We start from the raw sequence: 140193 nt of genomic DNA on the forward strand, positions 1-140193 counted from the left end.
TGCGGGCTGACCCCAAGGGGAACTTTATAGGTATGCGTTATGTGTGATGTGGCTGGCTGGTCGTATGTGTCTGTTTATATATGTGTGTGTGGGTGTGTGGGTGGGTGAGCTGAAGATGGGTGTGCGACTACGTCGATTGCTTGTCGCATTGCACTGGCAAATTGTTCACCAGCTGCTGCTGTTGCTGTTGTTATTGTTGTTCTGCTGTCAAGAGTGGAGTTTGGCAACAATAGCAAAAGGCAGCTGTTGTTTTGAATTCTGGACAGCTGGGGGGGTTGAGTTAGAGACGGGGGCTAGCTCAATGGGACTTCCAGTTGAGCAACGCTTAGCGAGTAGTTTGACGTTGATTTTGTGTTTGAGGTGTTGTCATTGTTGATGTTATTGGTCGTTGTTGCCGTTTGTTGTTCCAGCGCGGATTATAAAGTGGAAGTGCGTTTAAATGGTGCGAGAGGATTATACATGAAAGAGCGGAAAAGAATTTTCATCTTTTTACCATACGATCTATTCTTTTCTGGCCAATGGCATTCATAACATGACGTATCGATACCAAAAGAAAGGCAGTGTTGGCAACGACAAACTGGCAGATGGAGCGTAGTGCTGGGCAACAAACTAAAAATTTAATTGAACGCCGTCAGGAAACCTTAAATTTCGCCTTTAAGCTGAAAAGCTAGAAGAGAGAAGAGTTATGGCTTTTAGGATGGCAGCGAATGAACTATGTTAAGGAAATAATAAAAGGGCTAAGGATTATATATATTGTTTGACCCGACTGGCTGATTGATTGGTATTCTACGAACAGCCCAAATCATAAAAGCTGTGACAATGGCGTACGCTAAGGTGGGGCTTTGAAAAGTTCCATCCGTAGTTATTTTGTTTATCATCTGGTCGGCACCAAACTCATCATCCCGTGAAACGTATTTCTGCATAGAGATTCATTTTCCTGCGTTCGGCTTCAAATTATGTTTTTCTATTATAAAATATTATTATTAAAATATTAAACACGTCTTTCATCAACTTTATTAAGTCCACATCACGGACGGAAAACTGTTGATTGTGTATTTTGTATATTCGTTTGATGCCTGAAAGAAGCTCAAAGAGTTGGATTTGAATGCATAATAAAGAACTTATTTACTGGACATTCTATCTGATGGTGGAATCCGCATGAAAGGAATCCGCATTTAAAATTGACCGACATATTAAACTGGGGTTCATTTTTGATCTGTTTGCCAGTTTCCTACCCCATTCTTGGTAGCCACAGTCGAGTGTACTGCGAAGCGTAAAAAAGCCATTCGATGTACTTAAAATCTGACCTAGGAACAACCTCAGCAAAAAAGCTTCAGCTGAACAAAAAAAAGTGCACACAAATCTTCCATCGTTTTGCGTAAATAGAATTTATCAAATTTAATTTCACGCTCCATGCGCTCATTTCTATTTAACTTTGAGTGGCGCCCGTCGCATAAAAAAAAAATAGAAAATAGAAAAAAGGCCAATGAATGTCAAAAATTGTGACCATAAATGACATGCCCCCTGGCAAGTGTCGGCGGCAATGAGCACAATAAATCTAAGGGCAAGAGATGGAGATGGCCAATGATAGTCCGAAAAAATGGAAGAACGAAAAAAGTTTCTGGCTTGGAATAATAGTGACATCTGAATTATAGAGCAGAAATCAAATGATAAAGGTTGCAATTGAAAAAGGAATCAGAATTGGGATTGAGATTGGAATTGGATGTGGGAGGCAGAATATAAGACCAAGCTTATGTTATGAAATGCTTCAGTGCGGCTCTGAATGGGGGCTGTGCAAATATTTGGGCACATGTCCCATTGCTGGGCCAGTCCATATCGCAGGGCCCAACTTGAGAGTCACATAACATAAACCCAAGTCATATTTTGCATATGCCTACCCTGCTGTAAAAACATGTCAAGAGGCAGATACACACACAGCAACAACAACAACAACAACAATACGAAAGGAAAACAAAACATTTTCGTGTCAAGTGTTGTCGGGAAGCTGTTTTTCAGCTTGACTTGCTTTTTGACTAGGGTAACCCAACTCCGTAACGCCCTCCAACCACAATCATAATCAAAAATGTATTTAATTTGCTTTTATTTTCTTCGCCCTGTTCTGCTCTGCTCTGTTCTGTTTAAACTTTTGGCGGTTCGCACATAAATTTTTGATATATGTGTCATGCATAGTGATATGGTGTGGAAAATTACTTTGTATTTTAATGAGTTGTCTGCGATTTTTGGGCGCTGGCAAAGTTGGTAAAGTATCAACTTTACTTTACGGCCCTGCGCTTTTCACAGCGTGTGCAAGTGCGTGTGCATTGTGTGTGATATGTGTCTGTGGGTAACCTAATGGGTTGTTATAATCGCACGATAAGAATTCAACGGAAACTATTAGAATGACAATAGATTAATAGCTGTAGCCATAAATAAAATAGAAATGTGGCTTTGTGGTTGGCTTAATATGGCCGTTGACACGCCTTGAAGATATGAGAGAAAAACTAATTTGCGGCCAATGTGTCCTATTTCTGATTATGATAAGTTAAGCGTGGAAAAACTTGGTCAGTGATAAATATTTGCATAGAAACAGACGAATGTAGACAAGGCTATAACTACTCGGCGGTTGATATTGATTAAGACTATATACAATTCGTGGGATTAGAAACTTCTCATTGGCATAATTATAATACAAAGGCACAAAAATATGTTTTCTTCGCAATAAAGAAACCTTTCCTGGCATTATTTTCTTTTATGTCCAAACACTTACCCGTTGGGGCAACCCACAGCGTTGTGCAATAAACTTAAATTAAAACATTTACACCTTCTCCCAACCAAAGAACTCAATTCGCCCGCGGACCTAAAACAATAGATTCCCCATTTATCTATGGCAATGATCTGCAGTAGCCAAAGCCGCCGCATTAGAAAAGTTCTGTTCTTTCTGTAATCGAAACGCCCTCAAGGAAAAGCGTTTAATATGCCAGTGTTTATTGGAATTACGACAACTTGTAGGCCGGGATTTTTCCCCGGCTGACCGAATTGGCAACACGTTGCAGGCGACATTCGCAGTGGCGAGCCAAAACTTGCGCCAGTCCAGTGCCAAGTGCAGCGAGGCATAGCTTTTTTAATAGAGTCATAACTTGGCTTCAACTAATGGGCTCGCAGAGGAACTGAACGGCCCGCCAGACTTTGCTAAGCAATAACATAAAGCCCTCGTTTTGCCTCTGTCTCGTTTCTCTCTTCGGGTTTTTTTCTAATTTTTTTTTGCAGGCTGCCTTTTTGTGGGCACGACTTTGGTTACAATTCAATTTGCAGTGGACGCTTTTCTTTGGCCGTTTTTTAGTGGTTTGCGGCCTTAAAATTTGTGCCCTGTTCGTTGTACCCAGCTGCCACCTGGCTGGAGTGTCGTAAATGTGTGGAAATTGTGGGGTGCTATGCCTGCCAGATACGTGTACGACGGGCGGTCCTTGCTGCAGTCTGTGGCATGTGGCCAGCTTTGGGCTGGCACTGGGTAGCCGTTGTTTTATTATCTGCAACCCTGGCGGGGGACACTCATAATTGTCTTGGGCAAATGTTCGTGTAAAATTTTAATTGCTTTTTAGTGCAAACACTTGGAAAATTTGTAGTTTTCGTTGTCTAACAAGATCTGAGCAACAGGCCAAATGTCAAACATGTTACCTGACACTGATTGGAAATAACAGAATATGTGAAAAAGCCGAAACAGTTTGATGGCACTTGCCAGATAATTGCCCCATATTAAATACCTTCTCAGATATATGACAGTTACTTGTATATAGTAAATATCGAATCGCTTTGCCTATTTTATAGTCTATAGTAGAGTATTATATTATTAATCAATTTAGTTGCAATCCAAATCATTTTGTGAAGCAACTAGGAATGGACTTTTCGACCTATGTTTAAGAATGCGTCTTCTAAGTCCAATGGCTACACTTTAAAATCATAGTTAGTTAAGCTTGAAGCTGTAGCTTTGTTACCATAATTTAAAGCCGGAACTTACTCTTTGTCACTTGCACTTTAATTAAGGCCTCATAACTCACAGTTGGCCACAAAAGTAGTCGCTCCATCAACCATTTAGTAAAGAAAACTTTACGTACCCAGCCCCTCAAATGGCGGGCCTGATGCGACCTAACCGCAACCACAACGACGACCACGCCCCATTTAGATAGGCGACAAGTTCACCTTTTAATGAGGCAAAGAGTTGATGCCACATAACGAGGCCATTATATGCCATTGTGTGGGCCGGGCCTGGAGTTTGTAGCACGCATCGCAATGCGCCAAACTGGGCGCAATAAACAGGCGGCGGGACGTGCGGCAGGATCGCGGTTTAGTAAGTGCTAAGCAACCGGTAAATACAATGCCGCCATCGCAAAGCTTTATTGTTATTTTAATTAGAAAACTTAATGTCAGCTGCGGCCCAACTTTCAGTGGCGACTTCAATTAGTGCTTTAATTGATTTAAGACTTTGGCCGGTCGAGCAGCTGCAAGCTATGTAACACATTTTTATAAAGCATTCAATATCAGGAACGTTATGATACAAGGGAGAAGCTTTATCGCTAAAAAATAAAAAAGAATATATAGATATTTATATATGTATATATAAAACTGTTGTTAAAAACAAGAGAAATTCAGACGGACCACAGAAATTTGTTCGTTGCGAGCAAAGCATGCATGTAACAGAAAAAAAAGAAGAAACTCCCAAAAGTATGCAACACTCCCGAACAAGCGCACCACCACAACAACAATCAGGCACTCTTACACACACACACACACACACACACACACTAGCCAGGTGTTGGTGCAAGCGCAGACAGAAGACGGACGTAGAGCGAACGAGGGCAACAAGACAAACCGCAAGCTTGGGCAGCTCGTTGCAAAAGTAGCATTTTATTTTTTCCATAGTTTGAGTTGGATGTGTTGGCCGGATCGTCCTATATGCGAAATTGTTTTATAGCTGCCCAGGACCGGTCAGTCCGTGACATGCAACAACAATAGCAATAGCACAAAACACAGAAATAAAACGAATCGTTTGTACCCTTTATACAGTTCCAAGTCAATCGACAGTTCAACTAAACTGTTCCATTGTTGGGTAAGTAAATATACTAATGGGTAGTTAAACTCGAATTAAACTTAAATACCACATTACATTACCACAATTAATTAATGCTTAACTTCCTCTTTGTTTCAAACCTTTGAAAAAAAGGAGAATATTGTATGAACTGTTTTTTTTCCTGATTTTCTTAAGCCAGGTTGTAGTCCGGCTTTAAAGTGAACCAGTTTATTACTATTGGTTTTCCTTCAGTGAAGCTTTAACCAAGACAGTTTCCTAAAATACAGTGAAAACAAAATCCAAACCAAGCCCAATTTTTATTTACACAATTTTTAAGCGATATTCAGCCCGATTGCATGAGTAATTTGGGTCCCAATAACGTAGTTGGTTTAAATAAAACCAGCCCTTTTCGAGGTCCAATGATGCTTAGCCTAACATATTTATTTATGAGTGAAATTCTCTAATCAAAACTTACACAATTATTATTATTTTTGTACAATATCATCTTTTATTTTAAAAGCTTTGTTTTACGATGGATTCTTAATATATATTAAAAAATTCAAATCTCTATTCAAATCCAAATTAAAATATTTGAGCACCACAAAGCTTATCACATAGTTAAAATACCATTTAAAGGGCAGCTAAATCGGCGCTGAGTTTGTTTATGACCAGCTCGCTGGACTGAAACGGATGTGCCTTTAAGTTGTATATCCGTTAGCCCAAACTGTAAGTGTGTGTGTGTGTGTGTGTTTTCTATGGGAAGTTTTTGAGCATGCAGTTTCATGTTGAAGCGTTTAACAAAGCATCGTAAATTGCATCAGGCGAGCAGTTAGAGAGCCCCAAAAACCTTAACCCGAACTCTTAACGTATATGTTGCAACATGAGCCCGAGCTGAGCCAGGGTAGAGCATTTTATTGAGGTTTTCTTGGCTCTTTTTTCCTTTATTATGTTACTTTTATTGCCCATCCATAGATAGCCTATGGTTTTAACCTGCTGTGAAATTAGATTACTTTGGGGCTCTGGTATTTCGATAGCTGCAAATGTGTAAATATGACAAAAGAATTCCTGACAATGCCCTTTGGATGCAGTTGGGGCTATAAGTTGCACTAAGAAATTAAATTCGGTTTGGTGTCTGGGGGAAAAGTGATTAATGTGGACATGGGTGAGTATTTTAGAGATACAATTCCAAATATTTTAGTTTCGTTACATTCCATATCCGACCGAACCATCTTGCTAAGCTCAATAAGTAAGTAATTATAAACGCAATGCAAACATTAAAATCGATAGATAGATACTAGGCAGGCATCATGAGACGGCTCACCTTGATAGAGTCATCAGCATGTTACCGGTTTCTATAGTTTATCGAAACGCATGCGCCGCAAACTTTAATTAAAGTCACGAGGGGAAACTTTTTAATTACAATTCAGGCTGGGCAACTGCATTTGATTGCGCGATAGGCGTTGCTGTGTAAATAGCCGTTCGGAGGCTGCAACTAGCCGCGGATGGTTTATCAGCTGGCACGCCCCCTACCCAAAGTGGGCGTGTGGTCATTTCTTGCGCCGAGTGCAAATTGCAATTGGCTGGCGCACTCTCTGTGCAAATAAGCAATTATTTGGCTTAATAAGTCAATGGGCCGGCAACCGGTTGGCATATCTCATCGCCCTGACGCCTGACTGTTGATTGGTGCCTGCCTAATAGAATTTTCCAGCTCCCCGCTTGCCCTGGCCAAGCAGCAGCTGGGTAACTTTGCTAAATAGTCCGCATAAAAGTTGCGCGCAACAAAGTTGAAGGCACAAAGTAAATGAAGCCTCAATTTAAAATTAAGCTCATGAAAAGTAGTTAACCTCACGCGGGCTGCGGCCAAAGCCACCCTAAAAGCCAGACCCAAAGCCAAAGCCGTTAACTACAGCACAAAGTCAACGACGGCAGCGCTGACGGAGCTGGCTGGGGTTGGCGAGGATTGGCCCTTGTTCGCATTAAAGTAAGCATGAAATTAAAGCTAACCCCAAAGGCGACTTGCAAATAAACTGCAGCCTCCTCGGCTGCGGGGAGCGCAATGCTGTGGGGCAAGGCAAGGCAGAAGGAAGGAGTGGGGTTCTGCAATGTTGTTGCATCAAATTAGCAGCCATGTCGAATAAAAAGAAGCGCGAATTTTTGTTGTGCTTTGGCAAACGGAAACAAAAGAATAAGAAACAACGACGAACGAGTTTTGGTTCGTACACTGACAGCAATTTTTGACCGAAAATACATAAAGTAAATTGGGTCATAATTTATATAACTTTCTTTTTGAAGCAAATTTATATTGCAACAACAGACTCTAAGTCATTAATGGGTCAGTTAAAAAGTATTACTGGAGTAAAATTTGCATTATTACAATTATTTATAATGCTAGGTTTTCATTAATTAATTATTATACACTTATATAAAACTATTTGTCCTGACTGAGAGTGTTTTCAGTAATATTAAAACAAAACTTCATTGTGGAATTGGCGTTACGTTAACATTTTATTTATTGCTACTACCTGAAAGCAATCGCTTTTTTCCATCGAATCCTTAAATCTTACTAAGTTCCATATATCTAAATCAAGTGTTATAAATCGCAACCTATATTTCCCACAGCAACTCTTAATATTTATCTTATATATTTGAAGCTGAGCCATTACCTAAAATTCTTAACACACTCGCTAGCTGCACTTATTTGTTTGGTCTTTAATTTGTTTGGCAGCATTTCACAGACCCCACAAAAAATACCTTCGCTTCCGTTTCCACTTCCTACCATTCGTTTTCTCAGCATCTTTTGCGCTTGCGTTTTTCTTTCTTTATTTTTTTTACGATAGCTCCAATATTACAACACCCAAAGGTGTAATTGAATCAAATGAGCAAAAATTTCAGATTACTTGAAAATGTTGAGCGCCAAGACACGAACTCATTTCGCATGGGGCAATCAGCGGCAGACGACGGGCGCGATTCAGGACGGAGGGTCGAGGCGAATTGGAGCCGTTTAAATGCAGTCGGAAGCTTAAGTTGTTATAGGGGTTGTTGTAAATGGGCAACCACTCTCTGTATCCTCGTACCAAAGGCTAAGCCTGCTATGGGCAAAGTAAGATCAAGCCCCTATCTAGATACCTTAGCTACATAGTAAGGGTATGTCATAGTCAGGAAATCAACTCAGACATGCCTTTTTGCTAAATGTTTAACTATAACTTTAAGCATCAGCTGTCAAGTGTCTGGGAGCTTTAAGGGTTGCATTTATGTTAATAATTGAAATTACAAATGAGCTACAAGTGTGAATATTTGAATGTGGCAGCTGCAATCAGTGAAAGTGCTCACCACAGGCGCCTGCCACATCCGGTGCGATTCGGAAACGGAAGTGCAGAGCGCCAAATGCGTAGACGGAGATAGAGGCAAACGAAAATACTTTTCACGCACATATGCACACAATAATGCCCAAACAAATATTTAGAGACAGAATTATGAATGGCAAAGACAACAACGCGACTTTGAAGTGAAGCCGAAAAAGAGGAAGTCTACGAAAAAATTGCTACAAAATGGCGTTTAAGCTGCTTTTGCTGAGGACTCACGGCTGCCATTGGGTGGCATGTGGCAAGTTGCAAGTGGCAGGGGTAGGTAGCGTCAGTCTGGTGATTTATGTGCACTGTTGAAGGTTCAAATAAGCGTTAAGTTTTCATTTCCGTTGGCGCCGCTGCGAGAGGACCAGGAACAGTTACAGCAAGACCAAAGTGAAATATCTGCACAAAAATGAAACTGAAAAGAAATATTGTTTTTGTTTTTTACATTTTTTTTTGACTGCTCTGGGTCTGTCTACGAGCGGGCAGCAGCCAACAAAGCGCCACATTATTACAAAACAAATTAAGAGAAATGTTAAAACAAAGCAGTTGAAGTTCAAGCGGATTTCATGGCGAGGGCTTCCGTATTTGGCATCTAGAAAATATATTGCAAAAATATTTCTTAAAACAGGTACAACAAAATAAAGTCGAATGAAATGCTTAGGTAATAAGCTTTGCAGCTGTAGGGTTTAATGTTCGCGTAAATATTAAGGAAAAATGTTTGACTAAATATTCGTGAATTTTAAACAATAATTTCTACTTTCATTACGCTAGCAAGAAAATTATTCGTTCTGCCATTTACAATTGGGAGTAGTAATAAAAGCAATGTAATAAATAAAAAGCAAAAATTTCCCATTAAAATATTTCTGGAAGTGCAAAATAAGTTGCCAACTTAATGCAAATGCCCCAAGCCCAAGCTGCAATCCGTTTGGCTTTACCCCAATAGAAACCTTCTCCAAACGTTAATCAATGTTGATATGCGCAGCATTATGCTCTAGACAGACAGAGGCACACAAGTGTACTTAACTTCCATTTTATTTATTGCGTTTGCAAATATTTTGTGAATGATTTTCTTCTTCTCCTGGCATTATTCAAGGAAGCGTGGCGCACAATGCGGCGTATGCGCAATATATTAAACATAACAACGGCAATTAATTTGTGCACTGCCTTCAAGCTTGTTAAAAAATAAACTTTTATAAATCAAACGTAACGAGCGTGTAGCAAAACGGACAGGTATAGCTAAAACAAACCAACTCCCTGTGTTAACCTTCGCATTGGGGTTGCTTTTCATTAGGTGGTGGCATTTTTACAGCTTACAGCCCTCCCCGTCTGCTCGGCAACTTTTCAAATAAAACTCAATGGAGAAATATTTACAATTGGGCGCCACATTTTTGTTTGGCAGTCGTGACTTTGGCTTTGTTTCACTTTTTTGGTTCCACGTGGCGTATGAGTTATTTATTTTTGAGTTATTGGCATTTGAAACTTGGATACGAAACAGGGAGTGAAACAGAAACTCGAGTGGTAATCCCTGTTCAAATTTTGTCTGAGACTGTGCATCCGCAGTCTAAGCGGCAGAATACAATCGTTAATGAACTGGTAGAGAGCTGAGTATTCTGCTCAGCAATCTTCATTACGAAAATATTGCATAACCGAGAAAATAACGGTATCTTTGGTACGCCAAAGACTTAAGACCTTTGTAGATATTTCCCCTTTGCAAATATGCGAGAGCAATAAAGCTCGTTAATGACGAGTTTGATGAACATATTTACAGAATATTTTCGTACGGCAGCTATAAAATATAGTTGTCCGACCCTATCCGACATATGTACTACCTGCAACAGTTCGATCTAACTCACTATTAATATTTTTATTTATTTAATTGGTTTTATAATATTTTATATCATATTGTATGAGAATTAGTGAATATGATATCATGGAGCCGAGCATTGCTATCGCATTACGACGATCCAGATTAAATAGACCCATTACTGAGAGTTTTAGAGGATTGCGTATTAGCTCTATTTGAAAGCTCTCAAACTGAAAGCAGTTAGACATAACTTTTGAGGGTTATAGAATAGAATGTTACTCACTGCAATCACGAGGCGCTCATCGAGAGACTGCCCAAATGTTGAATATTGCGCGACAAGCTGCACGGTTTCAGCATGCCTGTCCTGTACATAGCTTGTAATAGAGTGTGTTACATGGGAATCCACGATGTAGCTAATGACACCGCACAGGACTAACAGATTATACCAGCTGGACCAGTTGATGTTCAATATGCCGTATTTAAAGGCAGAGAAGCTGTAGTAAACACCAGAAATCATAGTTATGGTAAATATTATGCACATGCAAAGTGTCTGCAATCCAAAGATTTTCGTCATGCGCTCTACAAGGTTCTGCAACTGGGACTGAAATCTGGCCAGACTGTACAAGCGAGTGGCCAGTGCAAGGCTTTTGACCTGTCTTAACCTTTGGCAATGATCCATCTCCAGCAAGTGTGTTTCAGCCACAATCGAACGCAGATCCTGATTGATGAGAAGGTAGTTTCCGTGAACATTTAGCAAAGCAAAATAAAATTGGGCTAGAATAAAATTTAGCAGCCCCATCAGCACATAAAGTGGGAATGCGCTCACAGCCAATCTGGGTGTGAGGCTATCGTGCAGTCCATACAATCCCAATGCCATGTGAATGACCTCTGTGAGCGTGCCGCTGATGACCTTGAGGATGACGCCATTTCGCGTCAATCGCATCAACTGCGGTTGCCTTACGGACAAACGATGATAGCTGCATACCAAATCCACGATTCGCTGGCGCTGCCACCAGCGGCTCAATATAGTCACAAACACACAGCTGATGCGCATGCACATCATCACAAGGAACACGTACTCATGAAGGCGATTCGCTTGCACCAAGAACACCTTCCAAATCTGACTGGTTATCAGAAGCGGCACCATGCCAAAGATCAACGTATTAACTATCGCAGCATAGATCGTCGCCTTTCTGCTTATCCACGCTTTACCCGTCTCCATGTCGATCTCAAAGTTGATAACTCCAATGAAGCGTCCATAGAAGTAGTTCAAGCGTAGCAGAAACATGCCTGGGTCAAACATACCGAACGACTGAATTGCTCTTCACTTGTGTAACATTTCAATTGCCAATGGAAAAGCGTGTAGTCCGATGAGATTAATGGATAAAGCGATGGGTTCTAATGATCTGATTGCCAATGGGGAGCATTAGGTTGGATATCGTTCCTTCAGGTGACGTAGGTGCATTAAGCAATAGCTTTTCATGGTAATTTCATAATAATTAATTATATGTAATTAATAAATGTAATGTAATTGAAAGCACTTCCGCAATAGAGTAAAGCGAACGAATTTCATTCTCTGTTCGGAATTTAGTGAGTGTATATACATATATACATATATATATATATATATTTTTACCCATATTTTTACAAATTCTTTTAATATTGTCTGACAGCGTGAGGATCGGGGATTCATAGTAACAATAGCTTTGGTATATATAATATATAAAAAAATTTTAATAAGTTTAACAAAGTTACTAACAAAGCAGTGTAAGTGGAGGGAGATTCTAGACTATTTGTAAAGGTGTCTTGGCGCGAGGAACGACTAGACCACTTTTTCTTTTTTTTTTTTATTCGATGTTTCGGTTTTGTTTTTTTACGGTCGAGCGCTCTTAATGTGTGCACTCTTGTTCGTTCTAATTCCATTCAACTGACAACTAAAATATTATCAAGGCAAAGAACATGCATTTGATATATCAGTTTTTGGCATAATGCAAACATAAGCCAATTAGTCAAACAAATCGCATATGTTTTGCCGATGACGAGGCGTTGTGGGCATAGCTTTATTCGTTTATCGCGCCAAATGCAATCCAGGCAGCTTTTTGTTTTTAGAGCTCTCGATTTGCGTTTAAGTGGATCGAACCGGCAAAAACACATGCGGGCTGCCCAAACAAAAGGCATTCAATTAAAATTTGCGCTGTTTGCTGCCCATAGCGAAACATTTAATACAATTTACGCAATTAATTTCGGTGCAGAATGCAAACAGCAGCAAATCATTGAGAGGCGAACGCAAAATGGCGATATTTTAAAATGTTTTTTCAAAATGCACAAAAATGCTGACTTACACAATAAAAGTGGGAGAGGGAGAGCAATCGATTTATGTGCAATAGTTTATAGTGTATACGCAATTTAAGTGCAACAAGAATGCAATATTAATGACCGATATAAATGCCAGACCTATGAACGCACTCGACTATCTGAAACTGCCAGCTCTGTCAGCCGTCAGTGCAAATATTTTGTGTAAAAACAATTTGCGCAAATTGCAAAACCGAATATGGGCCAAAAACACAAAACCAATTTGTCGTATTGTTTGTCAATGGCCATAGAACTCGAAATGGTTGCTGAGCCCTGCCAATGAATGATGCTAAGCCATTCATCTTTCTCAATGGATCGCTGCTGCTGTGTATTTGGGTCAATGGAAATAATAAAAACAAAAAAACAAAAACAAATTTTTCTGAAAATTTATGATATTTTTTAAGGTGCTCTCTATGCAATAAAATAGTTGAACTAAATTGTGTCCCCAATTTAATACCATTGCAGACATATTGCAAGTGTACAGTATTTTTCGATACTTATTCATAAAAGACGTGTTTTTACTCAAAGAAAATGCTTACCCTTTAAAATAACATAAAAAGACTTAAACAAACCTTGCCTATTATAAGAAAATGTTGTTAAATTGTGGCATTCCAATAAAAGAGTTGATATCTAATATGCACATACCCTAACGATGAATTATCATCTCTTATCGTTCTATTTTAGTTAATACTACAATGTTGTTTTGCAAGAAGTTTTTGTCATAAGAACTATAATAATATTTGGTTAAGCTTGCCTTCGAAGACTCATTGCAGCTCTGGTTGTCTTGATACACCCCTTTTTCTGCGATGGCTATCTTTATAGAGCGCTAACAGCCTGTTGCTAGCTTACCTTGAAAGAGTCGTTGATGTTGGCCGGAACCTCCGGCATGCACGGCAACAAGCCATCAATCAATCGATGGCCAGTCAAGTGTATAAATTTGTAGAAGATGCTTTAATTAAACCAAGCAAAGCCAATGCTGCATTATGCATTGCGGTTTGCGAATAAATCTTTTCGCGGCTCGACACGGGACGCATTCAAAATGCTAAATTAGTAAAATGTCACTTTCGCTTTTAAGTTGTTGCAAGTCGAAGGCGCGAGAATTTCTGCAGGGCAGGGAATTTTGTTGTTGTCGGTTGTGATCAAAGGGAAGCGCCGACAGAGGCGGCAACCACATAAATTATCGCTGGCTAAGCAGCCACAGACAGGAGCGGGGGCAAAGTGGAGCTGCCTGTTGCGAAATGCTGCACATGTGGCAAGCAAAGCATTGACATACTTCAAAGTGTTTGCTGACTGCATTGTTGTATAGCCAAAAGCAAAGGAGGGGAAGTCCACAGCAGATACCCTTGAACAAGTGAAGTGTCTGCTATTTAATTTTGGTTTTTATTCAGGTCTCCGATATGGCATGTTATAAATATTTGCAACGCATTGACAAAGTTGAAATGTATCCGCAACTGCAACTGCAACTACAACTGCAACTACAACTGAATCTGTATCTGCAACTGTGTTTAGTTGGCCAGAGGCGCCAGTGCGCATAAAATTAAATTCCTTATCGCTGGCGCCCTGCAAAATGTTTTCTCTCACTTTTTGCATCTTTTTAGCTGCTGCTGTCTGGCAATTTGCTTTTTGCGACAAAGCCAACAACAGCAACTGTTGCACGATGTGGATCCTGACCAGCCCCAACTGTGGCACACTGGAGCTAAAACGGACGCCGCATGGGTTTAAGTTTTAAAATTGAATTTTTATGCTTTGCCAAGAATTTAATTTAAATTTTCCCTGTTATAGGGATGCGAATAGTTACTAGCTGTTTAGGGAGAGTTACCACTAGAATCATTATATTATCTACAAATTGTTCACAATGAGGAAAATTAAGCAATATAAGCATTGGGTCGGTCCTGCCTAAGTTCACGTTAGTAAAAAATAAATGATATAAGATAATAATTCTTTTAAATTAGGAGGAGGATTAGAATTGGGCACGAGCTCATCAGCTTGTTGGCAGCTTGTGAGGAAATCTTTTATTAATCTTGTATCATTCAGTGAGCAAAATATAGTTTAGTCTGTCGCACCTAGTTGCAATGTTGTCATTGTATCTACCATATACTCTGTTGATGCAGGGAATAATTAACTTTTGTTTGTGTAAATGTTTTTCACAGACAGAAAATGTCATCTTCGAGTGTAGCTATACAATAGGTGTAGGCTTATCCAGTCATCTCTGAGGTAATTTTTGTTTTGGCTTGGAGGCATAGAATACTCTAAATAATAAACACAAATGGTACTTCCTCTGCCAAAAGACCACGAAGATGTAAAAAAAGGAGTAGGAATTATCATGATTAATATTTAGCAGCAAAAATCCATAGTATAAGACTAAACTGGGCATTTAATGATTACCTAAATAGCGCTCCAGAAAAAAAAATAAAGTGTAACATTGTGCTAAAACAGCTGGAATGTAGCCATACGCTTTTCATTTTTCTTAGTGAGTCCAATTTACTATTGAGCAGCACACAAGTACCACACCTTTTAGCTTGACTTCTAAATGTAAAGATAAGATAGCACATAGTATATACATACATATGTACCCACAGGCTCAAGTTCCTTACTGCAGTCACATATCGTAGTGCGACCACAAGCCAAATTTATTTATATTCAATTAATTAACTGCATCTAATAACTGCGCACACAAATATCAAACTTAAGCCAAACTCACATACGAATCCGCATCCGTTGGCGTTTGGCCAAAATACCAGAGCATTTGCAGTTTATCCCAGCGGCGATCTGCAGTACCAGCGTCTCTCTGGCCGGGTTGAGATTTAAACGATAAACGATTGGACGAAACTACCAATTGGAGCAGCGAATCCATATAGAGAATCATTCGCGCACTTGGCACACATTCTCAAACTGTTTGTGGCCACTTGGCAGACATTTCTGCCAATTGTATCGATAAATGTTGCAGCTGGCCCCTGCGGTCCTGGACTCTCTCCATGCTCTTCTGCATTGGCCAGGCTAATAAAACGTTTGCATGCATAAATCTTGAACTGTTTATTGGGCGAAACGAAATGTAGTTGCATGTTAATATGTATATCTGGTACTTGCAGCTGTATGCCATTTGTTGAATTGTTTCCCATTGAATTGTGTGCTAATGTTTGACAATTGTCTTGTGCTGAGAGGAAATCTCATGGAATTAGTCAAAGGAATCGATGATAAATGACAGAGATTTCTCTCTAATATAAATGTCACACTTTATATTATAGAACTCAGATGTTTTAAGATTAAATTACATGTAAGCTGTTATTAGAGCTATAGTATTACATGCTCCAAATCCATTACAGATCCAAATTATGTGTAAGTCATATTTAGTAGATTCCAATTTTGGGTAGAGTTCAAAAATCGATATTACATGGATAATAACTTATTAGTAGATTTTTTCTGCTTATAATAGTTTCATATAATCCTATAGTAAATCAATCAAAGAGTGAGCTTACTTAATTTTTTACAGATTTTTTAAGTGGCTTTTAAGAAAGAAAAAAAATGCGAAAACTTTGAGATAATAATTACACGCAAACCGCGCGAAATAGGGAAAAATCATTCAGCGGGAGGCGGCAGCATATCAAAAACTTTTGCGTAAAACCCATTTAAACTTTTCAACAACTCATGGCGAGCACTGCATGGGTGCAGTGCAGCAGCAGCAGCAGCAACAGCAGCCGCAGCCGAAGAGGAGCATCAACAGCAGCTGGCAAAGGCAAAAGCAATCTGCGCCCGACAACCAAACGTTTATTAAAATGGCAAAGACGACCCCCAAATGGATGGGAGTAGCTCTCGTTGAGCAGGCGACATGATGTACATGACGATGACGTTGGACGTTGGCCAGTTGAGTGACCAGCCGACGTAAGGCGAAACTTTTCCACGACACACTTGATGCTTGATTAAAGCTTCGAAATGTCTTCCTCTTGGCAGCTACCCACTTGAGTGGATGTTTCTGTATGTTAAGCAAAAAGAAGCGCAAAAAAGGTAGTCTGCCTGGCATTCGCCTGCGTCTCCATTTAAATGTTCATTTGTTATGCTGTCGTCGGCCAAGAAGAAGATGATGATCAGCTGCAACTGCTTCTGCAACGCGGGGCTTTGTGGCGCAACTTTGTCCATGTTGTGTTGTCTATGCGGCTGCCGACTGCCACTGGCAGTGGCTCTGGCAAGCAGCCAACAAGTGTCTTCAAACACTTCCAATCTGCAGCGGCCTGAGGCGCCTCTGGCGTTGTCTTTAAGTGTGAGCGGCCAACAAGCCGCTGGGGCAGTCCAAGTGGCTGCCGGTTCTGCGCATGCAAATTACTTTGGCCACAATGTTTTGATTTTATTCGCATTTGATTATTTTTGCAATTTCATCGCATCGCCAGCCGTTCTACTTAAACATTTCTTACGACCGGCCTAAAGTATCGGGCAGTCTTCCAAGCAGCTATGCGTGGGATTAGGCCTAGAAGTCGTCGTTGCGTGGGCTTTCGAGCAGTCCAAGTCGAGTGCGTGACATGTGTTCGAAAGTGCACCAGACATACGGAGCTACAACTTTTTCTTCTCAGTGGCAATTTAAATAATTTGAAGCAAATTGTGTTGGACATTGTGGACAACAAAAGTGTGCCAGACGTGTTCTATGGATATAAAATTCATTTTTAAAATCAAAATACTTTCGAAATAGATTCGGAATTTCTCTATTGAGTTTTTCTCTCATGCAACCAATTCAATTTAAGCTACCTCAACTTATCTTCTTAAGACTTGACTCTCAACTAAATCTCTGACATTTATAAAGGCCAGCGACAACCTACATTTAAGCTACCTATCTGCCTTTCCAGGCCATGAGCATTCGCCCAATTAATCCAATGCGTAGCGACAACTTAGGAAAGGCAGAAAATTGAGAAGATATGTAGACAATCTGCGTTTTGTAATTTTCTGCGCGAGTTCCCGTGGAGGAGCCTTTCATATGGCAGGCTGGCAGGCAGTTGGGCACCTAGTTGCGAGCTGCAAGCTGCCAGTTTCCCAGCGAGGCGAACGCATGATCAAATGTCACAATCAATTTCAATTTGGCGCTCGAATTGAGCTTCGTTAGCGGCAGCTGGCAAAGAAAACGAGCTACCTGCCAGGTTGATTCGCTGCCTGCACCGGTTGCTCTCATGTTGATGCCAAGCGAATCCAAAGCCAAAAGCCAATGCCAAAGCCGAAGCGAACTTGGCTGCCACTTTTTCTAATCAACCAAAACCTGCGCGAGAAGCGCCTGTAATTTAACTAATTTGTATCTGTGTGTGCTTTTAAGTGAGTGTGCATTTGTGGGACTGTGTATATGTGTGTGTGTGTGTGCAGATGCCTATTAACTTGCTGCAATGCTTCACAATGCAACTAGCAACTGGCTCCTGTCGGCTTTACTGTCAACTCGATGGCCTAACCAAACAGAAATGTAATATTATTAAGAGTTTTTAGCATCAGATAAGGCTGCAGGAGCTCACAATATTAAACAGCTATTTGGATTAAAACTGTTTTTCACTCAAAACAGTTCAAATTGTTTCATATTGCGTATAAAAACCGACAATTATATCTTATAAATTGATGTATTTGCTAAGTCATTTTAATATCTCAAAAGTTTTTTAAAGAAATTTATTCATGTAAATTTTGTTCAATAAAAGATTACGCATGGGAAGCACACTAACAAATACTTCTTGGTTATGGGTGCATTTATTATTTATTACAAAATAGCCAAGTATATATGCTATATATATTACTTTCTTTTTTTTATTTAAAAAAAAATAGCACTTGATATGTTTGCTAAGACAGTATAAAAATATAGTAAATATTTTTTAAATATTAATTTCCTTTTTTTTCTTTCTAATGTTTTAAAAGAAATTACATTAACAAAATATAAATAGTATAAAAATTACTGTAAAGAAAAAAAATCGTCTTGACTATGTTTTTGTTTGGTTGTTTTATTAAAATACATCCAAGTACATACTATCTATATATACTATCTCTACATATCCGTCTTTTATCCATCGAATAAAAAATAAAATTATTTGATCTACTTCACTTAAAAAACGTTTGCAGGTTACATTTACTTTATATCGAAGCGTCTTATCTAATAGAAACTAATATAAATAAAAGCATAAAATAGTTTTTACCTATTTTGCACTGCTATAAATCAAAATCATATTATCATGTAGTTTAATTATATTTTGTTTGCTTGCGACCATTCGGAAGTGTATTAATGATTCGTTTCCCTTTCACTGTAGTTCCTAGGAGTTCGCATTCGTTGCGAGAAAATGCTAATATCGATAGTGGAATAGTTATGAGAGCGCGTTGTCTTCTGCCACGTCTTTTAGGGCGCACAATCAAATGTCAATTATGCAGATTTTATGCAGGCTAGCATTGAAAATGTTGAAAACTTTTTGCCAGCACTTTTGCTTTTTGTCCAGGCACTGTTCTATAGAGTCTTTTGTTTGTTGTTTACCAACGTCTAGACTTTTATTGTGACTTGGCGTGGGCTTCCTTAACGCATTGTTTGGGAGCTGGTTCAGAAAGCAGTTGATAAAAGTGGTAAACTGGTTTTTGGCAAATGGTTTGTTGAAACTGTTTCGAATATCGGTAGGGTACAGCACAATGCTACAAGTTCATAATTCTAAATGCTTTTGTGCAAAGTTTTTTTTGTGTACATTCACAGACTTTTCGGTTTAGGATATGAAGTGCGATGTTGCAAAAGTTTTCAATGATTAGCGTAAAATGAAGATTCCAAATTAAATGAGTTTTTGTGAACATACAAATTATTATAAAGTAAGAGCTTCGAATATTTTCATGAAGATATGGATGTTAAGGTCTGAAAACTTTGTTTTGAGATGATTTCAAGCCGAGCAATCGCCTTGCCAAGTAATTTTAATTCAAACCAAATTTGTCAAATCCAGAAAATCGCAGCTGCCAACCCATGGGATCTGTTTGTGAAACCTGACTTAATGAAACTGGCATTTATAAACATTAGGTCTTCAGCCTTGACTGTACTTTTCGTTTACTTAACATTAACCCAGCGTTTCAGGCAAACCATTTTAAATGAGGCACCTGTGTCAAAACTACCTACTTACTACTCGCATCCAGTGAGTTATTACGCAAGAAAACCACTTCCAAGAACTATGCAAATAACTTGAGGGTTACCTTCTGCTTGGGACGAGAAGCGATGCCTTCGCATTTATCTGGCTGGCTTAGCAGGCGGCTCCGTCTAAGAAATCCCCACATGAATAATTACAGCGCAGCCAGTTCATTTAATTTCACTTTCTGTCTAAGGGAATCCTTGCGCGAAACCCTTTTGGGGTGTGCAAGCGGCACATGAATGAAAATATTTAATGAAGAAATTTATAACAAACTTTCCAAATGGAGGCGGCAGCAGCAGCAGCAGCATTAGCAGCAAAAGTAGCAGCAGACTGTTCTCGCGTTTTAAAAATTATGAACATTAAATGCAAATTAAGCTAATCAATTAAGCCGTAACGAAATGTGCCTGAACATTCACAGCGTCTGCAAGTAGGCAATTCCAGAGTTCAAAGTACCCGGGCCATTTGACGTCGCGCAATTAGCCAAGAAATGAGTGGCTGAAAGTCGATAGTCAACGCCGTCGCCAATCTCCAGAGCTGCCACACTCAACGGCCAGCAACCCTTCCGAATGACCGATATTAATGATTAGACTGGGGGGAATGGGTATATCGGCACCCTCTGTCAGTTGCGTTTACAGGCATGCAATGCCAACCCTTTTGCTGTAGTCGCGGCTGCTCAGTGCGTGCTCCTCTGGAATTTGCAAGACCTGAACATGGACGGGAACATCGACTCACTTATTATAGGTCAGTGCTGCGACAGAAATTGCGTTAGTTGCCCCCTTTGAAGTTTGCATTGTTGACTTAATGATTGGATATTAATTTGGCAGGCTGTGTTAGCCTCAATTGTACCTACTTCAGACAAATTGTTGTCGATTAGCCGTTAGGCTGCACAAAGCTATTGTTTAGCCAGCAATGCCAAGTAAATAAATAGTTTGATCTGAAGGTAGTTTAACTGAAGCTTGGCTCGTTAAAAGCGGACTTAACTACTTCTCATTAGTTCAATGGGCAATGGGCAATGGGCAATTGACTGTGGGGGGTACAACTGACAAGTAATGTATATATACAATTCGCAACTGGGCAGAAAGGAGGTGTTCGATTGCGTATCTAATTAAATGTCAAATTTATCTAATCAATCTATGATTAGGGGAAAGTACTATATATGTAATTTTTGGAGTGTGTGCCTGTAAACGTCATGCGCTTGAAAGTTCTACTAAAGTGAAGTGCGAATTTGATTATTTTCATTAAATTTAATTTTTTAAGTGTTTCAATCCGATATTGATTAATTGAGTCCATTGAAAATGGTTAAGAAATATAAAAAGAATTTTAAAAAGAAGATTAAAAAGACAAAATTAAAAGTGGAATGGAAAAACTTCTTATAAATCCATCAGATATTTTTTCAATGTGTTGAAGAGAAAAGAAAAAACAGTTTCTTAATTACAAGCCATTATACAGGCTAGCTTTTTAGTATAATTTAGAGTTCTATAAATTAAATAAAACTTAAAAAAATAAAACATCAATCACTCTATTTTAAACGTTTACATATTTGCCATTTCCCATTTGCGGCTAACCAATAACTAATATAATATTTTCCACCCCAGTAAACCATATAATCTTTTTAACCATCTATTAAGCAAATTGGTTTTATGGCAGCATTGAAAGTGCCAACAATTTTACTCCATAGCCATTTTAAGTTTAATTGGCCAAATAATAGTTATCGTCCTGAATTGAAGCCAAAAATGGCACAATGAAATTTTAATGGCACCCTCCAACGAACTGAAAAATCAACAAAATCAACAATGCGACAATAAAAATACGCCGCCCATCTGCCGACCTCCGCCGCCCATCAGTTGAATTGGCCTAATCAAATTAAGTACTAATCCTTGGGAAAAACCGCGAACAATTTAAAATGATTGTAAGTAAATTTCCCAAAACAATTAAAGGTCACAACTTAGAATTTCCGGCAGAACAGCTGTTTCTGAGCAAAGCAAAAGCAAGAGAGATAGAGATAGCGAGAGAAAAATAGAGAGCATAGAGAGAGTTCCTACCGTGCTCTGAAAGCGAATTGCTTTGCCAAAGAGCTTGCGCAGTCGCAAGGGAAATGAGAGAAAGACAGAGACACGTTTTTATCGCATGCGATAAATGCGCTTTTAGCATGCGTTTGGTTTTAATTACTTGGCCAAGACATTTGCATATGTCAGTACGTAAAAGTTTAGTTGCTTAGAAGACAACCATAAAACCAGACAAGAAGCCATAATGACTTGGCCCACCTGGTCAGGCTGGTTTCAAAGTGGATGAGCAACCAAGCGACTACTCAAGGATAATCCATTTACAGTGCAAAATTGTTGCACGCCGAGGATCTGCGTTTGGGCTGAAGGGCGAATAGGGGGACAGCAACAAGGTTGCATATAAGCTGAGAAATTGTTTTATTACCCAGCGTTGAGAGCGTGTTGACTGAAAACAAAGGTGCGCACAATAAATTACATTGTTACACGGAACTTGGCAGCGTCTGCAGCGGGCACCAGGACACGGCAGGCGACGGACACGGGACAGGAAGTCAGCAACAAGCGTCACGTTAATGAAAAGGATTTTCTCCCATATGTCTGCAGCAAGTGGCCAGCCCAACCCCATCAGCCCCCACCTTCCTACTCAATGCATTATTTTCCGTGTGCACTTCAAATGACTTTGCCTGGGGTTATTTAATATTTAAAGGCCTGGCCATTGAAGATTTCGCTTGGCTCTAACATTACTAAATGCGCTTTGATGTTTTAGCCATTAGTTGGGGTTCAGACTGTGCATAAATAAGTAAACGCCACTTCATTAGAAAGTGTCGCCAGCTTGTCGGGTTAGCTGCTGTCTAAGTGCTGTTAGTTTTGTGGTTAGTTATATCCTGTACCCGTCGACAATGTATATAATTGGTAGAAGGAAGTGTCTTCCACCTCAATAATTGTATTTGTCTGTATTACCGCGGTTATTGAGACTATTTGAGCTAGAGTATTTGAATTTGGAAGATATGGTATAACATACCGAAATCGATAATTATCAATACTTAGTTGCTTAAATAGGAACGTATGTTAGGCCAGTACTGCTGGGTATAGGGTATCTCCTAGTCGAGTACTCTAGACATTCTTACATATTTTTAGGTGGTGTTGATGATATGTTTGTGCTGTGTATGTGTTTTGAGTGAAGTGAAAGTGTCAAAACTCATTTGGTGCACGGGAGGCTCATAATGTTCCATGATGGACTGCAAAGTAGACAGAAGATGATATATATATAGATGATCGTATCGGATTTATTCATTATGTATTGTACATATCAAATTGTTCACAGTTAAGAACTTTTTATTTCTTCTAGAATAAATAAAATTGATCTATTCTAGGAATGTTGGTATAGTTTCCCATTCATTATTAAATTTCTCAAATTGTTTACTCTAATAATAACTCGATTTGATAATGGCGGGACTTAAAACGTTGCAATTGTAACTTTGAAGTTTCTTTTATTTACAGATGATGAGGAACTTTATGAAGATTTTAAATCATAGCAAACAGAGCTGAAACACAATTCATCTGCAATATGTTTAGAAATTCTTAGAAATTTCGATTCAAAATTCAACATTTCTCAACTCTAAAAAAATAGTTTTCCATATTTGAACCCATCGACCAGTTCTTAATATCACATTTGATAAATGGGAACTGTAGTGAGTTCTATGCAAAAACCGATGATGTATGTCAACATGGACAGTTCGCAGGCACAGTTTGTACGCCAAACGATAGCCGACAACAAAGTCGTGATCTTTAGCAAGACCTATTGTCCCTACTGCAGCATGGCCAAGGAGCAGTTTCGTAAGCTGAATGTACAAATGACCGTGATTGAGCTGGACCTGCGTAACGATGCTGATGATATCCAGGCGGTGCTTGGCGAGCTAACCGGAGCTCGGACAGTGCCGCGTTGTTTTATTAATGGTAAATTTGTGGGAGGTGGCACTGATGTGAAGCGCCTCTACGAACAGGGCATTCTGCAAAGATACTTCCAGTGACATAAACTTGGGACGATTTACTTTGGGGTTGAAGCTGCAGTTAACTTTATGTTTGATTTGCGTTTGGTTGGGTAATAAAATCATATTGCATAAATAATTACTATATTTAAAGCTGGCTTGTAGGGCATTGGAAAGGAAACATGATTTAAACTGTGACAAAAAAATAATTGTTTTTTTTTTTTTTTAATTTAGTAACTAGCTCCATATTGCTTTAAACAAAATAACTCTGATTTATATATTCCTCTGCCTTTAAAAGAGCCCAACAATAACTTTAATACGGACAAAACGACGCAGGAGGAAATAATACAAACACAAAAATATATTATTTTTCCTTTTTGAACATAGCGTAATAACAAGCACATATTCATCCAATTCGCTAACTTCTCGAATATTTTTGTGGTTTTAATTAAAGCTAAAAATTCACTTTTTTTCTGCTTTCACGTTACGCATCCCTATTTGTTTCATAATATTTACACAAAATATCGTGTTTCTAGAGTGCAATGCAAATATCAAATATGGAAATTTCAAGCTAAGAACATTTTTTATTCCCGTTTTAAATTTTTAAAAATTCGCAACGAATCAAAAGTTGTGAAGGACAACTTAAAAACAACGCCATGCCGTTGACAGGGCAAATCGATAAGCCAAATTACGCATACGACACGTGTGCATATTATAATGTGTAAAATACACATATGTATTTTAACGCAACACCTGCAACTACATAAGCACGAGCAATTTAATGTGACAGTAAACTAAATTTGACATTGTGCAAGCAATTTGAAAACAATTTACGAAATGTCAACAAATTACAGCAATTTGCCAGCGGAAATTCAATCAATTATTTGTTTAGCACAGCGATTTAAAAGTTTGCTCAAACAAATGGCTTTTGACTTCCAGGCCGGTCTAGACAGACGACGCGTCGGGCGGAAAAAAATTGGGTGCAGTCGAGACAATGCAATGCACGCGTGATATGATGTGCTGCCTTTAAATGGATTTCTTAATGCCCTCATGCAAGTTTAATGCCAGTCTGGACTGTAAGCCAGGCCCTGACCGCCTGACGTTGACCCTGAGCTGCTGCCGCCGATGTGTCACATGCAAATGTGCTGAGCTTATGTTTTAAAGGAGCAACTGTGACACAAAGATGTTGAGCTTCATTGTTTGCCAGCAGACAGACGAGCCGAGGTCCTTTGCAGGATATAAACAACAGTCTGGCTACATTTAACATGCACAAAAAATGCTGTGTTTCCTGCGTACGCAGGTGAGCAGCAACCACCATATTTACCTTCCCTTGAGTTAATTGTTTTGCAGATGCTTACAATCAGAATCTCTCAGCCCCATTCCCAGGAAGCAACAACTTAAGCTTCATATTGAGCAGATAAAGACAGCGCTGCGCCTTTGTTGTTGCCACTGCTGCATCATTGTTGCACGGCTTTTGTGTTGCATAAATAAAGCCGCTCGCCATTTTACAGTTTTCCTCAATTCAAATTTTTATTATAGCGCAAGATGGAGATACCGAGCGTTGGCTTGCAATTACTTTCTGTCTTTAGAAGAACAAATGAGCCGAAACTGCATATAAATTGCATTTCTTCAAATTAATGTATATAAAAATGTTGAAAACTCATTTCATCTTTTGATACTTTAGGGGAAACAAAGTTATAAACAAAGTTAAAAATGCTCACTAGCAGATACTCTGTGAATATTCTTAACTAGTGTAGTGTTTATATTATATCGTATGTTTTATTTTTTAGTTCGATGTTTAATTACAAAGATATGTGTCTTCATGTACGTTTAGTTTTATGAAGTTTTTATGTATTCAGCTGTTTTCTTCTAGATTATTTATTTATACCCTTTCTCTAACCATTTTAAAAACACAGAGGATAAGGACGTGTAACGCCATCGTTGGAATTTGTAATCAAAAATAGCCGAAAAGCCACCAAAGGCAAAAACTAATAATAAACGCTTAATAAATCGTCTATCAAAAGGCGGTTGCCAGAGTTGCCGCTGCACTGCGCACAATGAAGGCTACATATATGATATATGGTCTAGCCAATGTCTGGCTGGCTTCAATTTCCAACCTCAACTCCAACTGCCACTGGCCGTTCGCTAGTTTGCCCAACTGAGAAACTTGCGTTAAAAAAATTCCAGAGAACAAAAGCAATGAGTCGTTTTATTAAAACCGCAATTCATCCAAGCGAAGGAAAATCGACTAATAAATGCTTAGGGTTGTTTGGAATGGAGTAAACGCGATATTAATGGTGGGCGTAGCTTGGACAATGAGTGAATGAGTCCAGTTTTAACGCCAGCATAAATCATAATTTGTAATCACATTGTTTGGCAAACAAACTTTTTAAGAGCGCGAAATTCTACGAATATTGACAATGTTATACCCTATAGACAGCTCGTTCTCTTAATATACACTCACATAGCTATATTTATTATAATGGTATCCAATATTTTCTAGTTCAGAAATATCCCAAGGTACAACAGGTTAATAGACATCACATCATCAATTGCACGCACATGCAGGGTATATGCACACACTCCTTCCTAATGATACTGGCCATAAAAATGCCCATGAAATGTTTGGCAGCCAACTGGAAAGGATTGGCCATTAGCATGACCATAAAGCTGAGCGACAAAGTTGCATCAAAACTTCATTGCGCTGCTAATTGAAGTGAGGCAGATTGTCAGAGAGATACATAGATATAATGTCCCAATCAAAATGTAAAATGCCTTTCTTAAGTATTAAGAGCTACAGTCGGCAGCTGGAAGAATGTATATACAAGCAAAACGCTTGGGCCGCTGAACAAAGCTCCAAGCAATAAAAAAAAAATTCAGAAAAAAAGGAAATATCAAAAATAGAATTATGGCCAAGCGTTGGATCGTAAAAAATTTCCATTGCAGTTGTAAATACAGCGTGTTGGTAGCAAGTATGAAAATATGTATAGCTATAACGAGTTTTTACGCTTGATAAGTCAGACAAAACACAGAAAACAAGGGAACTATGTATACTACTTCCATGGCAACTTTGTGTTCTTAAAATGTTTAAAGTGTGAAAACCGAAGGGGTCTTCAGCTTAGTTATGTATGTATGCAATACAATTGGTGATAAGAGAGGGCGAGGTAGATGGACTGACGAGAATATTCATATTAAAACTATATTTTGACAAAAAAAGAATCAATATAGATACATTTTTAAAATTATATTTCATACGTTATACCATATTATAAATTCACATATACAATTTTGCTGACCATCGCATGTCATGTCGAATGCCAGACACATGTCATGCTGAATTCCCGCCCATCTTGAAACCTACACGAGCTATTCATGTCCAGACGAAGCTTGGCTAATTCTTTCTAACTTAACCATGCATTTATACACACTGGCTATGTTGCGGCACAGGTATAGCGTATCCTGTTGCTTTCGTGTGACGAACAGCAACAGCCACAATGAGAGCAAAAGAACCTGAAATGGAGGGTGCGACAAGGACCAACACTCCGGGCAAGTTACAATGTCACGCACACATATTTCCTGTCATTCTAGCGTTTATTTCCTCACAACGTTTTATTTTTTTTATCGCATCCTTGTTAACACGTGCGTTTCTCTATTGTTGTTGTTATTATTGTTATTATTATTATTATTCTTGCCGTTGTGTGCTGCAGTGCGTCCATGTGGCCGTGCCCCCGGGGCGTTCAAGTTTATCAACGCAGCGATCTTTGTTATATGACCGAAGGGGTGGAGGCCGGGTGGGACCTCGCTGCTCGTGTCGGGTTACCAATTGAAGTCCATTGGCTGGAAATGGAGAGTCTGGTGTAAAACAAAGAAAAAAACAATAATATAATTATATGTTAGCATGACATGTTACGTGCAAGTGTCGTTGTGCAGAATTTTAACACATTTCTGATGGGCGTTCCCGCGGCTCACAGATTGCTCCAAAAGACGGTTGGTAACTTGGAAAAAATGGAATAGGGCTGATTTTCTTAAAATTCATCTATAATATTGTTCAGATCTTCTGTCATCTCTTTAGTTTAATTTAATTTCGCAATTCCCCCTACAACGAATCTCTTCAAAATATATGAATCGCGATTCGCTAGCTTAGAAGCTCGTTTACGGAATTGAACATCCATAATTCTTAACTAACATTACTTTGGCTATAATTTTGTGGCCACATTTAAAATGCACAATTGCTGCGCTTGCTAAAACAAACCAAATTTTGTTGGCCATTTCCCAGGCGTACCACAAGCTAAGTAATATATTTCTTACCCACCTCCCACGCAACAGGGGGAGACGTTTATGAGTAATTTGATACCTTGCGATAGCTTTTTGGCAAAACTTTTGACTTTGAGGCCATTAATCAATTAATTAAGCATTTTATGAATATTTCAGCCACAAAGCGGCAATATAATCGCCGGGGAGCCAGCCAAATTCCGTTCCAGGTCCACGAGGAGTTACCTTTCGCGGGCCACTTAGCAATGCACATGAATATTTTACGCAAACGGCGAATATCCAAAAGTTATGTGGCTTGGGTTGGTTTCTTCTATCGCTCGTGAGCCGAGTAGTCCTGGGACTGTGTTTGGTAAGCGTAAAGGGAGCCTGAAGCTGTCCGCGCTGGGATCAGGGTCCTGGCATAATCGAGCGCATGATGATGAGCTGTCGTTGACGCAGGATAATAAGCAGAAGCTGAACACAGAAAGGGATAATGACTTGTGCCTCCCCAAGAAGTTGATGAAAGCGCCGCGCGAAGGCGAGCTACCAACTTTCTAAGGAAGAACAAAACTTTATGACTAATTAATTAAATGCGCTATAAAAATGCTGCTTGTTCCAGCCCCATGGTAAAGTTTATGCATTTCTGAACCGTGAAAAATGAGCACCGAGAAATTTTCCACCATCCAGAAAAATAATTATTTAAACAAAAAGCGGAAAAAAGGAAATTATCGGAGCAGCGAGCGACAAAACGTTTGAGTTATGTGCAAAACAAGTTTTTCAGCATCGCGGACAAAGTGTTGGCCAAATATGCAGGTGGGTGAACTGGGGAGTGTGTGTGACGTGTCGCTGTTTGCTGTTTTTATACCCTGGACTCAGAAGAATGCTGAAGAAGGCATACCTGCGTCAATGAAGCTTAAATATTTTTGGTTAGTCAAGTCGATCCGCACAAGTCTCTCTAACTCAGTCGATAAATATCTATATTACTTTTAGGATATATTCTCCTGTTCTGTGTTTTTGTGTCTGTGTTTATTGAAGGAAGTTCACATGTAATTCAGCGACGCCCGGAGTGATATCTGCTTGTCGGGTATTATTAATTCTTTCTATTCATTTTTTTATTTTTCGTTCATCCTAAAAAGTTTTTAATGAGTTTGCCAAATGCAGCAAAATGCACAGCTGACTCTACGTCAATTGGTTTACAGTCTTGTTTTCAAAAAAGAATTTCAAGCAAACAAGAATAGAAAAGTTTTATCCATGGGCATTCGGAGTCGAGTCCCTGGCTAGTTAGATTTAAAACATGAAGTAAATAGCAAATTCTAATGGTGATACAACTGGAAAGTTCGCAAAACATACCGAAGACATGCTCAATTTTTTTAAGTTTATACTTAGTTAGTTTATAGACGTCTTGCTTAAAAACTTGAGCTGGGAGTATAAAATATGCATGTGTGTTATATTTAGAGCTTAAATGTAGATTTAGTTATGAATGAGCTATGAGTACTGTTTTTTTTTAGATGTGTACTTATTACATTTAATACACATAAGCTAAAAGCTTTTCGGTTGGGTGTCAATTGACCCCCGTTCATATGTCAACATCATGCACAATAGCTGTCAATGGCAAAGCGGCAGAGAAATCGTGGTATTCACCAGGTTATTCAATACGTTGACAGTTGCATGTACATATGTCGTCGTAAATAGCCAAACCCAAACTGAATTTCACACACGAACACATACCGAAACGCAGCCATTAATGGTCAATTTCATTTCGATTTGATTGTGTGGACGATTTTGTTCTGGGGCATTCAACGTCTGAGCTGGACTGGCAATTACGACAGCCTCCTGTGGCGCACGTTAAGTGCGCGTCCGTTCAAGGGCTGCTCATTCGAGTAGTACACGAGTTGTGTTCACGTATTCGTGAATAGTATTTGGAAGCCAAAGGACCTCATGTGGGTTTGTCAAATTAGCGCATCGTTGGTCGAGCCGGGCCGAAAGCTCTAGACTCGTTGCGACTGTATGAAAATCGTTAATTTTTGAGTCAAGTTTCCGCTGGCCATTTCTTGCCACCGACTTAAAGCGACTCACATCAACACGCAGCGGGTTGCCCCAGGCCGCAAATTGAAATGAGTTTTGCCAGCCATGCAAATTCCTACTCACACAACATGTTTCCGTGGCTGCTAATCACAAATTCATTAATTTCTCAGACCACGGGTCTGTACGATGGGCATGCAAATTAAACAATTAACATTTATGTGCGGCACAAGCAAATACAATGGTCAAAGGCCGTAGGCTATGAGCTACCTATCTTGATGGCTGATTTGACTTCAGGTGTGGGAATAATACATTATATGTGCGCTTAACTATTTGGCCATAGGTTGAGATAGGCATATATGTATATGTAATGCTGTAGAAACTGTTCATCAACTAAAGAATTTATTAAACGTATGTAGAATTTTGAAAAATATTCTGCTTTGAGTTTTGTGTTCATAGTTTTCACACCCCGAAACTGGAAGCAGCTTGTCGCCAACAGTGCCAAGCGATTGCACTTGTCGTTCGTCATGGCGCTTCTTGCTTGTATATCGCAAATCGAGTGGAGTCTATTTACAGACGATGCCCGAAACCAATGAGCCCTGCTTCTGACCCAGTCCCAGACCCGTGGCCGATACCAATTCTGTGCCCAGCAGCAGTTCTGTTCAGTTTCTGATTCCGATTCAGGCGGGGTAAACAAGTCAAAGTAGTAACCGCCGACATTTTGCCGTTCGACAGCCGCATCCCCAGCTTGCCACATCCACCCAGTCGGGGCCAACCACAGACGCGTCTTTTGTTTGCTCTAGCTCATTGTTGTTGTTGTTTTTGGTGTGCGCGTGTGTGTGTTTGTGTGTGTGTGTGTGCGTATCTGTGTGTAGTCTGGTTAGCTGTTTGCCATTGTGGCTGCAGATTTGCTCGTTGAGGCACTAAACTTTTATTTCTTAAATCCGAAATCGTTTGTGCCCCTCGCACAAAGTCAATATGCGGGCACATTTAGGGGACGAGAGCTAAGGGTTGGGGACAGTGGGGGCTGCCCCAAAAGGGCGTCGGGCTGCATGTCTGTCAACGGCAATGTAGCCGCTGTTGGCTTCCTGTTTCTGAAAATCGGTTTTTGTTGATTTGCGCGCCAGTTGTTTAGTCGCCGAAAACATGGAACGCCGCCAGTCAGACCAAACGACATCCATATCCAACATCCAACAACCAATGTCCAGCAACTGGCAACTGGCAACTGGAGTGGAGTTTTGTTTGTTGTCCGTTTGTCAATTACAAACTTTTATTGCAATTTACTTTTGTTTCAGGCTCGCAGCAGTCAGTCGCTTCCATGTGGACACACTTTGAGGTCGTTTCAACGCCGGGGAACGGGCATGGGAATGGACCTGCCACTGCCTCTGTGCCAGTGTCTGCGTCAGTGTCAATGTCTGGGCCTGATCCTGCGCCTGACGCTGCCGGCCATTGTGGTACGTCCATGTTTTACGTTCAAGTATTTAATATTGTTTTCGATGAAGTAATATCCATTTGTTGTTTGATGAATTGTAACGGTTGGTTTTGCCATCAAATAACGATTGCCCTATTGGAATTTCATTGATGTTTGAGCGGCGGATATTTGGCAATGGCCATCGCCATTCCCATCATTTGCCTGATGTTTGATTGCTCTTCACCAAAATGGTTTTGTTGTCAATGTTAACATGCAAAGCCTGCAGGACGGGCTCTTAGTGTTAAGTGGAAGTGTTCGACAATCACATTGCGTCTATTTCGAGGCAATATCAATGCGACAATCCAAAGAAACTAATTAGGCCTCCTGTTATATTGTATCGATATCACTGTTAACAGTTATCGACAAGCGTTTTCGTTGATTTTCGTTAATATACATATTGTAATTTACATATATCTCCAACATTATAAAGTGTGCATATTCTTGCTCAGCATTAACAGTCCAGTCTGTAAAGCCATGCCTCTCTGTCTGTCCGTCCGTTTATCATTATGTATAAACACGTTTATCTCAGAGTCTATGAGAGCTAGAGACACAAAATGTGGTATATTGACTTTCGTTTAATGTACACAGGTCAACATTATTTAATTCTTTTAAATACCTCCAAATTGTAAAAATTAAAACTTCGGGTCGTCTAATCTACCCTAAACTGGCCAACGAATAACTCCCAACAGCTTGTGGTCTCTTTTAGTATATATATAAAATAATAGAAAATACATAAATTATATTAAAGAAAAAGAAGTAAGCTATCGTGCTTCTAGTAACTATATTTTTGGCGATTATGGTGTTTATTCGATTTAAGCTTCTTGAATAAATATGTTACCCCCACATAAGATGTTATGAAAATGCAATTTAAAACAATTTGTCAACGACACTACAACTGGACAAACACACACATACCAAAAGGAAGTGAAAGAGGAAAATGTGAAAATGAATATAATGAAAAAGAGAAAGAAAATGAATTATGAAGTACACGCTGAGAGCCTGGGACTGGGCAGTTCCGCCGCCCTCGATCTGTGCAGCGGCAACTGCGTACGTGAGGGGCAAGCAAATGGCGTAACAATGGTTGTGTGTGTGTTTGTGTATGTTTGTGTGGGTATGCGCCATGTTTGGCACGCGCCACGCCTACAATAAACCGCAAATGTGTCGCCCGTCTGGACAGAAATGTATGCAACATATTTCACAGTTCGAGTCTGGGCACAGTACAAAACAGACCCAAGGGACTGAATGGCTGAGCAACTGTGCAACTTTAACGCCTGCACTTAACGCGTGGCAGTTACAGGCAGTAAGCCTCCGAAAACCCCCGGACACCCGCTCACCCCCACACCCATCGACACAGTGAAATTTTGACTTATGTGCGCTCTGGGGGTAAGTTATACTTTACTACAGAACGCAAAGGTTTGCGCTCTGCGCCATGTTTATTGCGATTTCATGTACCATTAAACCAAGTCAAGCCAGAGGAGGACAACTGAGACGAGAGACGAGAGAAAGAAACTGAAAGAGAGTGAGTGAGAGGGGTTCGGGAGGTAAAAATAACGAACTGGTAGATTGTGTGTTGAGGAATCAGGTCTGGAACAGTTCGCTAATCTGTTGATAAATAAACAAAATTCACAACTTGATAGCTTCATTCAAAAAACGGAAAAACTGTAAGCGTCGTTGATAAATGCCGAACATTTTTACCTGTGGCAATGGCGACACTTTTTCAACATTCTCCACACAGTCACCCGCTCCAAATATTTGTGTCGCTTATTCTGCTCAGCATGCGACTCACGTCGCGGCACGCAAATGTGACCAGGAGCAAGTGTTGTTATTGTTGATGTTGTTGTTTTTGTTTTTGTTGTCATTCATCACAGCCACGAATTCCTAGGAGCAGGATGTCAGCTATATGCAAATAAAGAATTGTCACTTTGACACGTTTGATGCGTGCCAAATGGTTGACAATTTTTACTGTCTCATCCTCGTGAAGACAACTGAAAATATATGGAATAATTTTACAACGATTCGTACTGTATGAATATAAAGAGAATTACAGCTTAATTTAAAATAAGTAAGAGTGCCTCTGTCGAGATTGCCTGACTGGTAGATGCCCTATACGTAGGTTTGAAATGCGTGCATTAATATATATGTTGCTTTTATTCCAATTCTTAACGAACAATATCCATTAATTAACAGATCGGCAGATAGATATCTAATTAACTCTTTGTTTTGCTTACGAATTTCTATCATTTAAGGCATTAAACTATTGTGGTACAACGTTTTTTCACGAAAAATTATTGTTTTAATCTAATATGAATATATTCGAGCATTTGATCGGTTAAATTTCGTTAATTTTGTTTTAAATTCTATTCGAAAGGCTTAAAAAAATACTTATCAATATGAGTTAATGCTGCTCAAGAAAAATAAATTTTCCAATTGAATATTCCTGATTTTCCAATTTCAATATTATTGTTCTTCTTCTTATCCGCTTGCATAATTTGTTTTTGCATGCGGTCAATTATATCCGCGTGCTTGGTCATGCAAATTCATTTATAATTTCATGCAAATTATTTTGTGATTATGCTGTCAGCCACAGTGGGAGTGTAACAACATTTTATTATAATGTCATTCAGTTTATGTTGTTATTATGTTTAATCTTTTCAATTTTCAGAGCATGCAAATTAGTACAATTGCATGTTAGTAATTTGAAGTGGGCCAGGGAAACTAATTTATGAGTTATGCCATGTTATATCACATTTTGTTAAATTCGTAGTAGAAGAAAACATTGTATAAGACATTTATGTTCAATAATTTATATTTTGTCATTTAACTGAATTCAAACTGATTTAAATGCAGCATTCCAATTGCACTTTGAAACTTAAATTAAAATCTCGCCATGGCCGTCATTATCAGGCGATGGCAACTGGCAGGCATGCCACATCCGACAAATACACAAATGCGGGTAACAACAGAAACAACCAAATGGGTGGGGAGTCGGAGGCATACCCCAAAAATATCTAACACATGGCAGTTCGAAGACAATGCGAAAGCAGCCGCCAAATCAACGCAGCCAGCAACGGATGCCAAAATGTTTATGCGCATAATGAACAAGCGCCATGTGCAAGGGATTCCGGTGTGGGGGCTTGCGGGTGAAAAGGAATCGCAGGAATGGAAGAATAGATGCCTCGCTGTCCCACTGCCCCCTTAAACGCTCTGCGGCGCATGTAATGAAATCTGTAGGCTGCCATGCACAGGCACAGGCATAGTCACAAGCACAGGCTCCGGCTTGGGCGCATGCAAATGCAATTGCAGTCAGAAATTCGACGGAATTATACACGAGAATTATGTGTGTGAAAGCGAAAATTTCGGCAATTGCGAATTGCGAATGACATAAATGCACACGTGCACACACCGAGAACAAACAAACCGATAAACAGTTGGCCAGAATGGTGGCGCATGAATATTAAGCATACGCAGTGTGTCTCGGCCTGATATATTATAATGGCAATTGACAACCTCGATTTATTAGGCTTTATGGTGTCGGTAGAAGGTTTCAAATTGTGTTATGAGTCTATCTTGGATCGAATTTAATTTGAATTAAAAAAGTTCCTTCTAGAACTGTCGACTCATTATGATTGATTTTTGAATTCATATCTAACCTCTGGGATAAAGGGCAATCGTGACATTCTTGTTGATTAATTTATCAAAACCAACGCCTTAGTAGACACTTTTAGAACGCGCTCCAACCCAATTTGGGCGACGCATTAAAATATCATTGAGGATTTTATTTGTATGCATTTCCCCTGTGCGCGTTTTTTCAATCATTTATCAAGTGAGTTTTCATAAAATGTCACGCACTGCTAAAATGTTCCCCGTTGGCAGCTTATAAAAATGATGCCCCTGTTTCTGCTGCTTCTCAGCTCATAAGTCAGCACGACAACGAAAAAATATTGCAACTCTGTAAGTTCTCTTCCTGAACGTCGTTCTCAGTGTGTGTGCAATGACAAAAATCTAGTGCAGTGAAAAAAAGAAAATTGTTAGCAATGACTAAGAGCATCAAACAAAAGGATTTTCCAGGCGATGTCGGCAACTTAAAGCTGATTTCGTATACTAACTCATATTTGACAATATTACTTTGTAGCATAAGACAGCAGATGGAGCATACACACAGTTATACACACATATACAGACATAGCCACGCTCACGCATGTGTGCCTCACAGCCAATAAGTTGACAGCAGCCGTTGCCATTGCAGGAAATTCTGTCGCAGCAACTTTATGTCTGTGTGTGTGTGTGTGTGTGTGTGTGAGCAAGCGTAAGTTTGTGTATGTATGTGCCTTGCAGTTACGACTTAAAGCTTTTAATAAAAATGTCAACTGCATTGAAGGGAAATACTTTCAAACATGAGAATGTGTGTAGCAAAAAGCGAAGAACAAAATAAAAATGTTATTGAAATGTGCAAAGGTAACTAAGCGAAAGGTAAAAGTATTCCATAGAATATGTTTATAGTTAACCATGATTCCATACTCACTTGTATTTTATCTCTTATTTATGGGATAGTTTTTATATATAAAAGCCTACTTAAATATGCATTTGGAGTGTGCTTGAATATTTTATTAAGGAATATTTTTTTTGATTACATTTAACTACTCTTTACACAGGCTTCAACACACGACCAACTAAATAAATCTTTGTCTGGTCCTTAACAGCGAATAAAAATGGATGATCAACAATGAAATATTGGCGTATGTCGCTGTTATTAGCTGCGGGCTCTGAAGTATAAAATCAGTTTATAAAGTTTAATACATGATTTGAAAATATAATAATAAGAATACTTACCAATACAATTTTCACAATCATCATTTAACTCAAATAGACCCCTGTGCTTTATATTTGTTACTCTCAGGTCAGGCGTACTGCTAAGGTCAGATAAGTCATTATTATTGAAAATTCTGCTGATGCCTATGTCGCCCAGTGCGTCTTTCAGGTAAGTTTCGTACTCGATCTTAAAGCGTGGAATCTGAACGCGCACATCAACGCTTTGGAAGTGAGAGTCTAGAAATCGAATGTCAATATTTCTAAGAAATTCCTCCTGCATTTTAAGATCAAAGGTGCGCTCATATGGCAATATAATCAGCAGGCTTAGTTTAGAATTCTTATATGGTATTTCAATGGCCCTGGACATTAGCAGAGGCACATCTCCATAAAACAAGTTATCATCCTTGATATAGGTTGCAACAGAAACGCTATGAAAAGGGTCAAAAAAGAATGGCTTGTATTCCTTAAATCGGTGAAAGGGCTTGGCAAACTTTCCACTAAAGTAGAACCCTTGAACAAGCAACGATTTTGTCATACTGCTGATTTCAGCTGGACTTAGCGTATCCTTGAGCTTATGGAGTGTGTTAACCTCAACAAAAACACTTATGTGGTGGGCTATTAGCTTGGTAAGACTGAAGTTCACGTGCTCGGCTAATGTTTGCAGGTAAGTTATAGCCAAATTTTGGAAGCTTGGCTTAATGGCGTACTTTACGTCCACATAGAGTTTATAGATCGTGAACAGCTTGACATCCCACGTGTGTATGCGGAGCGGCTGTTGCTTAAATTCCGACAAGGCAACGTCCTTCGGATGGCCACGAAGTCGCAACCTTGCCTTTAGTTCCGAAGCAGTTTGGTCCTCGGCGCCCGCGTAGAGCAGAGCGAGGGATGCACGTATCGTTGGTGGAGATATGACGAGGTTATCGCGATTGTCCTTAGTTGCAAGGCTTGAAAACACTTGGCTGGAAAAAAGATCCGCCAGGGCCAGCCCCAGTGTGCATAAAGTCACTAGAGGAAAATGAATTGTTAGAAGTGTTCACTACTCAAGCGATATGAATTAATATATCCACAACACCCAGTTATCGTGTCCAGCTGCCTTGGTACTTACGTGTGGCTAGGCGAAAAATCATTTTGATTCTGTGCAATAGCTCTACAAATTCGTTCTAGGTTAAAGTTCCTTTATATAAGCCTCGTTAGTTCTAGATTTATTTCCATTAAAGCGTGAAAAAAGTCTCGTGACACGTCAAATAAGTTCCACCTAGGTCTCACGTGATGGTTTATCGTTAACAAATGTTATACTAGTTATTATACTATACTTATAACAAATATAAAGCATAATCGCTGACAAGTATTTGCTTTAAATGGATCGCGTCAGCAAATAACAGGGACCTAATAAACTATGTTTTTTTTTAGAAATTGTATAAATAAATGACATAATCTGTTATAGCAAGAGCTTTAAACAGTGATATATATTTTGTAAGTTATCAAAACTAACTCTTACATATCTGCATTTTAAATTTATAGAGGCTTTAAAACACGACCAACGAAATAAATTTGTGTCTGATCTTTAACAGCAAATATAAATGGATGGCCAGCAATGAAATAATGTTGTACATCGGTGTTATTGGCTGAGGGTTCTGAACGTAGAAGATAAGTTTGTAACATTTAACAATTTTACACAATAAATTTATATTTTAAATACCCACCAATACATTGTGTACATTCATCGCTTTCATCAATTACTTCAAAGAGGCCCTTATGTTTTATATTGGTTATTCTTAAGCCAGGTGTACTGCTCAGCTCAGAGAATTCATTATTATTAAAAATTCTGCTCATGTCCAAGCTGTCGAATGCGTCACGTAAGTAGGTTTCGTACTCGATCTTAAAGCGAGGAATCTGAACGCGCACTTGAGCTTTTTTAAGGTTAAATGATGGAAATCCACTCTCTTTAAGCAATTCCTCCTGCAGATGAAGATCATATGAGCGTTCAATTGGCAATATAATGACAAGGCTCAGCTGAGAGTCTTTATATGGAATTTCAATGACGCTTGACATTAGTTGAGGTAATTTTCCATATGGCAAGACATCATCTTTGATATAAGTTGCAACAGAAACGCTACTAAAAGGATCATAAAAGAATTCCTTACGTTCCTTGAATCGGTAAAAGGGCTTTGCAAAAGTTCCCCTGAAGTAGAACCCTTGGATAAGGAATGACTGTGTCACACTGCTGAGTTCAGCGGGATTCAATGTGTCCCTAAATTTATGAAGTGTGGAACTCTCAATATAAGCATTTATGTGCTTGGCTGCCAGCTTAACATTTTTGAAGTTAATTTTTCCAATCGTTGTTCTTAGAAACTTCGATGCCATGACATTAAAACTGGATTTAATCTTGAAGCTTGCGTCAACATAGAGCTTGAAAACCGTTAACATCTTTATTCCCGGGGCTCGTATGCGGTAAGGTAGCTTCCTAAACTCTGCCAGTGCAGCATCCTTGGTTTTACCATTTAATTCAATTTTTTCCTTTAGCTCCGATGCAGTTCGGCCCTCGGCGCCTGCATAGAGCAGTGCTAAGGACGCACGTATTATAGTGGGAGAGATGACAAGGTTATCGCGAGTTTCCTTTGTGGCTACGCTTGTAAAGAGCTGACTGGTAAAATGATTGGCTTGTGCCAACCCGAGTAGGCCCAACAATACTGTCACAAATAAACATAAAAAGTTCCGTATTCATTTATCCATTTGTTTAAAATTGTAGTTGGTAGAATTATGTTTAGTGAAATATGTGTTTCTGTATTTGCTTACTTGCGGCCACGAACGGCATCGTTTCGCTTTTGTGCAATACTCCAATATTAAAATCGTCTTTAAGTGTAACCGTGTTGGTTACAGACTTATGCATATTAAACCGAGAGGGGAGTCTCGAGGCACATCAAATCAATGTCAGCCACATGGAGCTGATAAAAGACCTCATAAGTTTTACACACGACTTGCGCTCACTTGCCGGCCCAAAATGTTCCTCGGTTTGTGGGTCAGAGACAAACGCCAAAGTCAGTCAGCTATAAGAAGGTATGCAAACGTGTTTGCAGAATCTATACTATGCTATTCACTATGCAACCTGCATTTTAGCTACCTTGCAGCTGCAACTTGACAATTTTATTGACAGCTTGACATTTAGATTGATTGCAGTTGGCAAAATAGTTTTCAATTTTTTCATTCTCTTCGACAACAAAGCGTCGCAATGTTTTGTTTTTTTTTTTGGCTCTTGTCTTTTATTGAACAGACCCTTAATTAAAAGTTTTGCTAAAAATGTTGACTTTGGCAAAAGAATAGCATACTTAAAAAACGGGAAAGGTACTCTGGTCGGGAGTGCTCGATTAGGAGATACTCTGAACGTTGCGTCGAGTTGCCGTTGCAATAGGTTTAGCTTCCTTCCATACGCACATACACAAAAGCACAAATCTCTTACTGCACAGTTAAGGTCCATTATAAATATGGTAACAAAAAGTGTGTATTGCTAAAATGGCCATGCCATACCTCTAAAAATTATTTTATACAATTTGCTGAGCATGAGGGGAGTTTTTTAAAATATAATACATATTCAGCATCATTGAATCAGATCAGAGAGCCTACATACTGAAAATGATGTCTCTGGCTCTTATGAGCCTCGAGGTATGGACAACAACAGGATATTAATTAACTTTATGGTTACGGGGGATAATTTGGCATGAGTTCCTTCTTTTCATGCACTAGAAGGACCTATATTTAAAATTGAGGCACATACCGACTCGGCTTATTGAGAATAAATATACTTAATGAGGCTGAAGATGACATTTTTGCCTTTTACATACATTTGAATTAAAGCATTATACCCTCTTTATGTATTTCCCTTGAGTTAAGGGTATAAATATACATATTTATATGTGCAAGTGTATGTATGTAAGCATACATACATATATGCAACTTGCGACTTTCCAAGTTATTTTTCCTTCTTTGCATTACATTGCATTTTGGCTGGCAATCGTGTGAAACTATTTCAATTTTGGCAACAGCCTTGATTTGTATTATGCAAAGGCAGCTTCAAAACTTGCCTTATCAAGTTTGGCAACTGAGCTGCAGTTAAATTCAATCGTGGTCTAGAAAACTTTATTTACTTGAATTGTTTTATATTTCTATCTGTTTGAGCATATGCTTGTTTAAAAATATGTGTATCAACAAAACTTCTCGTTTCTTATAAGAAGACTATAAGAAGCAGAAGAAGTGTATACATGCCAGGAAAACATGAAACTATGTGTAATGTAATTTTTAATTGTTGCTAAAAAAAACTATTAAATTAAAGTTAACATGCGAACTAATACACACCAGTCCATTGGCTAGCCTAAATCAACTTACCAATAGTTAAACAATCTGGAAGAGATTCTGCACAATAGCATAAGCAATATCAACTGTCAATCACAACGGAGCTAAAAAATAAACACCAGACATAGGACACACGCTGCACTCACACACAAAGTTATCTATGGGCAGGGCAAGCCCCTTGAAAATTGTATACGGAGTCTTCCCGTCAGTATCCAATCCTGGGGAATCGCAGCATGTCCGTAAATTATGCATACAAATTAGAGACCGGTATTGTGTGTAGTAGATGACGTGAACATAGAAATGTGGAATAATAACATTAATGAAAACACGTTGATGACATGGAAGAGACAAACGGACAGTGGGACGGAGGGGCAAACAGCTGCAGGATACGACGGCAAGCACAAAATTAAACAGAACAAAGCAAAGCGAAGCAGATGGCGAGAGGATAGACACACACACACATACATGCCCATACGGAAGCACAGCAGCGTTGACAACAATCACAGCGAGCGCTAAAACAAAACAACCAGACAACAACAACAACAACACCGACAAAACACACACACACATGCTGTCGGCATTATAAATTTGCAGCCGCTTAGCAACTTTACATCAAAAAGGACAAAATCCTGGCAGAAGCTTTTGATATGCTTGAGCCTGTACAGGAACTGCTAAGTAATAAGTATTTGCCTGACGGAGTAAAAAATAAATAACTGGTGGCACACAAAAATCTTCAATTTGTCTGCCACAAATGTGTGACAATGACGAGTACAACAAGAACGGTGTGGTCGAGTAGGGCTCGAAAAAAAGTACCCTGCACACTTTGAAGTATATTTTTGTATACTATGAATGGATTAAAGGACGAACAATTAAAAACAAATATTATCACAGCTCGCAAAGCCAACATTTTAAACGTTTTTTTTATTTATCTTTATAGTTAAAAACTATTAAAGCTGGATATTTAAATTTGGAATACATAGTCTCCTCTACAATATACAGAATTAGTCTTGTTTTGACGGTATCTCATTTGCAAAATCGGAATAAATTAAGAATAAGCATAACTTACAACTATAGAAAGTTAATTAATCAATGTGAAGTATTCACAGATTCGAAATATTTTATTGTTGAAATTCTTAACCGTGTTTAGGCCAAAAAAAAAATTGATAATTGATAAACTCGTTTTTTGAGCTAGAAATCTGAAACATTTTACTGACATAATTGTGCCACATAAACATGTAGATCCTAAGCGACATTATTCCTTGTCCAGCTGCAAGCCGAAACTTTTAAAATCACATTCTGAATACGATATTTTCGAAATTAATATGCCTCTTTTGCACATCCGCCATTAGAATATGCCTTTTTGACCAGTTGAAAAGGTACAGGGTACATGAAGGGAAACATGAAGAAAAAAAAGAATAAATGTATATGTGTCATTACTAATTCCATTTTTTTGCTTTTGTGGTACACTTTGTCAAAGATACTCTTGCAATTTTTGCAGCTTTCTATGTAAAGCATATAATCTGTCAAGGCAACGTGTTTTTTTTGTTTATTGTTTATAGATTTGGAGGCATGGATGGAGAAGACAACAAAGGGAGAGTGATGTACAATATGAGTTGTTTTAATTATGACTGTAAGAATAATTGGGGATATGATTTTGCGAGGTGAAACAAACAAAAGAAAAATAATGCTAAAAATACAAGGATATTGTGAACAGGTAAATATCTTGTGAAGGCTGATAAAGAACTGAAACAAAACAGCAAAATAGCTGTATGTTTATGACTGACTGACTGAACATACAAATGGTCAAAGTCCATCAGTGGGTAGTAATTTTTTCATGGGTGGAAAATTGAAAGTTTGAATTTAAAAAAAATGCTTCGCTCTGACAAATCCGGATTTACCTGTTGGTGTTTGCATAGCCGTGCAAAAAGTGTACATAATTTTGGAATATAAAAATGTTTATGGAGGATACAATTTACCTTCTGTCTAATAATTTTATGTAAATACATGAACATACGAAAATATCAGCTTAAAATATATCAGCTTAACTACTTATTAGCCAAAAACTACAACCGGGCTCTACGCCATTTTGTAAATTTTAATTGAATGGAATACGTTTGAGTCCCAAACAAGTATACTCTATGGCCTTCCAATAAAATTATTCTCTCATTGCCCCGCAAATCTTTTTATTTCCATTTTACTTTGGCATGACTTTACCTTAGTGTACAGTGTACACCTACCGTATAAAGATGAAATGACCAAATTTCTGCCAGTTTGAATTTGGGGCTGCGGTTTTATTTGCTTTCAAGGTGAGCTGGCTTTTTCAGGGCAGCTTTGAAAAGTTTTTTAATTAATTAAGACTGACTAAAAAGTTTATACAATTAAATAACAGTTAAAGATGCAAATGCATAAAGAAAATTCTGCAGTTAGAGGCCGGAACAGCAAAGATCAGGGCTAAATGCCAACCACATCTAAAACAAATTTCATGAATTATGTTGCTCAGAAAATTTAATAAATGCCCGCAAAAGAGGTCACAAAAAATGGAACGCACTTCTGTGACGCAGTCACGTGCCGCTCACGAGTGCTGCGTGCTGCGGCATATCCGCACACAGACAACGACATTCTTATTCATATATGTATGTACATATGTACATTTATTTGTATGTATGTTTATATGTACATACAGTATTCTTTCACTTGCTCCACAAATATGCGCCTAATAATGCGCAGCTTTGTATTCGCCCTCCCTAACGCAACTCGTGTTGCCATAAAGGCTTAAAATATTTGCACGTAAAATGTTCAACGGCAAATCTCAACGGAAATACACGTACACATATACTGTCACACATATGCTACGCATGCCACAGCTGTTGCGCCTTTATACGCGGCGTATGCGTAATATGCCTTCAAAATGCCATCAGCATGTGCCTTTAATGACATCATTTTCCCTGTCTTGCCGCCTTTCAAATGGCTGAAAAGTGTCAAAGTTGATGTTTTTATTGTTTTATTATTGTATTTTATAAAAATTAAAATGCAAATGTGATTTTCAAGAAAAAAAACAGCTAAGCTTAGGAGCTTGCTTGCAAACTTTAAAGCTTTTGAGTTATTCACCAAATACCCCCAAAGTTCTAATGGGAATTAACATTTATCGGGAGTTAAAGAATAATGTTAACCATGCACCATAGTTGTTAAAGTAATGTAAGAATGTTTTGCCGGAAATAAGTTTAAATTCACTAAAAACGCAGAGAGTAGTGGTATAAATACAAATGCTATATTATTGGGTTATAATGCCCACTTTGTTTCCCTTTGCGTCTTTGGCTAAAATTTTAATTATATGAATCAATTTATCAATCAATAATATAATTTAATAATTTTTAATTATATAAAACAAAAGACTCTGGAATTTAAATTTCATTTGAGTTTTAAATATCTTAGAGTTCAGCAATCGCAATATGCTTTGTCATTCAAGAAAATCTGTTGACTGTTAAAGCTAGTTATTAAGTTAAAGCTAGTTCATTTGGTATGGCTGAGTAAACTAGCACTAATTCAAAGTAAGAGACTGCGACATGAACCCATTCCTAAACGTATCCGACATCACTCTGCACATCTTTATTTTCATGTTCATAGTCTTCGCCTGCTGTTAAATCTTGTGGCAGTTCCCAGCCAGCGCTCATTAGTATGCAACATTGCGGTGGATTACATTAATTGGGCGTTGCAACTGATTTGAATACGAGGCAAGCAGAAAACCAGAAACTTGAGCGCAAAAAAAGAGGAACAGAAATATTTGCAATAGCTCCTAAACGAAAGTGGCATTTAGTATTGGATGCAGTCTGTCCAAGTCCGACTGCTGTGTCGCAGTCCGTTTGTCTGCTGTCCAAAACGAACATTGGCTTTAATTGCTAAGCCGGTTGGTTTGATGGCAACGGGGTTGTTGACTTATGGAAATGGCCGTCCATATCGGTTAATGCCAAAACATACGCGCGCTGCATAATAATGAAAGCCACAGAGCATCACCAAGCTATCTTGCCAAGCATAATTTGTGGTCCTTTGAAGGACATGTGACCAGTCAATCTGGCTGCCAGTGCATGTGTCTATTTATTTTAATTAAGCACAGGTAAACGTAGCTGCCTGTTTGCACATGGGGCGTGTTTTGTTTGCCGGCATAATTAAAATGCGACACTTTGTTTTCCTCTGTATTTTTTTTTTTTTAACAGAACAGCGAAAGTTGTGCATGACAGCAACTACAACAGAAACAACGACAAAAAATAAACAAACTGCCAGCACTAACGAATCACTAATTAATAAATAAGGTAAGGTAAAGTACGTTACGTAAAGGTAGCTAGGAGACTCTAAGTGTAGGAGTCTGGTTGCCCTGCCAGCATAATTATGCTGATTAATTTAGTCAAGCTCTTAGAAGCACACACGCAAAACAAATTTGATCACCATGCTTGTGGGCGTTAGCCACATTTGTATTGTCAGCCCTAGAAGTTGTTATTGCTACGCATAACACGAGTCTGTTGTGCCACTTGAGGCTCGTCCAGCTTTATTATGCTTCAATTGCTTAGTTATCATTGCTTTGGTTTGCGTTTAATGCCAAATTACTAAGTTTTCTCCCTAACAAAATTTTTGGGTCTTGTTCTTGAAACATTTGGCAGTGCATGTTCAAATAAAATTGCATTTTTATCAGAATTATCTTAAAACTATACATTACGCAGATTTGTTTGACGAATGCAAACATGATAAATGCTTAAGTTGGCTTTAATTAATGAGTTGGAAAGTATTTATTTCTTAACATTATCATAATATCAAATGCCACATAGTAATGAAACTCCAAGTAAAGGGGTTATGAAAAAAAAACTGTATATTTCTAGATGCATGTAAAATGTTTAACTTAAATAAGAGCAACTTGCCATATATTATATATACATATATATTATGGTATATATGTAAGTGTATAACTAAAATCTTATTTTGAGGCTTAGCTAACTTCCGTTCGTTATCCTTGGTAGTCTTATAAAGTCATTTATAGTTAAGCAGCTCATTTGTAATTAATGCTAAAGCGTTTAAGTAATGTCAAAAATGTGTATCTCGATTACATGCCACACACGGACACACATGCACAGGAGTAGAGCTTGGTAAGTGGCATAAATTGATGTCAGAAATGATAAAGTAATGTCGTTAAATATTCCACATACGCCAAAGTGGCTGCTGCATTCGCTGGTCGTAGCTCAATTACAAAAACTTTTCAATCGCAGGCAAAAAGAAATAAAACACAACTCCGGTCTTACGCACAGCGTTATAGCAGATTTACACATACTCACACATTAATGAAACTTAAAGATGGCGCCGCCGGAAACAAGAGACCAAAGTTATTCCACCCACCGATAGTTATAACATACGTAAATGTATAAGTATATGTAGTGCAAAGTAACTTTTTCTGAATCCAAAAGGAAGCTGGCAAAGAGATTATGCCATGTTAAGAAACAGGATAACATGTGAAGTAATACGAAAGCTGGATAGTGGGTGCGAGGAACTACCACCCACAACATGACAAACAAAAGATTAGTGAGGGTTGCAATCGCTTTCGAGTGTCTTACATTTGTCGAAATTAAACAATGTAAACTTTTGGTTTGCTCAACAAGCCAGCCAAGCCAAAAAGAAGCAAACTTTGTCCCCATCTTTGAGTACAACTTGGAGCCAGTAGCTGGTGTGGGTGTGTGAGCCTCGACAGACGAATGCGAGTACAAATACGACTACAAGTATGTAACTCAATTAGTTTTTACCCCAAAAACTTTATGTGTAATACATAGTTGTTGCTTTTGGTTTGGCGCCAGTCCGATTCACGTTCTTGGCCGTTTCTCTGGAGCATTTCAATTATGGCTGCGTTCGTGGTGAGTGGTTTGGCTTGAAGCACGACCACTTCAGGAGCCGAGTCACATATAAATTTCAAGTAATTGCTTAGCAAGTCAAAGTCCTGCTGCTGCTGCTGCTTGACTGCTCCCCTTCAACAAAAGTCATCACAAAGTCGACCAAGTCCTGTAAGACCTGCAAGTTGTTGTAAGTAATTGCCGTCTAATTGCTTATTGAAATTATTTCCCTTCATTCACTTCTTTGACTGGTAATCGAAGCCCTGTCCCAGATTAGGGGCTCTTGTGACTCTGAATGCAATCACATGGCAAAATGAAAAGTGCTCGGGGCAGATGGAGATTAGCTTGTGACACTTTGACATAAATATGGAAGCCGATTTGTATAATTGTGAAAGGGGAGGACTTAGTGGAACACATATTTATGCTGTATATGTAAATATATTTACATTATCTAGACAAATCATCTTTTATATACATGAAAACGACAACTTAGAATAAATGTTTTGCCAAATCGTTAACATTTTGCTTTTCAAGAATTGTAAATAAATTATTCACTCCTTCGCTAAGGATTCATTTTTTCAGCGTTCTCAAGTTGCCAAAAGTTGGCATTTTAATTTTATTAAAAAGGGTAACGGACAACGACATCTAAAGCTGGCCCATTTAGCTGCGCACTCTTTAAGTTATTGATGAGCTCTCCCAGCTCCCAATAGATTGATTTTATTGATTCGCCCGGCTTAAAGGGAGCATTGAATTTAAAGAAGAGCCCCGGCTATAGCCTTCATAAAACTCTCCGGGCCGAAGCCAACGAGATTGATGGTCTCGTTGGCGACACTTAATGTCCAGTAGCTGGCGCCCAAGGCGCAGGACTGAAAGCTGCACCAGTGAAGCGGAAATCACCCAAAGATGTGGCCATATAAATGTCTACGAGACTTTAGTTTTTTCTCTATTATTTGTTGCTGTTGCAGCTGACCACATTAACCGGAAGCGCCTGGTAACAAACTTATGCAAACCAAGGGGCAGATAGCGGCACAAAACTTAGCCAAAGAATGGCAACTAAGAGGCCAGATCCCAGGGCGATGTCCAAGTTTCTATGTTAGCGGCTGGCCAAGGAAGAAAGGGCGTTGAAAATGTGCAAAGCTTCCATCCTCTGGCGCCTTATTGTGCAAAGTGTTGACTTTATATCCTTCATTTAGTGGACGTAAAAAGGATATTATTAAAAGCTTAGAAAAGTAGCCATTTCCTTGGAAGTCAACGATGTCCTCATCGCCGCCGCTCGCTGGCGCTTTATCATTGCTGGCGCAAAAAAAAAAATACATAAAATATTAGATGCCTTCAAAAGGAATACAATACAAACTGATTTCACTCCAAAGCTCCCTCCTAGGGCCACGCCCACAACGCAATCACCCAGTTGACCAAAGTCATGTAGACAATGAGACGAACTCGGTAACAGTTTTCCCATCTTTTATCGTAATTTTTTTTTCATTCTGTTGTCCGCTTTTGGCTGCGGCTCATTTGTCTTTTATGATGTTGGCTCTTTTTTGTTATTAGAAAAAAAAAAAACCACAAAAAAAGGATGTTTGCAAAAAGTCGCAATGGGCCGACTTTGTGAAAGCGCAGCGCAAAATTGTCCATATGAAAATATTCGTAAAAAGCCCATTATAATTATAAATGAGTTGAGCACCCATAATACATTTTATTTTTTTCCTTTGGCTTTTTTATTTTTTGTGTTATTGTCCAGGCTGCGAGTGCCTCCAACGGGGAGTTTATTACAAGGCTTTGTCAAATTGACTGCCACATTTTAATGAGCAGTAAAAATGTGGGGCAGTCATGAAAAGAGTAGTCCGCCGCGAAAGAAGCTGGATCACATTGTGACACAGAAATCAAATTTAATACTCTTGTTTTTTTTGTTTGTTAAATATTTGTTTTGTCTTTGACTCTGTGTTTGACTTTTGTTATTTGGTGGGGTACATGATAAATGCAATAAAATATTTTTTACATATTACATATTACTCTGCATTTAGGGTATTATTAGGTTGTGTAAAACAGTGAAATTAAAATCCTAATCATTTCAGCCATTTAAGTTTACCCAAGAGAGAGTCTATCTAATATTTATTAAGAAACAGCATGCATATCTTGGATATTACAAAGCTAGATTCACTACAAGTCACATTTGGGGTAACATTTATGTTAGTTGCAAATATATATTCGTATAACTGAAGACAAGTTAGAGTTAATTCAGTATCTCTATCACTCCAACTCTCTTATTAAATGTTTTTTACTCGTTTCCGTCCGAATATTTTTTTGTGTATGCAAGGTTTTCACCGAACTGCAGGGATCACGAATGAAATAGTGTTCAATGGCACGGTCTCTTCGTGCCATACTGTGTCAAAAAGAAAGACATGGCCCATGCCCATCTCTAAATATTGGGCCGTAGACCACTGGCTTTGGACAGTTTTAAATGCAATTGCAGCTCGATATTTTGTGGAATTGGTTACTTTAGTGGGAAGGTAGTGAGCTTTTCATATATGCTATATAGGCTGTATATGAAGGGAAGAATTTTAACGAAAATAGTTTGAATCAACCATTTTCGCATTTCCAAATGTTCTTCATAATTATTACCAAAGACTTTTTTATTATATTAATATATTATATTTAATTATATTACCAAAGACTATTTCTGTTCGAAATTCAGCTTCCTAGGCTTGGACAGAGAGTGGACCACCAATCAGTCAGTCAGAACTTAAAGATTATTGTGCTAATTGGAAGCATTTGTATAGGCGACTGGAACGTAATACCTTGTTGTGTGCTCTTGTATTTTCCGGCTAGCTGTGTTTTTTTTACTCTTGTGGGTGTGGCTGTGGCTGTTGATGTTGTTTTAGCTGGTGCACAGCTGTCTGTTTTTGTGGCACTGATGTTGGTGCTGGGGCAGCAATGCGTGTATAATTGCTCAGACAATGAGCAATTGTTTTTCGCTTTTTTATAATTTTCCTTTTTTAATTCGCATTTTTGCCTTCGCTCTGTTAGCTGTTTTTGTTTGCGCGGTTGCTGCTGCTTCTGTTTTTGTTTTTGTTCTTGGTTTTTTTTTTCTGGCGAACATTTTTTACATTGTTTGCATACATTTTGCAGTATATATTTGTTATGCAAAGAGGCCTCAAAGCGTTATTTTCGATATGTGCGCCCTGTTCAAGCAAATTAGTTTACAAAGGACTGTCGCTGTTTCCTGCGCGAGTCCTTGCTCATACCTGCGCCACGGCCCGTGGGTGATGTTTTCGACACACAAATTGAAAATGCATTTTAAATCAGCTGTCGGCGCATAAAATGCCGCGGGCTAGAAATTATTTTATACACATATATGTGTGTATAGTCGCTTTGTTGTTGTGCCAGACATTCGCTGGAGTGGCAAACCAGCGGAAGTGGACAGGATATTGCACACACACCCACACACACATACACAGGAGAGTGTGCCTCGTCCTGCAACTGTTTGGACAGTCTCAAAAGTTTGTTTGCCTTTTCATAATTAAGCGCGAAAATTGAGTTCCCCTGAGCTGGGGCGGGTGAGTAGCCAACGTGAACGTATCTGGAATTCACACTCGTTACTGTTTTTGTGGCCACCCACAGAGGCTTGCAATTAGTTGGCCAGTCGTAGGCCCATAAAACAGCTAAAAGATAAACTACAGTTGCCGTCTGTATCTCAAATTAGTTGCAGTTCTTATAGACGCCCACGTAGCGGTCCAATCAAGCGCCGTTTTATGACTCAATACGAGTGCGTCTTTATGAACTTCAGACAATTCGGTAGAGCAGGGAGCAGGCAGCACTCGCTGAGTTTACTTAAACAGTTCTGGGCTAATTTCGTAGCCATAAAAATTCAGTTGCATGCCATAATTGTCAACGGCAGGCGACAAAGTCGACGGCCAAGCTGCGTGTTTCATAAGTTGCCAAATATGAGTAGCTCGTCAGAGCCCCAGTGCCCATATAGATAGTATTTGCCCCACAGTGCCCATATTCTTTGCGCATTGTGACAAATTTGGTTTTATTTCTGTGCGGCAGACAGACACAATAAAACACACAAACGAGGGGCACTCAGAGTCATAGTCACACTCTCAGATGTGAGAACGTGGCACATTTCGCCTAGCGAAATGGGTGTGGCAAGTTTAATTATGTTTGCGTTTTGTATACCTATGCACATTAATTTTTTTTTGTATTTGGGCAGCACTGGGCCAAAAGTCAAAGTAAAAAGTAAAAGATATGCATTATTTATAATAAATTTTTTAAAATCAACAACATATATAATTTATAAAAAGATTAAAGGTATTATATATATACGTTATATTTATTTAATATATAATTTTCTACTTTTAAACAGACGTTACTTTTTTCTACTTTTACTACCGCCATTTCGAACAAAATAAATTTATTTTAAAAACTGTTTACTAGGTTTTTTTTATAACTTTCTTATAACCAATTTTGTTAACTCCTAACTATAGCTATCTATTTTAACATTTATTATATTTATGGCTTTAGTCGATTTAATTTTGTTTATTACATTGTATTTTTCTCAGTGTTTTCATTGCACATGCTCTCCTCCCGCAACATGCTACAAAGTCAACGTCGTGCCCCATGCCTTGGCAAATCCCCGAGTCTTAGATGCTGCTCCTGCATCATCAACACAAAAATGTTTCTCATGTTGCTGCAAGTCCCTTCAGTTCATGTCGTCGTCATCGTCGGTCGTCGTCTTCTTCACGGGCGTATCAAATGTGACAGCTTCGAGAGAAGTCATAGCCATAGACTTCGAGACCTAGACATACGGTACGAATATTTTTGAAGACTTGAGCATACATACAATCAAATAGAATACGGTAAGTGTGCGGACATGGACGAGTCCAAATATTTCTAGTGTTCAAGTTGCATTTACTTGGGACTCTGTCTGCGCCCCGACATGTCGACCCGCTGCCTCTTCTGCTGCGTGTCTTTGAGCTGTTTAAATTGACGACAACTATATCCAGAGCAGCTTTGCTTTTGTCTGCGTTGATCCCCAGGCCTCTCGCCCTTCAGCCAGCTGCTTCATATGCGGGCTGCAAGAGCAACAATTTGACTTGATGTTGATGTTTCTTTGTTAATTTCCATGCCATGTCATTTTCTTTTTTCTTTCCTTATTTTTTTCTCATGTCTTGCGTAAATGCTTAGTACGTGTGACAAATGTTGAACTTGTACAATTGTCTCTACTGCCAGCATTTAGCAAAAGTTTTTGTTTTATTTATTTTTTTGTTTTGTTTTTTTTTTTCATGGCTCATGGGGGCAAAGATTTGTGCTAGCTTTGAAGGTATTGCATAAGAGAGGGATGGATCGAGTGAGTGGAGAGGGGGCAGCGTGAGATGTGCGCAGACAGGGGAGCAAAATGCAAGCGACTTTTCGAGAAACGTTTATCTTTGAGTTACACGACATTTGCTGTCTACAATTAATTTGAAAAGGCATTGGAGCCTGCTGTTGTCTTTTCCTCCTCTTAAAAGTTGGACTATGCCAGTGCAGAGGAATTATAAAGGCACTAAGCTTACCTGTAACATATTTTCTTATAAATTGCTGCAATATTTAGGAATTTAACATACCTATATGAATTTTGCTGGAGAAAATACATTTGATGCCAACTTGACTTGCAAGTCCTTATAGCTGATAAAATTAGGCGGATCTGTGACCGAACCCCAGAATGCCAAATAAAAGCCAGTTGTTTTTCCAACATTTTTACTCTTAAGTTCGAGCATGTGCTAACCTTCAAACGGTTTTTGAATATCAAAATTCTTCAAACTTTTACACAGTGTCATTGCTGATTCATTGTTATAATTAGAAGTTCTGTACCCCAAGGTGTGCTGCTCATTTTATATCGTAGCCAGCGGCGAATATTTAAAAAACTCGAAGAGCAAATTCGATTCTCACCACCCGCTGGCACCTCAAATGCTCCTTATGACGCAGCACGCCCCGCACTTAATTACAAAGCTACATGGGTGGGCAACAGGAATAAGATATGGCTGTTTGTGGTGGGGAGGGGTCACATCATTTTTCGATTAAAAAGTTTACGGGCATCGCCAACGTAAAAGTAAGAAATGAAAACTCCACAGGCGAAATGCGAAATGCGACTGGCGGCGGCGATTGTCAGACATCCACTTAACTTAACGCCAGGATTTGCAACGAAAATTTTACGACAGATTAACGAACGATTAACGGTGTAACGTGGCGCTGTCTCTTGGTGCGTGCTCACGTGCCGTAGACCCCAACCCCAATCCACAACTCTGATTTCCGGTCGAGTCGGAGGCGAGCAGATGTCGCTCGTTGCTAGGAATTTATATTTTGCAGGTGATTTGTCGCATAAAATTCAAATAATTCATAAGGCGAGTGCCGGCAGCGAAAAATAACAAGCAGCCCGCAACGCCCGCAGCGCTCCCGTTCAGACTCGTTTCCCAACCGCGATGCCAAGCGCCAAAAAGTATGCAGCAGAATGCGGTGACGGCAACGCGGCGTATGCGTGCTGAAAACTTTTTTGCCAGCTCAAAGTTGCCGAGTTGGGTTACAATGCGAAAGCGTTTTGGCATAGAGCAGCCCCTGCGCCCCAACCGCTGCCTAGAAAGTTTGTCATTTTAAAATGTTTGTTGGTTTGTGTGCCACGCCCACGTCTAAGCCCGCTCTCTGCTTGCCTTGGGTCCAAATATATTTTTGTCACATTCCACCAGTATTTTTGTAGCGTCTAACAAAGCGAAAATTGTGTCTTAAGGGCGTGTGCCATGTATCTGCTGGATTTGTATCTGTTTCGTGGTTACCGTGGAACCGTTTTCAGTTTCGTTTCAAGGTTTCGCCCCAGGCTGTCTAATCTGTCATGTGTGAAGAGTTTCGTATACAAAAATGGGCTTGTAGCGGAGAGTGTAGGTTGTGCTCCTTGATTGGCCGTTTGAAGTGTGTGTGCTCACCAAGCGAAGGTTAGAGGCGACAAGCTAGAGATCAACTGAGTTTAAATTTCTTTTGCGGCAGCTAAGATATTCGAAAATGGTTGATGATCTACGTTTTACAAATTTATTGATGGTCACGCTGAAAAATAGCAGGCAAATTCCAATCACGAACTATCCATAGCAGTATAGCAGGTGACATTTAGAGATTGTGATCGATAGTGTCTAGTTTTAAAACATCTCTAAAATAGTATAGAAACAAATTTGAATGTCTAATATTTGCTTGCAGAACTAAAAGAACAATTTTTGTAATACTAAATCCTTAGTTTCGATTCCCGAATGATGGAAAGCTCTTAAAAAGCTATTCGATAAATTGTCTAACTAAAGGAATAATTTATTTGTTAACAAATCAAAATTCTAAATTCCTTGACATATACAGGGCATTTACAAACCTATTCAGACATCTATGTAGATTGTGTTAACCCGCATTTTATCTCAACTTCCATGTTGGCCTTTATTTTGTCACCGCCGCTTTTTAAAAACATTTTTCTGGCTTTTTTTGGCATGGCTCTTGACCCGCAATTAAGATTGTTCCCTCATACTCGTATATCCGGAGGTCCCCGCAAGATATGCGAGCAAAATTTGTTGCGGTCGCCGCTGGCAGCGCTGCTTGCGGCATTTGCATCTTTATCGGGCGCTTCTGCCACGCTTAATGCCGCATGCTGCCAGTATGAAAGATTTTCTCGCGTTTATTTTTTTCGATTTTAGAATTTTTCTTCTTGTGTTTATCTTTTGCCACATGTGTCTAGTAGTGGGTGGGGCGGTAGGCGTTCGGGGGAGGAAACATTTTTTATTTCTCTTTTTGCAGCTGTTGATTTTTGATATATTGGTCCCATTGGTGCTGTTTGCCATTTCGAGTCTGTCTCTGACTGCTTCTCATTACTGGTTGTCGCGTTTCAATGCGTTTGACTTTTTGCGCGGTTTGATAAGTGCGTTTAAGTGTGTCAAGTGGTTGAATAAAGTGCTGGCAAGGGGCATGGCAGGGAGTATAAAGTTTTTCGGCAATCAGAAGTGGGCAGGAAATGTGCGTAGCTTTGCGAGTTTTGTTGCCACAGGCAGAAGTCAAAGTACAAAACAAAGTCTCTGAAGTGCTGACATTTGAAAAGTGTCGCAGAAATGCTTGTAAATGATATGATATGACAATGATTGTAGCTTGATTTTGTATATGCCTAGAAGGCAACTGATGTCGGGGAAGGCTTTGACTAATTTATATAATTTATCTTTAGAAAGGTTATAAATGTAGCCTGTTGTCTTATTTATCTTACCCTGACATTTTGAGTAACATTTTTGTATAGATTCTTCTAATTTCTGCAATATATTTCCCTTGGCGAACGTTGTTTTGTCAATGCTATACGATACGAGCTGAAAAGTATGATTCCACTCTGCATAATATTGCCTTCACCTAATAAAATTGGATTATGATGAAGAGAGTGGTTTACCAGGGTGCGTAGGGAAGAACCGAAGATGGTATTTCAGGCAAGTAAGGGTAATCAAGTAAAATTATTTCTAAGCATAAAAATCAGTAAGAAGTTTATAAATTTTACATCTTATAGTTTTTAATCAAATACGGAGCGATACACCGGTGAAATGATCCATAGTGTTGAGTGTCCAATTAACCAATTACCATACTAGTGCATTTACATATCAGCAATTAATCGACTTCCGTTTTAATTTGCCGTAAAAATTCTGTGCAAAAACTGTTGGCACAGCCCTCCAATCTTGTAAGCTGCATAAAATTAATTGTAATTAAAAATGAAAATGCATTTAACATTTTTAATTATGCAATTTGCTTTTATAATAATTAAAACAAATGTTAAGCTGACTGCCTGACAGACAGAGCCGGGCACAAAAATGAGCCAACAATACCCCTGCCCTACTCAGCATCCCCCGTCTTTTTTCCTAACTCTTTCGGTATTTTCATGTGTCGCTTCAACCATGAAAATGATAACAAGCCAAATGTTCGCCAAACTGTGTTAGGGGTTCGCTTTGGTGGCGGGGTGGATTGCCTGCCGCATTCAATTTGGCAAAAGATGCCACCAAATGTTGCCCAATTTGTGCGGGCTTCGTTACGCGTTTCGCCGGTTTCCCCCTTAGAGCCAATGTCGCTGTTCTCTAATGAGTTTATTCGCAATTAGACGACTTTTAAATGCAAATGCTTTCATATGTGTGACAGCAACTTCAAGAACAACAACGGTAACATTAATGAAATGTCTTTTTGAAGCTTATCAAACACACATATCATATTACTTACCTGCATAATTATTGTAAAGTTAATCGATGTGCACATTGGTATGCTCCTCTTTTGTTGGTTTGTTTTTCCACATCGAGATACTTCAAATACAGGAATAATTCTACTCTTATTTTGTAACCATTTGACAATTCTGAAAAAAAAAGAATTTAAAATTATATTTGCATCAGTATCAACACCTTTCAGAATACTTAACGATAAAACTATGTTGACCACATAAATAATATCCGAGCATATTTGGACTGCACTCATGTTTTCAGTTTTCCCTGAGGCTGCAACAATGCAGAAACTACTCTAAAATATTGCCAGCATCGAGCTCAACATGCAACATGCGACTTGCATAACAATTGCAATTTGCATTTGTTGGCATAACAAAAGCTGCTGGCAATCTCTTAAGAGCCAACAAATAAAATTTAAACCATATTTACACACATAAAAATGCCTTAAAACTGTCATAAAAGCAATAACAATATAAGCAAGAATACGCTAAGTGGAGGTGATTGACTGGAATATACCCTGCAACCGTGGTCAATAGAAACAGAAAACAGGAATTAATCAATTGAAGTAAGAATTGTCCCATATAGCGCTTCGTACATAAAAAAATTAATAGCTACTCCAGAATTTCTCTCAGTTAAATAACATATTCAAAGTTTAATATACCCCGTAGAGAACAATAAGATAGAGCATATAAGCAACAATAATAGGAATCTGGACAATGAGAGTTCCATTGAAGTGCAAGGAAAATGCATTGGCCATATGGAAAACCTTCAGATACATATACATACAATGTCTCTCTGTATGTGTGCGATTTTCTTAAACGCTGCACTTTGGTCAACAATTTCATTTGTCGGCGCTGTCGGGTTGCCAAGGACACTTCGATTGCATTCGTTGGTCGTTGCAGTTCGCAGGACTAGAAGCAGACCCACTCCCCAGCAGTCCATATGTGTGTCATGTGTGCTCCTCTGTGTCGTTTTAGTGAAATTGCAGAAAATTGTTTTCCGTTTCGTTTCATTTCGTTGTCGATGTTGTTGCTTCTACATTTGAAATGTGCATTTAAAATTTATTGCAGGCAAAGCACAAAATTAACTGCATACAGAATGTTGGGTGGTCAGTGCCACGCCCTCAGAACCTCTGCATTGCTGTTGACAATTGAAATAACAATTTGCTGCCTTCCGCCTGCCTGTGAGCAGTTTTGCCCAGCATTCTTCCTATTTGATTTGCCAACTTGCCAGCATTTTGTGAGCATTCCGTAAATGGAGGCCAAGCAAAATACCCAGGAAATGGTCGATAAGCTGCTGCTGGCCCGGGCTTTAATCAATTGCCTGTAGCTCCAATTGAGGGTTAATGAATTGTTTAACAATTGTTCAGATTATTGGTTGAGAACATTATATAAAGGCAGATACCTTTTATTTCCATTTTTTAGTAAGGAAAAGAGGAGAGTGTAATAATATTTAATTAAATTTTGATAGAACTTGACACGAGTGCTTGCTGCAGCTCAAGATCAAGATTTTATAAAGTTCCAAAAAAGCATGGTCTTTCTATAATAATCTCGTTTGCTTTTAAATATTCATAAATGAATAAAGAAGTTTTTAAAGACTAAATGTTTTAATACTTTGGAATAACTTTGTTGATATCGGACCACAATATAATTTTAAAGTAAGAGTAAAGTAAAGAGTAAGTTTATCGAATCACCAAGGAGTTGTTTAGAAAACTGCCTTAATTACTGCACGCCCTTTGTCCTAATAATTCTTAGCGGACATTTATCTTATTCAACTCTTTGTCACTGATTACACAACTCGTTTTAAAGTGCTGTCTGGCAGCTGACCTAGCTCATCAATAAACACAAAACAATTTCGCCAGGCGACCCCCGACCAGCGACCCTTGACCCTTTTAACCTAGCCTTAAAATAATGCCACAAAGCAGCAAGACAAAAATGTAAATGGGTTTCTACTTAACACTTTTGAGGGAGTCAAAACAAAACATAAACAAACAGCGTTAAGGATTCCAGCTATTGATTGATTGCGCCAAGGAATCTCAACTATTTCAAAAAGCAACTTTTTCTCAAATTTAATTAACAAAAGCGGCTTATGCGCGGGGTTGAGGTCTTAGCAAAGATTTGTGGCGTGGGTGGCGATTAATAAATTAATCAATCTATGCAGAGGTGTTGGAACGTAAGCAAACGCCAGCCAGCAAGAGCTTGGCAATGCCATATGTCCCATGTCTTCTCTCTGGCTATGTCCTAAACGCACTCAACTAACAACAAATCAGTCAAAGTCTAACCCTGAGCTTCTTTCAGCCTCGCAATTTGCAGATTCGTGCGTGTCTGGGAGCTAAAAAATGATAACTGGTGCGCAGTCAAGTGTTATCGGTCGCCCCCGCTCCAACGTGGTCGCCTGCTCGCATCGCACGTGCACACATGAACCGACCAAGTCCCCGCCCTCACACGAGCCGAGGAGACAAACAAGCATATAAATAATTGAAATGTTCACCAACGCAAAAGCCACCCGGTCCAATCCCACTGGGCTGGCACTTTGGCCAAATTGCAGCACTTTTGAAGTGGTGCTGTGCGGCGGTTGGGTGGCGCTTGGGCGTTTTGACCCCACGCTGGCCAGGCATTAAGCAATCAAACATTTGATTTTCATTTATCGCGTAATCAAGCGTAAAAATAGCTTCGTGACCAAAGTAACTCATCATCGTTGCCCTCTTTCCTGTCACAGTTTCAGTGCCCCATTTCCACCCTGTCCACTTATGGATGGTGTTGATGACATTACGACCATTTGATTGCTTCATTTTTTTGCCACGTGCATCCATCAAGTCATCTCTTGCTAAAAAAAAAAAAAAGGCTGGCGATTTGGTCCCAGCAATAAACGATGTGTCCGAATCTTCACTGGGCCATTAATTGCTTGGCTCTGATCTAGGGCTGTCAGCGAAATTGATGGGCGATGTTCTTAGCTGATTATGTGAGTAGTTTGATGCTTCGTTCGTATTATTTTGTCTAAGGCTGGGTTTTCTTAGATGAAGTTAAAGTCAACTATCAAAGACATGCTAATCAGACCAATCAGTAATTTATTCATTCTTCATGTATTATTGTAGTCAAAAGTTTGTTAAAATTCGAAAAGAAACTCTTATAACAAACTCATTATATTTTTAGCCATAGTTTAAAGTTGAATTTATAATGTACATTATAATGTACAGTCTTACCCCAAATACGTTAGGCATCTGATTGCAATATATTAAAATATTTTTAAAAGTTGATTAGAATAGATGGAATATCTAAATTGGTTTTTGCTCGTCGAAATTATAAGGGTTAATTTGTCGAGAAGTAGAAGTAGTCGAGAATGTTTACTGCAAAAATATTTGGCATAATTCGTAATCTCTTTACCCTAATTTGCCTCAACATTTATATCTTACTATTTTGTAACAAACTTTAAAGTTTACAAAAATGATACGTTAAGCTGAATTTAAAATTCATTAATTAATTTAAAGTACCTCTCATACAAGTAGATGAACTATAATCAAATACAACACTTCAGTTCCTGCTCAACACCCATATCTATAAACGCTCAGGTATTGGCACTTGATATATGCTTCGCTGGCGATGACAATGCCGTTGTTGTCTCTGACATGTTTCTCTACAGTCTACTGATTCTTAAGTTCATTATTTGGTATATGTACTTAGAAGACGACCTTAAAATGTGCAGTTTTATTTTAGTAAAAACAGTATGTACTTAGTATAATACAAACATTTACGCTTTACGCTTGACGCTTTGGTTAATCATAATATTTGGCACTGTTCAAAACTCCAAGCTCGGCAGATCTAAGGTCTTGCCAGACGACAGTTGTCAACACGCGCATAATTTTCGGTGTAGAAAAGGTCGCAAATGGCAGCGTTGTTGTCGTAGCTCATCTCGGCCACCTTGAACTCTGGATTGATGGCAATCTTAAGTATATAGGAGCCCCGTGGCAGTTCGGTTATGTCTACCCACTGGCAGTCCAGATTGTACAGATAAACATCAGAGCAGTTAACGGAGATTCCTAATTAAAACATTTGTATTTTTAACTAATTTAAAATTATTTGGTGTTTGTGTTACCTTGATCCCCAAAGTTGGCGCAATTGTATTTCTTGGACACGCCTGGTAGGCAACTGCTGTCCTCCAAGCAGAAGGACGCCTTGTGGCCCTGTGCAACCTTGTGACCCTGTAAATCGAATATGTCAAAGGTCGCAAACACTTCCATGCTGTGGTAGTGCCTGAAAAACAATCGAAACGAACTAGCATAAAAAAAATTGTACACAGCCTATCTTCGGACTTACATGTGACACATGTGCCACTCCCACTGATTCTTCTCCTTGAAGGGCCTAAAGTCCGTGTTGCCGGCATTGATTGCGGCTGCGGTGAACTTAAGCAATCGTCGCGTTTGATATCGCCAGCTGGGATTGTCTCGCTGTATTTGGTAGGCCTCGTTGGACACGCAGTTCTCCTCCATGGCGCATTGCATCAACACCATGGGACGATCCTCTAAGTGAGCCGTTTGCTCTATTTCGTAATAATCCACAACCAAATCGGGCGATAGATAGTCACAAATCACCGCAGCTACATGCTGTCTGCTTCCATGGCAGCTAACAATGCCTCGGATATGATTGTGGTGTAGACAATCCGCCAGCTCCGTTTCGTTGCCGTAACACTCAGTGCCACTGAGCATGGGACGGGAGACATTGGCGCCGCCAAAATAGTCCGTTTGGAAAGCGTCTCGAGCATAGCCCAGGCGCAGCTGGCGACAGACCACATTCGCTTCCAGCATGGACCAGCCATCCGCACAGATGCTGCCCCAGGGCTGGCCATCAAAACGCACCTCGACGCGTCCTTCGTTCCTGGAGCGACCACCACGCAGCCTAACATAGAGGCGTGAGCTTGGATGTATGGGATATTTGGGTAGCTGACGATCGTCAGCTAAAGCTGAGAGCGGCGGTCGCACCGCATCTGTCGGCGGAATGCATATAACGCCAGCTGCTTCGCTAGGCTCACAATCGTTAACACCCCAGCCGTCAAAGTGGCACTCGGTAAGCTCCTGCTCGTGGCCCTCGCAGTACAAATTGTCCATCCAGTAGCGGCGCCGAGCGGGTCCAAAGTAGCCACTGTGGGTGTAGCGACGCATCCCGAGAAAACCCAGCTGGCGGCATACAATTTCACCCTCGGCAGCGTCCCATTCGTCATCGCAAATGGCGCCCCATTTGCTGTTGTGCAGCACCTCAATGTTACCTGAAAGCGTAGAAGGCGTTTATGAAAACCTTAAAAAAACAGTTGACTGTGTTATTTCTTAAGTTCGTTATGTTCACTTAAGTTTATTTCTGTTCTGGTAGGCACCCTCTACGTTTTCCGCATTCCAGCCTGATTATCTCCTACCTTCGTATTCCGCGTCACCTCCAACTAGTCGAATTGCGCCTTCCTCCTTATTTAGGGTCTTGATGTATCGCTGTATGAGTTGCTGCTGCTCCTGTCGCGCATCTTGAAGCGATTGATGCACGACCGCTGCGGCCAGATGTCCGCCCATCAGAGTTAGCCACAGAACGCGTAGGGCCAACATCTCATAAAGTGGGTGTTCAAGTGGATTATGTTCGGCTATTCGCGTGTGCTGGTCGCATTTGTCTGAGTCGGCGTGCGCTCGAGAACTGAAACTGAGCCGAATTCGCAGCAAAGTTCAAACGCAAATTAAATAGTAAATGAAATCATTTAACTATGAACTTCAGGTATGCTCAGACCCGCTCTGGTGGCATCTACTTAGATGTATCTACACATGTATCTGATGCGGTTCAGAAGCTCGCTCAAAACGCTCTACGCTCAACTGACGTCAGCTGACGGACAAGGGCGGAGATCGAGAGCGACTATTGCCATATAAATCGCATTCATTCTGAAACAGATTTCGTGCTGTAAATAGATTAGCCGTATAGCTAGAAAAGTGTTAGTTTCTCAATGCAAAGATATCAATCCCATTCCGTCAACTGTCAATAAGCAAATAGTCAGATTTTTATATTCGAGAGGCGTATGTATTACGTACTAATGTCTTGACATGCAAGCTTTTTTATGTAAGAATGTTGCAGTTTGTTGCTACCGATTGCGGAATACACTGTTCAAAGTGTATAAAACTTAAATCAGTCAAAAAGAATTCACTCTAACCTCAAAGCAGTAGCTAATTAACCTTAGTTATTATCGATTTTTGCAATTCGTCAGCTGTACGGAATATTTTTGGCTCGATCTTAAGAAGACTGCAAATTCAATGTACCTTTTACACATTAGGTAGAACGAAATGGGGCAGCAGCCGCTAAAGATTTAAGGAGTTTGATAGTTTAATTATTTTTCAACTTTCACGTATCTTAAGCAACCTCTCGGTCCATACCAAAAGTCAACTAAGCTATCCATAATGTTGTCCCCAAGTCGTGCATGCAACAGCGATAATATTCGGGTAGCAACAATAATAAACTATTTCCCACATATGACGAACATTTAATGAGGCTGCGTGCATGCCCCAAATGCAAAGTCTCCCACTTTAACCATTTTCGTTCGTCATTGCAAAATCTAAAAACAAACAAAACTAAAATATGGAAAACTATGCCATAACTCAGTCACTGAGCACAAAGCTCATCGCATTATAACATACACGCAAATGTATGTACAATAACTTGTAGCTTTAGTTGTTGTTGTTATTGCTGTGTTTATCTCTATCTGCATGCCTAGCTGGCAAACTCATCAAGGGAAACCCATTATATTTGGCATGCAGCCATTTGAAACGCCGCAAACAGCAAATGGGCAACATGCAACATTGAGAACTGAACTTGACACTGAAACAAATATCAGTAACAACAACAACAATAACAACAACAACAGCAACAGAAACACGCGGTAATGCCATTTGGATTTGTCTCGATTGTCAGTTGCATGTAGGTTGGTTGTCTGTGTTGGGATGTGCTTATTAGCAAAACGCCAGCATAATCGTAATTGGAAATCTAACCAGGTTAGGTCAGCGGAAGAGAGCACGACAGAATACAATATATTTAAACAAATACATATATATATAGTGGGGGAAAGAGAGAGAGACAGTAAAAGAGAAAGAGAGGGAGAGACATGTAAATGTCATCATTCAAATCCATTGAAGCGTGCTCAAAAACAGCTGTTGGATACATTTTCAAGATCAATACGAGTTTGTCTTATAAAGAAAGAAACCTAGGTATGGCAGACATACTCAAAAAAATTGCTCTAGTTAGGGGTGACTAGAGGATACCCTGTACCGAGCATCCAGATACCGTAATACATTCGAATTTTTCGAGAACGACGTATTCGTGCAAATTGGCAATTATTGATTCATTTATAGTGGGTACCATAAATAAAAATTGCTTTTAAAGATTTTATATCTAAAGCATACGTGGTCCATGCTACCTTAACCCTGACATATATAGAGCACGAATGCAGTACGACAAACTTAAAGATCTACTTCTACTCGCATCGCTACACGAACTGGCTATAAATATTACCAGTCCAAATTAATTGGATAAACGTTTTATGATATTGAATTATGATGGCCGGGGCCGGGGTCATTGCAAGAAACTTGGCTTCGAAATTCCCACACAATTCAAGCGGGCGATTTTATGAGTGCGTAAATTCCAATGGCAGTTGCCAAAGGCGTAAGGACAACGACAACACAATCCTTGCGCTTTCCTCTTGCTTGGTCATCGACATCAGCAGCAGCGTCATGCACAAAGGTAATAAAATTCGATATAAAATCTTGTAATAAAATCATTACTGGCCCTTGGTTTCTACCAGACACTAAAATCAAACTGGTCTGGCAACGCCAAAGGCGGCGTAGAAAAACGTGCATGCGGCCCAGGATATGACCCAGTCTTAATCCCGACCCCAATGCCAATCCAAATCCTGAACCCAACCCCGATCCCGATCACTATGCCAAGCTCAGCCCATAAAAATGGCAACGTGTGCCGATGGCGAAGCGGAGCGACAAGTTAAAAGAGCACCAACAACAGCCGCAGCATCCTCCAAAGACGGAGGAGCTGTAAAAAAATGAAACCAGCGCGAAAATAATTTGTGTGGGTTCTTTATTCATTCACTGTGCTCGAGGGCCTGGCGTAGGAAGTGCAATAATAGGAAGTAAAAGGGCAAAAATTGCTTAAAGGATATTGAAAAGCGATAAATTGCTTTATTACTTAAGTGAGCCAGATGATTAGGTTAGTGTTGCAGTCGCCGTGCGGCTTATTAAGGAGCCAAACCCGACTCTTTCTAAGAAATTAAAAGTAACGAAGTCCAATAAAAGTGCTATAAAGATTGCAATTAAAAGCTGAAACTAAGAACAAAAATGCTCAGCTAGGAGATACGCTGTGTGTATTATTGTTGGACATTGGCAATCTTTTTATTGTTTTTATACAAAGTCTTTCAATGTAATTGCATTCACATTAATATATTTTTTATATGTTCATTATAATAAATCAATATGACGCGTTATTAAGCTATAACTTTTCTCATTTGGTGCAGTATTAGTATTGCAATTTCTTATACTTGAGCAACCAGTCCACAAAATGCCTAAAATTCTGCCTTCTAAGTTTTTAAGTACATAACTCTCGGTTGCCACACACAAAGAGGCCATAAGTTCATTTGCACAAAGCCCCCAAAACTGACATTAAAAGCTGAGATATCTCTTTATAATGATATCATGTATGGGAGCTCATTTGAACATTAATAAAATTGTATGCCGCTGACAGCATAAATGTCACCAAAGTGCTATTAAAACTAAATTATAGCCCACATAACCATGATTCATTAGGACAAACCGAGAAAACGCTGAGCAGAAATCATAAAAAGTACAAGATGCGGCAATAACTCGCAAATTTGTAGCTAGCTTAAATACGAAACAATTTTTTTTTATTAATTTGTAATATCAAGGCAAAGAAGAAAAAAAAGCTCAAAAAAATGTAGCAAGGCGTGTTCAGCTTTGAAAATGTGCCAAAAAGTTTACAATCAACGAGCGTCTCGGCTTTAATACCCTTTTTATGCGAATTTCAATGAAAATAGGGATGGGTACCCCACATGCGGCACTGGGAGGGGCACTGTCGGGGTGGGGCACCAAATGAAATAATGAAATTAAAATGCGCCTTTTGCTTTGGCAAACTCAGTCACTTGGACACACAAAAATACGAAGCAATAAAAACAATAATGAAATCAAAAGAATAAAAACAAGCCAGAGTAGCGCCGAATGGAACCAAAGAGAATGGACATTGAAATGGATCGGTTCTCGTTTGGAATTATAATGAGCTTTATTTTCATATTTTGTTTTTCTCCCTTTCGTGGCAGTGGGTTTCGGAAATAAAAATATTTGAAGGAGATAATTTAATTTAGTGCAGTATTGAATGATAGATATTTTCAATGCAATAATAAAGTTCATCAACATTTCGGTAGAAATTCTATAGAAGCTTTAATTCGCTGACAATTAGAGTTCTTAGATATAAATGGGTTTTTATATACCCTAAAGATAATATTGTTTCTGAATTTAAATGATGGAAATAAAACCAAATTTGATATTAAGTATATGTGTTGTCAACTATTATAATCAGAATTTTTGATTAACTTTGAAAATGATTTAAAACAACTAAAACCATAATTTAAAGGAGTTAAATAATTCAATACATAAAACCATATAATATATAAATTTGCTAAATTTGACATTTTCATTATGTCTGTAAATAAATGCAACTATTGTTTTTTTTTTTTGAAGACGTTAAAGGGAATTTTAATATTGTTTATATTGTAAATATTTGAAAAAATTTTAAATGTCATGTTTTAAAAATTTTAATTTGTTAAAGCGATTTATTGAAGCGTTTAAATACGCATGAGCTTCCAGACAAGCTGTCAATCTGTTGCACGCCAATGCCAAAGTCCCATCCATATAAATATGTATGCACTTATATTTATGCCAATATGGAGATATTGTATACAAATAACAGGTGGCATTTCCGGTTTTGTGCACCATTGGCCACACAATTTTAATGTTGCAGTGCAAATATTGTTCTTACGGCAGCACATACCAAATACAATTTCAGGTAAATATTGCGTGTAACAAATTTGAGACTTAAATATTACGAAAAAAATAGATACTGTTATTAGTAGCCTTGTAAAGGTTGATATGAAACGGACTTATAGAGCAATAAAAAGTCAGGGAAATATATCTCGATTTTCAGTTTTTCAATATAAGCCATGTTTTTTTTTTTTATTTTTTTTATACACAATAGTCTCCCATATTTTCATTAAAAAATCGCATAAGTCCGTCATTCTTTTGCACCTTTTTTAGTTTTTCAAATTATCTTGACAAAACCACAATTTCTACAAGAGTATTTAAAATTCTGCTGGATACAGACATTTTTTTCTAGCTTAATTTGGTTTTGCTCTTTTCTGTCTACCGAATGCCTGCGGCTGGGCCGTGCCGGGGATTTGCGACAAAACTTTCCGCTTATTTTGCCGTCTGTCTCCAGACGAAAACAACGACGGCGACTGTGACTGCGACAGCGACATCGACGAGAACGCCGCCTGAACTTATGTGGGCAAATATTTATTTTAGGATTTTTATGAAGTTGGCAAAAAAGAAATCAAGAGCAGAAACCGGAAAATCTCCGTGTTGCGTCTTGGCTAATAAAACTCAACTTAGACAGACTCAGTCGGCTGGCTGCTTCAGTCAATAGCCGCCGGAGTGCCTCATGAAATGATTTAATAAATTATTTGAAAAAATCTAAACATAAAAATCAATTAATTTTTGTACTCTTTTCGCCAGTATGCTGCTAATTAAATTTTTCATAATAAATATAAGTTAAAGATCTAACCAAAAATGAAAAAACAAACCATTGTCATATTACTTGAATATACTGGCATAGACCAACTGCCTATTGACTACCATAGAAAATGTCCCTGGTTCAGACTAAATGAATTATGTAACATGTCTAGCCATTTAGTGCCATAATTCAGAACAATCTATGCTAGCAGACACATCAATGCCGGGCAAAATGGGCCTAGTTAGGGGCGTAAGCGGGCCGCTTTGGTGCTGGGAAGGGATCCAAATTGCTCGGCAGCGAGACAAATTGCATTTGCATAGGATAATTGGAATTGCATATTGAAAAATGTTTATGCCTTGAAATGGAATGGTAAAAAAAGCGATTGAAAACTATAATTTGTTGGCGGTTTTGTGGCTTTTCTGTGGCAGTCCGTTGGTAAACAGTGTGGGCTAATTTATCTACTCGCACGTGCAGGGGCAAAATGAGTTTTAAAAAAATCTGTTGAACAAATTGGTTTAACAAGAAAGCTAAGAGCTATTGTAACTTAAATCGAAGTTAAAAAACGTGGACATATTTTTCTGCAATATACCCTCTTAACGAATTATACAAATATTTTCTAAGTTGATATCCCCCGAAGTTAACAAATTATCCGGCTTTAAGCTGTCACTTTGCTTTCATTTGGACCTTACGAACAGAAATTTTAAAATTTTAGAGTATATTCAGATTGTTAATGTGTCGAGGATGCCCGTCGCTGTCCGCTTGGTGGAAGCATTGGCCATAGTCACACTAATGGCGCTCATCACTTGTGTTTCTCTCGGCGTAGTCATTGCTCAGCGGACGTTGAGCCTCACGATAACATTCATAGAGGTAAATCCAATACAACATACACACAACTAAGATCTTAAATCCATCGATTTCTTAGCCAGCAGCAAATATACTTGACGTAGTTCTGATCATGGCCGAGAAGATGTTCATTGGCGCCTTAGTTTCCACGGTTGCCCTAATTAACACCGTTTGCAGTGCATTGCATATGATTGGTTTTGCCTGAAGAATTGACTTATACATTGTCATGGCCTGTCATTACTGTGCATTAAATATATTTCCTGTCGAGATACATTTTAAGTCAAATCTTAAGTATTGTAGTTTTTATAATCGTTTCTTTTACTAAAAATGGATGCATTTTCGACGAATTAAAGCCTAATGCCAAACAAAACATATATTTGTATTTTGTTGCATATATACTCGTGAGATATTTGTGTTTATAAAGCAAAGAATACTTCTCCTGATGCAATTTAAAAATCGGCTTTGACCCTTCAGCCAGCCAACTGTAGAGTAAACGTAACAAGAATTTATAAAGGCACCGCACTAATATTCAATCAAACAATTTCACGCCCCAATAATTTTTTTAACCTCCTGGCGGCTAAACACAAAATGCGCTCAATTGCAGCAAATTTGCGCTATACTTGAAAAATCTCGAAAAAAAATCAAGTTTTCTAATCAAGGGTGTCTGACTAAGAGGTACCCTGTATCCAGCTGATTGCCCTAGCACACAATATTGATTTAAAAACCTATCTTATATTATTATTTAATTAAATTAATTTTATATCAGAAAGATTTACAAAAGTCAAACCTTTTTTTCGGCGAAATTTAATATTTCGAGAACCTAGACTCAAATCTTAGTCTTGTTTGTATGGAGAGTTTGCCAAGTTTGTCAGATTTAGATAGACAGACAGATATAGGTATCTACGTCTATCTGTTACAAGTATTTGCTCAACTGCAATATACCCTATTTCAATCCATTCACAATAGGAGCATCAGAATAAAAGCTCGAATGAATATGTCTGTTGCTGCTACGAAATACTAACTTCGCTCGAGGATGTCCATAATTTTAAGGCCCTTACACACCAAGCCCCTCTAAAATTTATTGAATTATGGGTCTCACTTTTATTTGGGCCTGGCACGTTAAAGCCGCCTTTAATGTTTTAGCACCTTTTGCGCTGTTTATTCTATTATTTAGTTATTTATCAATGCTTCAGTATCCTTGCCATACCGGACCCCAATGGGACATGATCGCTCGTTGTGTAGGAGTTTTGGGCTCTTTTTTTTGTTGGAGTAATTCCTGTTGTTTTGATTTAGTGCCAATTTCGTGCAGAAAAATTGTTTAATGCCTCGGGGGCAAAGTTAAAAAACAAGCAGATTACAGACGGAAATTGAAGCGGCTCGAGATGCCAGTTAACAAGCGAGAGAACAATAACAACTGCGTCACCTGAGGGTCAGGTTTTTTGTGGCCTGTGTGAGTTGGTCCATTGTAGCCAACACCTGATAATGTGGATCTGAAACTGCTGAAAAAAAACTGGATTGGGCCAGCAGTCAAGCAGCAGCTTGCACAATATGTGCAAGCATTGTAAATGAAAGAATTTTTGTTTTATCACTCATATATAATCGTATATTAAGGTTGTTTCTTATGGATTATCCAGTGTGAAGCGAAACCAATCAGATATAAAAGTGTTCGCATTGCGGTTTTCACTTACGTCAAACATAAGTACGCCTGGACTCGACACATAATCGAAGTGGTAAACCGAATTGGGATCCTCTAATTGCATCGCAGTGCAAATCTGTTGCAGAGTATAATGCATAAATTCAATGCACATGTCACATGACCAATTGTTGATCTGCAAGTGAAAAGAACATAAGCAACGAAAATTAAAATTGTATTTACTCACATTATCGCTAATTAGTGAAGTCAGTGAGCAGGTGGTAAGGTTTTGGACGTGTCCAGAAGGCTGGGGACGAGCTACGTAAATTTCCTTAACACCCTTCAAATAGCAGTCCGACCACCACATTAAAGCTTCTTCTGGATCTGGTTTGGAGCTCGAGCTTTGGATATCAGAATGTGGAAGAATTACCTTACATTCCGCAAATCTGCTTGAGTTTTTGTTTAAGGCCCTGTGAAAATAGAGGGATGGAAATTAACTAATGGTTAATATAACTACATACTCACTGTATTCGTTTGTTACAGTGCGCACCCATTGCAGATCCATAGACCACAGAGAGTCCGCCTATGCTGCACCTGAACACACCATGGAACTCGCCGCCATTAGATCTTAATGAGGATAGACTATCAGGTGTGTCTGTAAATCAATCAATGAGTAAACTTTACAACCATTTTATATATAGTAAGCTTTTGATAGTCCCACCTGAATATAGAAAACGCTTCAGTCTTGTCTCCATCACTTGGCAAGCTCGCTCCCTCTGCAAATCCGCCGGGGTCCTTCCCGAATTGTTTGGCTTGGCCAAGCACAAGTATATGGTATTTCGGTACTTGGTTCCTAGTATTCTCCAATCCCGACTCTTGTAGGGCGTACGCATCAGGGTTTGCAACAGTTCATGCTGAGTAACAATATCCGCCTGCACTACAGAACCAAGACCCGAAGACATTTTGACCATTTTATCGGGATGGTCTCTGATAAAGTACAACATATTATCTAAATACTCAGCATGATGCTGGTGCTCATCAGGTGAAACTAGTTGCCTATTAAGATTCAAGGGAAAAAGTCCCGGGCCAGGTATTACAAGAAACTTCAGTTCATTTGTATCGGAACTATAGAAGCGTTCGCTGCTCACGCTGAAGCAACCAATTACTTTAGGCTCTAGCGTAAGGACTTTGCAATTTTTTTTATATTGTTTCTTATATTTTTGTATATATTCATCAATCTTAAAAATAACTTTAGTGCGGGAATCCATGATAATTCCTGTGAAGCCAACTTCATTGAATATAGCTTTTTAATAAAGACTTTGCCCAAATATAAGTTTACCTGTATCGCCCAGTCAAGTTCTTAAATGGGAATAGGCAGTGCAGCGACGAAATTATACTTATGAATCCATTGAGATGTCAAAAGACAGTGTTGGACAGTCGTTTAAAAACGGTATTTAATAGTATTGCAAATGGATAGAAAAGTGTGTTTATGAGTTTCTACGTTACAAAAGGAAGGTTCTCAAACATATTATTGTGGACGTTGCCTTTATTCGAAAAACATTTTCTTCTAAATCAAATTTTAAGAAAGAACATCGGCTTCGGGCACTTCTGGACCTTGACTGGTCTCAGCTGTGGCCATCTCTGGTTGCTGTGTAGTGCTGTTGACAGCTTCAGGTGTAGCCGCTTCATTATCCTGGCTGCAGGCGCATGAATCGCGAGTGTTTGCTTCAATCCATTCGTTGAAGTTGCTTACGCGCGTGTAAACTCCGGGTGATCGCGGCTTGGCGCAGCCCTCGCCCCATGACACAATGCCCGCCAGTTGATAGGTTTGCCTGGCGCCAATGACATGCATCGGTCCACCGCTGTCGCCCTGGCAGGAGTCCTTGCCGCCCTGCTCCACGTAACCGGCACAAATCATGTTGTCGGTTATCTTGGCTGTTCCATAGTTGGTGTCGCGGCACTCTTGCTGTGACAGTATAGGCACCTCCACCTCCTGCAGGGTATCGGATATGGGTCCTCCCTCACTGAGCGCACCCCAACCCGTTACCACGGCTGTTTGGCCAGCAAACGTTTCCGTGGGCGTCGGCAGGCAAACGGGATGCATGTCAATACCAAGACGCACTGGCTCATTGAAGCGAATCAGGGCAATGTCGCTGTCGAAGTTCTGTGTGCTATAGCTGGGGTGCACAAGGACGCGAGCCACACGCCTGTCCACAATTTTGACGTTGCTGTCCTGGCGATTGTGCTCTAAGAGGCGCACAGTGATCAGGCGATGGTAGAAGCCATTGACGCAATGTGCCGCCGTCACGGCGTACTGGTCGTTAACCAGAGAGGCTCCACAATAGAAGCTGCCAAACCACATGAGCATGGCCATCCAGGGATATTCGTGCACCTCTGTCTCCTGGCCACCAACGATGCGATGACGCGTATTGATGTTGCCGCAAGCACAGGCTGGACACTCCCGCTTGGCGGGCACACTAGTTGCTGCGTACTCTGGGCCTATTATGGACACGATCCAGTCGAGGAAGCTGTTCTGTCGCAAATTGCTTAGAGACTCCAGAATCTTGGCTGGCTCCGAGGCGCTGCGCAGACTGGGCGTGGCCAGGGTGAGGCCCAGCAATGACAGCAAGCAAATGTATCTCATTTCTGCAACGAACTTTTCTGGCCAACTGGCAATTGGCAACTGAATTGGTGCATCCTTGCCACTGGCAGCAAGAAGCCAAGCTAAAAGAACCCTGCAACTGAACCTGAACCTCAACCGGCTGCAGAACAGGCTAGACCAGCCACCAAACCGGACCCACCAAAGGTTATTGCCATTGTACTGATTGGAATGCTGAATCTCTATGAACATTTTGCTGCTGTCTTTCATTCGTGTTTTTTTTTATTTTATAAATAAGGAAAAAAGCATATAAATATCTTCGAATAGTCGAAGTCTTTAATACACTGGCAGATGCATTTACTAACAAATTTCTTTAATTTAGATGAATTTTGATGATTTTGTGGGATAATAAGTGCAACATATAATAATAAAATGAAAGGAACTAGTTTTTTATTTTATATTAAAAAACTAAACTTTCAATTGCTTTTCGTTCTAAATTTCACGAAAAAATAAAAGTTTTCGAATATAAAAACTTGGATTTCGTCTAATAATAGTTATTGCGCATGATTAAAAATAAGTTAAATGTTGATTTAGTTTAAGGCTGCTGAGAATTATTTTAAATAGGTATTAACCCATCTGCAAGTGTATTATTGGGCATTACTACTACTACTACGAATGCTGAAGTCTGTACCAATTACTTGATCTTCTTGGTCTCTGCATGGCACAGACAGGCTTGTTTAGTGAGGTTTTTGATCCAGGTGCCGTAGCGATTCACTCGCGCATATACGCCTGGATAACCAGCCTTGGCGCAGCCCTCGCCCCAAGATACGACGCCGGCAATCTGATATTCGCGCGTGCCATTGGGCACAATGTGTAGGGGACCGCCGCTGTCGCCCTGGCAGGAATCTTTGCCGCCGTCATCGTAGCCACCACAAAGCATATTGTCTGTGATCTTGTTGCCATAACGACTCTTGCGGCACTCGTCTTGCGCTAAAATGGGCACCTGAACCTCCTGTAAGAAATCTTTAGTAGGCACTGCCTAGGGACTCACTTATCAGCCGCTGTTTCTTACCTGGAGTGTATCAGAGGTGGGGCCACCCACTTTAAGCGCACCCCAGCCAGTGACAATGCCAATTTCGCCCTTGAAACTGCGCCCTGGCGTGGGCATGCAAACTGGATGCAGCAGCTCATTGAACTCCACAGGTTCATCCAGCTTGATGATGGCAATGTCATTATCGTAGTTGCGTGCGTTGTACTTTGGATGCGTGATGACCTCTGCTACTTTCCGATCAATCTTTTGCAGATGAGACATCTTGCGATCGTGCTCCAGCAAACGGACAGAGATTCGCTCCTTGCGGAACCCATAGACGCAGTGCGAGGCAGTCAGCAGGAACTGATCGTTGAGCAGAGAGCCGGCACAATAGAAGCGTCCACCATAGAGTAACATGCCAACCCAGGGATACTGATGCACCTCCGTCTCCTGACCGCCTACAATGCGCTTCTGAATGTTGGCAACCCCGCAGACGCAATCGCTACAGTTCCGAGGCGGGCTTAACGTCGGAGGTGCCGGCGTTGTTGCTTTTCGGGTTGTCGTGGGGGCCGCGGTTGTGGTTGTAGACGTCACAACGGCTGGCATCTCAGTGGGTGCTGTCGGTGAGCTGCTCAGTGTGGCCACTGTGGCCGTTTCTGGGGCAGAGCCGGGGCGCTGCGGCAACAGTGATAGAACCCATTGTACAAACGTATTCTGGGACTGCTTCAGCAGTGGCGATGCCGGCGTTGTGCCCGCCGAGGGATCTGCTGACGTGTTGTACTGCTGAGATGCAGCTGATCCGAGCAGCAGCAGCAGCACGCAGATCGGCAGGTAGCTCCAAGACATTTCACAAAAAGTTTGCGTGGTGGCTTTCTCTACGCTTAGGCGACACCACCAACTCGTGTGGCTCGTTGCAAACTGAAAAGTCAGCCACGAATTTGAAAGCCAGCGACAAACATTTCACCCAAATTCACATGACAAGCAACCGGCAGAAAAAAAGTGGTTCTGGCCTGTGGCACGTCCACTTTGCCAATCTCCACACTTATGCGTGTGTGCGTGTATTTGTATTCTACGCATGCGTAGGCTCCGCCGGCTTGACCATGATAATAATACTTCACCCAGCACAAAATCAAAACTGAACGAATTCCATTCAACGCCTTTCTTATACCCTGACGACAGTTAGCTTTAGCTTACAGATTTTTTTTCGTGGTTAAATAATAAAAATAAAAAAGTTTAACATAACAGCTAAATAAAAATTTATACAATGCCTCTAGATCAGTAGTCTTCATTATGTTATTCATAAAAATTGTTTTACCTACCTGTATATCAAATACCTGTATATCTGATAGAGAAACAGGTTTTTGTTATAAGAAGCGTATTTAATCTTCGCCTCGCCGAGTACAAATATTCTCTGTTATTTTACATATGAATATTTTTTTTGTTTTTGCTACTGAAGTAGCGAAAGTTTTTCTCGCTTTTGATTTTATTGAAATAAAGTTTTTATATGCTGTATATTCGCAGTTCGATTGAACGACGCGTCGTAATTTTACTTTCTTTTGATTTATTTTATTGGGTTTTTGTGTATGTGTGCATTATGTTTGTATAGCAGACTGTTTTTGTGTGTGTATTTTGGGCTTTACAGTGCTGACAATTTTTGTTTTAGTCGTGGAGCGACTACCAACACTGCTGAACCGTTTACATTTACACCGTTTACGTGGTTGGCCTGGTCAATACACTGCTGGCTGCTTGTACAGTCGGTTTAGAGGAGTTTCTGTGTATTTTATTGGGTTATGAAAAAGTAGAGACATATACGACTATAGGGTTAGCCAACAGATGATTCAATTGAAGGAGGTAAATAGTTTAATTTTCATACTTTTTTCTACTGCTTAGAAACTGTAAAGGAGCAGAACTACAAAGAACATACAGCCCTAATACTTTGGTTTAGGTGCTCGTAAAACTTTAAGTGCACTTAAGAGGTAAAAATATTTTTAAATAACCTAAGCAGCGCCACATTCACGGTAACCAGACATGACTTTTTGTTCAACAATTGTGAGACAGATTAATGTTGGCCAAACAACGCTGAAACCGCGCGTGTCTCGCTTAGTAGTGAGTCATATATCTGGTCATGGCTCAAGTAGCCAGCCCACGACTATAAAATTTAATGGATGTGTGTGTGTTTTGTGTGTGTGGGGGAGGGCAGTTGCGGCTGCGCCGTTTAGTCGGGCAGTTGAACGTTTATTGATAGATGGCCACAGTTGACAGATGAGCTCGGCACAAGTACGATGCAGATGCAGCTGGGCGAAATGGGGCCCGGCCACTGGAAAAAGTCATTATATGCGCACACATAACACTTGGCATATTAATTGTCCTCGTAATGCGGCTAAGGGCCGCCCAAAGTGGAGAGTCGAGTCAGTTAGCAATGCTGGTGACGAACTTATGTCAGGCTCAGCTTCAGTCTCAGCCGTAGCCATCAGCCCAACCGCAGTTAAAACAAAGTACCATTTGCATAATAGCCATGCTAGACAAAAAGTTAAACAACATATTACCCATACATATATATTTAAATGGGAGTGTTTTGTAAGTGTGGTTGTATGTCTGTTGGGTTATTTATGAGATGAGGTAGTAGAACTGCGGACCTGCTCTTGGCGGCGCAATTATGCAAGGCTGTCTTGTTATGGACTTCGAAACGTGACCACCAACAAAGTCCGACATCGGACCCTCACCCTGGTTGATTGGTGGGCAGAGCATGGACAGGGTTTAGCTGTTAAACACGCTGGCAAATATGTTAATAGGCTTTGTAAAATGCACATTAGATGCTACCAGGAAACAGGCATAGCGATATTTAACGTGTACCTAAGCTTTGCAACTTTTCATAAAAGTAATTCAATTATTTTTTGCAATAAATAAACGTTGGCTATATTATTTGTATTATCAAAACATGATTCATAACATTTAAATTTTTAAAAACTGAAAAAATACAACGGCACATTTTCATGTATGTTTGAAAGCTGTCTGCAACAAAGGATCCAGTCAAAAATACCGCCGCAGGCTACAAACTGGAATTTAAATTACTCCCTTTGAATATTGTCCGAAAAACCTCAAAAAACAATTAAAAACGTGTTGCTGTGACCCTTCAATTTCGCCTTTTCAGGGCAAGAGTCGGTAAGCCGGGTAGCTGAAAAGTTGGGATATGTACATACATGTCGCGGTACATGGAAATGAAATTTTCACAGACAGTTTGGCGCGTGTAAAAATTTCACTCTTGATTTATGCGCGCAGTGCGGGAGGATAGCAACCCTCAAAGCGATAAGGGGGAAGTTTCCATTAAAGCCAACGGCAATTGAGTGGCAACAGAGATATTGCAACATATTTGCATAGACAACCTTTATGGCCAACTATTACATCGCATAGATAATGTTTTGCTATGCGCACTGCGAGCTGGCATAAAATTTTATAAGCCAAGTTAATTAAACTGGCAGTTGGTAGCTGGTAGTTAACAGTTAACTGCCAGAATAGTCTGTCTGCTCCTTTCGCAGCTTTGCGGTGGTGCAGGCAACTTTGTTCATTTGCAGTCAAAAATTTAATTAGATATTCCATTTGCGCTTTCAGTTTTATATATATTTGTACATACACAAATATGTATATACATTTTTTTCTGGCACTTTACATTTCGGCATTCATACAAATTAAGCCAATGCGCTCTTTGGCATTTTGGTGAAAGGTGTGCGGTAGCTCAAAGGACTCGAGTGTGGTCGGCGGCAGAAGGTTGTATTTCGTTAGAGTTAAGTTTTAAATGTGCACGCCGATGTTAATAAATAGAATATGGCGAACATTGAAAAAGAAAAACCATTGAGCAGGTTTTGAATGTAGCAGCCATGTCTGCTCAAAGTGATACATTCACAAATAAGGAGACCAGAAGACATGAATGCCTCAAAAAGAATTTCCACACCTGACTTAAATATGCATCAAAGGACACCCAAGAACATGTTGCTACTTGAACAAGCTCCGTAATAATAGTGCAGCCGTTTCCACGGACAGCCGAGAGCGGAGGCCAAACTACCATGAAGGTCAAAGAACAGGCTGCAACTTTGCTTGGCATGCAACGCGCCAAGTCTAACTTGCCACCGAGTCCAGAAGGCTGTCGAAAAGTTTTGAGTCTTGCAGCAAAACTTGTAGCGCTTGTAAGTTGAGAGCCAGCACGCGAATTTTGTCGATTATGAGTTGTACTTGCAGCTGGAGAATACAATTTTGGGACATGCTCAACTTGCAATAATTTGCATGCAACTCTGAAGTGGAAGGTAGCATGCAACCAGAGTGCCTCACGCAAGTCCTATAATAAATTAATTACAGTCATGTAAAAACCGATGCGGATCAAAAGAAAAACTTTACATAAAAGTGTTAGAAAGAATTCACAACAATCGGTAAAATTTATTTGTAATAGTGAAAATACTTCATCAATGGACAATTACTTTATTTTAAGTATTTAAAGGAAAGGCATTAAATAACAATAAATATAAATAATCAATGGCGAATTACTTTATTTTAAGTATTTAAAAAAAGTATTCAAAAACAATAAGTGCTCATTTTGAATGACAACACCTAGTTGTCTCCTTTTCAATGTGCAGTCCCCAGTTGGTGTATTCGAATCCTAGTCTGGGGCATTGCATCTCAATTCAATAACTTTTCCAACCAAAGGCGCTGAGCAAAGTGTTCATTTTTCAACGGCACCGCAAGCTACCTTTGCTGACACTGCCTCCAAGTGGACATGAATTCATTATTATACATTTATCTACAATTAGTAAATTTACACATTACTAAAACATAAAATTACAATTTAATTTAAACTTCCTGCCAAAGTCATAAGATTATAACGATTACATATATGAGATAAAAGATATATTTCCGAAAAGTAGCGCTCCATAACTATTTACGATAGTTCTAATTATAGCTTGCCGTAGATCTAATTACTAACTTACATATATTTATAAGAATTATTTTCTTATATATTCCTTATGCTAATATTAGCGACCTTTCAAAAAAATATTTCTTCAGGCGGTTCGAAGGATATATGTATATAGTTTAATTACACCAAACTAGGTCATTGCACAACACTTTTTAATATTTTTCACATTGTTATTTTTTAAAACAATTTGAACAAATTTCGAAAAATGCAATTAAAATAACGAAATACCATAAAGCTTGTTTCTCAGTAGATTTAAAATGGTTTGTGATAAACCCGTGTATATTTTCCAGAAAGGATGACACATTTTTTTCATGCCCGTCATCGCCGATAATTTCATTTGCGTCATTTTGCCGCTGCCACTTCCGCTGACAATAAAATTAACTGCGGATTTAATTAATTGCGGTTTGCACTTTTCGCCTTTTAACCAGTTTGTTGTTCAGTAACAATTTATTCCTCTATGGTTTGATTTTGTTTTTACTTTTTATTTTATTTTTTTGGTTTTTGCATGGCGACTTTTGTTGATTGAATTTTCATAGGAAATCAGTTTTTAATGAAATTTGCATGGACCATGCATGCAAAGCATCAAATAAATTATTTAATCAACTTTTCAACAAAAGGCGCATATACCGGATATATGAGAATGTAAAACAACTATCACACAAGGTTTTTATGGCGTGCTTTTTATATGTTTATATGTATAATTATATTATCTCTTTAGTAACTAAAAAACAAGTGGGAATTTTTACAAACTGTCACACGATATTTTTAAATTGTTGGAAGCTTAAATTATATTATTAATTTTATTTTAAATAGTTATTGTCTCTTTGACATATTTTTATTGTCTCTTTAAAATCAGAGGTACATTGCTATATGATTAGGGCAGTGTCCCACTCAAGAATTAGTTAATATATTCTTAAAGACAGCTTTATTTATCTATATTTAAATAAAAAAAATAACTATTCGTATTTATTTATATCATTTATTTTCCCACATTCAGCTATTTATATACTATTGATCACCGCTTGCATAGATCAGATGGCATTTTATTACTTACTTTTGCGCCAATTAAATATCGACAATCAAATTTTTTATAACAATTTTCGATATCTTATAACGGGCCAGTTTGCTTTTGTGTTCACAATACAATTTCCATGGACATAATGAGTCTTTATGAGGCATAAAATGCCCCATTTGATAGCAAGGGCACGACTAGACAAGCGAAACGCCAAGAAATTCCAATCACCTGTCTTCAGCATTGAAGATTTTTACGCTCTGCTTTCGCCTTCAATTCGTGACAATCGACTGACATTTGGCCAGTAACAAGAGCAAAAAACAGTCACAAACCTCTATTTTATGTGGTCCATAATGTTTCTGTTCAGAGTCCCCCCACTCTATTTACATTTTCCACGCAACTTGAGCGCTTCGCTTTTTGTGTTTGAATTGATTTTTTTTCATCGGGTTTTTGTTGCTCTGAATTTCGATTTTTATGGTCGTCAACAAGCGCTTAAAGTGGCTAAGCGTGTAACGCTCGGGTGCTCGGGGCTTCGAATCGGCTGTCAAATGGTTCTAAAGTTGTGTGGTTAATTGGAACAGCTATTTGATTGGCGGACTCGTTGGTCGAAGAACGATGCAACGTTTTCCTTTCCTTTTTTTTTGGGAAGAGGACTATAAGCAACCGGTGCTATTCTCTAGTTTTTAGTTGTTGTGCTTTTTAAACGAACAAGTGATTGGAAGCACGTAAAATTGTTTATAAATATATATGCTTTTCAGAAAAAATGCCTGCTTAATTAAAAGGAACAAAAATTAAATTTGTATTGCCTTTTTCTTCAATAGCTCTTACCATTGAAAAGCGATAAATATCGAATAAAATATTTAAAGGAAGTTTCCGATTACCAACTAATTTGAAACTAATAGAGATCATACACAATTTAAGAACACATTTAGTGTGTGCACATCTGTGACTTGCAACGACCTAGTTTAGACAGTCGAATTATCTGGCTAATGAAGGCAATTAAATATATTAATGTTGAATATTAATTATGCCTTAAAGGATGCTTCAGCTGCTTGTCTCAAGCCAAATTACAATGTTATTTCTCTGGAGGCGTCATTTGTCGTGCATACGGAACGCAATTAAAATTTTCATGATGTTGCTGCTTGGATTTCAATCAAGCTATTTAAAACAATTATGTGCAATTTTGCTAATGCTAAATAGATTACAATTTAAAGTGCAATGACCATATGGGTAAATAGCATAAGACAAATGGACAACTGTCGGCAAACAGGAAAACTAATGACATTTGGTGCAAATATGCAAAATTCAGCCAAGCGGCTGTAGCTGCTGTTGTGGTTGCTGTGGTTGGTGGGGTCGCTCGTACTGCTGGTTTGGTTGCTGCATGTACATTTTCTTCATCAATGATTAATTGTTTTGACAATTTCGGCCTGGCAGACATCACTTTCAAATTCCTTGCCATGCCTGACAGTGCCCAAAACGAGTGCGTCAAAAATTTCGCGACTAAATGCAAACTCGGAGCTGCAACCGTGCAACTGCCGGGCTGCATTCGCATTCGCATTCACATCAGTTGCGGCATTTGTTGTCATAGCAACTGGGTACGCTTGCGGGAAAGGGGAGCAAATCTTTCACACCTCCCCCTCTGGCTATGTTATTTTCGTGGCTTCAAAATTGATGTATGATTTTGCAAGCAGCAAAGCTGCCCGTAATGGAACAATGAGGGGCTATGGGTCAGCGGGAATGGCAGACAAACTACATGCAGGCCCTGTCAGATATTTGAAGATTTATAATATGGCTTCTGTTTGTGCACAGATTGAATGAATGATAGAATGAAAAGTTGGCCATTCCGGACCAAACGTGATATGCTTTAACCAGCGGTTGAACGATTTCATTTTAAAATTATAATACACTTTTTACTGGTTCGCTCAGCTCAATTTTCTTTAATGTAAGCTAAAAGACAATTACTCCACCATCAAAAAACTTAAGTGGCAGCCCTGCTAAGTTAAGTCTTATATGAAACCATTCCTTATCTAAGCCCCAATATCGAAACTGTCAGTCGCAGTAGCTTCAACTTTCTATTCACGCTCCACACCTTTCAGCCCAGCAGGTGATAAACTTTCACTAGATAAATCTATTTGGCTCTGGGCCGACTGTTTTCCTGTGCGTCCGTTCCACTTAAACCAATTTCCTTTTTGCAACCAAACGAATTAAACTTAAAATAAATAAAGTAAAACCCAACAACAACACATTAAACGGCTTTCACTAGAACAGTTTTGCTGTAGTTTAAATGCCAGCGAGTGCTCGTAAAACTTTCGTTTGACCCTTGTCACTCCCCACCCCATTAGAAACACCCCCAACTTAACAAAGGGTGGCAAGTGCGCACAACACAACACTGTTGTCGTGTAATCAACAGAAAATTGGCACCCGTCGATTTCGAAGTGCTGTCTGTGTCAGCATCGTTTACCCTTAAATTGTCTAGGGGTTGCCCAGCTGACCAGCTGACCATCTGACCAGCTGACCGACTGGCTTAGTGGAGGGTTGTCTGTACTTGGAAAGTGGGTAATATTTACTTGTGCCCCAATAAATTGTCGTCTTAGACGCATAGTTGTTGCCTAGTTTCAGGCGTTCACATATAATTTTCCTTGCCCATTACCGACCGTTATTGTGTAATCGTTGCCCCCGTTAAGTTTATCACTTGGTTACATAAATTATGCACTTAGTCTTCGAGCTTTTTGGTTAGCGAATACATTTTACTGGCTGCTATGCACGTGCTTTGCATTTAATTAATTTATTTGCACTGCACTTGATGCTAATTACCTGGACTCCAACTCCACGTACAGTTGCCCGGCGCAGGCGTTACCTGCCAAATATTTGCCGCTAGTCTCACCTCGCCGGCTGTCGGAGTATTACGTGCGGGATAATTAAGCGGCCAGCCAAATGCATTCTATGCCCTCGATGGGGTCAGCGCAGTTTCAGGTTAATATTCAGTTTTAAGCAGTTATCCCCTCTGAAAGTGGAGGCGGATTGGCCAGTTACAAGCTGTTTCACGCGACACGTTCCACGGTACAGTCACTTAAGCGAAGCTGCAACAGCTGGAATGGAACCTGAAACTGGAACAATTTACGTGACCGCATTGCAAAAGGGGCTCGTTAGCCATAAATTAGTAATAGGAAGCATTTAGAAGGGTTTTCATAACTGCCTAGAATTATAATTATTAAATTCTTTAAATAGTCATCACAGCGTGCTTCGATTCGATCTCCACTCATCCACATTTCGAATCCCTTCAATGCTCCCTTGAGTCGCCTGTCAGCTTGACTAAAGTATTCTTATTTTTACGACTCTTTAAAGCGCCTGCTGACACATATTTTACCCTTCTAACACTTGCCATTACTTACATTCTTTGGCTGTGTTACATTTTTCGCTGACCGTTGAACATTTTTTCCGGGTCATACCAGTCATAGCGTTTTATATGGATAATTTCGCAAGCACTGCACAATTTTTCGACCAGTCATGCATTCCATTTCCTATTTACATTTATCTCTCGTTGCTTTCTATTTATTTGTACTGTACACAAAAGTCAAGAAATGTGCAACTGAACCAAATGAATTTAATGGAAAATGTGATGCGCCAGGGTTGTTGGCCCATAGGCGTCATTGTGACGGCAGCCCAGGCGCCAGCTAAAAGCGATCTGCATTGCTGTGTCCGTTTTTATATGATTTTTAATTTATTTGTATACACAAATAAATATATATACAGCACAGCACTCTGTTTCCAAGCTGAAAAAAGAATATTTGTTTTAAGTACTATCCGCCTTTCAGCCTGTCCGACACTACTGCAGCGAGCTGTCTTATAATTCGCACATATATATTTGTCAGGGCTTAAGGCAAGATTAATCACATACTTTTGTCAGGTAGCTACGTTCATATATAGCTAACAGTTTTGAGGTCACTTCCACCTCTGTTCCAATGAATCGCAAAAACCTATATTATCGAAAGTTACAGACTTAAAAGGCGTTTATAAAGCTGTTAACAGAGTATTCAAAAGTCAGTTTTATCCGAATACTAAGTTTTTACTTCCTTTTTGTATTTGGCTGACCAAATGGTGCCAACTAGACGCTGCGCAAAAATTGTTAACAATTTGCCAAGTAAATGTAAATTGGGTGCAATGCACGACAGTGCGTATGCGTGATATTTTTCCGGCTAAACAGTTCAAAAGAAGTGAATGTATGGCGCCAACTTAGAAATTAATATCTTTTTATGTGAGCATGTGAAAATTGGCAAAGGTTTTGAATTTGAAACAGATTTATTTTTTTTTTAATTTGGCCAAGCTCTTGTACGAATCTTCTTTTATTTGGAATCTTTGGTAATGGCTTTATTGAATTACTTGTCATCTATAGATAAAAAATCTAAAACTAAAAAATACTTTAAGAACTGTGAAACAAATACAAGTATTTTTTTGTTATTCAATAACTCTCCACCTTAACACTACATTTTTGCATGCCCCAATAGGAAAAGGAAGTAAAGACATATTTGTTCAAGGAAGTGAGAAGGAATTTGAAAATTTTTTTTATGGCATACGTTCACAAAAGTTTTAGTTCAATATCGTTCAGTGTGTCTACTTCCCTCATTTAATCGCTAAAGCAGATAAAACGTGTTACCAATGATCTTTTCTGATAGATTTAGCTTGGAATATTTATTTTTTGCCTTCCCGGAATTTCTGTTAGCTGATGGCTCTCGTTTTAAAGCTTTTGTTATTTACTGACTATTTGTCAAATGTAAATTATTGTAGAAAATCGTATGAAACGGAATACGCGTTGTCATAAATCATTCAATGGGAATCCCAGTTACAAATTCTGTGCATGCAAATCAATTGCTCAATTGTTTCAATTGAAGCGTAGTCAATACAATAAAATATATGCCCATCCGATTCGTAGACCTGACACGCTGCTCATCCAGGGCGAACCAGGCACAACAAACAAGTTGCTGCCCATAAATAAATATCGTATAAGCCCAGTGAAGCCCTTCGTTAAAAAGAGTCGGAAAAATAAAGGCGAAACAATAATCGCACATAGAATATAAATTTCTGTTCGCTGTAACACAATAAACTTAATTTGCAAATTCAATTTAAATAATACCACACAGTGAGCCTTGCTAAAAAAATACAAATATTTCCATACATGGGGGTGTTGCCCATATTTTTATGTATGTTCATGTGTGTTGGAAGTATATCGCGAATCTGCAGTTGGTCGTTTCCATATAAAACATCACCGCAACAAATTCAATTGTCTGGATTTAGTTTTGTGCCAGCTGTTTTTGTTTTGCCTTCGCGTAGGATTAAATTTGTTTAAATGGAAAAAATTGTTAAGAATTGGAATTGTTGTCTCTGTGATATACTCTTTAATGGGGTAAAGTATATAAAAGCATAGTAGCCACCTTATGATCGGCAGATGCTAATGGCAAATCAATAATAATAAGCTTCTGCCATCCCTGTGATCACTGCATCTTGTAGGGTGTCTCTTAATCGACCACTTTCGAATAAAGCTATGTTTATAGCTTGAACCAAGGCAGAAGGAAGCATTTCCGACCACATAAAGTACAAAAATTCTTGTATAGAACAACGAGCTGAGTAGACCTAGCCATTATTATTTATATCTCCTCTTATTTCCATAATATCGAACAATTTTAATCCTTATGCATGGCTTAATTTTTACCAACCATTTAAAACTTGTTTTATAGTTATCATATTTAATCTAATATATTGAATATTTTATCTTAAAATATTTCACTCTTTGGATACCTCTTTTCATTAGAGCTCAATTTTTCAGAGACTCATTTTTGAAAGTGTAGTGCCTTGGTTTGACTCATCTCCTTGTGTTTTCATGTTCCGTAAAGTATTTTACTTTCTTTAATTTCAAGAGAATATATGTTCTTAAATGAAGAATATATGTTCTTAAAAATAAAACCTAAACTTTTCGATTAAAAATTTCCGAGTCTTGAGTCATGTTCATAAGACAATTTCATTCGGTGTACCATGTAGAAACTTTTTGCAGCTGCAAAAATTAAATTAAATTTCATGCTTGAATTATTTTAATTTCCTTTGGACGCCAACCGTGTCCAGCACAAACTAATAAACGACAAAGGCACGTACACACCTCTGATGATAAACCTGCATGGCGTCAGCTGTTGCTGCAAATGACGAGGACGATTTGGTTACTGCACTGGCTGCCACAATGGTGACACATGTGTTGGAATCTCCGTGGATTGTCCGGGCACAAATGGAACTGACAACTTGTCGTATTGGCTCTGGGGTAAGCGGAAATTAAAAGAGGGCAAGCTCAATATACCGGACATTGCTAAGATTCTTTTCATTTATAGGCGTTGCAAGAAATTGTGTGATTAATTACTTAAGGCCTTAAAAATTAACTTAATATTCAAATTAATATGCATACGCATTAAATTCGGGCCGAGCTACCTTTCAAAACATTCTAAAAACGCAACGACAAAACCCAGATTCGCAGTTTGCTTCACACTGTGAGAAATGCATTTATGTATTAATATTATTATCTTACTCGTCGATATTAACTTTCCGAAATCTTTTATTTCAATATAAATAACTAAATATGAATACCTATAAGTATATAAAGACGGTTTGTTGTAAGTTAATTTAGAGGGTCGCATTGTGGTGTATGTTGAACACTCCAACTTATTTTGGGCTTTTCATTGGATAGAGTTATCTTAATGCGACATAACCCATTGCTACTGCCACCATATTGCATAGAAATTCGATTGTAAATCTCCATGGAATTACAATTCGCTGTTGTATACATTTTATTCCATATTTTGTAGCCAATGTGATTTACTTGTCAGATTAGTTTTATTTTCATTTGATTCAGTCATTGGGGTGATTTCAAATTCTCTTCACTATATTTGGCCATCCACACTATCATATGCTCAAGATTATAATATTCAATGCAATATCAATACATTTATATAAATCATGAAACCAATGCTATTGCCAAAACATTTAGACGACCTGATCGATACATTGCTTGCCTGGAAGTTCGATAAGCGTATAAATGTGCCGGAAGTAGACATCTTTAAGCTTTTACAGATTGCACGTGGTGTATTAATTGAGGAGCCAATGCTTCTGGAGATAGAAGCCCCAATAAATGTGCTGGGTGACATACACGGTCAGTACGGGGATATGCTCCGGTACTTTGACTCAGCAGGCCATCCACCAAAAGCGAGTTATCTCTTCCTTGGGGATTACGTTGATCGTGGCAAACACTCTGTGGAGACGCTAACCCTATTATTGGCCTACAAGGTCAAGTTCCCGTTTTCCATGTTTCTGTTGCGCGGAAATCACGAATCGGCCAGCATCAATCAAGTTTACGGGTTCTTCGATGAGTGCAAGCGCCGCTTCACAGTGCGACTATGGAGGTGTTTTGTGGACACATACAATTGCATGCCCGTGGCGGCCATTATTGGTAGCAGGATATTCTGTTGTCATGGTGGCCTGAGTCCACTGCTGCATGATTTCAATGATATACGCAGCCTGTCACGGCCATGCGAAATCAAGACAAATGGCCTGCTTTGTGACTTGCTCTGGGCCGATCCTGATCCGGCCGTCGTTGGGTGGGCCAAGAACTCACGGGGCGTAAGCTTCACTTTTGGCGCTGACATTGTCATACAGTTCATCTCTCGGTTTAACCTAGATTTGGTTTGCCGCGCCCATCAAGTGGTAGAGGATGGTTATGAGTTCTTCGCCAAGCGCCAACTTATAACCATCTTCTCTGCGGTCAACTACTGTGGCGAATATGACAACGCCGGCGCCATGATGTGCGTTGATGAACTTCTAAATATTACGCTGGTTGTAATGAAACCGAAAAAACGCGAGGGAGAAGTCAAATTCACTGCCCTTGTGGAGAAAGCGCCGGAAAGAATGAAAAAATAGATGGATACTGCCAGTTACAAGTATTCTACATTTTCCAAGGGTGCGAATAGCTACATTGGTGCTGGACGTGTTGGTCAATAAATAGAATGGACTATCCTGGCGACCTGATGAACTGTCTAGATGGAATACGGAACCAAATGAAATGAGTACTAAATGACGCTCCCAACGAGTAAAGAGATATTTGGCACTGATTTTAGTTAGTACGTAGGCGAATTGGTCTGTATTGAAATCTTCGGGGTCGTCTCCGGCATGTGATCATAGAAGCTATACATCATCTTGTCAGAACTCTTCCTTTCAAATACATCAAAAACTTGCTCAAGTATTAAATACATAAAAAAATATAAAAAATATTAAAAATACAAAAATAAACGGATCGGATCAATAATAAAAAGTGTTTTACAAATGTTCTATCCAAATATTAATGAGATTATACGAATACTCGAGACCGGGCCTCGGCAACAGGAACGCACCATCAAATTGGCTAAGGGTGATATTCAGGCGGTATGCAGAATGGCACGCGAAACCTTTATGAATGAGTCGATGTGCTTAGATATAAGTTCACCGATCTGCATTGTTGGTGATCTGCATGGACAATTCGAGGATCTGTTGCGCATATTCAAGAACAAGGGGTCACCCCCGCATCAACGATATCTTTTTTTAGGCGATTATGTAGATCGAGGCAGAAACTCCGTGGAGACCTTGACGCTGCTGCTCTGCTATAAGGTTAAGTATCCGGAGACCGTCTATTTGCTGCGCGGCAACCACGAGAGCCCAGATCTCAACATGACGTACGGGTTTTTCGATGAGTGCAAGCGACGTTATTCCACGAAACTCTGGAAAAGCTTTGTGGACTGTTATTGCTGTATGCCAGTGGCGGCCATTATCTCGCATCGTGTCTTTTGCTGTCATGGGGGCTTGAGTCCAAGCTTGACAAGTATTGACCAGATCAACAGTATTCAGCGACCTACTGATATTCCGGAGTCCGGCGTACTGTGTGATCTACTGTGGTCTGATCCAGATCGCAGCTATGGCTGGAACAAGAGCTCACGCGGAGTTTCCTGGGTATTTGGTAGCGATGTCGTGGACAAGTTTTTGGTACGCAACGACTTCGATTTAATTTGCCGTGCACATCAGGTTGTCGAAGATGGCTACGAGTTCTTTGCCAAGCGCCAGCTGGTCACCATTTTCTCGGCGCCTAACTATTGTGGCATTTTTGACAATGCTGGTGCCACCATGTACATCGATTGCAATCTGATGATCACCTTTGACATCTACCAAGGCAAGGCATTAAAAAGATTATTTACTGCTGATACAGTCATAACAGGTGCTAAACGTTTAGCAAGCTCGTTAAATTCCACTCTTTCACGCGAATCAAGCTTGTATAGATAAGAATTACGCGCTCTGCTAGCTATTCATCATGATATATATATATATATATATATATATATATATATATATATATATATATATATATATATATATATATATATATAAATGTATTAGAAGATTGAATTGGTTGGCGACGGTCAAAATTTGTAATATGCAAGGGTGTCATTAATAAACCGAAATGGTCTTATTAAAAACCAATAACTCAATGATTTTATATTATTTAAATTGCAAATTATAGTATATTCACTTAAGTGCACCCCTTTGTTTTTCACGTAAGTGCGTTATCATGCTTTAGGACCTTGGCATTTTGAAATCGTGAAATGTTTTTCTTGACAGTTTATGGTTATCATTGTAAAATATGTTATTATTGTGTTAAAATAAAGAAAAAAAAAAAATATATATATATGAAAAAGCACACAAAACTCACATGAAATGGGCCCGCCGAAAACTGCAAGGCCCAAAAATGATAACCTGGGCTCACCAGTTTCGAACCGGAGTGATCAATCTCAAAGAAACTCGTTCATAATGGAGGTAAAATTCACTTTAATCGAGATAATAGCCAGGCTCAGGTCGTTCCGCTCAAGCAAGCAGCAGCGGGTTCCACTGTTCGAGCAAGACCTAATCAATTTGTGCTACGTGGCGCGAGAGACCTTTCTGGATGAGTCGATGCTATTGCATTTGGATGCACCTCTGCGTGTTGTGGGCGATGTGCATGGACAGTTTGCGGATCTGCTTAGGATAATGGAACACTGCGGATTTCCGCCGCAAGTGAGTTATTTGTTTCTAGGCGATTACGTGGATCGTGGTAAAAATTCGGTGGAAACAATAACGCTCTTACTGGCACTTAAGGTCAGGTATCCAAAAAATATCTTTTTGCTGCGTGGCAACCACGAGTCGCAGTCTATAAACCGTGTCTACGGCTTTTTCGATGAGTGTAAGCGACGCTACACGATCAAGCTGTGGAAAACGTTTGTCGATTGCTACAATTGTATGCCTGTGGCAGCCATTATATCCAAACGGATATTTTGCTGCCACGGCGGCTTGAGCCAGAGGCTGATGGATCTAAGCGATATTGAATCGTTGCCACGACCCACTGATGTGCCGGACGAGGGTCTGATGTGCGATTTGTTGTGGAGTGATCCCGATCGCAAAGCCTTCGGCTATTCGCCCAGCGATCGTGGCGTTAGCTTTCTTTTTGGACGCGATGTGATTGAGAAGTTTTTACGTAAGCACGACTTTGACCTGATCTGTCGAGCTCATCAGGTGGTGGAAGATGGCTACGAGTTCTTCGCTAAGAGGCAACTTGTAACCATCTTCTCGGCACCTAACTACTGTGGCGTCTATGATAATGCGGGCGCCTCAATGGGCGTTGATAAGGATTTGGTTATTACGTTTGACGTGCTGCGTCCAATGGAGATCCGCAAGGCAAGTTTTCGCGGCAAAACATTAAAAATACTAGCGAGTGATGCTCAAAAACTCAATCTTTAGTCTGAATCTGAACTGAGGAGGAGCCTGGCGGCATTTGTCAGTACTAATCGTCACGTCAACATTTGTACCATTTTATCAATAGAAGTAGATGCTGCCCATTTTGTATGTTTCCAACCGTTAACATTGTGATACCTACTCAAATTCTCGTTGTATGCTGCACGAGTCGCATCCGCATCGGAGTTTAAAGCGGAGCTTGAAATGGCGGTGCAAGCAACGCAGTCGCAGCGTCTTTCAGTAGTCGGTGAAGCAGCAAACATCGACCAAATTATATTGAACATTATTGACGTCCGGCGAATCAAGCAACTGCATCTTACCGAGACGGATATTCGTTCGCTCTGCCTGCGCTGTAGGGATGTGTTTCTCCAGCAGCCCATGTTGCTGGAGCTTTCAGCGCCGGTCAAGATTTGCGGCGACTTACATGGCCAGTTTACGGATTTATTGAGGATGTTTGACTACGGCGGCTATCCACCCGCCTCAAACTATTTGTTCCTAGGCGATTATGTGGACCGTGGTAAGCAATCCATTGAGACGCTATGCCTGTTGCTCGCCTACAAGATCAAGTTCCCACAAAACTTCTTTGTTCTGCGTGGAAATCACGAAAGTGCTGGCATCAACCGCATCTATGGATTCTATGATGAGTGTAAGCGGCGTTATACCGTCAAATTGTGGCGAACCTTTGTGGACTGCTATAATTGCATGCCGGTGGCTGCCATTGTGGATACGAAGATTTTCTGCTGTCATGGTGGGCTCAGTCCTGAACTGAACAACATGACCCAAATAACTAAGCTACCGCGACCTTGCGAGGTTCCCGACAAAGGTCTGCTCTGCGACTTGCTATGGGCCGATCCGGATGCCAAGATTATGGGCTGGAGCGATAATGATCGTGGAGTTAGTGTCACATTCGGTGCAGATACGGTGGGCAAGTTTGTGCATCGCTTCAAGTTTGATTTGATCTGTCGTGCTCATCAAGTAGTCGAAGATGGGTACGAGTTCTTTGCCAAGCGCCAGCTTATAACAATCTTCTCGGCCCCCAACTACTGCGGCGAGTTCGATAACGCAGGTGCTATGATGTCCGTCGATGAGACGCTTATGTGTTCGTTTTTTGTTCTGAAGCCGTCCAAGAAGTCGGGTCTACGCAAGGTACAGGCCAAGGTTTAACCTATGTGATCTGAAGGCAATATTGATGTGATGTGTTTTTGTGTGAGCTACAAGTCGTATAAATTATTTTGTAAATATCTTTTTATTGGAATTTTTAATGTGAATGGGGTGCTTCATATGATCAATTGGCTGAAACGCTTGCCAAAAGCTAGCTGCTATGTAAATTGTTACAAAAGGCGATGGATTTTGGATTGTCCGTTTTTATTAATATTAAACGTTGCTGTAATAGCTGATATGCTAATATGGGGAACGGCATAATATGTTCGTTTGCAACAGGCAGAAGGATGCATCTTCGACCCCATCATTTATATATGTTCTTGATCAAGCAAGTGCGACGTTTTTTTTTATATGTTTCCCATTTTCAAAAACTCATTTTTTATTTAAAAACAAACTTTAAACACAAAAGAGCAAGCAAAACAGGGTCTCACTTTGATTGAATCGCAGACACAAGCTTGGTTAAAGTTCTTGCAGCAGTTGGGTCACCATGTTGCATGCAACAGATTGGCCCGCCCCGTGGCCCGTCAGCGTGCAACATCATTGCAATTTATTTTCCATTGCCTTGTGTTGCACTTAAACATTTTAATCAAATGACAGAGCTGAAAATAATTTATTTGTTGCACATAATTTACAGCACACGAAGCGCTGGCTTGCTGCCGGGTTGGCTGGCGGGGGTGAGATCCAGTTTTGGTTGCGAATGCGACGCTTTATTAAATTTGTTTGCTCTCTGCTGGCGCGGACATGAACTGAAAACAGAAACAGGCTCTGCAGTTGCAGTCGCCAGACGCCAGCCGCCAGTTGTCCATTTGGCAATTGCCGGCATTTGCAGTTGGTGAACTAATAGATTTTAAATGTGGCTGTCGCTGTCAGCAACTGAGTGGCGAGTGGTGGGCAGTGTGCACTGGGCGGCGGCAGCAGCAACCACTTCTATAAACGGGGCTAAATAAATTGGTCAACAACTGCTGGGTTAACGGTCGGTTTGTTGTGACAGCTGCATGAAGTTATCATTGTGTGATTGCGATTAAAGCAACAACACGGCCATGGCAGGTGCTGTGATCGATCATTCGTGGAATCAAATATTGTTTGATGTGGGTAAATTATAATTTTACACGGATCAAAACATCTAGCTCAAGACAAGAATTTGTGGACTTCATTGGCAAATAAATGCGCAAATTACGCTTAAACGTCTTAGGTTGTATATGGTTTTAGATTATGAATTATTATTTAGTCCAATTGGGTGAGCTATTTTATTTTTAATATATATTACTGCTCGATATACTGTGAACAGAGTATTACGCATATGGAAACTTCATTTTTGTCAAATTGTGGCTCATATTATTCTCTAAAATTAGTAAAAAAGTGTAAACACATGTATATACGAATTTTTACATTATTTGTTTACAACCAGGCTAGACACAGAGAAACGTCTGTACCAAACTCTTTCAATTCCCAAAACTCCACTCGCATTGCCTTTAGGGGCTAGACGAAAAAATCTTGTGCGTCTGCCACGTCAATTTCGTGCTCGAATAAAGTTGAAAAGTGAAACTTGCCAACCGGGAACCGTGCTTACCCACCCCTTGCTTCTAAGGAGTTTTGAAGAAATTGCTAAACGCAACCATTGGAAATAAAATGCAAATGGAAATTGCCATAGTTTAAGATTTAACTCATCATGGGCCTGAACAAAGCACAAATTGAAATTTGGGTATTGCCAAATTGTAGAATAATAGAGCTCACATAAAAGCGAAACTTGGGTGCACGTAAGCTCCCCCTAAACGAAATTTAGTTCAATTTGTCACTTTCTATTGCCATCAAGATTAACTACAACTGACAATTTGTGTGGTCAACTGGCGGCACTCTATGAACTTATAGCAATTCAAATGAAAAGACCAACAAAAATACTTGTCGCCTCGCCATTTGATTTGCTTTTAATTGCTAAACATGGCAATAAGCAATTACGCTCAGATTTATGGGTGGCAATTTAGGGAACAGCAATTTTATCCCAAATGCAAAGCTACTGGTCAAAATCGCGATAGGATAAAGAAGCCTAAGATAAATCGTATATGGCCATGAGTAACATAAAACATTGCTCTTTGATGGCATTTACTTGCCAGCTTCTATTTTAATATCTTGTCATATTGTCAAAAGCTTCATTTGTGTTCTTAGGAAAAAAGAGGAGAGAAAACTTGATCCGTCCAAGAGCTAGTAAGCTAAAATTTGTACTGTAGTTACCTTGCTTTAAGTAATTTAAGTTTAAGCTTGGATAAAGTATTGAAAATTTTCACCCGCAACTGTGGAAAATTTTGTGGAAATAAACATGAATGAAGCATTTATGCTTACTACTCGATCGATTTATGCTTACTACTTTGATTCAATATGTCACAGGAGCTGTGTATGAGGGAGGGTAATATCCGCTGAAATAAAAGAAAAAGTACTCAGTATTTGTATATGATTCTAAAATATTGTCGTTTTAATTTAAGCTTTTTCGTATAGAATATATTCTATGTACATCTATTTAACTATGAGCTATGGCAAGTAAGTGATAGGTGGATGGGGATCAGTTGCTACTACAGCCGCCAGCCGCTGGCTACCAGGCCGCAGAGGAGAGTCAATGCAACTCCAAAGCCACTGAGCGCAGCGGAGCCGTTAAACTTGACCGTGTTGCAGCCATCCGTGTTGCACACATTGCAATGTTCCTCGTCATCGAGCTCACACTGAAGTTGGCTGCCGCAGCCGCGCCGTATGTAGTTGTCGGATCCACGGGCAGAGACACAAGTGTCGTCAGCGGCATAGATGGGGCAAATGGCCAGATGATTTGGTTCTTCTTCGCAGTTGGAACTGGTCGAATCGCAAATGTGACACCTCCGCCGATTGGCCGGGAAGATGTCTACGTTACACTTTTCACCGGCGCAGCCGGCACAGGTGCCATTGGCCACGCATGCGGTGCCCTCGGTGCTGCTCAGACTGCTCAGGCAGCCACGTATGGTGTGTCCATTTTCTATTCGGGTGACGCAGTCCGCCAAGGGTGCATGGCAGGTTTGCGTGCTGGTCACGTCAGTGGGCGACTGGGCACAGTCGGGCGTCTTGCTGGAGTCACAAGCCAGACAAACGTCACTGGAGGGCAGGCGACTCAGTTCATTGCAGTCGTTGCTTGCGCATTCATGCAACAGATTGGAATCACGCCAATGCTGCAGATCGCTGCTGTTTTGGCTGCTTGCGCAACCCATAAGCTCGACGGCTCCATCATTGTACTTGGCGAAGCAGAAGTCGTCCTTCTCATAGGCGATGCAGGATTGTGCATGGCTTGAGCTGCAGCCACTGCTGCCAGTGCAAACGTGGCAGCTCAAACGATCTGCCGGGAAGGGGAATGTATTGCACTTTCCGTCCTCGCAGGCAGCGCAGTTGTTGCCGCTCTCGTCACTGGTGCAGGCAACACGATCGAATGCCTCCTTGTCGTCCAGACAGCTGCGTAACACATCCTTGCCCACCAATGCCACCATACACTTGCCCACACACTGGCGCGTGGCAAGGTCGGCGCTCTGTGGATAGGTAATGCACTCAGTATCTGTCGCCGAGTTGCAGAAGACACAGCTCGTGTAATCAGCCAGGTTCCAGGCATCGTTGCATTCGTTGGACTTGCAAGTGAAGCAGAGCTCGGGGTTTTGGCGACAGTAGAGATCCTCGTAGTTATCCACATCGTCGGCACAGCCGCGTCTGCGTACCGTGCTGCCGTCCAGGTCAAACACCGTCTTGCAATCCTGCTCAGCGTTCAGTGTACACTCCACGGCCGGGCCCAGGGAGCTGTGACAATGTTCGCCCTCGCAGCTGTGACATTTCAATGGCAAATCTTGGAATAAACCATGCTGACCATCATCCACACGATTGGCTAAATCAATTGAGTTGCAGTTGCTGCCAACGCAGTTGCGGCAGCTGCGGTAGTCGGTGGCGTTGCAGCCAATCGAGCTGCTGCAGCCACGCGTCGTTACATTGTCTTCCAGCCGGGTCTGGCAGGTTTCCGTATCGCTGAGCCAGGCACACACCGATGTTTGGGTGGGATTGGAAATGCAACTGCTGTCGTCCGCCGAGCTGCAACTGTAGCACTGCAGCCGATCAGCCGGGAAAATCTAGGAAGGTGAAATGTTCGATTATTAACCTGTTCTCTGGCGACAAGCTGCGATCCAGTGAAACGTACCTCGCGATTACAGCCGTCCTCGGCACACACCTCGCAATTGCTATCGTTGCCTAGTAGACAGGCCGCAAACTCGGACTGAGGCAGGTCAAACAAGCAGCCACGAATTGTTGCACCATCTAAAAAGAAAATATTAATTAGCTAAGCTTTATCAGACTAGATTTCAGACTTGCCATTTTCCAGCTTGGTTACACAGTGTGTATGCGGCAGCTGGCTGCATGTCTTAAAGCTGTCCACTGCTAGGGGATTGGTGACACATGTGGCATCCTCACGAGAATCGCAGACGGCGCACTTGACAGGAACTTGGAGCTGGGGTGTGTTGCAGTTCTCGCCTTCGCAAACAGTAACGCGCTTTGTCTTGATCACACTTTCCAAATCTTGGTTGCGGAAAGAGCTCAGACAGCCCGCCTGTTTGATGCTGTTCTCCTCGTCGATCCACAGGAAGCAACTGTCGTTAGGCTTGTAAATCTCGCATTGCTTGGATTCGGGCTCCTCGCAGTCTTCGTTCTCACAGTGGTAGCAGCTTAAGCGATCCGCGGGCACGGCTTGCACATTGCAGTCGTCTCCCGAGCAGGACACGCAATTGGCATCATTACCAGCCGCGCAGGACAATTGATCCTCTGGCTCCTTATCATCTAAGCAAGTGCGTATGAGATCTAACCCAGCCTCGGAGCTGCCATAGAGCGCAGACATGCAGTCGCCCTGGCATTGGCGACGCTTGTGTGCCGTGCTCGTCGGGTCCGACAAGCAGGATGTGCTTTTGAAGGAGTCACAGTATATGCAGCTCTTGTATTGTGATATCGAAGTTGCATTGTTGCAGTTGTTGGACTTGCACAGCGGACACTTGGCGGAGTTGGTCGCGCAGTAGCTGACAAGCTGCTCATCTTGTTCAATGGCATCTTGACAGCCACGACGGACCACCACACCGGCCTCATCAAACACTGTTATACAATCCTGCTCGTTGTTGTCCGCACAACGCTCAGTGGTCCTGCTGCTGCTGCTGGTCTCTTGGCAGTCAGCGCCCACGCAGCTGCGACAGGTTAGGGGCAGATCCTGCCACTTGCCGTGATTATCATCTGAAGCAGCAGCCAGATCAGCAACGTTGCAGCCATCGCCCTCGCAGATGACACAGGTCTTGGAGTTGGGCTCACAGCTCAGCGAGCTTGCGCAGGCTCGGTAGGTAATGCCGCCGCGCAGATTAGTCACACAGGCATCGCCAGCTGCATACACGGGGCAAACAGACAGGCTGTTGGGCGTCGACTCACAGTTGGCATCGCTTTCGGAGTTGCAAATATGGCACGAGGTGCGATCTGCGGGATATACCTCCTTGTTGCACGAGTCGCCTAGGCAGGAAGCACAGCCTGTTGCGGTGCCATTGTAGCAACTTAGGAACTCATCCTCCTCCAAGCTGGATAGGCAACCACGCTCCGTGGAGCCGTCACCCAGCACACGTGAATAGCATTCTGGCAGACCCGTTAACACGCAGCTGGTGGCGCTGCTCACACTGCCAGGATTCACGGCGCAATTTCGATCTGTGCGCGAACTGCACAAGAGACAACTTTGGGGCTCGAGCAGCGAATCCAACGTGTTGCAATCCTTCTCCGTGCAGGTCAGCAGTCGCTTCGAGCGCTGCAGCAAGTAAATCTCCTCATGACTGTGTTCACTGAGGCAGCCCTGGGCAATGACGGAGCGCTGCTCATCGAACTCTAAGTAGCACTCATCTGCCTCGCGATAGTTGGCACAACTGGCCGGTTGTGCGTCCTGGCATTCATCGCCGCGACAGCTCAGGCAGCTGTGGCGTGTGGTTAACAGATCCTCGTTGTTGCACTTGTCGTTCTCGCAGCTGGCACAGAACTTGTTGGCGTCCGTGTCGCAGGTCTGGCGATCCTGCTCCTCCAAGTCATCAAAACAGTTGCGCACTAGGGCGTAGCTGGGATCGTTAGTTTCACCGAAGAGTGGCCGGAAAGCGGACATGCAACTCTGGTGGCATGGACGAGTCCGACTGATCGTTGTGGCATCTCGTACACAGTCCGGATTCACGCTGGAATCGCACACTAAACACTCCACATAGTCCTTGAGACTGTCCGCCACATTGCAGCCATTGGAATTGCAGCGCGGACAATTGTCAGGCTGTTCATCACAGTAGCTGGACGTGGTCGTCTCTAATGCGCTGCTGCAACCACGCGCAGTCACGGAATCGCCGGTCGCATCAAAGACTGTAACACAATTGTCGCTGCCCTCGCACTTTTCCAATTGGCCGCCGCCGGAGGTGCATTCGGAGGCACTGGCGCAGGTTAGGCAGCTGATGGGTGGCTCCTGCCAAATGCCCGGCGAGCCGTGGATATTCAGGCGCTCCAAATCGATTGTGTTGCAGGCATTGTCACTGCTGCATACGCGGCAGGTGCTGGTATTGTTGGGCTCCGTGCAGCTCAAGCTGGAGCTACAGCCGCGATAGGTGACATCGTTCTTCAACGTGGTCACACAAGTGTCCTCGGCATCATAAACAGGGCACACTGCGCTGCTGCTGGGAGAAGATGAGCATTCGGGCGTAGTCGCTGAGTCGCACTGATGGCAACGACGCCGATCCGCTGGGAAAACGCTGAGTCCATTGCAGTTGGTACCGGTGCACACCTCGCACTTCTCCGAGGTGCCCATTATGCATTCGTAAAAGTCACTGCTTTCCAAGTTGGACACGCAGCCACGCGTTGTTGTGCCCGCCGCGTCAATATGCGTGACGCACTGGGTGTAGGGCAAAATAGAACAGATGCCGGTGGTCAGCAATTGGTTGGGATTGGTAGCACAGCGCGGATCGGACAGAGAGTTGCACTCTAGACAGTTGTTAGCACCAGGCAAGATGTCGGGGTGGTTACAGTTCTGGCCCTCACAGAGCAACAGACGCTGCTGGGCTACTAGCTCGTTGACGACCTGCGTCTCAAAGTCACTAGCACAGCCCATACCGATGATGCTATTGCTGTCAAATGCAAGGTAGCATTGGTCCTTCTCCTTATAGGCGACGCACTTGGACTTAACCATGTCCTCGCAATAGCTATCTGTGCAAGTGTAGCATTCTTGGGGAGTCTCTACAATATCGCCGCTATTGCACAGCGCTCCGGTGCAGGCCGAGCAACTGGCATGATTGCCAGCCGCACATAGTTCACGGTCGGCCTCCTCCAGATCGTCCAGGCAGCCGCGGGTGGGCAGCAGCGCTGAGTCCACTGCGGAACTGCGCGGATACAAGCCTGTCATGCACTGGCCCTGACACTTACGTGTCTTCGTGGGCGTTTCCCAGCCGCAGCTAGCATCCTGCTCGGCATCGCAATGGTAGCAGTCTACATAGGATGTCAAGCTGTTGGCATTGTTGCAGCTGTTCGACTTGCATTGCAAACACTTGTCGGAATTGGCGTCACAATAGGTGGCGTGTTCCGTCAGGACAGCGTCGCTACAACCGCGAGCTATCACATTGCCAGCCTCATTGAATACAGTGGAGCAGAGCTGCTGGTTGTTGCCCTCACAGGTGGTTGGTGTTGTGACGCTGGCGCAGCTCTCTAGGTCTGAGCACACCAGACAGCTCAGTGGCAAATCCTGCCACTTGCCCGGCTCACCCACGTAGTTGGCTGCCAAATCCACCACGTTGCAGTTGTCGTCCTCGCAGACGCGGCAGCTCGCCACCTGGCTGGCATCGCAGTAGATCTCCGACTGGCAGCCGCGGCGAGTTCGACCCTTCTCTAAGCTGGTTACGCACACATCGCCTGCCTCATAGAAGGGACAATAGCTGGCATAGGCTGCTGGGTTCTTTTCGCAGTTCTCGTCGTTATTGGAGTCGCAGCGCAAACAGCTCTGCCAGTCCGCGGGATACACTCCCTTGTTGCAGTTATTTTCATCGCAAATCTGGCAAGTGGAGCTCGTATCGCTGATGCAATCGTCAAAGAGTACATCGTCCGTGTCCATAAGGCAGCCACGGTGCAAAACGCCATCTATTGGTGAAAAGAATACATAATGCATTAGGCTTTAAAAAATAAAACTGCCACCTCGTATCGATCTTGTCTACCTATAGGATTTGCATTTTGAATATTGGGTTATCGGAAAAAAAAAGTTTGTTTGAAAAGCTTTTAAGTCTAGAGCTGCCCTCACGATAAATTGGTAGAACTATACTAGAAAACGTATAAACTGAAAATTTAACATTTTTCTAAATGTTTCTATCTCAATTGTACTTAATGAAATAATTGCTTCTTCTTCGCACCTTAGTATATGACTTAGAATGGGATATTTTTTGGGGATAAAACGATTTTATTATCGCCCATTGTTCATAAAGGAGCGATATGTTAAAAAAAGGGACCGACTTTATATGATTATATATATCAGTATCGGTCTGCTTAGTCGGGACATCTTAAAAAATTATAAGCTTTTCGAGACATAATCAATTTTTTACCGATTCTTTTTATAGGGAGTAGAGACTGCTGGCAAGCATTTGTTATGTTATGAGAATGATCAAATTTGTTAATACCTAGTTAGCCCAAGAATTTACAAAAGAAAAATGAAGTTACTTTTTTGAAATTTAGTTTTGACTAATCATTCCTATGACAGCTATATGGTAATGCGATCAGGCCTTTTCCGAGATTATTTTGCATAGAAACAGACATCTGTTGATTCTTATCAAGAATTCATATACCTTGTGGCGTCAGAGGCGGGTCCGTATGTGGTAAAATTAAAAACTAAAAATTCTGGCAAAATTAACCACTTGGCTGATACCTACCATCGGAGATGTGAGAGTAGCACTGCGGGTAAAGGTAATGTTGACAGACGGCAGCGAGGATGAAATCGCCAGCAATGCAGTTGGCCTCGTCCGTGGAGTTACAAACATTGCAGGCAACGCCGTTCAAATTGAGCACATCCTTGATATTGCAGTTTTCGCCGCTGCAGAGATGCAAGTCGCGTCGATTAGCTTCGAGGAAGGACCTCTCTAGATCACTGGCACAGCCCATGCTCTCGATACTGCGGTCGCCGACATGAATATAGCACTCGTCCTCGGTCCGATATGAGGTACAAATTCGGGAGCTCACTTGATCGCATTGCTCATCGTCGCAGTAGTTGCAGCTTAAGCGATTCTCCGGCACGTCGTCCTTATTACAGGCGGCACTATTGCAGACAACACAGTTCTCCAAGCTGCCGGCTGCACAAGCCGTACGATCGTCATAGTCCAGATCGTCCAGACAGCCGCGTGCCAATTCCAATGGTGAGTCCAGCTCCGATCGGTTGCGTGGATACAGTCCTGTGAAGCAGTTGCCTTGACAAGAGACTTTGCGGGAAATGTCGCCGACACTGCGTACACATTCAGCCTGTTCGGTCCCATCGCACAAGAGGCAGTCTAAATAGCTGTCCAGCTCCTTAGCATTATTGCAGCCAGATGACTTGCAGAACTTGCAGCTGCCGGGCGTCTCATCGCAGTACTGCGTGAGGTCCGCATCGGCGTACAGCTCATCGGTACAGCCGCGCAGCACCACGGAACCGTTGCTAGCAAAGACTGTAGCACAGTTCTGGTTATTGTTGTTGGTACACTTTTGCAGCAGACCCAGACTTGAGCCTTGGCAGGCTGGACCCTCGCAGGTATAGCAATTAATTGGTGGGGTCACCCATTTGCCCGGATAGCCAATATTCCAGATTTGTAGATCGACCACATTGCAATTGTCGCCGGCGCAGGAGCGGCAATACTGTTTGTCCGAATCATCGCACTGGAATTCCGTCTGGCAACCGCGATAAGTGGCACCATCCACCAATTTAACGCTACAACCCTGGGCTTCATCATAACGCGGGCAGACGCTGGCGGCGTTGGGCGCTGAGCCGCAATTTGGATCCTCAACCGAGTTACAGCGTTGGCAGCGACGACGATCAGCCGGGTAGATCTCCGTGTTGCACAGGGCGCCTTCGCACACCTCACAGTTGCCTTCGCCCTTTAGGCACGCCCTCAGCTGACTGGTAGCCAAGCTACTTACACAGCCGCGTTGAGTGGAGTTATCTGAAATGTGGAACGCCAAGTAATAAGAATTCATTCAGAAACCATTGCATACTATGAGGATCTCATCCAAGTAGTTGGACTCACCGGACAGCACACGCGTCATGCAGCCAGTGTTTGGCAGCACGCTGCATGTATCGAACTGGGTGATTTTGCTCGGGTCGGAGGCACAATTTTCGTCATCAAGGGAAGAGCAGGTGGTGCATTCGTTGGGCTTTGGAATATTTTCAAAGGAATTGCAGTTATTCCCATTGCAGTAGACCAAGTATTCCAAATATTTATCAATAAAGTCCTCTTCAAGCTCGGACAGACAGCCGAGAGCCGTAACCGAAGCCGTGTCATCAAACAGCATGTAACAGCGATCCGTAGGACTATAGTGGAGACAAGCAGCAATATCTGGATCTTCGCAGTCTTCATTGCCATTGCAGATGTAACAGCTGAGCGTACTAAGACTGAGATCGTTTGCATTGCAGGCATTGCCCGTGCAGGCCACGCACTCACTATCGGCGCCTGTGGCACAGCGTTCTTGGTCCTCGGGATCCTTGTCGTCCAAGCAGCCACGCACCAGCTCATAAACATTGGTTCCATTTTGTGGTCTATACGCCGTCATGCACTGACCATTGCACTGACGCCTAGCAGTCACAGCTGTGGGATTTCTGACGCACTCGCTATTCTGGCTGGCATCACAGTAAATGCACTCAGTGTAGCTTTCCAGCGAGGTGGCACTGTTGCAGCTATTTGAATTACAGTTGTGGCATTTGCCGGTATTGGCATCACAATATGCGCTGAAGGAGGCCTCCACGACATTGCTGCAGCCGCGTGCATTGACCGCGCCCGCTGCGTCAAATACTGTCATGCAATATTCATCGTTGCCGGCGCAGGCAATCTTCTCCAGACTGCTGGCTGCGCATGTCGTCGTGTCATTGCAGCTCAGACAGCTCAGTGGCAGCTCCTGAGCCCACTGCCCAGGCTGGCCATCGGCGCGTCGACGCAAGTTATCCGTATTGCAGTTGTTGCCCAAACAGCGCTGGCAGCTCTTACTATCACTGCTTATGCAGTCCAAGCTATCGCCGCAGCCACGGACTGTGTTGCCGTTCAGGTCGAGGGTGGTCACACATGTCTGATCCACGGAATGCTTCACGCAAACGGTTGCAGCGTTGGGCGCTACTTCGCAATTGCCATCAACACTGGAGTCGCAGACGTGACAGGTTAGGCGTTCCAAAGGTTGCAGCTAAAGGGGAAACATATTAATATATTTCCATAATTAGAATCAAAGAAAAATCTACATAAACAGTCCCAAGCTGAACCCCAACCGAATTAAATTTGAAAGAACATTTTGGGATATTGATGGAAGGTCAAGAAATAAGTAAATAATTAAAATCAGATATATTCTTTTAAGGAAATAATCAGTCAAAAAAACCCAGATTATGAAAATTTGTTTGTCTTCAATTTGAATTATCTAATCTCAATTAATCTCTTATATCATACAAATTATATTATTTAAAAAAACAAATTGTGACAAGATATGCGATATGCACAGAAGCTGACGACTTTGCTAAGTTACTTTTTGCATTCGGAACGCATCAATTTACGATCTATTTGAATTGCTTTGAATTGGTTGTGTGGAATTTCTAAGTAGTCAAGCAGTTTTGAATATATCCGAATTTTTTTCAAATATCGGGCAGCTGCCAGTTTGAAAGGTAACCCAGCTAACATGATTCAAATAACATGATTCAAATTGTAAATTATAGGGATATATAATTCAATAGTAATCTGCAGATATGCGCTTACTTCGACATTGCAGTCATTGCCCGTGCAGGTGACGCACTTGGTGGCATTGTTGCCGACCAGGCAATCCATATAATCCTCCTCGTCCAGTGTGCTAAGACAGCCGCGTTCTGTGTGACCATCGTCGCGCAGTAGTGCATAGCAATCAGTGTTTAAAGGATGGGAGCATCCCGTTTCAGAGGTTGACAGAGCCGGATCAATGGCACAGTAGATGTCAGTACGGGAATTGCAAAGCTTACAGGTTTGGGGAGTGGGCAGCTCGGAAATCAGATTGCAGTTCTCGCCGGAGCACGTCCAGATACGCTTTTCGCGCTGCAAGAGCGTGGCATCGCTCACATTGTACTGACTTAGACAACCTAACTCGGTTATTTCGTCCGTTTCGTCCAGCTGTATGAAGCACTGCTCCTGGCCACTGGCGGCAACAGCGCGGCACGTTTTAGAGTCCGGCTTGTCGCAGTTGCCATCCGTGCAAACGTTGCAGCTGCCGCGCACGCCCATCTCCACGGTGTTGCACTTGCCCGTGCCGCAGGCCACACAAGTGCTCATTGTACCTTCTGCGCAGGCTTCGCGATCATCCAAGTCCAGATCGTCCAGACAAGTGCGCACAATCTCCAACGGTGCGCCCGCTTCGCTGGTGCGAGGATACAGTGCCGTGATGCACTGCTCATTGCACTGCCGCGTCTCCGTGACCAGCTCAATGTCGCTGACACAGTGCTCATCATCTTGAGCGTCGCACACCACACAGTCGATAAGCTTGGTGTTGGTCTTCAGATTGTTGCAGCCACTGGAGCGGCACTCGTAGCATTTGGCATCCGTCTCACTGCACGTTGCCGCCAGATTGTCGCTGCAGCCACGCTGAATGACTGATCCGCTGCTGTCGAAGACCGCCATGCAGCTCTGGGCATCGTTGCTATCGCATTTCTGTAGTTGGCCTGAGCCGGCCGAGCACTCCTCTAAACTGGAGCAGATATAACAATTAATTGGACCCGTGTGCCAATTGTGTGTCCAAGCGTCTGCAGAAAATAAAAGATTTGTGTGAGTTTTTTTTTTTTTAAATCTGATTAGTTTAATAAAATATTGGCTGGCTGAAATTCAATGTTGCTTGGAGACCTTCTTAATTTTTATTACTATTTGTTGGTTAGAGTCCTGACTTAACATTTTCTTGTTAGTAAAAAGTTTGTGAATATATTTGCAAAAAATAAAGTGACAAGTGGAGAGTTTCAAAGGAATAAACTTTCTTTCTTTTTTTTTTTATATGAGAGACAGCTTACGCAACACTGAAGATTTTTCTATTCACCATCAGCTTGGCAACCAAGTCTGCACATGTATATACACATGCTCACACTTGCCAACTTAGCGGCTATTTGTTTCGGGGAAATATGGCCTCTGGTTGTTTATAGCCAGCAATCCAATTGCTTTATCGTTTTACCGCGTACGACCAACGTACATCGGTTATTGGTGGAGATAGCAAATGTTTATATAAGCGCAATTTGCACATAAAAATACTTAAAACATTTTGAACACTACTTTTGAAGAAGAAATAAAGATAACAAACTGTATCTTTATTTTTGATTTTCAATAATATTAAGATTTATTAGCATCTTATCAATTACATTTTAGGCAACCGCCGCGAAATTCCCCTTTCTTTAATCTTAATCTGTTTTAATCCTTTTAAAGCTTATCAATTCGTAGAAATCATGGCTACCCAAATAGAAACTAGCACATGCGATAAGCAAGGTCAACAACTAAAGCCATAGTCCGAAAAAACTCTTTCCAAACTGTTAATACACAAAATTGAGATTATAGAAACTAATATAATTAAAAGAAATACATTAACAGAAAGAATAGAAACAGAACAGAACTGATAAATTAGAATTTCCGCGGCGTACATTCTTTAAAATTCGTTCAAAGTTCTCAATTTAGCATACAAAATTTAAAAGGCAAGAGGCTAGCGGAATTATTAGTAGTTAAAGACGGTATATTTTACATTCTTAAGGTCCGCGATGTCGCAACCATTTTTTAATAATGGTTCCTACAAAGAATGGGCCTGAGAAGACTATGCGTTATTTCCACAAAATGGGAACGTTCCAATCTCCCGACTAGAGTTTTATAAAATGTATACTTTGACATTTATCATATCCATATTGCAGAAAGTAAATTATCCAAGATATTATATTTATCGTGATTGCGTTTAATTTATATTTCCAAAGAATAAATCTTTTCATACACACACACCGGAATAATCAATATTATTTGCTTTAAGTGAACATTGCCATCCTTTTTTTTTATTTCGTGAAATTTATTTTTAAGCTTGGTCGACTTTGCTATATAATCAATAGATAACACTCATAATATGATTTAAAATTCAGAATGCTCTTTGGAATAATATATAGGTTTACACTAGTTAATATCGTTCCTTGGAATATGTTCTAAAGGATATTTTGATAAATTTCTTAGTGGTTTTTGTATTCCATTTAGATATTTCTGCTTTAAATATTGATTTATCATTCGCGGTATGTAGTCTTTTATCAACACCTTTGTAACAATAAATCTTGTACATTTAAGCACCACACTTGAACTAGCATTATCCTTGCTAATCACTCTTGATTTGACGTACCACTTGGGTTATTGGCATGTAGTACCAGTAGTAGCAGGGCTACCCCTGATGTGGTCAGTCTCATGATCGATGGGTTTTACCCGACGCGTATTAACAACAAACGTGGAATCGGGCGACTAATTTTGTGGCTAGGTTCGGAGCACCTTTTATAGATTTAGCGATCGTCCGTATCAATGTGTGTTGAACCACACTTATAAACTTATATTAACGACTATGATTATACGATACTGTTGCCGAATGTCCGATAAAGCGAATTTCTGCTCGCCGTTATTTATAACACTGCCGGCCACCTTCTGGCTCCTAAAGCAAGTACGTATTTAGGTAGGGGAATTAACATAAAAAGCAAAAACAATTCCAAAGATAAGCCAAAAAGCGTGGTCTAATCACAAAATCGAGACCGATTCACTTTTATACTCGTGTAGTTCGATTTTCGTCATTTTGGCCAATTGGCGAGATAAGCCCAACAATTTAGTATGTGGATTGCAGGTCCGAAACATTTATGTGCTTATATTGGTTTTTTATGCATTTTGTGGACGAAATATAAGCGGTGTGAACAACATTTATTATTATACTGATTCATTACACAGCTAGGAAATGCATTTAGAGGCGCAATAAGCAATTCACAATGTCGTTGCACTTAAATCTTATCAATTGATAAACAAGTTTTGTCTTTTTGGTCGATTGAAAGGTTGACAGGTTCGAAAAATGCTCTCGACACTTAACACAGCCATATGACGCAGCGCCTTTACAGCTCGAAATTAAATATTCGGATTATATGCGTAAGCCCGAATCAAACGATGTGTAATGATTACGCTTACTGTGACGTGGGAATTCCGGAACATTTAAAATTTTTTAATAGTACTGCATTTTTTTCGACTATATTGAAGCTAGACATGATATTGTGGTAAATTTTTGTAACCAAGCTCACTAATTTTTAAGGCTAGAGTCACAAAATTTTACAATTCGACCACTTATTGAGCATTCTAAAGAAATGGGGCACATCGACATCTTATCTAGCGATGTATCGATGTAACTTTCTGTACTTGCTGTTACCAAGTGTATTCTATCGCAAGCTATTCCTAGAAAATTTCATAATCTTCTATAATCTCTCCTAATCATGCTGTTGGGTTTTTTAGCCAAATATTTGAACCCTGGCGTTCATATTTGGGTGTTCCTTTTATATAAGTATATGGCTTTCCCGGAATTTGATAGAGCTCGCCCGATAAAACCACTAACGTATAGGGTGCCATTTATTAAGATTAGACTTTGTCTAATTTCGCTTTGTATTAAGGAAATAACGGAAAAATAATGCAAACTTAAAAGCCACTAATCGGGTAATTCGTTTCTCCAATCATAAACCTTGTCTCGGACTTTGGCTGGCTATGTGCGGAGCATTATAAGCCATTTCAGTACAGATATATTTATGCGTATAACTGAATGCTTTATCGTTATTTATGAACATTAACAATCGCTTAATGATTATTAGATTAGTATTTGCTATATGGTTGAGGGAAGGTCGTGGGAACCCAGAGCCGTTTAACTTAGTCCAACGTTTTTTCCGAACTTTTATTTATTGGGGGCATAAAAATACATAACCAACTGCAAAGCGAGCAGCAAAATTGGAATGTTTTTAGTACACAAGCTCTGAGCGCTGTCAGGCTGGGGCGATGGGGTTGGTGGGTCAGTCGGTGAATTGGTGGGCGGGATAGTGGAGTGAGTTGTAGGAGACGAGGCAGTTGAAGAAGTAGTGGTGGTGCTGCTGCTGGTTGACGTAGAAGTGGAGGTGGAACTGGAACTAGAAGTGGATGACGTACTGTCGACTGGTGGCTCAGTTGTCACTGCAGTGTCCTCCAGCAGCTGATGATTGCAATGCGATATTTCCAAAGGATCACACAGCTGGCAATTGGCATCGGCCAGGCAAGTGCGCTGCTCCGCCAAGGTCAGGGAGCAACCTCTTTTAACTCGTTGTTCCTTGATGCTCGCATAGCAAAGGCTGCGACCACTGCGTGCTATTCCACAGGCTTGTGGTGCTAGCTGCTCCGGTGCGGTACGGCAATGTTCATCCTTCAAAAGTAATGCCATTAGGTTCTGTTTGTTATGATGATCGTTTTTGTCTTCTCACTCACCTCCGTATCAGTACACTGCAAACAAGACAGCTGTCGCGAACTCACATTGTTGCACTTTTCGGTTACGCATATTTCACATTGTTTACGGATGTGGTTTCTGCTTTCGCAAGGCTCTCTCCAGCTGGCTTCTAATCGCTCCAGACAGCCCTGTGCTTTAACCACACCCCCTTCAAATACACTTACGCATGCATCTAGCTGATCCACGCACTGTTCTGTAGCCTCATAATTGCTCCTTTGGCAGTTGATGCCGCGGCAGTAATAGCATGACTCCGATGCCAGGACGAAACTTGCCCTCAGCAAAGGCAATAAAATACAGAGAATTGCGCACTTCCTGGTCAACATTGAAACTGATTCAATTGTCATTGGGAGTGGCTTCGCTTTATATAAACTCGGTTGCACTCAAGAGTGCTTTGTTACAGGCCACCAGCTGAAGTGCATCAACGAAGTGTTGGTCCCGATTAGTCGGCCCTTTAAAGTTTTCCTAGTTAAGTATAAGTATTTATTACTAGCTCACCCAAAGTCAAGCTGATTGATAACCGTGTAAGGCACATCATTCCTGCGATTTGTCGTGTTTGTTTGTTGTGCTCTTGAGCTCTGTGCAAACAATTCACCATTTGGCTTCTTTTGTGCATGCATAAGGCATAAATGGTACTTAAAAACTCTTGTTAATGGGTTGCATTATAGACTCTTCCTTAGTCATAAGTAAACAAACATGTTTACAAGTGTAATGGAATTTTTCCTTGATATAGCATATTATCAAAGGTAGCTTTCTTATTTCGGTGATGGCTGCGTGATCATATTTGGCTTCCGTCACGTGAATCACATGAGTTAAAATTCCTCTGGACCTGCATTATCGATTCTCAGATAAGCTTAAAATCAAGTAATTAATAAAATTGTTTAATTTATATTTAAGAATCTGTACGACCTTTATGACCTTTCTAACAATATTTAAGAATCTGTACGATGTGACTAATTGGCTGATTGACCAATTCATTTTATAATCGTTACATTTTAAGACGAGGGGATTTGTAAAATTTCTTCTGCAAGCAAAGAAGTCAAGATTGATTGTCATCAAAAATACTTTAAAAAAATTCCCCCCGGTTAAGAAAGGGGGGGGGGGAGGTGGTTTTGCCTGCGTCTTTAATTACCCGACATCAGAAATGACTGATTACATATTTTACCCGTTCAATACCCCCAAATTAAAACTAAGTTCTTAGATTATTTGTCGTCTGTGGTTTTTAAAAATCTATATTTACGAGGAAAACTGTTGCTTAAAACTGTATTACGCATCATCATAAGTGGATAAGCGATAGTTAAAATTAAAATTAAATTATAATATTTCTTGATAGACTTCATAGTTCACTCCTACATTAAAATCCTTACATCCGATATTTCTATCTGGGATGACTACAATAAAATTCGAGCTAAATTTAATTTTTTCTAAGAGTAAATCGAAATCCAGTACGAATTATATTGATTTTTTAATTTGATTTTCATGTGCTCTCATATCGTCAATTTTTCATTGCTGTACGATAAAATAGCTTTTGGGAATTTGGGAATAGATACGTTATCTTATCTCAACTAATAAGTGATCGGCCATAATACATTTGATCTAAATTTGAGTGGTTTGCCATTTATATTTCGTTTTTTATTTCATCTTAATAGCTTGTGAAGTGTTTATTGTTTTGTGGTCAGGAACATAGAAGTTATTGAGTGAACTCCAGCCTTAAAACTATCGCAGAAAGCGAATAAAACTTTTTCCAGCATTCGAATCAACTACAATATTGACGCTGTTGCAGCCGCGGACATCTCCAGACGAGCACAGCAGGCAGTTGGCATCCTTGAGGCAGCTCTGCTGATCAATCACAGTTGTTGCACAGCCTCGCTCAATTTTGCTGCCAGAAGCGGAGGCTTTCACGAAACAATATGAATTGGAAGCCGTTGGAGCTGTGCAAACCGCCGGCTTCAGCGAGGTCGCGTTCTCAGCGCAGTTGGTGTCCTGTGGATATATAGGATTTAAGATAAATATAATTGCAAATGGCCTAAGAATATGCATCGTACCTCGCTAGAATTACACTGCACACAGGCATATTTCGCGGAACCCACATTGTTGCAGCGATCCGTGTTGCACTTAAAGCAGGAGCCATCGTTCGATGAGTCACATCGTTTGCGCAGCTCTGAAGGAATCTCAAGGGAGCAGCCTTTGTAGAGAACCTTAGCTGCTTTCAAATAAAATGTTTAGGAAGCACTTTAGGGAAGTGTGGGGCTGCAATAATAACCTACATTTATCATAGATGGCCACGCAGTAGTCCAGGGAGTCCACGCACTTTTGCTCCTGATTCAGTTCCGTTCGCTGGCAGTTGATGCCTCGGCAACTGTGGCAAGTTCTGATGTTGTTGGCTTCGCCATATCCTGTCGAAAGGGCGAGCAACAGCAACGCACTGAGAATTACTTTGACTTTCATGGTAGGGCTTTAACTGTGGGCCGAAGGCCAACACGTTCGACTTTTATACCCTAGCTGTCAGTTGAAGTGCACTCGACGTCGGCTCCACATGGCATAACACTTGACAGGTGGAAACGTTGTAGTATCTAGCTTAGAAATTGCTCCATTACTGATAAACATAGAAAAAAAATACTGAAAGTTATTAAAGCAGAAATAAGGTTTGAAATAATTGAAAGATTTTTAATTTTTCGGAAGCACACGAGTGTGTACTTTTTGATTTATATAAGCAATTTGCTTCAAAATTAATTCTTGAATATAATAAAGCTGATCGTACTTAGAATAAGAACACTTCTATAGCAACAGCAAAATGACTGATAGTTATGAAGCTTATCGCTGAAAGCCGTACCCTCAAGCCATATCCAAGCCTCTTTCAAGCTTAAGTACACATAATTATTTAATAGATGATAATAAAACTGTGCAGTATAGTTTAGAGCACACATATGCCCACTTATGGGTCTTTGTTTATATATTATCTAAATACGAGTAAAGTAAAATTTAATGCTTATAGTCAATTGGAATGGATGTACTTCAATTAATTTTATTCTTTTCATAAGTGGTTTAGTATTAATAAAAGAAAACTGGTTAATTTGAATGCTTCTATCAAAATGTTGACGTATTCACCCCATTTTAATTTTACATTCGACCAGCTAATGAATGAAAAACATAGAATTCCATTCGATTTAATTTCTAAAAATGTTTTCTTTTATTTATTTATTTTTAGAAATCATTTGCTGCAGTAAGCTGGCAATAACATTACAAATTATATATAGGACAATTGATAAGTGTCCGTGACGATAAGCCAGAAACCCCAAATTTGCAATCAATAATTTACTTGTGCTTTGATTTTGTTTATTTTTGATTGTTGAACATTTTGAAAGTCATCTAGCGGGACCCTTGAACGGCCACCAGACTGAGCACACCCAGCAGTAGACCAAGCAGTTGCGGTCCCCTTGCGGCGCCAGATTTCATGTCCAGCGCGTAGCTGTTGCAGGCGGTGGAGCCGTGAGCATCCTCTGGAAGGCACAGGCTGCAGTCGCTGTCCTTAAGGCAACTCTGTTGCTCCTTCACGCTTAGGGAGCAGCCTCTTTGCAGATGTGTGTCAACGGATTTCACATAGCAATAGGCGTTACTTGCAGTGGGCGCTGGGCATCGGGAGGGGCTGATGTTGTCTACTGCCGAATTGCAGTCGGCATTCTGCATGAAATCAAGAGTTGAGATATTTGTGTAACTGAATTTATATTAAAGCTTACCTCCAAGCCGCTGCATTGTATGCACTGAAAGTCGATGCGTCCTTGATTGTTGCATAGTTCTCCGATGCACTTTTGGCACTGAATGTCCCGTGCGTCGCACTTGGATTGCGCCGCCAGGGAAAGCTCCAGCTGGCAGCCCCTTTCGCTTACCATAACTGTGAAGCAGAGGTTAAGGGGATTTCCTGTATTGCAACCGATTTTACTCACAGCCCTCGAAGACAGTCACACAAGTGTCCAGCAGATCGGTGCATTTCACAGTCACATCTTGGAGCGTGGTTCGCTGACAATTAATACCCTCGCAGCTATAACAGGTACGGGGAGTTGAGGCATTGACAGCTGCCTCTCTCGACTCGGTGGCAAATGCTAGTGGCAGGCACAGCAAAAGGATAACAGCTGTCGGTGGCAACATGATTCTTAACACCTTCGACTTTGGATCGCAAATTAGAACTAAAACTTGTCGTTGAACTAACCATAACGATTTTCAAGTCAATTGGTTGCACTTGAACATTTTCACTACAATATTTTCCATTGCATGTTGGAATCTCCGATAACAGTTCATATGCAACTCGAAAGCCGAACATCTTCAAGGGGCTTTAATACCCTATACACTTAAAACCAGGAAGTGGGGTTTAATGAACGTTAGTTATTAGTTTGGATTTAATATTAATATTAATCATTGTTTTAAAAATGGATGCCTCTCAAATTAATTTTTGAATTAAAGGATAACGAAAAGGTTTTCCACAAATTGACTACAGAGTGTTTTCGTAGTCAAGCTTGCAAAACTTCAAGATTTTTATATTGTTCGTGAAACATTTTTGTGGCTTATCTGCCGACGTTTTGTTTGCATGTCTCTTGACGTTCCCAATATCACAAGTAGCTGTATTTGTGTAAAAGCTTATCTCCCAGGTAGAAGTATATACTAACATAGTACATATTTATGCACATGTGTGTCTACTAAATTCGCTGTGATTATTTTATTATTATGACTCACGTTTTGAGGTGGTTTACCGGCTCTTTATATAAATCGATAATACCTAGTTACATTATATTTATAAAAATAAGTTATTTGAAATTGAATCGAGAAGGTCCCATTTTAAAGAGTTCATAATCCAAAGAGTCTATGAGTAATTTTTTTTTATCGCCACTACCAATTATTGTTCAGTGATCTATATCTAAAGTTGTTTAATATTTTCAGTGAATCATTTACAATTGGCCATATTCGACCAATCGTTTTTATTAGCCCAGCTATCTATAGGTTATCAGACAGCTTATCATCAATTGCATTGAATTTATACACAATGCGTAGATCTATGACAGTTAAAAATATAAAATTGTGGCAGCCAAAAAACTATGGTTGTAATTTATAGAAAACACGCGGCCTCGGACAATAAGCACTGTGTACATACGTTGGCCAAATTAATTGAACAGACATGTGTCTTCCAACTTAAAGCAGGGATAACAGATACCGAGATATGTAATCGTGACAGACAAACATGTGTAGGTATATGAGAATACATAAATCGACATTATTAAAGTTGTTTACCTATTTTGTGCATTTAAATGCGAATGACAGCATATTGACGCTGAGTGCAGGGTGTCTACCAGTCGGCGACTTTCGTCCTACTGGCTTGTGTACAATTTCCATGCTCAAGTCTTTCTTCTTATTTTCATCTTCCTTCATTACTTGCCTTCATGCCGTTAGTTCGTTTTAACTTTTCAACCATATTTTCAGCTTTTCGCGAACTTTAATGCGAAGGTCACACTGAAATGTTCACTTTTCTCAAATTAAAGCACAAACTGTACTTATTTGCATATATTTACAGCAGATTTTTTTTAAAACCCAGGCAGACGGACGAAAAGCACGCGGAGATTACGTTACACAATCGTAAAGAAGAAAAGCTGCATAGAAAAGAAAGAAAGGAAAATAACACAAGCATAACAAAGAAAAATGCAAAACAGATGAATTGGGGATAAAGGCGCGCACAGAAACAAAGAGAAAAAAATACCAGAAAAAAATTATAGAAAAAAACTCTGAAATCGTTATAAAAATTGTAACTTTATTTTACCGCCGGGGCAACTTTTAGATATGCCATGGAAATAGCGGGCGGTAAATGTTAAAGACAGTGACATAATGAAAATGAAAGTTCCAAGAGGGTTGTCGCAACATCGCCAAGAACAATAACAACAACGACCGAGTAAATCCACTTAAAATCGTATCAAAACAAAACTGGAAATGGACTTTGTAAACTCTGGAAATGGCCTCAAGTTTAAAGCTTCTCCTAAAAGTGCAGCTGTGTACGTTCAATGCTGCTATAACAAAACGCCAAATACTTAATGAAACGAATAATAATATTAATAAAATGGTTTCTACACCGAAAAATATAAAAATCTAGTTTATTAAGTACATTAAAATAAGTAAAAGTGAAATAAAAAGTGCTTGTTCTCAATTATTTGAATAATTCGAGCATTTAAAGATTGCACATTTAAAAGTGTAGCATAGAGCATTGTTGCAGAATGTGAAGCTTGTAGATGTAAGAAATGTTGAGCATAGTGGAATATGGAACTTGGAACGTATTTTCTTCTCTTCTAAGCAAAACGCAAATTTGGAGTAACCAAAATGCCGCCATCGGAAAAGCCCCCAGTTTTAGAAAAAATCAACATACCCCATTTTCAACTCGTACAGGGTACAGGGTACAAGTTAAGTCTGCAGCATGTTGATATATGCGCACCTTGCAGATACATTTATCTAGTGAATTGCCTGTTTATTGAATGTGTGGCAAACGGTTCGCAGATATTTATACTATTTATCGCTTGCCACAAATTTCGCTGAGTATCTAACGAACACAAAGACTACGCCATTTGTTATGCATTGAGTGGGTTTATCTGATGGCCAAAAGTTATGTGACGTGACACTACATATGCGCTTAACGTGAAGTTATATCTGGGAAAATGGATTTGGAGTGTGGATTAGTTTTTCTGCGCATATAATTTACTGCTGATTGCATGTTGGCCCGCTGGGGACACTTATCGAAAACGCTGCCTTCTCATAATTGACTTGAATCATTTTGGCAATATGCATGCGTGTGGACTGACTGATTGATTGATTGATTGATGCATGGAATCTGCGGGGTGTTTCGCTGGCATTTCGCATTGCAAATACGCCTCCTTGTTTCAGGTTATGTATGTGTGGCTCGCTTGGCTTTCATTTCCTTTGCCGCGTTTTGCGGCCTGCGGTCATACACACAACAGCCTGGTTATTTCTCTATCGCCCACTAACTCTTCACCTGCCACTCTTCCTCTCTCTCTGCATCTCTCTCTCTCTCTCTCTCTCTCTCTCTCTCTTTTCCACTGTGGAACTGTGAGTTCTCGCTTGTAATTGCGTTTATTGTGCGTTCGAGATTTGTAATTCACTTGTGCGTTGTGTTGTGTATGCATGTGTACGAGTATGTGTATGTGTAGCATGTCGGCGCCGTGCTGATTGAAAATGGCTTAAGTAATCGACAGTTGATTAGTTGATTTGATTGTTGGTGCTATATGCGCGATTGTTGCTGTTGTGTCCGTTGAACAGTGCGGATTAGTTTTGCAGCTGTGCCCATGGACATGTATATGGTGGGGTTCCACTTCAGCTGTAAATCTTGTTATGACACTTCGTTCATGCGGAAGAATTTAGGAGAATTGCTTAAATCGAAGCGTAACTGCTTATTATTGACACCATGACAAGGTATTAAACTGAAGACCCATAAAAAATTGCATCCAACTTAAAGTAGCTCACATTTATAACTCGTATCTGTTGAAAATAAATTCGGTATGCAGTCTAGTAAACATGCAAAGGTTTCCTTGTTTTCGCTGGCCATCAAAAATAAACAAAAAATGTATATTGAAATATTGCCTTTTGCTTTTGTATATTCAGACTATTGGATGGCATATTTAAGACCCGAGTATGTTATGATAATCGGACTGTAATCACCGAAGTTATTTGAGAACGCCTTTCCCATTGGATGGGGCTAAAGGAAGAAGATCGGCACCAGGTTAATTGGCTTATTCCAAGTGGGTACTCTCGGTTTTAAATGTAGTATGAAATTCGAGAACAAGTAAGACTGGATTTTGGCGAATAACAGAAATTCAAGAAAAAATTAGCTCAAACAGGGCCGTTTAAGTCCTGGTAGGTGACAGGGTAAACTACCGAGGAAAGAGGAAACTCTAAATGCTGGTAATAAATTTTAGTTTCAAAGGTTAAAGGCACTTACAATTATATATTAGATATATAATTTAACTATATTAATTAAGTTCGTTAGAAGCAATAAGGTAATTAGTTGAAATGAACCAGTTTCCTACACTTACAGCAGCTCGCCTTGGATATTTAAAAAACATATGAATTTATTTAATAAGCGGAACTCTCAGAATCGCAGCGATTTAGTGGGGAATTGAAAGATTAGCCACTTTTGGATGTTTTGCTTTGCTTAGTCGCTCATATCAAACATTTCTTGAGCATTTCTTCAACATTTCTATGTCAGCTGCGAGTTTCTTTGCGTCTGCCACAGAACCCTGACCCAAATGCACTGGCTGGCTGCACACTCTGCTCTTTGGACGAGGCGAATAGGGTGGTGGACTCTTTGCCAGAAATAAGCTCCTGGCGCTACCTTGCGGCACTGTGGCTACAAACATTTTTGCGGATGGACGCAGCCACGAGCACCACTTTGTTTCGAGCGGCTTAAGCGGGTGAAGTAGTTGGTGCTGGTGGCGGAAAAGTGGGAAAGCGGGAAACGAGTTGAGTTTTGTGTGAAGCAAAACGTAAATAAAAGCCAAGCAGGCAAACGGCCACGAAAGAAACGTAAAATGCCGCAAAATGGCGCAAAAGAAAATCCACTTTTACGGTAAAAGTTCTCAGTGGTATCGTTGTTCTTGTTGTTGTTGTTGTTGTTGCTGTTTTTGTTGTTGCCTGCTACCTTTTCCAAAAGGCAGCCATTAGCTGACCTGAAAAGCTTGGCCCGGCTTTCAAGTGGCGCTCTCTCTTAGTGGCTTCATATGCACTTCAATATTTAACATAAACAAATATAAACAAACTACATCAAGTGTATAACAATGAGCTTGTGTGCGTTCTGTGCGTGCGTGCGTTCGTCTGTGTGTGTGTGTGTGCGTGCATCAAGTGTGTAAATATGTGAGTGTTTACATTTCTTTACTGGCAAGATGACAGGCCGAATAAGGCAGCTGTCAGCTTCTGTTTCACTTTAAATAAGCTCGAACATAAATTATACAATTTTCCAAGCGTGGCTTTTGTTGATGCTAAATAATATATTTCACAGAATATAGGCAAAAATTGGAATCTAACACAAATGAATTTTTGTTTGTTTTTAAAACTGTAATAAATAAAGTATGATATATGTATACTTGCCAGTTGCAAATAAGTAAGTACTTAAGAATTGGGCTACAAACCACCGATTTGAAACTGCAATTCTAATTATGTATTAACCACAGAATGAAGATTAAACATGCTAGTTAGATCAAGAACAGCTGTTGCTCTAACTAAACCGAACCAACATTTTTTCGAAATGGTTTTTCTTGAAATTTGTTTATATATGCTTAATAAAAATAATTATTCTCGATTCCACGTATTATAATAAAATAGTATATAATTATATTATTATATAATAAAATACAAATTTTTAAAAAATATATTACCTAATTTGAGCAGCTCCACAAATCTTGCTCCACACACCTACTACATTTCAGTTTGACCAATGAATCATAGATAATAAATGGACTTACCAACGGTGTGACTCGTTTAAAGATCTTTTCCGACTGCATTCCATTTCAAAATATCTTGTTTTACTTTAGAGACGCGCAGTGAGAAGACTTCTAGTGGTAGCAGCAGCAGCAGCAGTAGCAGTAGCGTATAACCTGTCACTGTCGGCTACTCAGATCAAGTTTTAGTGGCCAAGGCCTTGGGTGGCCAATTTCGAGGAGTGCACAATCAAAACTGCCATGATTAATGTCAACACAATTGACATAAAGTAGGGACGCGGCTGCAGCCAAATGTGGGGCCATGAAAAGCCAGAAAGCAACCGGAAAAACTCGACGCAAGTGAAGATGCAATTATTGATGGATTATTTACTGTCAGCACTGCCCGTTATGACAATGAGATATGGCTTCGGGGCGGTCAATTTCTCAGACTGTGACTGAGTCTGGGTCTGGAATATGTCTGCGTCCAATGACAGCCACTAGACAAGGAGATCTAGCTCTCGCCTACTCTCGCGTCCATTCCCCAGGCGCGGAGTCATTGCATTTTCTTAGGCATTCTGCTGACTTTGCAATTTACGACCGCAATTATATTGTGTGCTCGTGGATGCCACGCCGTGTGGCAGCCGTCATTAGTATTCAATATTCAATAACTTGCATTGATGCATTAATTGCGCGTAATCACCCGCCATATAAATAACCAACAATGGTGGAACACACACCGCCCCAAGTCCAGGAAGTGTAGAGTCGTCGCCCCGTCTCATTTGCATAGGCAACGCATATTTGTGTAATTATGCGTGGAATTATTATGGTCTAAGGACCACGGAGGGGCCTACGTGGTGTGGCATCAGCTCTTGCTTTCGGGAGCCATCGTCGTTCATCGCATAGCTTCTTGTCGTGCCGTGAGACTTTTGCCGCCAGTCGCCGGCATTTGCCGTTAATTATATTGACAGCGTTTACATGGAGAGTCCGTCAGTGTGGGGGTCGGGCTTCGGGCTTCGGATACGGGACCACCAACAATGTCGTTAGTGGTTGTCAATCGATAAACGTTTTATCGCCCCATATGATAATGCCCAAACTCAACGTTGTGATTATGCCCGTCTAATTGATAATTTGTGTTTGTGGCGACTATTTGATTTGGCCGCCAGCAAACAATTAAATATGCACAACGTCAAAAGAGAATTTGTCCCCTTAAAACGGAACTTTACTTTCCTATTTTTATATGGTAAATATATAAAAAAAACATTGTTTGCTTTATAACGGTTGTGTTAATTATATGGGTGGGATTTTAAAGGGCATAAATAAAAAATAATAATAAATATGTCAAATTAAAAAATAATTTTAAAAAAGACGGCATGAAAATATATTTGTAGACACATTTACAGACTATGACAGAGAAAGCTTTCTATAAAAAGTAAGCATATTTAGAATTTAAATTGTCGTATTTGTCTTGGAGATAATAAGGAAAAATGTTTAACACTTAGGAAGCCATGTCATGACTATTTCGATGCTAAAAAGAATTTGCCTATATATGAATAAACTTGAATCATATTTACGGGTACGCTCATATTTTTGAATAATATTAAAAGTTGAAAAAAATGTACGTGTGCGTCGGCCGGGAATCGAACCCGGATCAACTGCTTGGAAGGCAACTATGCTGACCATTACACCACCGACGCCACTTAGGAAACATCACCGAGTTACAGAATATAAAAGTCACAGACTTTAAGCTAAACTAAAACAAATTTATTCTAACTTCAATGTTAAATTTTTAATATTTTGTTTATTGCTCTTATTGCTTTCCTTTTCGACAAATCTCAAAATATTCGCACAACTTCAACCTGACAAGTGTTTCGGTTTTTGCAGTTAAAAAATTATTCAATTTTGAGATGTTTACTTAAGACAATAATAGTTTTTCCAGCATTTTCCTTATATTGAATTTAAGCTCCTTTAACCAAGTAAAAGATTTTATTTAGGAAAAACACACAGAAATGCGCTGGAAGTTATGCTTAGCCAGGGGCAGAAATAAAATACAATTTATGTTGATTGCTTATTTGCTTTGAGTGTAATTTGTTAAATTTGTTGGCCCACTCTCTAGAAAACTTGTATGGCTCTTGTAGGTGTTGTGTAGGTGTCAAAGGTCAACTGCTGTTAGTAATCCAGCTGCCTATGGTTAGGATTGTGTAATGCAAAATGCCAGCCTCCAATAGCTGGATCTTTATTTTATGCTGCTGACAGCCCGACAAGTTGTGCGTTTCCGTGTGTGTGTGTGTATGTCTGTGCGTGTGTGTGTGTGTGTGTGTGTGTGTGTGTGTGTATGAGTGGGTGTGTCGCGGTTTGCCAAGCTTTTTAACAAACTTATTAAAAAAGTTTGTCGGCTGGAAAATATCATCATTAAAAGCAACGCTTCTCTGATGGAGCTCGTCATAACCAGACATTTGCTGGAAAGTTTTGTAGTTTTTTAATTAGGAAGTAATATGTGCGCCTATGCAAATGGGCATGGCAGTTTAATATGCAAATAGTTGGAACAACAGTTCCATTTGCCATTAGCAAGAAAGAGTTTTTCACAACTATTTCAGTAGATGCTTTTTCCGTTGTCCAATATATATTTACAATTAATAATTTTAATTAAAATATTTTCAAACCTAGTAATTAATATTTCATGCAAAATTTTCCTTTGTAACTTTGAATACACAGGCATTAATATGTATTTAAATACAGTGCAGGGTATATGGGTAGACAGCCAATATACACAAGCGCAGGTTTTTCAACGTTTCAAAGAATCGCTTTAATCATCAAAACAGACGCCATTAATATATCTACATAATTATTTTTTAACTATATAGGGGTATTGGTTAGTTAATCGCATTTTTTGCAGCATTTTTCAAATTTTTTCTCATATATGCGCACACGCCTAACTTTTTAATTGTCGTTTGTTATTTTTGGTCAGTATATTAGTAAATTTTCAAAATTGTCCCACTTGCTCACCATGGAGTTATGCTCCACATCTCTGCCATCCTCAGTCTCTGTTTCGTTGTGGTGTCCATTGTGCGTGCGGAAATTAAAAGCATCAAGGCGAGAAAGTCCCCATCCACTCATAATTGGCTTGCGGTGCTTCAGCTTTAGCTAATAGAATTAGAATGCGCTTTATGGCCAATTTTCAGCAAATTTGTTGCTCAGCTGCCGCTGCTGCTGCTGTTGCTGTTGCAGCTGCACAAGCCGCACAACTTGCAGCATGGAGTCTGAGGCAGTAACGACGGCTGCTTTTCGTGCCGCTTAATTAATTGGCGGGGCAAGCGAAAATAAAAAAGGAAAATAAAGAAAAATCGCGAGCAATGCGGCAGCCATGTTAAAGCGGCGATGACGATGAGAGAGAGAGAGAGAGAGAGAGAGGCTAAGGATGCCATCGCCAGTGTCGCCAAAGGTTGATTGGGATCAAGGTGGCAAAGAAGTTGTCTCTTGTTTGTTGTTCGTGTGTGCCGACAATGCCGACAGCCATGAATTGTCCACTTTATAGACTTGCGGAGTGGGTGACGGGTTTTGTGTTTTCTGTTACATGCCTTTTAAGAAAACGTACCCCAGGTACTGTTACGGGACAGCTGGTTGTAGTTGTTTGTGGCGCAATGCGATAAACGTTTACATTCTTCAACAATTGGCCAAAGTTGAACAATGCTGCGATGCAGCTTGGGAGGAAACGGCGCGAATCTGTTGCTGCAATTAACTATAGAGAAGATAAAAACATTGTCTAAATAAATTGATCGTTTGTCAATCGATAATTATATTCCATATAAATTTAATTTTGTTTATGAGGATATTACAAAAAAAATTAATAAACTGATTTTTGTTGATTGCTAAGAAAGCGCAAAATGCAGATTAATTGCATTTACCTTATTTTTTTGGCAAATCTGACTTCATACTAATTTAGCTCGGTGCTTACAAAAGGTGCTTCTAAACAACACATGTAACATATGCTACCTCTCACAGGTCCAGCACCCGATTCATTCGTGTCTGAGGCTCCAACAACTAACGGTTAAGCTATAAAATTATATAATACAACAAAATGTAGTAGCCGCCGCTTCATCCGGCATCCCTCAAAAATCCCGACAATTAAACGGCGCTCTTACACTTTAGGCCTTAATACAAAAGCTACAATAAAAAGTTAAGCATGACAACGGAAATTAAATTGCATGAAATTGGAAAATTATTACCTCACACACCACATACATGCACATACACACACACACACGCTCACACACGCAGATTTGCATGCTGCTGAGGTAGCGGAGCAATTTGGTCAGCCATTTAAGCCAAATTAAGGCCCCGTTGTAAGCGTTTGACCGGGCCTCCTCCTCGTGCGAGTCGCGCTGGTCACATGCAATCAAGGCTGCAATTTTCTTAACCAGTTTCCTTTCTGCCTATTAGCCAGTTGACAGTTCGTGTGCGTAACGCGGCCTCTAGCCGTCCGCAGCAATTTTTCTAATGACGACACGACCAGACGACAACGAGAAGAACGTCGCGACGTCGAAGCCTGCTCGAAGAGACTGTTTTTCAATATATTCTATATATTCTTGACTGCATCCACGTTTGGCCAGGCCTTTCCATAGACATTGGCATGCATTGGCAATCAGTTGGCAGTTTGTTTGGCTTAATCGTCTGCGTAATTGATATGCGTCTGTGGCACGGGGCAGGGGCGACGGATGGTTATTTTCCACTGCAGCTGGGCGAGTGTTAAGGAAATTTTCCTTTTAATTAAAGTGCACAACTCTTTGACTATCAGCTGGCAATTTAACAGAGACATTATTACGCCTGATTGAGGCAGCTGTAGAACATATGCTAAAAATGCTAAATGGAAGTGGAAATGGCATCTGAAAGATAGAAGTTGATGTTGAGATTGACGTGCGTGTGGTCCATCCAGAAACTGGGTTGAAAGCAACAGAAACAAGACACGAGACGTGCCTGGCAGAGAGGGAGAGATAGAGATAGACGGAGGTAAAGTACGATTAGAAAAGGAAGGACTATCAATATAATAAAAGATTGACTAATGAAATTAAAACTATGCTAACTATGCCTCAACGTTTATATTTCTCGATATATTTTTAAAACGGAAAAACATGTCGAACAAAATGATTTAATATATGCTGATAAAAATTGTACAATAACAAGTCTTCAGTTAGACGCGCTTACACAAATCTGTGCAATAGACGGACATGACTAGATCGACTCAGCTAGTCGTACTAAAAAATAGGAAGCACGATGAGTCAAAAATTCAATTATTTAAAAAAATATATAAATAAGTATTTTTGATCTTTCCAAAATATATATAAATATGTAAAAAGTAAAAATTATATATTGTTAATGTTTTTCAATTATATATTACATTTTTAAATCTTATTAAAATATTTCATCTAAGTTGAATATACCTCTAAACCAATACCAAAATACAATGCCAATGTTTTGATTCGACCTTCGGCCCAGATAACTTTTGTGTCTATATACACGTATGTTAGATTTAATGCCCCTAAATTTTGGTCGTTCTAAATAGTGTAAATTGTGATCCCGTACTCAACATCGCAAAACATATTGCGAATGTGTCGGAAATTACAATTACAAATATGTAGTATATTTCGCGTAGGGTCAGAGCCTAAGGGCTGCAAATATGATGGGCACCAATTGTGATAAGGGACCAAAAGAGCAAACGAGCATCGGGCTAAAACGACATAGATAAATATTGAGTCCCAATCACTCAGCTGTGAAGATGCCGCAGAGCAAATAGAAACAGGAACAACAACAAAAGTGGCCACAAATATACCGCACACAGTGCGCAGCAAAAGTAAAGCAACAGCGGCATATTAAATATAGCATGAGAGTGAGAGATACAGAAGATATAGAGAGAGAAGAGTTGACCTTATGTGCTATAAATATGCAGGCCAAACACAAACCCCAAAAAGGAACTGGCTACTGCCACCAGCAAACAAATAAACAAACGTGCCGTCGTCCACCAGCTGGGCCATGCGAGCGGTGGGCGTGGCAAGCATTGAAATGCCAAAAACGTAAAACGCAGTGTTTCATTTTTGCTCTTTTGAGGCGTGGAAGCCAAAGCAAATATTAGTTTAAAGTGCCAGAGGGGTCAGGAGAGCGGACCCTGGGACTAGGCACTTAATATCAGCATTTTGTTTTTGGGGTTTTAGGGCCAGAAACTTGAATTAAATTAAATAGTCGAACCGAGAGGCGCATAAATAACTTAACTAAGCCCAAACCCTAAGCACCGGGTGCTGGTCAACCGTAGCAACCTCTCTTGTTGCCGTTCGAGATACAAATGTATCTACAAGTAATGTACTGTTGCTGTTGGCAGCTTGTAATTTACTTAATGATGCTCAAAGTGATTACAAATGCAGCCAAGCATGCTCTACATATTGCACTTGGTCATGTCCATGTCAAACTCACACACTTGTGCGCCTAACCACAACAACAGCAACAATAATAACAAAAACAACTTGAACCCAACTTGAGTTTCCGAGAGAGCGTATGTATGTGCGGCTGTGTGTGCGTGACTTGACCCCAAGGACCTGCAAGGCAGACGCATAAATCGCCAGCAAATCAATTATGTTGGCTGTCTGGAAGTTCTTATCTTTTTGCATGGATATTTTCAATATGAGCATAATCCAAGGTCAGTGCGTGTCCAGTTGGACTCCAACCGCAGAGCTGGCGACTCTCGCGCTGCTGTGCGCGTAAAAATCTTAAATATTTCACGCACGTTTTGTGCATTAATTGATATTTGCACTAATACGCATAAGTCAAGGCATGGCAGAAACGAAATGAATAGCAAATGAGCGCAGCAGGAGCCACGACCAGTCAGAAGGAGCACAGCCTGACAAAAATGTTGGTTTAGTCTTGAATCCGTTCGCGACCACAAGCAGAGAGTTGGCCTAGGCAGCCCCTACTTTCGTCAGAGCATACTTTTTTATCCATTCTTCTTTGTGGCATATTCGTAAACGTTTCAGCAGTGTCAAGGAGCAGGCATATGCAAACGGTTTGTTTTTACTAAGCTGCCTGTATTAACATTTTGGGTGGGCCACATGGCCAGCTTGTTGACCAAATCTTAAACAGACGTCCCATCTATATAACCGGACGAAGAAAACTAGTGCAAACAAAGCGTTTGCCATATGCAAACGGCATACTAATTAGTCAGCCGTCGACTCTCAAATTGTGTCTCTCCCGTGGAGGCAACGACCTTGGTGTTCAACTTCATCTAAAATGCCCAACAATATTATTGGCTTAAATATTTACTCGACAAGCGCATGGCCTGCATAATTTAATTTCGAATGCAAATATTTGATGACATGCAAAAATGTCGTTTAAAATTTCAAAGCCCAATAATTAGATATGCATGAACTTTACTCATCGCAGGCTGCATAGCTGTGGTCAAATGCTTAGTAATTGAAATTTAATTGAATGCTTTTAATATGCGACTATTTTGTATCAGTTAACAGCAGATGTTGCAACCTCTGTTTCTGGCTATGTTAAATTAAGTAATTTGTGTGGCACTAAATTAATAACAAAGCAATTTGAAAGCACAGCTGCCAAAAGTGAATTCATCTGCAAATGATTAAGGCCACTTAAGCCATCTAAATTACTAATTATATTTCCTAAGAAATAAAAAAAATAAAATATTTACATGTGCGTCGGCCGGGAATCGAACCCGGATCAACTGCTTGGAAGGCAACTATGCTGACCATTACACCACCGACGCCCATTGATTTTTGAACTAACATTTCTCAATAACAGCCACTGCCGTTATTTAAATCTAATCAAGCCGTTCTAAACATAATAATGCCAACAGTCTCGCTTTGGGATATGCAGAACAAATTTCGTACGGTTGACTCTTATCAAACTAGGTCAGCTTATAACACAGCTGAGGCTACGAAATCTTTTGAGTCTCTAATCAGACTTTATTGCCAACCTGGCACTTTAGTAATGTTGATTAGTCTTTAATAATTTTTATTCTGAATGCTGCATTTACAAAAACAAATTTTGTAAATAAATAAGTAAAGGCTAAGTGTCATGAATATATTTGGCTGGTTTCCTTAAACCGATTGTCCGACTACTCTTGACATTTCATATATTAACAAAAACACAAGACTTGTTCTATTTTCTAGGCATAGCATGCATAAATTTTAAATACAAATGCATTAACATGTTTGGCTTGATACGTTCAGAGTGTACATAAATGACATTTATAAGCATGTTTCCAATACTTAAAATTAATTATGAAATTATTTTAATTTGTGGAAGGTCAAGGGAGAGTAAACCTAATCTAAGTAAGCTTTATAATCTGAAATAAAAGGTACAAGAATTCCGGCTTGGAATCTATATTGAACTAAAAGAAAAGAGGAGAGTTGCCAAAATAATGTGATTAGCTTTACTTAAAATATTGTGGTCGCATTTTAGGCAAGCCCCAGCACATCGTATTTCCGTTGGGAAATACATTTTGAGCAAGTTTACAAGACATTCCTTAGAATTTTAAAGGATACACAAAACAGATACATAAGACAAAAATAATCATTATTAAAAGAAAGTTGAAAAATAAATACTTTATAGTTATTTTTATTAAAAATATTAATATATTTAATACAATAATACAATGTATTCACCCCCCGAAGAAATATGTTTAAATGATGCCAAAATAAAGCTTTTCATGGTCTCATATGAGTGTATCTCATATCAGACACCCTCCCCAACTAGTAGGCCCTTAAGCCACATGCGGTCCCCGAACTATTTGTTATACTACCACAGCAGCAGCTGCCGCCCTCCGCAAATGAGCCGTTAAAACGAGCAGTAGAAGTTACCGAAGCAATCAAATCGTGTTTAGGCTGGGTACGCAGTCGATCTTCTTTAGGCTTGGTAGGCCTACTCGGGCTGGATGAATCGCTGACTCCATGTAGGCATTTAATTAATTTGTTCGATCTCCGCACAGCGTGTAGGTAATTTCCCGTATCGAAAGCATTCGCTGGCCTAACAAATTGCGGCAATATATCAAAATAGAAGTACAAACAGACAGGGAATATAAAAACACGAGAAACATCTGAATTGGCTGTTTTTTATTTGAACTTGTTCAGTTTTTACAATGGAGTCGGAGCTACCTTTTGGCCATTTCGCTGTGACTCATAATTGATTGGCTCGGTAAAGCTTTTAGTCTGTTGTTGTTTTTTTTTTCCTTTCAATTCTTCGCTCTATGGCCTGCGACCTTTTTGGGTCAGTCGAAAAAGTTGACACTGATGCCAAATGATGTCATTGCACAGTTTGCGGTTGGATTTGTATTATTCCTTTTCAATTCTTTGTTTATTTTTTTTTTCTTATTCTATTTTGTTTTTTACTATTGAAATTCGAGGGTAAAGAAACTTGTTGCTTAAAAAGCTTTGTGTAATTTATCTACGCGCATTTTTCTTCTTTTTATTTTTTACTGTCCGTAAGCATGACTTTCAAGCCCATTGACTTGTCTACTTTGCTTAATTGAGTCTATTATTTGAACTTAATCGTTTAACAAAGCCGCCTCTGAATTATGCTCTAGGCTCTGTTTTATTGGGCTTAAAATGGAAGCTGGCAGGAGTTGTGTCTCTTGTCATGACGAGGGGAATGGCTTGACATTATGATGAACGGATTACGAGTTTTGCCATAATTGCTCAATGCTATCAATTACAAGTAGGAATGATCTAAGGTAGTGCCATCGAATAAGAGATACTGTGAAACTGGATCGTCATTCACTTGAAGCTTTTAAGTGTTAAAGAAAACTGTTTTGTAGGGGAAAGATTATTCAAAATTGGATTGTTTGAATTAATGTTCCTTGAGTTTGATGTACTCTTCTGGACAGACAGGAGACGGGACTGTATAGCTGATCATGAAAATAATGATTGAATAGAGTACGCCCACGCTTGACCCTTTAAAATAGGGATTTCGCAAAACGTTGTTCAAATATTGAATATGAATTCGCAAACTGGTATTCTATATTTTAAAAGTACCTATGTGGTCAAACAATAAGAACATGGTGATAATATATGTACTGAATCAGCAAGTTTATTAAAGAAGATACCTTAAGAAATGAAAGAAATCAATAATCTTAAATAAAACAGAGCGTACATTTATTACCCAGCTGAGAGCTTATCAACGGCTTGCTTTACGTATTAAATCGAAGACGATTCAACTGTGCAACAAAGTCCTTGAAATGCGTGCCAGGCCAGTGAAAAAATTACATATGCAAAAAAGAAAACGAAATGAACGGAAACTGCATAATCAAAAATCACAGCAAGCGGTAATCAACGGACCATATATTTTTAAGACCTGCCTCCCTTGCAGCTTCTGGCCTGCCCAGCTCTGCCTCAGCCTTGCCCTGCCCTGCCGCAGCTCGGCCCTGGTGTGCCCAGAGCAATGCGTTTGCTTAGCCCACACAGTCAGCAAACAGGCAGCGATCAAAACAAGTCCCAGCAGAGCCATGCGAAAGATGTTGGCCAAGTCGGGAGGAAGCTTTGGCAAACATTTGGCCAGAATGCCACATGCGGCGCTTGAAGCAGTTGCCGCTGAAAGCAAGTTGTCTAAGTCTGGGGCAGCAGACATTGAACTTGCGGCAAGGCATATGCATTTTTAATTGCATGCGGCATGCAGCATGCAAAACTTGCCTGGGCAATTAATTACGCATCGATTTGTGACTGGGCGAATTGCGAGCCTGCTGCATGTGTATCATTTGCATTTGACGGCAGGGGGTGGTTCGGGTTAATGAAAGCCACGGCTCAAATATTCGCTCCATGCTCACCGGCCTTCTTAATTGTTGGCCCTGACTTGGCAACTTTCGAAATTGCCTACCGTCAGACAAACCATTAGTTCTGTTTGGCAAGCTCTGCTCATGAAGTCATCAATGTAGCCAGCATGTAGATTGAGTCTCAGGGTTTCTTTCTTTTTTTGGCCATTGTTCCAGCCAGTACCCAAAGCTCATTCATCAATAATTTCCAGGAAATGAGTGCTCGATGCCAAAACTGCATTTGACTGATTGACATGCGTGTTCTGACCTGGTTTTGGCATGCCCTTCGTTTTTGTTTTGTCTGGTCTGGTCTGGCCAGGTCTTCTGGTCTGTAGCGTTGTTTACTCCTCAACGTTTTGCATGCTCATGAATCACTGCTGTTAACTGGTTAGGAGTCCACTCACCTGTCTGCCTGCCAGGCGTGAGCCAGCATGACGGATCAACTCGCATCTACCTACTATTTGTTCTCTCCCCTCTCCCTCTCTCTTTTAATCACTCTCAGCCTGTGTATGAAGGCTCCCGGCCAAATAGCTGGTAAATAATTTTCAATTAAATACGAGATCTTGTGGAGCATATGGAATACACTCTGCATAGGTGGCCCTTCATTACGGGCCACACACTTGTTGTGGTCCCTGAATTAAGGTACCTGGCTATTGTCAGCGCTTTATTTTTATCAATATTTTTTTTTATATTAAAATATTTAGGTATTGGCAATCAAATGTAGTTTTTTTCTATTGCTTATATGCTTACGCAGAATTTTATGGAAATTGGATTTCTTTGCCCATAAAAATCCTTTTATAGTATTAATGAGTTCGTTCAAAATCTAACATATTGAAATTAAGCTGGTCGAGCAATTGAGACTTACAGCAAATATTTGTATGCACTAGTAAACAGTGCCCAACTTTACGACACCCTATAGTATCACTTAAATGTTTAATGGGATTTTTTGTTTATCCAAAAATAGAAAATATAGATTGTGGGTAATGCTATAAGAGAATCAGATTGACCATATTTCTTACTTTAGTTTTCAAAGACTCGTGGTGTAAGACAGAAAGTAAAAATACATATTGAAAGAAACTTGATCTGTATTATGAAGTGTGCCCTCAAGCGTTTCCGAGATCGATGTGATCATAAATATGATGGATGGACTAATTAAATAGATATTGAAATCCATTACGCATAGTTTAACAAGTAAAAGGCTCTAGTCGAGAGCTCCCTCTTCTTCCAACATCAAATGCATATATATATTCTATTTTAGAAGCTATATGTAAAGTTTGATGATTCTAGCTTTTATTATTTACCAAAATTGCCCAAAAAACACGATATCGATATCGATTTTTATCGATTGCTTGGAAACTGAGTAAGTTATCGATTATCGGAAACAAACTCGATCTGCGCAGGCACTAGAAGGACCTACATCTAAAATTTCAAGTCTCTAGCTTTTATAGGTTCTGAGATCCTTGCGTTCATACATACGGACGGACGGACGGACAGACAAACAGACGGACATGGCTAGATCGACGCCGCTATTAATGCTGATCAAGAATATATATACTTTATGGGGTCGGAGAAGCTTCCTTCTGCCTGGTACATACATTTGGATTTTGCACAAATACAATATACCCTTAAACCCTTTTTTGATGGGTTCAGGGTATAATCATCGAAAAAGTTTCGATTTTCGCACCGACCTCGCTTTTGAAAAGAAACGTGATGATTTGGAAGGTCATATCTCCGCGCGGAGTTATGTCGTTTTGGAACGTCATATCTCCGCGCGGTGTTATGTCGTTTTGGAACGTCATATCTCCGCGCGGAGTTATGTCGTTTTGGAACGTCATATCTCAGCGCGGAGTTATGTCGTTTTGGAACGTCATATCTCCGCGCGGTCGGTGATGTTATTTAGAAAATTTTATCCTTTAACTAGGCTTTTAGCATAAAATTCTATTGTATAATCTATTGAATAATGAGGAAGACACTCGTTTTGTCGACCATTAATAAACAAATGAATAAATAAATATCTCCGCGCGGAGTTATGTCGTTTTGGAACGTCATGTCTCCGCGGGGAGCTATGTCGTTTTGGAACGTCATATCTCCGCGCGGTCGGTGATGCTATTTAGAAAATTTTATCCTTTATCTAGGCTTTTAGCATAAAATTCTATTGTATAATCTATTGAATAATGAGGAAGACACTCGTTTTGTCGACCATTAATAAACAAATGAATAAATAAATATCTCCGCGCGGAGTTATGTCGTTTTGGAACTCCGCGCGGAGCTATTACCCGAGAGCTATTACCCGGGATAGGTTCGAATATCACAACTATTTTGAATATTTTTTTTTGAAAATCTCGGGTTAATATAATCTGATTTTAAAATGTTATTCCTTTTTGAATTGGTACGGATCGCTACTATCATACGGCATTCAAACAAATTAAAAATTGATGGGTTGAAATAAGTTGTTGAACAAAAAACGTTTCGCTTGTAAAATCAACCTTTTTTGATAAATTTTTTAGACTATCTCGGCCAAATAATGTCCGATTTTGGAATTTTATACTATTTTGGACTCGTAATTGTCAGTACTATCAATTGGCATCAAAGGTTTTAAAATCAAAATTTTGACCCAAATCGGCCAAAAAGCAAGGGGTTACATCATGTATTTTTGGCAAAATCGGACTCGGATCGAAAATCAAGCCTTTTTCGATGATTTTTTGAATATCTGGGTCAAATAATGTCCGATTTTGGAATTTTATACCATTTTGGACTCGTAATTATCAGTACTATTAATTGGCATCAAAAGTTTTAAAATCAAAATTTTGAGGTAAATCGGCCAAAAAGCAAGGGGTTACATCATGTATTTTTGGCAAAATCGGACTCAGATCGAAAATCAAACCTTTTTCGATGATTTTTTGGAATATCTCTGCCAAATAATGTCCGATTTTGGAATTTTATACTATTTTGGACTCGTAATTGTCAGTACTATCAATTGGCATCAAAGGTTTTAAAATCAAAATTTTGGTCCAAATCGACCAAAAAGCAAGGCATCATGTATTTTTGGCAAAATCGGACTCAGATCGAAAATCAAACCTTTTTCGATGATTTTTTGGAATATCTCGGCCAAATAATGTCCGATTTTGGAATTTTATACTATTTTGGACTCGTAATTGTCAGTACTATCAATTGGCATCAAAAGTTTTAAAATCAAAATTTTGACCCAATTCGGCCAAAAAGCAAGGGGTTACATCATGTATTTTTGGCAAAATCGGACTCGGATCGAAAATCAAGCCTTTTTCGATGATTTTTTTGAATATCTGGGTCAAATAATGTCCGATTTTGGAATTTTATACTATTTTGGACTCGTAATTGTCAGTACTATCAATTGGCATCAAAGGTTTTAAAATCAAAATTTTGACCCAAATCGACCAAAAAGCAAGGCGTTACATCATGTTTTTTGTCAAAATCGGACTCGGATCGCAAATCAAACCTTTTTTGATGATTTTTTTTAATATCTCGGCCAAATAATGTCCGATTTTGGAATTTTATACTATTTTGGACTCGCAATTGTCAGTACTATCAATTGGCATCAAAAGTTTTAAAATCAAAATTTTGACCCAAATCGGCCAAAAAGCAAGGGGTTACATCATGTATTTTTGGCAAAATCGGACTCGGATCGAAAATCAAGCCTTTTTCGATGATTTTTTTGAATATCTGGGTCAAATAATGTCCGATTTTGGAATTTTATACTATTTTGGACTCGTAATTGTCAGTACTATCAATTGGCATCAAAGGTTTTAAAATCAAAATTTTGGTCCAAATCGACCAAAAAGCAAGGCATCATGTATTTTTGGCAAAATCGGACTCAGATCGAAAATCAAACCTTTTTCGATGATTTTTTGGAATATCTCGGCCAAATAATGTCCGATTTTGGAATTTTATACTATTTTTGACTCGTAATTGTCAGTACTATCAATTGGCATCAAAGGTTTTAAAATAAAAATTTTGACCCAAATCGGCCAAAAAGCAAGGGGTTACATCATGTATTTTTGGCAAAATCGGACTCGGATCGAAAATCAAGCCTTTTTCGATGATTTTTTTGAATATCTGGGTCAAATAATGTCCGATTTTGGAATTTTATACTATTTTGGACTCGTAATTGTCAGTACTATCAATTGGCATCAAAGGTTTTAAAATCAAAATTTTGGTCCAAATCGACCAAAAAGCAAGGCATCATGTATTTTTGGCAAAATCGGACTCAGATCGAAAATCAAACCTTTTTCGATGATTTTTTGGAATATCTCGGCCAAATAATGTCCGATTTTGGAATTTTATACTATGTTTGACTCGTAATTGTCAGTACTATCAATTGGCATCAAAGGTTTTAAAATCAAAATTTTGAGGTAAATCGGCCAAAAAGCAAGGGGTTACATCATGTATTTTTGGCAAAATCGGACTCAGATCGAAAATCAAACCTTTTTCGATGATTTTTTGGAATATCTCGGCCAAATAATGTCCGATTTTGGAATTTTATACTATTTTTGACTCGTAATTGTCAGTACTATCAATTGGCATCAAAGGTTTTAAAATCAAAATTTTGAGGTAAATCGGCCAAAAAGCAAGGGGTTACATCATGTATTTTTGGCAAAATCGGACTCAGATCGAAAATCAAACCTTTTTCGATGATTTTTTGGAATATCTCTGCCAAATAATGTCCGATTTTGGAATTTTATACTATTTTGGACTCGTAATTTTCAGTACTATCAATTGGCATCAAAGGTTTTAAAATCAAAATTTTGGTCCAAATCGACCAAAAAGCAAGGCTTTTTCGATGATTTTTTGGAATATCTCGGCCAAATAATTTGTTCTCTCCCCTCTCCCTCTCTCTTTTAATCACTCTCAGCCTGTGTATGAAGGCTCCCGGCCAAATAGCTGGTAAATAATTTTCAATTAAATACGAGATCTTGTGGAGCATATGGAATACACTCTGCATAGGTGGCCCTTCATTACGGGCCACACACTTGTTGTGGTCCCTGAATTAAGGTACCTGGCTATTGTCAGCGCTTTATTTTTATCAATATTTTTTTTTATATTAAAATATTTAGGTATTGGCAATCAAATGTAGTTTTTTTCTATTGCTTATATGCTTACGCAGAATTTTATGGAAATTGGATTTCTTTGCCCATAAAAATCCTTTTATAGTATTAATGAGTTCGTTCAAAATCTAACATATTGAAATTAAGCTGGTCGAGCAATTGAGACTTACAGCAAATATTTGTATGCACTAGTAAACAGTGCCCAACTTTACGACACCCTATAGTATCACTTAAATGTTTAATGGGATTTTTTGTTTATCCAAAAATAGAAAATATAGATTGTGGGTAATGCTATAAGAGAATCAGATTGACCATATTTCTTACTTTAGTTTTCAAAGACTCGTGGTGTAAGACAGAAAGTAAAAATACATATTGAAAGAAACTTGATCTGTATTATGAAGTGTGCCCTCAAGCGTTTCCGAGATCGATGTGATCATAAATATGATGGATGGACTAATTAAATAGATATTGAAATCCATTACGCATAGTTTAACAAGTAAAAGGCTCTAGTCGAGAGCTCCCTCTTCTTCCAACATCAAATGCATATATATATTCTATTTTAGAAGCTATATGTAAAGTTTGATGATTCTAGCTTTTATTATTTACCAAAATTGCCCAAAAAACACGATATCGATATCGATTTTTATCGATTGCTTGGAAACTGAGTAAGTTATCGATTATCGGAAACAAACTCGATCTGCGCAGGCACTAGAAGGACCTACATCTAAAATTTCAAGTCTCTAGCTTTTATAGGTTCTGAGATCCTTGCGTTCATACATACGGACGGACGGACGGACAGACAAACAGACGGACATGGCTAGATCGACGCCGCTATTAATGCTGATCAAGAATATATATACTTTATGGGGTCGGAGAAGCTTCCTTCTGCCTGGTACATACATTTGGATTTTGCACAAATACAATATACCCTTAAACCCTTTTTTGATGGGTTCAGGGTATAATCATCGAAAAAGTTTCGATTTTCGCACCGACCTCGCTTTTGAAAAGAAACGTGATGATTTGGAAGGTCATATCTCCGCGCGGAGTTATGTCGTTTTGGAACGTCATATCTCCGCGCGGTGTTATGTCGTTTTGGAACGTCATATCTCCGCGCGGAGTTATGTCGTTTTGGAACGTCATATCTCAGCGCGGAGTTATGTCGTTTTGGAACGTCATATCTCCGCGCGGTCGGTGATGTTATTTAGAAAATTTTATCCTTTAACTAGGCTTTTAGCATAAAATTCTATTGTATAATCTATTGAATAATGAGGAAGACACTCGTTTTGTCGACCATTAATAAACAAATGAATAAATAAATATCTCCGCGCGGAGTTATGTCGTTTTGGAACGTCATGTCTCCGCGGGGAGCTATGTCGTTTTGGAACGTCATATCTCCGCGCGGTCGGTGATGCTATTTAGAAAATTTTATCCTTTATCTAGGCTTTTAGCATAAAATTCTATTGTATAATCTATTGAATAATGAGGAAGACACTCGTTTTGTCGACCATTAATAAACAAATGAATAAATAAATATCTCCGCGCGGAGTTATGTCGTTTTGGAACTCCGCGCGGAGCTATTACCCGAGAGCTATTACCCGGGATAGGTTCGAATATCACAACTATTTTGAATATTTTTTTTTGAAAATCTCGGGTTAATATAATCTGATTTTAAAATGTTATTCCTTTTTGAATTGGTACGGATCGCTACTATCATACGGCATTCAAACAAATTAAAAATTGATGGGTTGAAATAAGTTGTTGAACAAAAAACGTTTCGCTTGTAAAATCAACCTTTTTTGATAAATTTTTTAGACTATCTCGGCCAAATAATGTCCGATTTTGGAATTTTATACTATTTTGGACTCGTAATTGTCAGTACTATCAATTGGCATCAAAGGTTTTAAAATCAAAATTTTGACCCAAATCGGCCAAAAAGCAAGGGGTTACATCATGTATTTTTGGCAAAATCGGACTCGGATCGAAAATCAAGCCTTTTTCGATGATTTTTTGAATATCTGGGTCAAATAATGTCCGATTTTGGAATTTTATACCATTTTGGACTCGTAATTATCAGTACTATTAATTGGCATCAAAAGTTTTAAAATCAAAATTTTGAGGTAAATCGGCCAAAAAGCAAGGGGTTACATCATGTATTTTTGGCAAAATCGGACTCAGATCGAAAATCAAACCTTTTTCGATGATTTTTTGGAATATCTCTGCCAAATAATGTCCGATTTTGGAATTTTATACTATTTTGGACTCGTAATTGTCAGTACTATCAATTGGCATCAAAGGTTTTAAAATCAAAATTTTGGTCCAAATCGACCAAAAAGCAAGGCATCATGTATTTTTGGCAAAATCGGACTCAGATCGAAAATCAAACCTTTTTCGATGATTTTTTGGAATATCTCGGCCAAATAATGTCCGATTTTGGAATTTTATACTATTTTGGACTCGTAATTGTCAGTACTATCAATTGGCATCAAAAGTTTTAAAATCAAAATTTTGACCCAATTCGGCCAAAAAGCAAGGGGTTACATCATGTATTTTTGGCAAAATCGGACTCGGATCGAAAATCAAGCCTTTTTCGATGATTTTTTTGAATATCTGGGTCAAATAATGTCCGATTTTGGAATTTTATACTATTTTGGACTCGTAATTGTCAGTACTATCAATTGGCATCAAAGGTTTTAAAATCAAAATTTTGACCCAAATCGACCAAAAAGCAAGGCGTTACATCATGTTTTTTGTCAAAATCGGACTCGGATCGCAAATCAAACCTTTTTTGATGATTTTTTTTAATATCTCGGCCAAATAATGTCCGATTTTGGAATTTTATACTATTTTGGACTCGCAATTGTCAGTACTATCAATTGGCATCAAAAGTTTTAAAATCAAAATTTTGACCCAAATCGGCCAAAAAGCAAGGGGTTACATCATGTATTTTTGGCAAAATCGGACTCGGATCGAAAATCAAGCCTTTTTCGATGATTTTTTTGAATATCTGGGTCAAATAATGTCCGATTTTGGAATTTTATACTATTTTGGACTCGTAATTGTCAGTACTATCAATTGGCATCAAAGGTTTTAAAATCAAAATTTTGGTCCAAATCGACCAAAAAGCAAGGCATCATGTATTTTTGGCAAAATCGGACTCAGATCGAAAATCAAACCTTTTTCGATGATTTTTTGGAATATCTCGGCCAAATAATGTCCGATTTTGGAATTTTATACTATTTTTGACTCGTAATTGTCAGTACTATCAATTGGCATCAAAGGTTTTAAAATAAAAATTTTGACCCAAATCGGCCAAAAAGCAAGGGGTTACATCATGTATTTTTGGCAAAATCGGACTCGGATCGAAAATCAAGCCTTTTTCGATGATTTTTTTGAATATCTGGGTCAAATAATGTCCGATTTTGGAATTTTATACTATTTTGGACTCGTAATTGTCAGTACTATCAATTGGCATCAAAGGTTTTAAAATCAAAATTTTGGTCCAAATCGACCAAAAAGCAAGGCATCATGTATTTTTGGCAAAATCGGACTCAGATCGAAAATCAAACCTTTTTCGATGATTTTTTGGAATATCTCGGCCAAATAATGTCCGATTTTGGAATTTTATACTATGTTTGACTCGTAATTGTCAGTACTATCAATTGGCATCAAAGGTTTTAAAATCAAAATTTTGAGGTAAATCGGCCAAAAAGCAAGGGGTTACATCATGTATTTTTGGCAAAATCGGACTCAGATCGAAAATCAAACCTTTTTCGATGATTTTTTGGAATATCTCGGCCAAATAATGTCCGATTTTGGAATTTTATACTATTTTTGACTCGTAATTGTCAGTACTATCAATTGGCATCAAAGGTTTTAAAATCAAAATTTTGAGGTAAATCGGCCAAAAAGCAAGGGGTTACATCATGTATTTTTGGCAAAATCGGACTCAGATCGAAAATCAAACCTTTTTCGATGATTTTTTGGAATATCTCTGCCAAATAATGTCCGATTTTGGAATTTTATACTATTTTGGACTCGTAATTTTCAGTACTATCAATTGGCATCAAAGGTTTTAAAATCAAAATTTTGGTCCAAATCGACCAAAAAGCAAGGCTTTTTCGATGATTTTTTGGAATATCTCGGCCAAATAATGTCCGATTTTGGAATTTTATACTATTTTGGACTCGTAATTGTTAGTACTATCAATTGGCATCAAAGGTTATAAAATCAAAATTTTGGCCCAAATCGACCAAAAAGCAAGGCGTTACATCATGTATTTTTGGCAAAGTCGGACTCGGATCGCAAATCAAGCCTTTTTTGATGATTTTTTGGAATATCTCGGCCAAATAATGTCCGATTTTGGAATTTTATACTATTTTGGACTCGCAATTGTCAGTACTATCAATTGGCATCAAAAGTTTTAAAATCAAAATTTTGACCCAAATCGGCCAAAAAGCAAGGGGTTACATCATGTATTTTTGGCAAAATCGGACTCGGATCGAAAATCAAGCCTTTTTCGATGATTTTTTTGAATATCTGGGTCAAATAATGTCCGATTTTGGAATGTTATACTATTTTGGACTCGTAATTGTCAGTACTATCAATTGGCATCAAAGGTTTTAAAATCAAAATTTTGGTCCAAATCGACCAAAAAGCAAGGCATCATGTATTTTTGGCAAAATCGGACTCGGATCGAAAATCAAGCCTTTTTCGATGATTTTTTTGAATATCTGGGTCAAATAATGTCCGATTTTGGAATTTTATACTATTTTGGACTCGTAATTGTCAGTACTATCAATTGGCATCAAAGGTTTTAAAATCAAAATTTTGACCCAAATCGGCCAAAAAGCAAGGGGTTACATCATGTTTTTTGGCAAAATCGGACTCAGATCGAAAATCAAACCTTTTTCGATGATTTTTTGGAATATCTCTGCCAAATAATGTCCGATTTTGGAATTTTATACTATTTTGGACTCGTAATTGTTAGTACTATCAATTGGCATCAAAGGTTTTAAAATCAAAATTTTGGCCCAAATCGACCAAAAAGCAAGGCGTTACATCATGTATTTTTGGCAAAGTCGGACTCGGATCGCAAATCAAGCCTTTTTTGATGATTTTTTGGAATATCTCGGCCAAATAATGTCCGATTTTGGAATTTTATACTATTTTGGACTCGCAATTGTCAGTACTATCAATTGGCATCAAAGGTTTTAAAATCAAAATTTTGAGGTAAATCGGCCAAAAAGCAAGGGGTTACATCATGTATTTTTGGCAAAATCGGACTCAGATCGAAAATCAAACCTTTTTCGATGATTTTTTGGAATATCTCGGCCAAATAATGTCCGATTTTGGAATTTTATACTATTTTTGACTCGTAATTGTCAGTACTATCAATTGGCATCAAAGGTTTTAAAATCAAAATTTTGAGGTAAATCGGCCAAAAAGCAAGGGGTTACATCATGTATTTTTGGCAAAATCGGACTCAGATCGAAAATCAAACCTTTTTCGATGATTTTTTGGAATATCTCGGCCAAATAATGTCCGATTTTGGAATTTTATACTATTTTGGACTCGTAATTTTCAGTACTATCAATTGGCATCAAAGGTTTTAAAATCAAAATTTTGGTCCAAATCGACCAAAAAGCAAGGCTTTTTCGATGATTTTTTGGAATATCTCGGCCAAATAATGTCTGATTTTGGAATTTTATACTATTTTGGACTCGTAATTGTCAGTACTATCAATTGGCATCAAAGGTTTTAAAATCAAAATTTTGACCCAAATCGGCCAAAAAGCAAGGGGTTACATCATGTTTTTTGTCAAAATCGGACTCGGATCGCAAATCAAACCTTTTTTGATGATTTTTTGGAATATCTCGGCCAAATAATGTCCGATTTTGGAATTTTATACTATTTTGGACTCGTAATTGTTAGTACTATCAATTGGCATCAAAGGTTTTAAAATCAAAATTTTGGCCCAAATCGACCAAAAAGCAAGGCGTTACATCATGTATTTTTGGCAAAGTCGGACTCGGATCGCAAATCAAGCCTTTTTTGATGATTTTTTGGAATATCTCGGCCAAATAATGTCCGATTTTGGAATTTTATACTATTTTGGACTCGCAATTGTCAGTACTATCAATTGGCATCAAAAGTTTTAAAATCAAAATTTTGACCCAAATCGGCCAAAAAGCAAGGGGTTACATCATGTATTTTTGGCAAAATCGGACTCGGATCGAAAATCAAGCCTTTTTCGATGATTTTTTTGAATATCTGGGTCAAATAATGTCCGATTTTGGAATTTTATACTATTTTGGACTCGTAATTGTCAGTACTATCAATTGGCATCAAAGGTTTTAAAATCAAAATTTTGGTCCAAATCGACCAAAAAGCAAGGCATCATGTATTTTTGGCAAAATCGGACTCGGATCGCAAATCAAACCTTTTTTGATGATTTTTTGGAATATCTCGGCCAAATAATGTCCGATTTTGGAATTTTATACTATTTTGGACTCGTAATTGTCAGTACTATCAATTGGCATCAAAAGTTTTAAAATCAAAATTTTGACGCAAATCGGCCAAAAAGCAAGGGGTTACATCATGCATTTTTGGCAAAATCTGACTCGGATCGAAAATCAAACCTTTTTCGATGATTTTTTGGAATATCTCGGCCAAATAATGTCCGATTTTGGAATTTTATACTATTTTGGACTCGGAATTATCAGTACTATTAATTGACATCAAAAGTTTTCAAATCAAAATTTTGAGGTAAATCGGCCAAAAAGCAAGGGGTTACATCATGTATTTTTGGCAAAATCGGCCAAATAATGTCCGATTTTGGAATTTTATACTATTTTGGACTCGTAATTGTCAGTACTATCAATTGGCATCAAAGGTTTTAAAATCAAAATTTTGGTCCAAATCGACCAAAAAGCAAGGCATCATGTATTTTTGGCAAAATCGGACTCAGATCGAAAATCAAACCTTTTTCGATGATTTTTTGGAATATCTCGGCCAAATAATGTCCGATTTTGGAATTTTATACTATTTTGGACTCGCAATTGTCAGAACTATCAATTGGCATCAAAAGTTTTAAAATCAAAATTTTGACCCAAATCGGCCAAAAAGCAAGGGGTTACATCATGTATTTTTGGCAAAATCGGACTCGGATCGAAAATCAAGCCTTTTTCGATGATTTTTTTGAATATCTGGGTCAAATAATGTCCGATTTTGGAATTTTATACTATTTTGGACTCGCAATTGTCAGTACTATCAATTGGCATCAAAAGTTTTAAAATCAAAATTTTGACCCAAATCGGCCAAAAAGCAAGGGGTTACATCATGTATTTTTGGCAAAATCGGACTCGGATCGAAAATCAAACCTTTTTCGATGCTTTTTTTTGAATATCTGGGTCAAATAATGTCCGATTTAGGAATTTTATACCATTTTGGACTCGTAATTATCAGTACTATTAATTGGCATCAAAAGTTTTAAAATCAAAATTTTGACCCAAATCGGCCAAAAAGCAAGGGGTTACATCATGTTTTTTGTCAAAATCGGACTCG

General features: G+C 39.7%; 16 protein-coding genes, 3 long non-coding RNA genes and 2 other non-coding genes across 29 annotated transcripts; 7 read left to right on the forward strand and 14 right to left on the reverse strand.

Annotated features, from left to right (window-relative positions):
• Positions 1–983: 983 nt before the first annotated feature.
• LOC115761615 lies at positions 984–1276 on the reverse strand. The gene is made up of 2 exons (XR_004017755.1): positions 1130–1276; positions 984–1076 (listed from the first exon to the last, which is right to left on the reverse strand). It is a non-coding gene; the product is annotated as an uncharacterized LOC115761615 (long non-coding RNA).
• Positions 1277–10305: 9029 nt separating this feature from the next.
• LOC115762473 (putative gustatory receptor 59d) lies at positions 10306–11507 on the reverse strand (the record flags this gene model as incomplete). Its single annotated transcript, XM_030704695.1, has 2 exons — positions 10503–11507; positions 10306–10449 (listed from the first exon to the last, which is right to left on the reverse strand). Coding segments are annotated over exons 1-2 (1149 nt in total), but the record flags the coding sequence as incomplete, so codon positions are not given.
• An 11716-nt stretch (positions 11508–23223) lies between these two features.
• LOC115759603 (glutaredoxin) lies at positions 23224–23801 on the forward strand. The gene has a single exon (XM_030700577.1). It carries the CDS (start codon positions 23354–23356, stop codon positions 23702–23704), a length of 351 nt encoding a protein of 116 aa, XP_030556437.1. The 5' UTR covers positions 23224–23353; the 3' UTR covers positions 23705–23801.
• Positions 23802–27232: 3431 nt separating this feature from the next.
• On the reverse strand, positions 27233–28479 carry LOC115759004. The gene is made up of 2 exons (XR_004017477.1): positions 28160–28479; positions 27233–27514 (listed from the first exon to the last, which is right to left on the reverse strand). It is a non-coding gene; the product is annotated as an uncharacterized LOC115759004 (long non-coding RNA).
• LOC115759010 lies at positions 28480–32260 on the forward strand. 2 transcript variants are annotated; one of them, XR_004017479.1, is made up of 4 exons: positions 28480–28539; positions 28601–28839; positions 28904–28997; positions 31231–32260. It is a non-coding gene; the product is annotated as an uncharacterized LOC115759010 (long non-coding RNA). The 2 variants fall into 2 exon arrangements; XR_004017478.1 differs by lacking the exon at positions 31231–32260 and having other exon boundaries at positions 28904–31226.
• A 3725-nt stretch (positions 32261–35985) lies between these two features.
• On the reverse strand, positions 35986–39082 carry LOC115762498. The gene is made up of 5 exons (XM_030704738.1): positions 39012–39082; positions 37919–38905; positions 37733–37849; positions 36237–37220; positions 35986–36169 (listed from the first exon to the last, which is right to left on the reverse strand). Exons 1-5 carry the CDS (start codon positions 39028–39030, stop codon positions 36051–36053), a joined length of 2226 nt encoding a protein of 741 aa, XP_030560598.1. The 5' UTR covers positions 39031–39082; the 3' UTR covers positions 35986–36050.
• A 16170-nt stretch (positions 39083–55252) lies between these two features.
• LOC115762573 lies at positions 55253–55926 on the reverse strand. Its single transcript, XM_030704862.1, has 3 exons — positions 55860–55926; positions 55667–55796; positions 55253–55527 (listed from the first exon to the last, which is right to left on the reverse strand). Exons 1-3 carry the CDS (start codon positions 55913–55915, stop codon positions 55345–55347), a joined length of 369 nt encoding a protein of 122 aa, XP_030560722.1. The 5' UTR covers positions 55916–55926; the 3' UTR covers positions 55253–55344.
• A 3434-nt stretch (positions 55927–59360) lies between these two features.
• LOC115759025 (lysyl oxidase homolog 3B) lies at positions 59361–61329 on the reverse strand. Its single transcript, XM_030699841.1, has 4 exons — positions 61066–61329; positions 59976–60921; positions 59755–59912; positions 59361–59698 (listed from the first exon to the last, which is right to left on the reverse strand). The coding sequence occupies exons 1-4, from the start codon at positions 61244–61246 to the stop codon at positions 59481–59483; spliced, it is 1503 nt and encodes a 500-aa protein (XP_030555701.1). The 5' UTR covers positions 61247–61329; the 3' UTR covers positions 59361–59480.
• Positions 61330–66927: 5598 nt separating this feature from the next.
• LOC115759402 lies at positions 66928–67616 on the forward strand. Its single transcript, XM_030700294.1, has 2 exons — positions 66928–67349; positions 67405–67616. The coding sequence occupies exons 1-2, from the start codon at positions 67224–67226 to the stop codon at positions 67528–67530; spliced, it is 252 nt and encodes an 83-aa protein (XP_030556154.1). The 5' UTR covers positions 66928–67223; the 3' UTR covers positions 67531–67616.
• A 1294-nt stretch (positions 67617–68910) lies between these two features.
• LOC115761664 (trypsin-1) lies at positions 68911–71907 on the reverse strand. 3 transcript variants are annotated; one of them, XM_030703531.1, is made up of 5 exons: positions 70298–70469; positions 69680–70234; positions 69484–69613; positions 69206–69428; positions 68913–69154 (listed from the first exon to the last, which is right to left on the reverse strand). In XM_030703531.1, exons 2-5 carry the CDS (start codon positions 70224–70226, stop codon positions 68945–68947), a joined length of 1110 nt encoding a protein of 369 aa, XP_030559391.1. In that variant the 5' UTR covers positions 70227–70234; positions 70298–70469; the 3' UTR covers positions 68913–68944. The 3 variants fall into 3 exon arrangements, with proteins under 3 accessions (XP_030559383.1, XP_030559391.1, XP_030559374.1); XM_030703523.1 differs by having other exon boundaries at positions 68911–69428; positions 70298–70477; XM_030703514.1 differs by lacking the exons at positions 68913–69154; positions 69206–69428; positions 69484–69613 and having other exon boundaries at positions 69840–70234; positions 70298–71907.
• A 344-nt stretch (positions 71908–72251) lies between these two features.
• Positions 72252–73433, reverse strand: LOC115762517 (trypsin). The gene is made up of 2 exons (XM_030704774.1): positions 72630–73433; positions 72252–72569 (listed from the first exon to the last, which is right to left on the reverse strand). Exons 1-2 carry the CDS (start codon positions 73431–73433, stop codon positions 72252–72254), a joined length of 1122 nt encoding a protein of 373 aa, XP_030560634.1.
• Positions 73434–84671: 11238 nt separating this feature from the next.
• On the forward strand, positions 84672–86528 carry LOC115768250 (serine/threonine-protein phosphatase PP1-like). The gene is made up of 2 exons (XM_030712819.1): positions 84672–84866; positions 84934–86528. The coding sequence occupies exon 2, from the start codon at positions 85556–85558 to the stop codon at positions 86510–86512; it is 957 nt and encodes a 318-aa protein (XP_030568679.1). The 5' UTR covers positions 84672–84866; positions 84934–85555; the 3' UTR covers positions 86513–86528.
• A 369-nt stretch (positions 86529–86897) lies between these two features.
• On the forward strand, positions 86898–87919 carry LOC115768167 (serine/threonine-protein phosphatase PP1-like). The gene has a single exon (XM_030712704.1). The coding sequence runs from the start codon at positions 86915–86917 to the stop codon at positions 87899–87901; it is 987 nt and encodes a 328-aa protein (XP_030568564.1). The 5' UTR covers positions 86898–86914; the 3' UTR covers positions 87902–87919.
• Positions 87920–88239: 320 nt separating this feature from the next.
• Positions 88240–89399, forward strand: LOC115762362 (serine/threonine-protein phosphatase alpha-3 isoform-like). The gene has a single exon (XM_030704540.1). The coding sequence runs from the start codon at positions 88334–88336 to the stop codon at positions 89387–89389; it is 1056 nt and encodes a 351-aa protein (XP_030560400.1). The 5' UTR covers positions 88240–88333; the 3' UTR covers positions 89390–89399.
• Positions 89400–89436: 37 nt separating this feature from the next.
• LOC115762372 (serine/threonine-protein phosphatase alpha-2 isoform-like) lies at positions 89437–90610 on the forward strand. The gene has a single exon (XM_030704553.1). It carries the CDS (start codon positions 89588–89590, stop codon positions 90545–90547), a length of 960 nt encoding a protein of 319 aa, XP_030560413.1. The 5' UTR covers positions 89437–89587; the 3' UTR covers positions 90548–90610.
• Positions 90611–93004: 2394 nt separating this feature from the next.
• On the reverse strand, positions 93005–105229 carry LOC115762327. 5 transcript variants are annotated; one of them, XM_030704496.1, is made up of 7 exons: positions 105146–105229; positions 102532–103541; positions 100828–101971; positions 99484–100743; positions 94904–98704; positions 94734–94849; positions 93005–94665 (listed from the first exon to the last, which is right to left on the reverse strand). In XM_030704496.1, the coding sequence occupies exons 1-7, from the start codon at positions 105207–105209 to the stop codon at positions 93109–93111; spliced, it is 8952 nt and encodes a 2983-aa protein (XP_030560356.1). In that variant the 5' UTR covers positions 105210–105229; the 3' UTR covers positions 93005–93108. The 5 variants fall into 5 exon arrangements, with proteins under 5 accessions (XP_030560356.1, XP_030560364.1, XP_030560371.1 ...); XM_030704504.1 differs by lacking the exons at positions 102532–103541; positions 105146–105229 and adding an exon at positions 102305–102349; XM_030704511.1 differs by lacking the exons at positions 102532–103541; positions 105146–105229 and adding an exon at positions 102027–102079.
• Positions 105230–106516: 1287 nt separating this feature from the next.
• LOC115758426 (integumentary mucin C.1) lies at positions 106517–107649 on the reverse strand. The gene is made up of 2 exons (XM_030699081.1): positions 107272–107649; positions 106517–107209 (listed from the first exon to the last, which is right to left on the reverse strand). Exons 1-2 carry the CDS (start codon positions 107632–107634, stop codon positions 106712–106714), a joined length of 861 nt encoding a protein of 286 aa, XP_030554941.1. The 5' UTR covers positions 107635–107649; the 3' UTR covers positions 106517–106711.
• Positions 107650–108910: 1261 nt separating this feature from the next.
• LOC115758906 lies at positions 108911–109747 on the reverse strand. 2 transcript variants are annotated; one of them, XM_030699714.1, is made up of 3 exons: positions 109555–109747; positions 109333–109490; positions 108911–109270 (listed from the first exon to the last, which is right to left on the reverse strand). In XM_030699714.1, the coding sequence occupies exons 1-3, from the start codon at positions 109733–109735 to the stop codon at positions 109004–109006; spliced, it is 606 nt and encodes a 201-aa protein (XP_030555574.1). In that variant the 5' UTR covers positions 109736–109747; the 3' UTR covers positions 108911–109003. The 2 variants fall into 2 exon arrangements, with proteins under 2 accessions (XP_030555574.1, XP_030555566.1); XM_030699706.1 differs by having other exon boundaries at positions 109333–109493.
• A 706-nt stretch (positions 109748–110453) lies between these two features.
• On the reverse strand, positions 110454–111466 carry LOC115763819. The gene is made up of 3 exons (XM_030706573.1): positions 111232–111466; positions 111025–111179; positions 110454–110968 (listed from the first exon to the last, which is right to left on the reverse strand). Exons 1-3 carry the CDS (start codon positions 111431–111433, stop codon positions 110657–110659), a joined length of 669 nt encoding a protein of 222 aa, XP_030562433.1. The 5' UTR covers positions 111434–111466; the 3' UTR covers positions 110454–110656.
• A 6901-nt stretch (positions 111467–118367) lies between these two features.
• On the reverse strand, positions 118368–118439 carry Trnag-ucc. Its single transcript has one exon. It is a non-coding gene; the product is annotated as a tRNA-Gly (tRNA).
• A 5999-nt stretch (positions 118440–124438) lies between these two features.
• On the reverse strand, positions 124439–124510 carry Trnag-ucc. Its single transcript has one exon. It is a non-coding gene; the product is annotated as a tRNA-Gly (tRNA).
• Between the last annotated feature and the right edge of the window lie 15683 nt (positions 124511–140193).

The sequence above is a fragment of the Drosophila novamexicana genome, unplaced genomic scaffold (genome assembly GCF_003285875.2).
Source record: "Drosophila novamexicana strain 15010-1031.04,08,12 unplaced genomic scaffold, DnovRS2.1 tig00000008-arrow-pilon, whole genome shotgun sequence".
NCBI classification, from domain to species: domain Eukaryota; kingdom Metazoa; phylum Arthropoda; class Insecta; order Diptera; family Drosophilidae; genus Drosophila; species Drosophila novamexicana.

Excerpts from the sequence above, each read along its gene's own strand:
- LOC115768250 (XM_030712819.1), top strand. The coding sequence starts at position 85,556 with ATGAAACCAATGCTATTGCCAAAACATTTAGACGACCTGATCGATACA.
- LOC115758906 (XM_030699706.1), bottom strand. The coding sequence starts at position 109,735 with ATGAAAGTCAAAGTAATTCTCAGTGCGTTGCTGTTGCTCGCCCTTTCG. Across the intron at positions 109,494-109,554 it reads CGTGGCCATCTATGATAAAT|CAGCTAAGGTTCTCTACAAA; the intron begins GTAGGTTATTAT and ends TTTATTTGAAAG. Across the intron at positions 109,271-109,332 it reads TGCAGTGTAATTCTAGCGAG|GACACCAACTGCGCTGAGAA; the intron begins GTACGATGCATA and ends ATATATCCACAG.
- LOC115762372 (XM_030704553.1), top strand. The coding sequence starts at position 89,588 with ATGGCGGTGCAAGCAACGCAGTCGCAGCGTCTTTCAGTAGTCGGTGAA.
- LOC115763819 (XM_030706573.1), bottom strand. The coding sequence starts at position 111,433 with ATGTTGCCACCGACAGCTGTTATCCTTTTGCTGTGCCTGCCACTAGCA. Across the intron at positions 111,180-111,231 it reads TGTGACTGTCTTCGAGGGCT|TTATGGTAAGCGAAAGGGGC; the intron begins GTGAGTAAAATC and ends TCTGCTTCACAG. Across the intron at positions 110,969-111,024 it reads TACAATGCAGCGGCTTGGAG|AATGCCGACTGCAATTCGGC; the intron begins GTAAGCTTTAAT and ends GATTTCATGCAG.
- LOC115762517 (XM_030704774.1), bottom strand. The coding sequence starts at position 73,433 with ATGTCTTGGAGCTACCTGCCGATCTGCGTGCTGCTGCTGCTGCTCGGA. Across the intron at positions 72,570-72,629 it reads CCACCTCTGATACACTCCAG|GAGGTTCAGGTGCCCATTTT; the intron begins GTAAGAAACAGC and ends GATTTCTTACAG.
- LOC115762498 (XM_030704738.1), bottom strand. Across the intron at positions 37,221-37,732 it reads TCGTGTTTTAAAGCCTCTAT|TGACTTTATGCACACTGGGG; the intron begins AAATTTAAAATG and ends ATTTTCCTCTAG. Across the intron at positions 36,170-36,236 it reads TGATTGTGAAAATTGTATTG|AGCCCGCAGCTAATAACAGC; the intron begins GTAAGTATTCTT and ends TTTATACTTCAG.
- LOC115758426 (XM_030699081.1), bottom strand. The coding sequence starts at position 107,634 with ATGACAATTGAATCAGTTTCAATGTTGACCAGGAAGTGCGCAATTCTC. Across the intron at positions 107,210-107,271 it reads TGCAGTGTACTGATACGGAG|GATGAACATTGCCGTACCGC; the intron begins GTGAGTGAGAAG and ends TTACTTTTGAAG.
- LOC115759402 (XM_030700294.1), top strand. The coding sequence starts at position 67,224 with ATGCCCGTCGCTGTCCGCTTGGTGGAAGCATTGGCCATAGTCACACTA. Across the intron at positions 67,350-67,404 it reads TCACGATAACATTCATAGAG|CCAGCAGCAAATATACTTGA; the intron begins GTAAATCCAATA and ends TCGATTTCTTAG.
- LOC115761664 (XM_030703514.1), bottom strand. The coding sequence starts at position 71,827 with ATGAAAGACAGCAGCAAAATGTTCATAGAGATTCAGCATTCCAATCAG.
- LOC115762362 (XM_030704540.1), top strand. The coding sequence starts at position 88,334 with ATGGGCCCGCCGAAAACTGCAAGGCCCAAAAATGATAACCTGGGCTCA.
- LOC115762327 (XM_030704496.1), bottom strand. The coding sequence starts at position 105,209 with ATGAGACTGACCACATCAGGGGTAGCCCTGCTACTACTGGTACTACAT. Across the intron at positions 94,850-94,903 it reads TGTAACCAAGCTGGAAAATG|ATGGTGCAACAATTCGTGGC; the intron begins GCAAGTCTGAAA and ends TTTTCTTTTTAG. Across the intron at positions 94,666-94,733 it reads AGGACGGCTGTAATCGCGAG|ATTTTCCCGGCTGATCGGCT; the intron begins GTACGTTTCACT and ends TCACCTTCCTAG.
- LOC115768167 (XM_030712704.1), top strand. The coding sequence starts at position 86,915 with ATGTTCTATCCAAATATTAATGAGATTATACGAATACTCGAGACCGGG.
- LOC115759025 (XM_030699841.1), bottom strand. The coding sequence starts at position 61,246 with ATGTTGGCCCTACGCGTTCTGTGGCTAACTCTGATGGGCGGACATCTG. Across the intron at positions 59,913-59,975 it reads GAGTGGCACATGTGTCACAT|GCACTACCACAGCATGGAAG; the intron begins GTAAGTCCGAAG and ends ATTGTTTTTCAG. Across the intron at positions 59,699-59,754 it reads CGCCAACTTTGGGGATCAAG|GAATCTCCGTTAACTGCTCT; the intron begins GTAACACAAACA and ends TGTTTTAATTAG.
- LOC115759603 (XM_030700577.1), top strand. The coding sequence starts at position 23,354 with ATGGGAACTGTAGTGAGTTCTATGCAAAAACCGATGATGTATGTCAAC.
- LOC115762573 (XM_030704862.1), bottom strand. The coding sequence starts at position 55,915 with ATGAGTGCAGTCCAAATATGCTCGGATATTATTTATGTGGTCAACATA. Across the intron at positions 55,797-55,859 it reads GTGGTCAACATAGTTTTATC|AATTGTCAAATGGTTACAAA; the intron begins GTTAAGTATTCT and ends TTTTTTTTTCAG. Across the intron at positions 55,528-55,666 it reads ACTTTACAATAATTATGCAG|AGAACAGCGACATTGGCTCT; the intron begins GTAAGTAATATG and ends TAAACTCATTAG.